The sequence below is a fragment of the Littorina saxatilis genome, linkage group LG13 (assembly GCF_037325665.1).
Source record: "Littorina saxatilis isolate snail1 linkage group LG13, US_GU_Lsax_2.0, whole genome shotgun sequence".
Classification (NCBI taxonomy): domain Eukaryota; kingdom Metazoa; phylum Mollusca; class Gastropoda; order Littorinimorpha; family Littorinidae; genus Littorina; species Littorina saxatilis.
In genome coordinates this window covers 31,972,747-32,116,925 of record NC_090257.1, presented here as the reverse complement: position 1 = coordinate 32,116,925, position 144,179 = coordinate 31,972,747, and the positions used below count along the sequence as shown (strand labels likewise).

General features: G+C 41.0%; 2 protein-coding genes and 2 long non-coding RNA genes across 4 annotated transcripts; 2 read left to right on the top strand and 2 right to left on the bottom strand.

Moving 5' to 3' along the window:
- Positions 1 to 6,474: 6,474 nt before the first annotated feature.
- Positions 6,475 to 15,406, top strand: LOC138945517 (uncharacterized). The gene is made up of 5 exons (XR_011449024.1): positions 6,475 to 7,500; positions 8,989 to 9,102; positions 9,948 to 10,053; positions 10,804 to 10,956; positions 11,910 to 15,406. It is a non-coding gene; the product is annotated as an uncharacterized lncRNA (long non-coding RNA).
- Positions 15,407 to 19,830: 4,424 nt separating this feature from the next.
- Positions 19,831 to 28,868, bottom strand: LOC138945516 (uncharacterized). Its single transcript, XR_011449023.1, has 5 exons — positions 28,206 to 28,868; positions 26,970 to 27,063; positions 25,825 to 25,995; positions 25,274 to 25,373; positions 19,831 to 21,765 (listed from the first exon to the last, which is right to left on the bottom strand). It is a non-coding gene; the product is annotated as an uncharacterized lncRNA (long non-coding RNA).
- A 14,229-nt stretch (positions 28,869 to 43,097) lies between these two features.
- LOC138945531 (protein crumbs-like) lies at positions 43,098 to 110,231 on the top strand. Its single transcript, XM_070316970.1, has 6 exons — positions 43,098 to 43,295; positions 52,262 to 52,657; positions 71,129 to 71,242; positions 82,123 to 82,227; positions 107,375 to 107,422; positions 107,986 to 110,231. The coding sequence occupies exons 1-6, from the start codon at positions 43,241 to 43,243 to the stop codon at positions 108,321 to 108,323; spliced, it is 1,056 nt and encodes a 351-aa protein (XP_070173071.1). The 5' UTR covers positions 43,098 to 43,240; the 3' UTR covers positions 108,324 to 110,231.
- LOC138945515 (uncharacterized) lies at positions 65,868 to 69,689 on the bottom strand. The gene is made up of 3 exons (XM_070316950.1): positions 69,072 to 69,689; positions 68,194 to 68,284; positions 65,868 to 67,214 (listed from the first exon to the last, which is right to left on the bottom strand). The coding sequence occupies exons 1-3, from the start codon at positions 69,195 to 69,197 to the stop codon at positions 66,871 to 66,873; spliced, it is 561 nt and encodes a 186-aa protein (XP_070173051.1). The 5' UTR covers positions 69,198 to 69,689; the 3' UTR covers positions 65,868 to 66,870.
- Positions 110,232 to 144,179: the final 33,948 nt, after the last annotated feature.

The following is a 144,179-nucleotide window of genomic DNA, read 5'->3' as shown; positions in this document are numbered from 1 at the left end:
GTTCGCACATTTTCAAAACAAATGTGGCATATTTCTCGTGTTCTATCTTCACTCATCGGGGAGTCTGATACTAAATATGAACGGTAAGAATGCTCTGAACCCTACACGTATTATATCCCCATCGTTTTTTCGTTCACATTTGCCCAACATGTTAATTTGCTGAGCGGGGTTAATGTCGTCTGCTAGGCTACCTGCCAACCTGGGCAATGGTTGAATGGAACGACTGCAGTCTGCACTGAGTCTGTACGCATAAGGCAGGCTGCTAATAAATCTTATATATGGTAAGAACGTTCTGAACCTTACACGTTTTCGATTACGATTGTTCTTGCTTTGAAATAATAATTCTGAAACCATTCATTTACTGAACTGATGTAGTCGTATTTCTGTGTTGTCTGCTACAGAGTCGATCGAGTCAGTCTTCCAAACTGGTCTTGCTGGTACGTTATCGGAATAACACTTGTGTTTTCTGTTAGCCGCTGGGAATTGTATACTAACTCATCATTTGGTAATGTGGATGATAAGCTACATGCCACTAACACGGCATATGAGAAGAATCTATGCAAGTCGGCGAAAATTAGATGAAACACAGCGGCTTCTATTTTTTTAGATCACTGGCACTGGCACAGGCACATGCAATCTGTCAGAAAAAAAACCCACTTCTGCTTTAATTGAGAAGCAGGGAATTTATGGTCATTTGGTATTGTGGAGAATATAAGCTACATGTCATTAATTAATTCTGAGGATGAGAGCACAGTCTTGCTTAGGCAAAGGGCGCAAGAATACGCTCTGTGGAAAAGTTAGCGCACTCCAAGAGTGCGCTAACAGTTTTAGCGCATCGCCATTAGCCAATCAACTGGTTCACATCAGTCATGTGACACCAGTACTTACTGACAATTATTATTATTATTATTATAAATAGCAGCTTTCCTTTTTGTTGACTTGTTGGCTTGTTTTTATTTTGGCACAGATTTCAGCCGGTGTTATTATTCGGTTTTGATTATTTCAAAAAAGAAATCGGAGACATATACCATGAATTTGACAAAGTGCAGTCAGGCAATCAGCCTAAAGGTCAAAGTCTGTACGTGTCACCTAAAACAAAAATCGTGTCTTGAAAAAGATGGGTCTTAAAATAGATGAACAATTTAGAGAGGCTATGATAAAAAAGACACACACAAATCTGAAAGCTCCAGTAAGGTCTCAAAAGAGTAGAGAATCGGAGGTGGGGTGGGGGGTGGGGTGGGTGGGGGTGGGGGTGGGGGGTGTCATCGAAAGGAGGTTTCACTGTAGTTGAAGTTTACTGAAGTTTGATCCTCCTTCCTGACAGTTTTGCATAATTTTTTTTTAATTTCCCCCCCCCTCCATTTATTTACTATATTAGCATATATCATGATTGTATTGATTGTATTTATTGTTCAAAATGCCCCCATGGGTTATGGACTATTAAAACTTGAACTTGAAACTTGAACATAAATGACATTTAACCCCATGATCACAATCATTCGCCAACATGTTAAGCTCTTCTTTAATTTATGCGCTTTAACTACAGCTTGATCAACATATAAACAAGAAATTAACCAAAGAGTGTTTGGTCACAATCACCCTCGCTTATTTTGGAACCTCTCTTCTTAAACGCAGACATTGTGTGTGTGTGTGTGTGTGTGTGTGTGTGTGTGTGTGTGTGTGTGTGTGTGTGTGTGTGTGTGAGTGTGTGTGTGTATGTGTGTGTGTGTATGTGTGTGTGTGTGTGTGTGTGTGCGCGTGTGTGTGTGTGTATGTGTGTGTGTGTGTATGTGTGTGTGTGTGTGTGTGTGTGTTTGTGTGTGTGTGTGTGTGTGCGTGTGTGTGTGTGTGTGTGTGTGTTTGTTTAACCCCTACCAGGAAGACATTAAAAATCTCTCAAGGAAGAACGTCAGTTTTGCTCTGCATGTGATTGAAATGCTTGCTTCAACACTGAACATCTTTCAGAAATTAGGTTTTCGTGTTGAAGCAAAAGGAATTTGATGTTTGCACGAGTTTATTGACGCATTTTTTCCTTTTCGACGTAAAATCAGAAAAGTTAAATATCTGGCTTTTTCGTCCTCAGAAATCGTAATAAATCTGTCAGTCTGAAAACGTGGAACTTTGTGTGTCTTCAAGATTCATGTTTAAAGATCATGAGGCCATTATTCAAGAGAACATTCCAAATGACTTGTCACAAACTCTTAAAGACATCCGAAATCGATACGAAAACCCCCCCACTCACAAACCCCAACAATAACCACCCAAGACGCCTTTTTTGTGAAGTAAAATCTCGGACGTCAAAAACCAAACAAAAAGTCCGAAAAGACTTTATAATTTGAATATATGGTGTCATGAAAACATTCTGTCACTTTATGTCTGTTGCATGTCTCCCGAGGAATACATCACATTTCAAGAACGAAGTTTGTTTCGGTGACCTCAGCATATCAGCAGCAGAATCGTGAGGTCACCACCAGGCTGTGCAAGTATTGGTGTCGTACACTCCTCAAAACAAGTTAACGATCGGTTGAAAAAACGGATCTTATTATAAAAAATTGCCAAAAAATGAAACATCGACATTATAATTCAAAGATGAATGTGTTTAAATTAACAAATGAACAATGAGTCTTGACCTAGAATTTTGTTTGGCAGGCAGAGTTATTTCCCTTTGTGGGACTTCTCTAAAACTTCTGCATTTTGGAAGAAAAAGGGTGTTTTTTATAGCCCCATGAAATTTGCGGAACGCATGCCAGGGCAAAAGGCTGTGATGCACGTGCTACAACAGGGTCCTGGCTATGAACATCGCTCACCAGCTTGTGTTTAAAGGTTGACACGCTGACACAATTATGCACAGTAGCAACATGCCCCCACGAAGAAAACTGAGCGATTTGGATAGAGGAAGGGCAATAGGATGGCTACAAGACGGTGTTGCTGCCAGGCAAGTGGCCCAGAGGCTTGCAGTGGCTCCCTCTGTCATCATTAGACTAAAACAGAGATTCCACGCAACTGGAAGAGTGCTGGAGCGACAACGTTCTGGTCGGCCTAGAGTCACCACACAAAGAGGGGATCGCTTCATTCAGAGGCAGGCCATGCAACAAAGAATGGCTACGGCAAACAACATTAGGCCTACAAGCTACCACCAACACTGTTGTTAGTGGTCAGACGATCCGAAACCGCTTACACAACTTTGGCTTGCGTGCAAGGCGTCCAGTCCGAGGAACAACCCTGACTGCTAATCACCGAGCAGCTCGCCGAGCCTGGTGCACTCTACATGTGAGGTGGCAACGTCAGCAGTGGGCTCAGGTGTTGTTTACAGATGAGTCCCGCTTTTGCTTGGAACCTGCTGATGTGGAGGCGTCGCGGAGAGCGCTTCGCAGAAAGCGCTGTTCTGGAACAACGGCGTTTTGGCGGAGGCTCTGTGATGGTCTGGGGAGGGATCAGCACACGTCTAAGGACACCTCTGTACCATGTATAGTGGGAAACTTGACCGGTGTCCGCTACCAGAATGAGATCCTGCAACCCCTGGTCGTTCCAGCCCTCCAAGCGATCGACCCTCGTGCGATTCTTCAGGATGACAACGCACCTCCCCATCGCTCTGCAGCTGTAAACACCTTCATCCAGCAGGCCAGGGTCAATAGGATGCTGTGGCCAGCCAACAGCCCAGACCTGAACCCCATAGAGCACATGTGGGACGAGCTTTGTCGTCGGGTACAGCAACATCACCCTCCTCCTGCCAATCTGGGTCAACTGCTGCAATGGCTCCAGCAGGAGTGGAATGGAGTTCCCAGAGCATTCATATGCAACCTGATCCACTCCATGCGCCAACGATGTGTTGAATACCTGGCACACAACGGAGGGCACACGCGTTATTGACACTGATTCACATTGTTGTGAATTCCATTGTCCTGCCTCGTTCGATTTTTGATTTGTTTGTCATCACTCCTTGGTTGTTCAATTATATAATTTTTAAAAAATAAAAGAATTAGGTCTTGTCTGTATCGTGTGGCGTGCTTGTAAAAAAAGTGATCTTTAACTTTTTTTTTGAAGAGTGTATATCATTAAGGGGAAAAACGGAAATATTTGAAATAGAAAATACACGTTGTTTTAATTCGCTTGCTGAAATACATTTGAATTCAAATCACATTTGGTAAATCACTCGGCAGATACATTCCAGAGAAAAAAATGTAAGTTTTACCCCCTCACGGCAAAGCCATTAGGGGCATGTTACACGGGAAAACCCGGCTTTGTATAAAAATACAAAATAAAAATGCAGGGGGGGGGGGGGGGAGGGATGTAGACAGCTGGCTGCCGGCTGCTAGAGGAGACCTGAAATGGGCTAGGGACCGGGTTGGGTCGTCTTGGGTCAGTGCTGAAATGGTTACTTTATGGGCTGTTGTCCGAACGAACACCGGGGCTTCATATTTTTGCATGCATGTATTCGTGTTTCCAAGGCCTGAGGCTTTCGCTGTGACCCTGGGATCTTTATCGTGCGCATGTGTGCACACGGGGCCGGGGGTGTTCGGACACCGAGGAGAGTCTGCACAAAGTTGACTCTGGGACACACATCCCGCGCCGAACTTGGGGGTTGAAGGTTTGAAGGTTGTGACACTCTCAAGGAAGAGATGTCTAGTCTCATCCTCTACAGAAGGGAGAATGCCCTCAGTCTGGGAAACTTTCTCCGCCTACACCCATCACTCGGAGAGAAACCGATGATGGTCTTGGTCACCAATCTGTTCACCTCAACTCTTGCGAGCTGGTTCTAGTGTGCTTGCAGCAGACCCAGCACAGCAAGCTTGCTGACACAGATCCACTTCTGGAATCTTAAGCATCAAGACACACATTTTGTAGTCCTGGCATCCTGAAAGGCAGAGGCCCCAACCTACAGGTTTGCTTCCATACCAAAAACGCCTCCAGACACGGGAACTTAGGAGCAGAGGCAACAGCTCCGCTTGAACCCCAGAAACCAAATGTGGCTCCAGACACACAGATCCCTTAAACGGCCGAGGCTGTGGCCTCTAAGGTTCTCTTGTACCAAACCGCCTCCTGACTCTGAATCAGATTGCTTGCGCTGGCATCTGCTTACATAGACCCACATTAAGTCACCACCGAGTGGTAGACACAGACTGCATTTGGTAGCACTGACTGCCAGCTTCACGGTAATGCGTACACCTAACGCGGCTCTGCTTGGGCGGGAATGTTCTGAGCAAAACACTATGTGTTACTCCATACCCCCCGCCCTCCATGGTACTTCTTGACCCCAACATATTGGGTGGGGAGTTTGCCCAGTCGGTAGAGGCCCTGGATTTTAAAACCGGTTGTTACTATCAGCGATATACATTCTGTTTTAGAATTCGCTTACCTATATATCCTCTTTGATACATTCACACCCTCAAACTATTTCTTAGAGGGAGAGAGAGAGAGAGAGAGAGAGAGAGAGAGAGAGAGAGAGAGAGAGAGAGAGAGAGAGAGAGAGAGAGAGAGAGAGAGAGAGAGAGAGAGAGAGAGAGAGAGAGAGAGAGAGAGAGAGAGAGAGAGAGAGAGAGAGGAGGTATTACACACCGGTACGACCGAACATAAGGTATCAATAAACTCCTCTTGTGCAGCGGGTTGAAAGTATACCCTGATCCCTCGGAGATATACCTCCACTCCGGTCTGAACGACCTCACGTGACATGTTATATGGTAGAAGAGCATGCTGTCGCTTATTCTCCTTCTGAAGATGAGGTATACCCTCAGTTCGGTTAGACTGAAACGATGCTCAAGCAGTGGAATTTGTGTGTGGTTTGTTTCAGAGCAAAATGTTATTTTATCCAAACAAGAAGATATTCTCGCGCACCGCCTTGTTCAGGATATCCACAAGTTGACAATGATGTGTGCGAAATAAATAAACAATGAAACGAACCAGAACGGACGGACGGACGGGCAGACTGACGGACGGACTGACGGACGGACCGACGGGCAGATTGAGGGACGGACCGATCGATGGACGGACGGAGGGACGGGGGGAGGGGGGGGGGGGGCGGCGGGAGGGGGGGGGTGGCGTTACGGGTAACCCCTCCTGATCCGGTCCTGCAGGGTATTCCTTCAACCCTCTGCACAAGAGGAATCTATTCGGATACAGACTGAAGGACGGACGGACTGACGGACGGACTGATGGACTGACAGACAGACTGTCGGACGGACCGTATGGACGGACATACGGACGGACTAAAAGGACGAAGGAACGAATAAACGAAGGAAATAACGAAGGTCGGAACGAAAGAGCGAACGAACCAACCCACGAATGAACGAACGAACGAACGAACGAACGAGCAAACAAACAAACAAACAAACAAACAAATAAACAAGCAAACAATAAACAATAATTGTGTGCAATCTGGCCCATTTTCAGGGCATTTGTCAAACGTTTGGAGGAGGTCCACAGTTAGGCCTGGGTGGGGGGGGGGGGGGGTTGTCCCACCAACAGGAATTCCCCCCCCCCCCTCTCCCCTGTATTGGGCCCTGCACAAGAGGAATTTATTGATACGGACTGAACTTGAAGAACGGATTGACTGACGGACCGACGGACGGACGGACTGACGGACGTACTGAAGGACTGTCGGACGAACTGTCGAACGAACGAACGAACGAACGAACGAACAAACGAACGAACAAACGAACGAACGAACTGACGAACGAACAAACTGACGAACGAACAAACAAACGAACAAATTAGCAAATGAATACATACATTCGCAGAAAGAAAAAGGCAAAAGGTACATTTGTGGAGTCAGTAAGGGGGGTGGGTGGGCTTCCGGAACCCAGGAACCTTGGGAATCCCCCCTGGCCTAGAACACACACACACTGATCGACACTGACACACACACTGACACACACAACTTGACGAACGCACACACACACACACAATACACACACACACATCCACACCGGCACACACACACACACACACACACGCACGCACACACACACTGTGACACACACACGTAAACACACACACCGGCAATGACACTGACACACACACACGTACCGTACACACTGACGGGCACACTGCCGGGCACACACACACACACACACACACACACACACACACACACACACACAAACACAAACACATACTGACATACTCGCAACTGACATAGCAGAGGGGGGTGGTAAGTCATTTGAACGTTTAATTTCTTTTGTCACAAAATTATTTTGAGATAGTTTTGTATTTTTAGTCACTGCAGCGAAGGGACATCACTCCCGCCACCTTATCTGTATCTTCTTCTGCTTGTTGCCGCAACACGTGTAGACCAGTCCAAATCGTCCAAATGTAGTGGTCATCTGCAGAGACGCCGCCGTGCCGTACAGCTTATCCTGGATGGGAGTCGGGATTCGCTTTTTTTGCACTGCCATTGATGCCAAGAACGGAGCAGCCAGGGTCATTTCAATTTTCATCCAGGAATGGCACAAGCGAGCCAAACCGGCCGATGGTCTTTCGACTCCATGGAGACAGCTGGTGAAGGTAATACTATTTTTATTCCTACATTCGTGTTGACGACAGAGTGCAACGTTTCTAAAATATGATCGGTGCTAACAGAGCAGCAGGAATATACGTGCCCTTGATGACTTGGTCACTTTCGGTTTCACGGTACCAGTAAAGTCGATCGACCCCCCCCCCCCCCCCCCTTCCTTTTAGGACCTAAACAAATCTGAAAAAATCAGGTCTTGAAAGGAAGAAGTCTTGAGATGAGAGTAAATATAGAGAGGTTGTGGACAGACAAATCTGAGAAAACAGGGTCTTAAAAGGGAGGGAGTCTTTAATCAGGGGATATTAAAAGTGTTGTTCCACTGTACTACCAAAAAGAGGGGATACTGTTTGATGTTACTGTAAAGACTTACAGTAACACTGTTCTCTCCGATTGCCAGTGTTTGTACTTTGAAACAGATTGTATGACCGGCACGGTTGGCCTTGTGGTAAGGCGCCCGCCCCGTGATCGGGAGGTCGTGGGTTCGAACCCCGGCCGGGTCATACCTAAGACTTTAAAATTGGCAATCTAGTGGCTGCTCCGCCTGGCGTCTGGCATTATGGGGTTAGTGCTAGGACTGGTTGGTCCGGTGTCAGAATAATGTGACTGGGTGAGACACGAAGCCTGTGCTGCGACTTCTGTCTTGTGTGTGGCGCACGTTAAATGTCAAAGCAGCACCGCCCTGATTGGCCCTTCGTGGTCGACTGGGCGTTAAGCAAACAAACAAACAGATTGTATCCTGAAATTTAGCACTCCATGTGTTAACATTTCCACTTCCAGGTCTGTAGTGTGCAAACGTGTTGTCACTGTTACAGCTGAAATGAACTAACAAGAATACTAGTCTGATGTACATAAAATATGGGAGAGGTTTGGGGTCGGGGGTGGATGGCAAGCATAACATTGATAAATGACTATAGTTTTGCAGTGGTTTGCTCTCTTGTACTATGAGTGTTAACAGCAATTGTTTATAATTTGTTACTCAACTTACTGTAAGGACTATTACTATTAGCTTTTCTCAGCAACTGCAAACAATTGTGACTTAATTGCAAGAGCGCTTCATTAAACATTGGGACACTTCTTTTGGTTTTTTTAATGGCTATAGTGTAGAAACTAGAAATGCTGAGATACATTAATGTAGTCATGAGCAACAACAAAAACAAGAACATGTTTTGAATTCTGATAGCTAATGAAACTGACAGCTTGATTAGAATTATGTAGTTTTTGCAATTGCTGACTGAGTTGCATCCTTTGGTTTTACCTTGCATTGATTATCACCTTTGCTGACAATTGACTCATTGAGTGCAGTATTGAGTAACGTATAGTTATTTTATTTCAAGTTAACTTCTGGCTCTGCATGGTGTTAATCCTACTCAAACTTAGTCAAAGTAAGGTATCATTATTTATGAATAATGTGAAGTTGAAGATACAAATTAATGAGAAAGTTTGTGTATTTTTCTGTACACTCTTGCTATTTACTGTTTCAGTGCTGAACCATTTGCTTGAATGCTTGATCAGATGATGACAGAGTGACACCTGGTGGTACCCAATAAAACTGCCTTTGCTGCTATAACTACAAGAAATTTCTACAATTCAGAACAGTAAGTGCATGAGGTTCCATTTTAAGCTGTCAAGAGTAAATCTCAGGAATAGATTAGAAGATTTAGTTATGTCACACATGTCTTGCTTTCTTGACTTTTCTCACACTCTCTTGTCAGACTCAGAGAGTGCATGATTGTACATTTTTTTTACAGTAATTTTTTATGTTCCTAATTGGAAAACAAATGTGTCATAATCTTAGTGTTTAGGATAACTATATGGCAGAGAGAATCATGGAAATGATTGGGCGATGGGGGTGTGTCGCTGGTGTGCAAGAGGGTGGGTGGGTGTGGAGAGAGTAGTGATGGTAGTCAACTACTAACTAAAAGATTACTGATTGCATACATTTAGTGTTTATTGATTTGGAGGGTGGGGGAGGAAGGCAAGCAGTATTATTACATGTGTATGGGTATACTAGTTGTGCATGTTCCAAATGGGGGTGGAGGTTGGCATGGCAAGCAATAGCTCAGTCGGTATAGTGGCCTTGAAACCGGTTGTGGGGATTTATTTCTCAGAATTGACGTTGTGCAGACTCTGCTTGGTTTCTGAATAGCTTATTAAGCCTGTGACTGTGTGCATACATAAAGATCTCAAGTTCACAGTTTCAGGGCTTGGAATTAATGGAAACATCAACACACATGTAGGAAAAACTCAAAAAAAGGAGGGGGTGGGGGGAGTTTGGTCCCACGGTAGTGTTTGAATGAAAGCAATCTTACTTTTTAAGAGGGTAATCTTGCAGGACTATGATTCTTACATTGGTAGTTGACTAGTGTAGTTGTGGTTTTGTACTAGTGAGGAATGTCATCTATGTCATGTGATTTCTTGCTTCTTCTTTTTGTGTGTGCAGCTAAAGATGTTGGACCTTGCCTACAGCCTAGTTTTGCATAGATCTCCAACACCGTGGCTTTACTCTGAGACACCACAGAAAACACAGCCTTTTCTGCTGCTGAAAGGTAAACATTAGGTTAAATTTGTGTTTGTTTTGATTTGTATGTTTTCCTTTTGTAGTCTATGGCAGGAGATTTGTGCAGGTGTACAAATGGTAGAGGTGTCAGAGGAAATGTCCACTTGTTACTTGTCTCTATATCAGTATATATGTATCACAAATACGCATCAAATGTACTGATAGAGACCACATGGACAATTTCAAGCACTTTTCTGCCAGGGGTAGGGTCAGCTATGTAAGAATCATGTCTTACTCTGTTCATGCAAAAATAAGGTTCTGCATTTGAATGAGTTTGAATCAGGCACCTGTGTTTTTGCTCTTGTTTGTGCCCTCTTGTGAACTGTTAACTTATGAACAACCACCCCAGCAAGCAACTCTTTACTGTTCTGAGCACAACAGAAGGGCGCATGGTCTGGGCATATGGATGGTAAACACATCTCATGCACAAGTACAGGCCTGAAAGTGGCGAGTATTTTCAATTACTCGCCATGGCGAGTAAAAATCATGTAAATGGTGAGTAGAAATGTTAATCTACTCGCCACATGCGAGTAAAGTTGATAAAACAAATGGTTGTTTTGACGAGTAAAGTTTCAGTAAATTATGAGAAGTACATGTACTAGCAGTGCTTCATTTTGTGGACTTTCAGTGCTGAAGTATGATTGTGTGGATTGATCATTTTGTATTCTGTTATTCAGATTGCCACTTGCTTTCTTTTACATATATTTACAAGATGGTGGCTGATTTGTGTGTGTTGCAGAACACAGGTCCATGAATAAAAGAACCCAGCTGGTATTCTTCATTCATGGAAAATGAAAGGAAATTTATCAGCCAGGATTCGCCACTCACTCTGCTAAGGGGGAACCCCGGTCAGCCCTACAGTGGATGAACAGCTTGGTCCTTGGAGGGAAAGGTAACTACTGCAGCACTTTAGAAGGGGTCTATGTCGACCAACAGTGGCTGTATTCCCTGTATGTTAATTTCCTGTACATATACAGGGAATATACTTCCGTTAGACGCCATGGAGTTACTTCAAGCTTACGAAAGTGAAAGTGATTCAATGGACGAGAGTACCAGCGAGGAAAACATAATACCAGGCTGTTGGGGGTGGGGGTGCAGATGTTTCTTTAACTAAATCCGTTTTGATAAACGGTCGAAGCATGTTTTGCTTGGCTGGATGCCGCACGCGAATTCAGGATTTTAAATAGATTCTCCTATCTAACCGCAGTCACGCGCTTGGCGCAAGATTGTACGATATTATACTTCTTTACAGAAAATCCAACTGTATTCCCGGTACACAGGGAAAACACCTATGGCTATGGGGAATACACCTTCTTTTGGTCGACATAGACCCCTTCAACCTTACAATATGTGAATGTGTAGAATATTATGCTTTTGCTTAAAGCTTGTTACATATGACTAAGACAGAAATGTTAATCATTCCCTTGGTGCAAATCATAAAAAGAACAATAGCGATCTGATGTACTGTGGATCAATCGAGGAAAAGGTGTGTATGACCTAGAAGAAACTGGTTTTGAAAGTGCTGAGGATGGATGGAACATTGATGCAATATCATTTACTACATTGAACCTGGGTTTCAAACTGAAGTGCTTTTTTATGCTTCTTGTTATATATATGGTCTCGATTGACTCCTGTGTTCAAGAGACTGTAAACAACCATAAACAATCTTGTGTTGTTATGTGGTGGTGGTTTTGCTGTTGTCTAGCATCTACCCGTAATTGGCTTTATCAAATGCACCAGAAACGAGCATGAGTTTGTCGGATTAGTGAACTGTTTGAAAAACTTTAATGTATTTGTGGTTGACAGGTTGTTATTATTTCTATATTGTGTTCTTCTTTTTCTCAGGTGGGCTGTCTTCTGAAACATATGAATCGGGAGCGTCACATCTTTCTTCCTGAGACATCCCCTCTTGAAAATGGTGTGGCGTTTAGCTGAATGGAAACGTGGCAGTGTCCTGTTTTTCATAGCTTCGATGCGCGAAGTTGGGGATTTCAGCAGAGAATTTATTGATTGATTAATTAATTAGTTATTTAAGCTCACCTCACTCCTTAGTGTTATTTAGGGGGATGGGGGGGGGTGGTGGTGTTGGCCTGGATCTTGTTAGTGAACTTTCTTTCTGGCAACTCGCATCAGAAATTCCAGGTTTGCTTTCAAGGCAATAGACGGTTTTTGAAAATAATTCTGTTAGGATTATCAGCAGTCCGGAGGTGTAAAAATCCCTGTACTGCAGTCAGGTTTTTCAAAACATCTCGAGCACGCTCTACGCCTCTGACGGGCTGTATCCCACAATCGGGACAAACGACCAACTTGGATGTGTATGCCATGCGCACAATATGATACCCCTTGCCTTTAAAAATCAGCGGTCACGAGTTCATCAGAGTTCAGAATTTGTTGTGTAAAAGATAGCCGCTGTCAGCTAGCCATTCGTGGCTCAGGTGATTATATTTAATACAAATTTAAAAAAAGGTTTCTTATGTAGCGCACGCCGCACAGCATACACATCACAGTCAGTCGCTTGTCCTGATCGCAGGATAGCGTGAAACATGCTCCGGGAGACTGCCAATAATCCTTACATAGTAGTAGTTATTTAAAGAAATTGTGTATTGGTACAGCATGTTATGCATGTACTAAGATAGCTATTTGTAAATATTTGGTAGATATTTGTGGTGGTGTCCCGAATTGCTCCCTCCCAATTTGCCCCATCCCATATGGTCCCCAATTATTCTTGCATTTTGCTGTGAGTAACATAACGTGTGCAAAGGCGACGGGCGCTGTGGCGTGGTGGTAAGACGTCGGCCTCCTAATCGGAAGGTCGAGGGTTCGAATCCCGGCCGCGGCCGCCTGGTGGGTTAAGTGTGGAGATTTTTCCGATCTCCCAGGTCAACTTATGTGCAGACCTGCTAGTGGCTTATCCCCCTTCGTGTGTACACGCAAGCACAAGACCAAGTGCGCACGTAAAAGATCCTGTAATCCATGTCAGAGTTCGGTGGGTTATAGAAACACGAAAATACCCAGCATGCTTCCTCCGAAAGCGGCGTATGGCTGCCTAAATGGCGGGGTAAAAACGGTCATACACGTAAAATTCCACTCGTGCAAAAACACGAGTGTACGTGGGAGTTTCAGCCCACGAACGCAGAAGAAGAAGAAGAAGAAGTGTGCAAAGGCATTTGTCTGAAGCGCATTTCCAAAAAGACCCCCCGCGGGTTAGGGGGAAGAATTTACCCGATGCTCCCCAGCATGTCGTAAGAGGCGACTAACGGATTCTGTTTCTCCTTTTACCCTTGTTAAGTGTTTCTTATATAGTCAATGTTTGTACAGATTTTAGTCAAGCAGTATGGAAGAAATGTTAAGTCCTTTGTACTGGAAACTTGCATTCTCCCAGTAAGGTAGTATATTGTACTACGTTGCAAGCCCCTGGAGCATTTTTTTTATTAGTGCTTTTGTGAGCAAGAAACAATTAACAAGTGGCTCTATCCCATCTCCCCCCCTTTCCCTGTCGCGATATAACCTTCGTTAAACACCAATTAAAGAAAGAATTTCCAAAAAGCATAGTTACCATTTGTTTTTTTAAATCTGAATCCGTGACTGTTGTTCTTGAATACTCTTTCGTTTAGGTTTCCAAAAATGCTGATATAAAGGGGAAGGATAGTTGAAACTGTAACCGTTTACATTTTGCTCCCAGATTTGCAGTTGTTGTTTTTACTAGGAGTTTGGACGGGCTCGGTGTTCTTGTGGATAAGACATCGGCCTCCTATTCAGAAGGTCATGAGTCAAAATCGCGGCCGCCTGGTAGGTTAAAGGTGGAGAATTTTCTGATCTCCAAGGTCATTGCTTATGTGCAGACCTGCTAGTGCCTTATCCTCCTTCGTGTGTACACGCAATCACAAGACCAAGTGCGCACGGAAAAGATCCTGTAACCCATGTCAGAGTTTGGTGGGTTATAGAAACACAAAAATACCCTGCATGCTTCCCCCGAAAGCGGCGTATGGCTGCCTGAATGGTGGGGTAAAAACGGTCATACACGTAAAAATCCACTCGTGCAAATTTGTGAGTGAACGTGGGAGTTTCAGCCCATGAGCGAAGAAGAAGAAGAACTATGAGTTTTACTCTTTTAAAAAAATTATTTTCAAATTCGAAGATTGCCACAACAGTAGTCTATCTCATCCGACTTGAACCCTTCAGACTCCCTGTACATGTACTTGCAGTTTAAACTCATATTTTGTCTGAGAATAGTTTTCAAATGCAAAGTCCTTCAGAAAAACTGCGAGATAAAAATCTGGAGTGCTAATATCGTGTTGGTGTATCGTGTCAGTGGCCGAGTGGTAACGCACTTGCGCTCGGAAGCGAGAGGTTGCGAGTTCGACCCTGGGTCAGGGCGTTAGCAATTTTCTGCCCCCTTTCCTAACCTAGGTGGTGGGTTCAAGTCTTTCGGATGAGACGAAAAACCGAGGTCCCTTCGTGTACACTACATTGGGGTGTGCACGTTAAAGATCTCACGATTGACAAAAGGGTCTTTCCTGGCAAAATTGTATAGGCATAGATAAATTTTCATAAAAATGTCCACCAAAATACCCGTGTGACTTGGAATAATAGGCCGTGAAAAGCAGGATATGCGCCGAAATGGCTGCGATCTGCTGGCCGATGTGAATGCGTGATGTATTGTGTAAAACAATATTACATCTCACACGGCATAAATAAATCCCTGTGCCTTGAATATGTGCGCGATATAAATTGCATAAAATAAAATTAAAATAAAATCCCCGAGCTTAGAACTGTACCCACAGAATACGCGCAATATAAGCCTCATATTGATTGGTATGTAAGAAATGTTAAAGTCCTTTGTACTGGAAACTTGCATTCTCCCAGTAAGGTAGTATATTGTACTACGTTGCAAGCCCCTGGAGCAATTTTTTGATTAGTGCTTTTGTGAACAAGAAACAATTAACAAGTGGCTCTATCCCATCCCCCATCCCCCCCCCCCCCCTCTTTCCCCGTCGCGATATAACCTTGAACGGTTGAAAACGACGTTAAACACCAAATATAGAAAGAAAGAATAATCTTTGAACAGCATTTGGTTGGAAAATGAAAGTCTTCACAAAGCTATCTTCTTCTATTTGTGTGGGTTAATAAATAGGATTTAACATAACAATGTGGTACTAGTATGGGTTTTGTAAAGTGATTACTCAACTTCTGTGAATTGTACCTTCGTGGTGATCATGCTACACACTGGGTAATTCAAGCACAGAAAATAATATTTCTTAATAATTTGGCCTTATAAATGTACTCCGTGACTGTATTTGTATATGGTGAAAAGGAGAAGATATAAAATTTGTGAAATAGGACTTCGTATTTGGTTTTGTCATAATGAATTTGTTGTTTCTGTGTGTGTGTGTGTGTGTGTGTGTGTGTGTGTGTGTGAGCATGCATGCGTGCTTATGTGTGAGTGCACAATTGTGTGTGTGTATTAATCCAGCAGAAACAGCTTCTCTTCCATACATTTGAATCATTTATATTGATACCACATGGAGACTATTCTGAACACACAAGCGTGGTTTTCTCTCTACAGTGCTTTTCCTAAAGTTAAATATTGAATTTTTGAATTTAAAAGTTTTTGGCACACCACTTTAAGATAATGCTCAAGGAAAATAAATAGTCTTCTTTTTTCATTAACGCTTTTTCTCACAGTGATGTGTCAATATCTCAGACGCAAATCCAGAGTCATGCACCGTTTTATGCTTGGGAAGCGCACTATACTCACTTTGGTAACGGTCACTGTTAGAAACATGCATACCAATCAATCAATTAAGCGAAAATGAATGATAAGATTCGATTATGTTCTTCTTTTTGTGCACAGGCGGTTATATACAAACGTGCATAGTGTCAAAAGAAATCACACACACACACACACACACACACACACACTGAAAGTATGAAGAAGCCCCTCCAACTTTTGGTTGAGTTTGACTGCATTACCTTGAGGAGACTGACGACACTTCACAATGGAAAAAATAATAACTTTTACATTTCAGTGATTTGTTTTAAGTACAAAAGTACAAGTGAAAGTAGAAATAAATTAATGTGACACTATCCCGTAATCACATATCAGGGTCAACTATAATCAGTCCATTGGTTTACAAAACTTTATTCAATTTGTTATCATGACAGAAACAATGCATTGTTTTTTTAAGATAACTCAAGCATAAATGCTTATTTTAAGTCATCCTGGTATGTACATAACAAAGTTTAGCATGATGGCGGACTAGATACATTTACTCATTTCAGACAACGAAAACAAACAGACAAACCTGATGCGCAAGCAATCAAAAAAGGGAGGGGGTGGTAGTACAGAACTTGGTGGGGGTAAAAACAAGAAACAAAAAGAAATGGGGTACGAGAGAACAGAATTCAGCATAAGGGGGAAAAAAAAGGACGACGAAGACTTGGAGCGCCAGAAATGTTGGAAGAGTGGGTCACGTCACAATAATATTAAATGCACAGAAGACACACACGCAAAGTTAATACATTTTGTGATCGGCGAAAATGGCACTAAATTACATAACGATTGGGCCATAATCGATAAGTCGAAGCAAGGACACAAAACACGAGAGAAATTACGAAGAACAATTGGTCAGGCAGCATTTGTCTCATGACAGTGTCAAATGAACATTATGAATAAAATGTAGAGGCTCATGTACGGAACATGCCTGGTTGTCTTAATAAATTCTTGTACAGTTATGAATATGGTCTGATTGACATTCCGGGAATATTGCGGGATGCCTTTCAATAATATTTCAATAAACTTATAATCAGTTATCAATTGACAATAATCGTACATCTCTACACAAGGGTCAATGCAACAAATAGTGCTCAGCAGTCTCCCTTGGGTAACCGCACTCACATTTGGGGCATTCCTTGAGGTGCCGCTGACATAAATCAAAATTCAAATCACTCATACCAATACGCAGTCTGCAATTATGGACTTTTTCAAATCTATCTCCAAAATAATAATGACATGGTACTTTAAAATCAACGTTGATTGCAGTAAAGTAATTGACTGACAATTAGGGTTGTATGTGGGGTGCCTAAAATTTGAACTTTTCTTATTCCCGAATATTTTTTGTGGGCGCAGAAGCACGGGGCAAATGGTATTGTTTTTTTCTGGAGGGGGATCAGACAATATAAAACCAATTAGAGGCCGAGTTGCCTGACAGAAAGGCCAATTCTAGCCCCAGTCCATGCCGGTTACATGTAATTAGCTATGCACACATTTGAGATCGATACCCAACCTTACTGAGCATCAGTTCTTTGCGTTATTTTAATTTTCTTGTTTTTCTTTAAAATAAAAAAGGGAATGGTTTTATTGATGTCATTTTATTATGTCATTATCTAGTCAGCATAAATGACTTTTGTGGATACAGGAGAAAGTGTTAAAATGTGAAGATTTCAAGTGTGGTTTGTGGTCATCTGCTCAGTTGACCACTTACAATGTTGTTTCATTTGATGATAAGTTTTGTTTGGTGGTCCCGCTTGAATGTGACAGTAAGTTGTACAATGTTACTCTGTGTGTGTGTGTGTGTGTGTGTGTGTGTGTGTGTCATGTGTGTGTGTGTGTGTGTGTGTGCGTGCGGGGGTGTGTTTGTGTGTGTTGGTGTGTGTGTGTGTTTGGTAACCGGCTTTGTACAGCGGGACCACCTTATTTTGTCATGTATTTTTATTCATTCTGGAGCTTTATTAAATAAACTGCCCATTTCAATCACAACTCTGGTCTGGTCTTATTGTCAGTGTTGCATAAATGATTGTATGTGAGCTTGTGAACATACAAAGAAACAAGTCGCGTAAGGCGAAAATACAATATTTAGTCAAGTAGCTGCCATTTTTCAGCAAGACCGTATACTCGTAGCATCGTCAGTCCACCGCTCATGGCAAAGGCAGTGAAATTGACAAGAAGAGCGGGGTAGTAGTTGCGCTAAGAAGGATAGCACGCTTTTCTGTACCTCTCTTTGTTTTAACTTTCTGAGCGTGTTTTTAATCCAAACATATCATATCTATATGTTTTTGGAATCAGGAACCGACAAGGAATAAGACGAAAGTGTTTTTAAATTGATTTGGACAATTTAATTTTGATAATAATTTTTATATATTTAATTTTCAGAGCTTGTTTTTAATCCGAATATAACATATTTATATGTTTTTGGAATCAGCAAATGATGGAGAATAAGATAAACGTAAATTTGGATCGTTTTATAAATTTTTATTTTTTTTTACAATTTTCAGATTTTTAATGACCAAAGTCATTAATTAATTTTTAAGCCACCAAGCTGAAATGCAATAATGAACCCCGGGCTTTAACCAAAAATGAGGGCGTGACAGTGCCGCCTCAACTTTCACGAAAAGCCGGATATGACGTCATCAAAGACATTTATCAAAAAAATGAAAAAAATGTTCGGGGATTTCATACCCAGGAACTCTCATGTCAAATTTCATAAAGATCGGTCCAGTAGTTTAGTCTGAATCGCTCTACACACACACACACACACACACACACACACACACACACACACACACACACACACACACACACACATACACCACGACCCTCGTCTCGATTCCCCCCTCTACGTTAAAATATTTAGTCAAAACTTGACTAAATATAAAAAGAAAGAAACATTCTGTGTCGAAATATCTTGACTAAAAATCAGGCGGAAGACTACACCTGTTGCATTTCCTATTATGCTCAGGCAATTATAACTGAGGGCGGAAGCGACAATGATTCGTTTTCCCCCCAGATAACATTAATTTGTAGAGACGGAAAAGGAACACGCACATTCTGGAACTGATTTGTGTAAATAACTGAGAGGGTGTTTTGTCTGTTTTGTGAAACGGTCCTCACACATTTGCAAAGTTCCACAGTTAGGCAGCTGAATTAAAGCATTACATAATGCATAGTGTAAACTCTAGGCCTACTTCAAGGTCTTATTACTTCAAGATGCATACACGTGCTGTTGTATCTGTTAGTGCTTGCCGGACACCAGTGCTGATTAAAATGGCTTAGATTGTTACTAATTTGAAACTACAGTATGTCCTTTTACGCGTTGTGGCAACTGAATTTTGTTGGTACCGATGATTTATACAAAGACTTTTATCACAGGTTTCTTCCATATCAAACATTTATACTTACCTTCAAGTTCGAGTTTACCTTTACTTTCACGAGGAGAGTCTGTGTGTGTGTGTGTGTGTGTGTGTGTGTGTGTGTGTGTGTGTGTGTGTGTGTGTGTGCGTGTGTGCACGCTTAAATATTCTTGATTTTTGAACATAAGCAGTTTATCTGTCATGGAGTTGTGTGTGTTTTCATGTCTGCGTGTTCTTTTCCCCCTCCTTCCTCCTCTCGGCAGTCCGGCTTCAGTCATTTTATTCCTCCCCTCAAAGCAGACAGCAGCATTGTGTTAATGTTCAGAACTTTGCCAGGTTTTTTGTTTGTTTGTTGTGCTTCTTTAATTTAGGTTTGTTGTTTGTTTAAAACACTCAAACATACGCACACATCCACACGCACACTTTTACTTTTTAAGTTATAATAAGTATTGCATTCAGCCACGGTTTTTTTTCTCAGTTGATATTCTGATTTTTGCCATTTTTTTGTGTAATTTGTTTTTGTTGTGCTTGTTTGATGTAGGTTTGGTGTTGTTTGTTTAACACACACTCAAACACACACTAACCAGACACACACACACACACCACCACCACCACCACCACAAGAATAGGTTTACACTCACTTTTTCCTCCACGTTTTAATTTTGGCAATATCATTAACCCAGGATTGCAAAGCAGGGATCATTTGTCAATTTCATAACAACGTACATACAATTTCAGCTGGTCACTTCAATAAAATGTGCATCACCACAGGTTTCTGCTGGAATGACAGTGTCTTATCTGTCAACACAAAATACACACACACAAAATGAGTGTGATGCTGTATGCCTCCTAACAGATCCTAACTTCACCCTCCAAACCTCCCTGCAGATGTATGTTCTGTGCACAAAAATAACCTTTTAAAATATACAAAATGCAGACGACATTTCTACATTTGTAGTTGTGCTGCAGACCTGTTTACCCCCATAAGTGTTTTGGAGTAATGCTCAGCCCCAAAAATAGTAATCCTGGTACAAAAATAGTAATCATCCAGCATTCGTCGCCAATTACAACGCACATGACAACTGTGTCTGCGAAACGCAATCATGCACATATATCCATCATTCACAAACAAAACACATCAGTCAGTTTTTGTAGTCATCATAATGTCAAAGAAGATTACATCAAAAGCACATGCATCACTTCTTCTTTTTCTTTTGCTCGTAGTAGGCCTTTTTCAGTGTGTCAAGCGCTTCTCTACTGTACTTGCGCTTGCTGAAGGTACTGAACTTGTCAAATTCAGGTGCACGGAGCCCCTGGGGCTTTTAGTCATACCTCAGGCAGCTATCTGTTAGAAGAACTACCAAGTTTCATTGACTTGCACCCAAAGAGTCAAGAACTGCGATTTTTTTACGAATCAATTTCGTACTCGGACCCGGCTGGTCTTGACCTATTTTTGGATCTAAATTTAGATCAGGTAGATCACCACATCATGCACAAAAAGACACGTCACTAGCAAACTATGTCAGACATCATCATGAGTTTGTATAAAACAAAATGGAGGCCGGAATCACTCAGTTGAATCGAACTCCGACCAAACACCACGTAATAACTAGGTTAATTTATGCACTCGCGTGAACAAGAAACTGTCGAGCTTCACAGATGTCGTCGTTGGGTAGTTTTACTACCATAGGAGGATTTTTGAACTGTAAATGCACTCAGCTGCAACAAAAACGCAAAACGAAGGCTGTAAGCTGCACTGTGCCTTTAAGTAGCTCAACACAATGATCGCAGCCCAGGGTGCTAACACAGTTTGGAAGGTCAAGGTTTTATAGTATGCTTCACTAACGGGATCTTATAAAAAAAGCTAAAACATTTACCACTGAAGAAAAACCATCTCTGAACAATTCAAAATTGTCACACTACTAGTTTTACATTTTAAGGATCTTGCCTAGTGCACATCTTTTTATTATGAAACATTTGTATTGTAAACAAAAGAAAACACAATGTCTTGTGATCTGTAAATGTTCTTAATACAGGGAACTTTATACATTGTTCAAGTGAAGTACTGTACAGCCTATTTAGCTTGTTCATTTTCTCCCTATAATCTGCTACAATTCAATAAACTGCTGTAAACTTGTGTGCCCTTAAAGTAGATTTATGTCCTTCTGTGTGGGCACCTTCTTCTTCTTCTTCCTCTTCAGTGTTCAGTGTTTGCATTTGGATGTGTGCTCTCTGGCCAAGTCTTGTTGCACAGGGGTACGGGTGGCAAGAAAAGGCCACCCTCTCAGAACGTGTTGCAGAGTCTGTTCTTCCTACCCTAGCCACAGTCGCACGCTGTAGGTGCAAAACCTATCCTTTTGATGTGTACCTTCAGACAGCAGTGTTCTGTGCAAAGGCGAAAGATGGCTGTCTGTTCTGCGTGAGTAAGATGGGGCTATGGTCTTGAATGAGCTGGTAGCTGTCTGTCTTTAAAAAAAAAAAAAAAAATAGACATCAAAGAAGCTGCAGCACCAGCCAAGTGTTGACTGTTTTCTTTATGTGTAACCTGGTCCTGGCAGTAGCTGTTGTCCATCTGTAAACAAGCAAGATCATTATTATAATATATTGATGGTGTATTTGTTTTACCCAAAAGACGATTAAAATAACATTTAATTTTTGTTTTAGTTATGTGGCATACATGCAGTGGAACGATCATATCTTGTGATATCTTCCCTCTGAGAAAAAAACTACTATTCAAAATGTACTTTTACATACTTTTTTGTTAACTTAGGCTTTTGAAGATCCACATCCAATCCTGCCACAATGTAGGCACAATCATAGGCTAAAATTGTCAGGGTTATTTACCATCGAACTGTCCTCAACATTCTATGCTGACACACACACATGCACACACACACTGGCACAGACACATAACTTGACTTCACTTAGGAAGGTTATGTGATGCTTAAATCATTTGTCTTGCCACTAGTTCATCACAAGTAACCACTGTGTTTATTGCTGGTATGTGCTTAAATGGAGGGATAGTCTTATCCCATGGTAAAACATTTTTTTTTTTTAAAAAGCCTGGCAGGTGATGTGAGATGTGAGCCAAACTGTGTTCACGAAAAGCAGCCGGCCTTTAATAACACAAAGCTGCCTCTGTACACAATTCTGCTTTTACACATGCTATCCCTTAACTTGGATTCATACCAAAAATCAAGCCTGGTTTCATAGGAAACAGTCAGAATGTTGATTCAGCATTTAGAATGATAATCTTATTTCATGTACACGCCTTGGCAAATCTGACAATTAAGTAAGCAGAAGTTTTCTTCACGGGACGGATTTGCTCATTTTATTATGTAGCAATGCACTTCACTTGGTCACATACACCCCCCCCCCCCCCCTCTGTGCACAGTGATAGTTTTAAACAAGGAATTCTGTAAACACAGGGGTGGTCAAATACACCCCCCCCCCTTCCCTCTGTGCACAGTGATAGTTTTAAACAAGGAATTCTGTAAACACAGGGGTGGTCAAATACACCCCCCCCCCTTCCCTCTGTGCACAGTGATAGTTTTAAACAAGGAATTCTGTAAACACAGGGGTGGTCAAATACACCCCCCCCCTTCCCTCTGTGCACAGTGATAGTTTTAAACAAGGAATTCTGTAAACACAGGGGTGGTCAAATACACCCCCCCCCCTTCCCTCTGTGCACAGTGATAGTTTTAAACAAGGAATTCTGTAAACACAGGGGTGGTCAAATGCACCCCCCCCCCTTCCCTCTGTGCACAGTGATAGTTTTAAACAAGGAATTCTGTAAACACAGGGGTGGTCAAATACACCCCCCCCCCCCCCTTCCCTCTGTGCACAGTGATAGTTTTAAACAAGGAATTCTGCTGTAAACACAGGGGTGGTCAAATCCACCCCCCCCCCCCTTCTCTCTGTGCACAGTGATAGTTTTAAACAAGGAATTCTGTAAACACAGGGGTGGTCAAATACACCCCCCCCCCTTCCCTCTGTGAACAGTGATAGTTTTAAACAAGGAATTCTGTAAACACAGGGGTGGTCAAATACACCCCCCCTTCTTCCCTCTGTGCACAATGATAGTTTTAAACAAGGAATTCTGTAAACACAGGGGTGGTCAAATACACCCCCTCTTCCCTCTGTGCACAGTGATAGTTTTAAACAAGGAATTCTGTAAACACAGGGGTGGTCAAATACACCCCCCCCCCTTCCCTCTGTGCATAGTGATAGTTTTAAACAAGGAATTCTGTAAACACAGGGGTGGTCAAATACACCCCCCCTTCTTCCCTCTGTGCACAATGATAGTTTTAAACAAGGAATTCTGTAAACACAGGGGTGGTCAAATACACCACCCCCTTCCCTCTGTGCACAGTGATAGTTTTAAACAAGGAATTCTGTAAACACAGGGGTGGTCAAATACACCCCCCCCTTCCCTCTGTGCATAGTGATAGTTTTAAACAAGGAATTCTGTAAACGCAGGGGTGGTCAAATACACCCCCCCCCTTCCCTCTGTGCACAGTGATAGTTTTAAACAAGGAATTCTGTAAACACAGGGGTGGGACTCTCTTGTGATGAAAAAGGAGGAAATCCCTTTTTTTCCAGGGGGTTCGGGGGCATGTTACCCTGAATTTTGGTTAAATGGTACATTAAAATCTGTGCAATCTGACAAAAAAGACATTCTCCACACTCCCCAACCTCCCCCCCCCCCCCCCCTCAAAATTACTATTAGTTATCAGGAGTTTTCAGTCAGCACAATTTAACTCTCAAGCCTCCAGTGTTCTGTTTCATCTCCACGTCTCTCCAAATCATTCAGTCAACAAGTCATAGATATTGTAATGAAATGTGACGCGGAAAAATAGATTACTCCAGCAGAATTCGTAAGTTGTGTCCGCGGAAATCCGCGGAAAAGTCCCACCCCTGAAACAGCACTGCATGGTGCCTTTTCCAGAAATAAATTCATCAAAAAATGTCAACTCACAACAGCAAGAGTCAGTGTGTCGATTGTTCATATGTGACAAAGTTGAGGGATGAGCTTATCCTATGTTAAAGCCTGGCCAGAACTGAGACGGTGACGAGAAGTAGTGTGCCTATAATGACACAATGCTTTCTTCGTAAGCAATTAGATTCAACATCTCAGATCTGGTCAGGCCTATACAAATGCCATCTCTCAACTTGGTCCATACAAAAATCATGAACCTGGCTTAATTCTGTACAGAGTGGGAATTTGTTTTTCTCTTTTTCGAAATCCAAAATAAGCAAAATCAGGTCTTAAAATCAATTAATCAATATGAGGTTTATATCGCGCGTATTCCGTGGGTACAGTTCTAAGAGCAGGGATTTATTTTATCTTTTTATTTTATGCAATTTATATCGTGCACATATTCAAGGCGCAGGGATTTATTTATGCCGTGTGAGATGGATTTTTTTTTACACAATACATCACGCATTCACATCGGCCAGCAGATCGCAGCCATTTCAGCGCATATCCTACTTTTCACGGCCTATTATTCCAAGTCACACGGGTATTTTGGTGGACATTTTTATCTATGCCTATACAATTTTGCCAGGAAAGACCCTTTTGTCAATCGTGAGATCTTTAACGTGCACACCCCAATGTAGTGTACATGAAGGGACCTCGGTTTTTCGTCTCATCCGAAAGACTAGCACTTGAACCCACCACCTAGGTTAGGGAAGGTGGGAGAAAATTGCTAACGCCCTGACCCAGGGTCGAACTCGCAACCTCTCGCTTCCGAGCGCAATTGCGTTACCACTCGGCCACCCAGTCCAAGTCCAAATGGAGCAAGTCTTAAAATAGGAGTGAATTTACAGATGTTATGAACAAGAAGTCTGCGAAAACAGGGTCATTAATAGGAAGGAGTCTTAGATTGGGGTGTCTTAAAAGGGGCAGGGGTGGAGGCCACTGTAATGACCATGAAATAATCAAAATAATACTATCAGTCATCTTATTCTCTACCAAATTTCTAGAGGTCAAGACAATGATACAGATTATTTACTTGTGTCACTGTTAGTGTCATTCTATGAATAACAGACCGATAGAAAGAGAGCTCTGTGTCTTGTACCTGGGTTCGTGCTCAGTTGCTTGAAAATTGACTTGTCAGAGGTTCTTCTTCAGCCTTACACCAGCCTACAGCGGTAGCTTCTACTTCACCAAACTTTGTTCTGAAACAAAACAAATAAAACATCTTCAGGGTCAAGCATATGTATCAAATCATGATCACACAATTAAACCTTCTTCTTTGGTCAGTACTATTGAAGATTTGTTAATTGTTTCTTGTTCACAAAAGCACTAATCAAAAAATTGCTCCAGGGGCTTGCAACGCAGTACAATATATTACCTTACTGGGAGAATGCAAGTTTCCAGTACAAAGGACTTAACATTTCTTACATACTGCTTGACTAAAATCTGTACAAACATTGACTATATTCTATACAAGAAACACTTAACAAGGGTAAAAGGAGAAACAGAATCCGTTAGTCGCCTCTTACGACATGCTGGGGGGCATCGGGTAAATTCTTCCCCCTAACCCGCGGGGGGTTGTACAAGATAATGAAATAGAGTGAATTTTGAAGTGCATTCATAATTAAAGCCCAATCATGTGGTTTAACCTACCTAGTCTTGAAAAGCCTGTCCGAGGAAACAGATCAAGCACCCTTCCGCAGACCTTCCTGACGGAAGAGTCTTGGTTGTAACCGCTCACTTTCTAAAGTAGTCCATAAGCAGTTCCATGTGCCTATGTTATCACTGTAACCAGCTCCTTTGTGTACCTGTGATCTGGATGAGCTGCAACACATAAAACTTTCATATGAACACTATGTCAAGTATACCAGTTAGCATCCATCAAACACTGACTGACTGAGGAGCATCACAAGATCTGTTCTAAGGAGGTAACAACTATTGTCACAAAGTGTTTATGATACAGCTGCAGGCACATGGCACTGAGTGGTCAATTGGTGAGGGGGGGGGGGGGGCAGAAGTTCTGCTCAGTCTTGTCTGCTGATACTACACTTTGTGGTGGTGTAAGGCAGGGAATCACACCCCAACCACTGGCCCCGCCCACCTGGTGTCGAGTGCCTGTGGATACATCAGTCCCAGTCATGGCTGGCCCCCGGTTGACAACTGCCATGTACGTCATGTACGGGTACATTTACTTTGCAGTACAGATTAGTTTTCAATAGCAATGACATCATGGACGCACACCTGCCCAACGCAGACAAGGACAGCAAAATCAGGGACCAAACGTGATAAAGAGTAACTAATCGTCACAAACATCAAAATGCTTTGCATTTCTTGACCAGATAACAATCATTTCTGGGCAATTGAAGATTATTATTCCACCTACAGGCTATCACCCCCATGGCTGTTACTTGTAACACATTTCATTTCTTAAAATATGTTTTGTAAAGTAATACTGTAGTTAATAGATTTCTCTGAAAGGCACATTCCTTCTCATGAAAACAATTTGGCTCACCGTCTAAGATCTGGTCAGGCTTTAAAATGGGATAAGACATGATCTCTTAACTTGTTCACATACCCACAATGAACGGTCTGGTTGCTCTCTGCGCCAAGTGCGATTGTGTTATGAATAAATGCTGTAAAAGCTACAACTGTACTAGCTCATTTAAAAAAAAAATCACAAAATGTCACTTCACCACAGCAAGCAAACAGTGTGTTTATTTCTGGTATAGAACAGACACACACATACACACACACACACACATACACCAAAGCAACACAAAAGCCCAAAACATGCCTACCATCTAAATGAGGAATCCAGTTCCAACTGTCTTCTGCCAATATAACACTGCCAGAGACACCATGGTGTAGAAAGTCAGTTTAAAGAGAGACTACCTGAAAGAAAAATGATACAATAATAATAAAACACCCAGTGCAATAGACATACTTGCTCGTTAAAGGCTTACTTTACCATGTAAAAACATTTTGCTTCACAGTCTCAGATCTTGTCAGGCTTTTACTTGGGATAAGATCATCCCTCTACTTGGACGAATAGCAACATAGATCAGCTTGAATGCTCTCTGTGCAGAGTGGTTTTTGTTTGTTTGTTAAAGAATTAGTTTTGTTAACAACACTTGGTACCTTTTTGTGAAAATATTTCATCACACATTTTAACTCACCACAGCAAGCAGTCACTGAATATATAATTTTTTGTATGTGGCCAAGATGAGGGATTCCATGTTAAAGCATAGCCACATTATACTGTAGTGACAAGGCAAGTGGGCCTTTAAATTGTAAACTGATATATTGTGCATTTTGACTTCTTCATAAATTATAACCCTGATGCAGGCAGTCATCAGTACATGTAGTGGTTTAGTCCCTTGAATGAGAAAAGAATGACTTTGCAAGAAAGAAACTTGGAGTCAAAGTCAAAATACCCTTTAAATTACAAACTATAGTCTAGATTCCACAGGGTTTGAAGTTAGAAAGCTCTGAAAATAACTCTGCTATTTGAAATTGACTAATAGTATTAACTTATACCGCCATACATGATACACATGTACAGACAAATGAACTAAGGCTTGTGAAGATCCATAATCCTGCTACACAAAGACACAATCATTCAGAGGTTGAAATTGCCAGGGTCATTTTCCATCCCCATGTAGCCTGGATTTAATTACTGGCATGTTTTTCAGTTAAAGAGATGTGTCACTCAGAATGACAGGAGATGGTTCACTCAATGCAGAGCATAATATAACATTGATTTCTTCATGCCATCTGATTTGCAGTTGAATTCACAGGGCGAGAAAAATTCTAGACTGTCCTCAACATTCTATGCTGACTGTAAATTGTAATTATATAATACATCCACCCTAGCTAACTGGTACACTAATCACTTGCTCTGGCTTACTTCTTTTTCCAACATAATAAATCTGTTATTTGTACTTTAGCCTTTTGTGGTAAAATATTCTCATTACCACCAGTTGCACTCACAAGCTATTGCACTAGTGTATTTTGGAAATGATCAAAGGACTTACTTGTGTTCTACAACAGCACCATGTCAGTGTTGCGGGAAGAATGAGGCAGGGCTTGGTAATAACTGAGACCTGCAAGTAAACAGAACATATTTAGAATCCCAGCATGTGTTATAATTTGTGTATATATTTATATTATAAGGTCTTACATTGCAATAACAAACACACACACACACATGCACACACTCATTCAATGTGCTCTATGTGCTAAGAATAAGAGTGATTGTTTAATGAATTAACGCTGAAGAAGCTACTAGTTGCTTAAACACATTCATAGCAAAATGTCACTTGATCACCACATCAAGCACACTGTATCTTCATTTCTGGTTGTATACATTGTATGCAAGTGGAGGGATGATCTTATTCCATGTAAAATCCTAGCTCAGCTGATCTCTCTCAACTTGGATTCATACCAAAAATCAGGAGCCTGGGTGTTTCTGTTCAGTGGGCATTTCCCTATTTGTTTTATTTGAATGCATTTCTTAAAAAGAACACTTCCTCTGCATAGCCGTCAGGATGTTGGTTCCACCTTTAGGAATGTGTCTTAGTGGACGGACAATCTTATTCCATGTACATGTTCCATTCCTTCGTGCATTATGTGATTCTACTGTATTTTAGTCATAAACAATGACCTTCATTCTAATAAGAAGAGTATTACCTTTCACCTCGGACCTCATATTTTGCCGCTGAGTCGGTGGACAGTTGCTGGAAACCGAGTCCGTCGTCACACTTCGGGCTTTGGCAACTAAGTTCACTTTGCGGGTCTTTCCCCTTGTAACACCATACTTGTTCGATCACAGTTTCTTTGTTCATCGGCCGAAGCAGGCCCCTCCTTCGCTCCCGTCTCGGCCACAGTTTCCTCAGTGCAGTCGGGCATGAGAGCCCGCCCTTGAACGCACTCTCCCCTGTACCGCATAGTTTTAAACCTCCCCACCTTTTTAATCTCCCTGTTTGCCGGAGCTAACCACTATCGGTAACAGTGACTCAACCGCAGGACTCTGAGACGTTCGCAAGAACCCAGTCCTCTTCGGAAGAAGATGATGATCACAGATCTATGCATTGCCGACGCCGGCCATGTTGAATTAGTGAAAACCGAAACGTGGAAGCGAAACTAACTTATCTTCGGGAATCAATTAGGAAAACTATATGTGTAGCAGGTAGAAAAATGGCATTTAATGAGACAGATAAAACTCGGATCAAATGAGAAAGAAAGAACTATCCAAACTTGCAAGCACAGCCGCGGTAGTCCTAAGTACGTACTGAAGTTCCCGATCCATGTTTTAGTCTAACCAGCGCTGTCTCTAGTCTATAGATGCGCAACAGGATAAGAGATACCCTGAGGTTATAAGTGATACTCCCACATACGTTGCACAAGCATAATTTAACGTTACCTTATGTACGGTCCAACCGGTGTGCAATGGGTGGAGGGAGGGAGGGAGAGAGAGAGAGAGAGAGAGAGAGAGAGAGAGAGAGAGAGAGAGAGAGAGAGAGAGAGAGAGAGAGAGAGAGAGAGAGAGAGAGAGAGGAGAGAGAGAGAGAGAGAGAGAGAGAGAGAGAGAGAGAGAGAGAGAGAGAGAGAGAATACGAAAGTTTATTCAGTTTTAGGCCAGAGCCCCTTCTGAAGGGTATGCGTCCATATACAACATAATCATAGCAAATATTGTGTTTCATAAATGACCCAAATTTGTATACATCAAACAGTAATACATGTGTACATAGATCATGTCACAGTGATTAATCTTTTCATTCCCTGATAAATATATTGTGCTAATTTGGATATTTGACTGACATTTCCAGTAGACATAAGCAAAGTATATCGGTACATACATGGATGGTTATAATATTTTGGCTTTATCAATATTACTCTTAGGTCACGTAGTGCAGGACAGCAGAACATAAAATGTATTTCATTTTCTTCAGCCAATTTACACAGACGACACAACAAATCTTCCTCACTCCGTACACTATACCTACACCTGTGTACAGCAAGATCCGATACACCGAACCTGAATTTAGTTAATGCACTTTTCACATAGCTGTTCATTTCCATATCTATATACGCTTCAGTACTGCTTGTGGTCTTAAACAATCTGTATGTAGAAAATCGATCACTGCTTTGCATATGGTCGTTCCAGTCTTGCCATCTGCAATCTATCAATCGCTGTCTGAAACATTTTAGAAAACCACCAATACTGTCCACCCCTTGGTTGTACCATACATCTGCAAACCCATGAGAGAACAAACACTTTCGAACATCCGTCGCCCATGTAATCTTGCCATTACAATCTAAATTATAGAGAACTTTGTATGCTTTACATGGGATCTTAGAATTTTCCATTCTTGTTAGTTTTAGCCAATATGTAATGCACTTTACATATGAGTTTAGATATATTGGGAATCTTCCCAATTCACCATACACAAGGTCGTTTGGTGTTCTCATGTCTACATGTAGGAATCGTTTCATGGCGAATAAGTGTAGTTTTTCTATTTCAGTACCTTTTTGGAAAGCCCAAATCTCAGCACCATATTGCACAATCGGTTGGACTTGAGAATCAAACAATTTTGTAAACAATGTGTAAGAACTACTCTCTAGCTTGTGCAACACACGGAGTATACCAAACACTGCCCGTTTACCCCTACTCACCAAATCTTGACAGGAAACATTAAAACTGAGTCTCGTGGAAAAAAATATTCCTAAATACTTATAAGCGTTAACAACAACAACTCTATCTGCACCATAATTCCATTTTTCACAACTAGCTAAATATCCTCCTTTACGGAAAACAATAATATTAGTTTTGTTCATGTTAACTTTCAACTCCAATCGAGAAGCTGCATTGTACATATTATTCAGCTGTCTTTGCAGGCCAACAACAGTTGTGGAGAGCAATACAATGTCATCAGCAAAAAGCAATATGAAAAATTCAACAAAATCAAATGTCACACCATGTTTTCCATTTTCCATTACTTCCAAAGCTAATTCATTAATGAATAACGAAAACAACACAGGGCTACATACATCACCTTGTTTTACCCCATATGTACAATTGATTACATCAGTAAATTTAGCGCCACATCTTATTTTAGCTTTTACATCCAAATACATGCTTTTCACACAACGATGCAATTTTCCTCTAATACCGTTTTTCATAAGTACAGGCCACAGAAGTTTCCTAGAAATCGAATCGAATGCCTTCTCAAAGTCAACAAATGCGACATACAATTTTCTGTTATTTGTAAACTGTTTCTGAATGGCCGCCAGGAGTGTAAAGATATGGTCAACTGTTGAATGATCTTTTTTAAATCCAGCTTGATGTTCACCAGTAATATCATTTATGCTAATCCATTCCTGCAATCTGGTATTAATTATAGAGCTATATAATTTACTGCTGACATCACACAGTGATATTCCCCTGTAGTTATTGGTGTCATTTATCTGACCTTTCTTAAACAGAGGCAAGATTATTGATTCCTTCCAGTTGTCCGGGTAAAAACCACTATCAAACAAGACATTAAACAACCTTACTAAAAACACCACCACAGCCTCACCCGAATGCTTGAAAAACTCACCAATCAGCCCATCTGGACCAGCAGACTTTCCGTTCTTCAGCTTTCTAATTGCAAGAGTGACTTCTTCTTTCGAAATCGGTCTATCTAATACATGTTCAACAACATCATCATCATTTCCTTCATCATTAACATCAGCATTTTCATCCACAGCCCCATCAACGACGTCCACTATAGCTACATGTGTGTCCTTCTCTAATACATTCTTAAAATGTTGGAACCAATCATCTAGAGTAATGTTATGACGCGGCTGCGTTTTCCTCCGTGAAAGTTTCTTCATAGTTTCCCAAAATAGTTTCTGCGATTTTACTGAGCTGCTCAAGTCAGCGAGTAGACCAGCGTTATAGCTTTTCTTTTTCATAACGATCAGGTATTTATATTCACGCCTAGCAATGCAATATATATTTTTATCCAGAACATCTTTTGATTTTCTACATTTATGTAACATCTTACGGACATGCCTTTTTGCTGTTTGACATTCATGGTCAAACCATTCTCTCTGTAACGACTTACCACCTATTGACATTCTTTTTTTCATGCATTCACCTTGCTGTTTTATGACATCATTAAACTTGTTCAGTGCGGCGTTAACATCATTCTCAATTAAGGCAGCAGCATTGACAAGTTCGTACTGTACATCACCTGAATTCATTAAAGAGGAGAAGGCAGCCGCACATTCAGTCTTCCAACAGTATTTGACAACAAATTCGTCAACCTCACAACCAGCTCCATTCATAATGGCATTCGGCATACATCTTTTATCATGCAGAACCAACTCCACCGGCATATGGTCTGATTCAATACGCTCTAAAACATTTAACTTGCAATTATTCGCAGCTGATTCAAATAGATTTACAGACATCAAAAAGTAGTCATTCACACTGCTTCCACTATCAGAAATAAATGTGTATCGTCCACGAAGGTCACCTTGACACATTCCATTCAGAATACACAATCCGAAACCAGTACACATACAAAGCAATTTTTTCCCGTAATTGTTCAAGATTTTATCTTCGGAGGACCTTTTTGTCTCAAGCAAATCCACTTTACTAACGTGTACATATAAATCCTGTTCGTCAACGTAATCAGGTGTAATATCCGAGGTCCTAGAATTCAGGTCACCACATATGATTACATCTACATCATCCAAAGACAAAAGACTATCCGCCAAGCATGATTCTAAAATATTTATTCCATTTTCAAAATCAAAAGCAGTATAATACGGTGAATGTTCAGGTGGGATGTATGCACAGAGAAGCAAAATGTCCTTAGTGAACCTTAAGTACTCTTTATGCAGAACAAACGAAAGGAAGTAGTGGCTATCACTTTCCAACTGTGTTACGTGAGGGATAATATTATTCCGTATTAGACATATCACCCCACCCGAACATCTTCCCTGCCGCGTCAATTTGACTGCTGGCTTGACGAAAACCGTATGGTCATTAAAAAGACATGACTCGAAAGTTAGAACAAACGTCTCTACTAGACAGACAATGTCATAAGAAGAGAGAAAATCGACAAACTCGGGATCGTCTAATTTTGACAAGATACCGCAAACATTCCAATGAAGAAAAGATAATGAGTTAAAAGAATTTTCAACGTCATCAGATCGATCAGTGCCATTTAAATTTGACGCATCCACCACCTCGTCATCACCGTCACTATTCTCACCACCCCCATCAATTTCACCCTGTTCTTGCTCATTTCCACTCTCGTTTTCACTTTCTCCCTTACTTCCCCCCTCCCCACTCTCGACCGCACGCTCGTCCATATGAAGCATACAACTATCATTGCTAGACATACGTGTATCGTATAAACTGCTGCTATCCATTTCATGTATAACTTTATCCTCGTACACATTCCAACCACAAGCAATATAAATGCCGCTATCATCCATGTCTTTTGCAGTGCGAGGGGTTGGACAGTCACGATAATGGGTAAATGCAGTATTGGTTACACGGCCGTTTCTATTATCAGTTATATTTGGTGTATCCTCTATCATAATAATTGTCTGGGCGTCCGAGACTAGATTACAGGTATCGTCTACAGCAGCGCTGTCTACAGAACTATTGTCGTCACTATCACCATTCGGCGGCGTTTCACCACTGTCAAGTGCCAAAACACATTCGCTGGTCTGCCACCGAGCCCCTGTGACACGAACACTTTCAATATCACTGTCCGTAGCACACGGCTGGCCTGCGCGTAAGTTTGTGACAGTGATGTCACCAGTCACGGAAAATTCACGTGCACTAGCTTCAGTCAAAACCGGTGTCGCTTCAGGTCTATCTCCCCTCTTATTTCGTACCACAGGAACAATTTTCTTATTCACAGTCTTTTTCGTTTTTTGTGTGGTATCACTATCAGGGCGGCCACCTTCCTATCTTAATTCTTTAAGAACCTCTCCATCGGCATCCAGTACATGCTTCTTACCTTCTATCAGAAGGTGATCAAACACCATCGTAGCCCTTTTACCTTCTGACCTGGCTAGCTTCAGATGCGGTAACAACTTGCGTCTTATATCCCTCACGCGCATGGAGAAATCCTCGCCAATGAAGATCTGGCTCCCTTGTAGCTTCCGTTTTGCTCTCAGCATCTTCACTTTGTCCTGGTAGAAAGTACAGCGCGCAATCACCGGTGAGTTTGGCTTGGCACTAAGACGATGCACTCTGTCAAACTGCACGTCCTCTGATAGTTCAAGCTTGTCCGTAATCATTTCTTTCAGCACAGCTTCACACTCGTCTGATGTCTCGTCCTTCCTTCTTTCCATCCCGTGAATAATGATGTTATTGCGCTTGGAACGACATTCTAGATCGTCTGTTTTCTTCTCCATGTCACCCAAACGTTTTTCTAAGCTTATGTTGTATTCTTGGAGCTGTCCATTCTGATTCTGAAGTTCAGACACCTCTTCCTTTAGATCTTTCACTTCCTCCTGCAAGGTCACATAACTTTCACGAAGGTTCTTCACGTCGCCCGACATGTCGTCAAATTTACTGTTCATACTTCGGAGCATAGTCATGACGTCTTTCAGCGTTGGGTCCTGGCTCTGGGAAGTACTCTGTGAGGAACCCAATCGTGTCTGTCTTAACTCTGGGCCTGGTCCTGGATTCTTCTCCACGTCGCCACATTGCATGAGCCATCCACCCCAGAACAGCAGAGACAGGAGCAATCCAAAGGTGACACCGTCTACCCTGTTTCGAAGTGTGTATACAGTCAGAAACATGGCGGCTTTCTTCTTCGCCCTCTTGAACATGAATCCAATAAAAACATGGTTGAATCCGCCGCACACTGAGCGAAACTCCAGTGCTGACGAAGGCATGATGGCATCACATACAACCTTGCAAAATCTTGGAAGCAATGTCTTTGGAAATACCTTGAAAATTAGAGAAACTTGCAGAGCTCACAACACTTGCTGCGCACGGGTATGACCTTGAGAGAGAGAGAGAGAGAGAGAGAGAGAGAGAGTTAACGTCCATCAATCATTTGGTTTAATGAACAAATTCAGTGATGTACAGCGTCACGGCAAGGCTAACAAGTATAGTGATCATCACACAATGTCATCGAATAACAAAATAGTCTGTCGTATTCTGCCTACATCAAATAAATCAAAGAACTGCTTTCAGTGAACATGTAGTCTGCTAATATTTAAAGTTTTAAACGTACTTTACTCTCCACATATTGCCATTTCTGCGAAAAGAAACACTGTGGTTAAACTTTTGATTATGTGCTTCCCAAAACTCTTTTCCATTACTTTTAATCTGTTTTGCAATGTGTTGTCACTTAATTTTCCCTTGTACTTTCAGAAATTCAGCTTGAATTGGGGGTGAGTACGCACAGTAAAGTTTGCTAACATTTTGGTCCAACAACGACCTCGCGTTTCTTTAATTAGATTCTTTATAGTCCACAATGCCAAAAGTGGCAGAAATGGCCACAAATGTGACCCTCCACCACGGAATGAGTCGCATGCCACCTTTGCATGATTTTCATATTTGTACATTTTCTTAAAGTTTTTTGATGCTCTATCCAGTGGTGAAAACCGTTTTAGAAAAGAGCAAAAACTGTTTGAGTTACAAGCCCGTGACTAAGATGACCCTCACACTGTTACCAGACGCTCCCCGGACTTGTATTAAGCCAAGCGCAGAACTGCGCGAGGTGACATACGACTCATTTCGTGGTGGAGGCTCACAAATTGTGTTCGTGAACACCACACCAGATCTTGTCAGGCTTGTACACAGGACAAGAGCATTATTCTACTTGGACATAGACAACGAATCAACAGCCTGGCTGTGTCCTGTGTTCCAGAATGCTGCTTGCTTCAATGTGAAGGTAAACGGATTTGTTACGTACGACATTTTTCATTTGTTTCAATTTTGATTCGTTTGTCTCAGTTTCTAGACCAGTACTCTTGATTTTAGTACCGTTGTGTTCCTAAGACCCTGCACTTTTCTTGGATATGAGGTTCACTGTGTATAACTGGATCAAACACAGTTGCCAATGAATGAAGTAATTAGTTTTTTTTCGATTAAGGTACAACGGGCGCAGTAAGACGTGGTGGTAAGACGTCGGCCTCTTAATCGGGAGGTCGTGAGTTCGAATCCCGGTCGCTGCCGCCTGGTGGGTTAAGAGTGGAGATTTGTCTGATCTCCCAGGTCAACGTATGTGCAGACCTGCTAGTGACTTAACCCCCTTTGTGTGTACACACAAGCACAAGACCAAGTGCGCACGGAAAAGATCCTGTAATCCATGTCAGAGTTCGGTGGGTTATAGAAACACGAAAATACACAGCATGCCTCCCCCGAAATCGGCGTATGCTGCCTGAATGGCGGGGTAAAAACGGTCATACACGTACAAATCCACTCGTGCTAAAAACATGAGTGAACGTGGGAGTCTAAGCCCATGAACGAAGAGGAAGAAGAGGAAGAAGATTAAGGTACATACTGTGGATAATTGGAAGCTTGCAGTGTGGAGGGTATCACCGCAACAGTTGGTCTACATCCGTATATACCTGTGTACGTATGTTTGGTTTTGATGATCTGCTAGAGGAGTTAGATATTTTAGAAAAAAAATGAAATGCAAATGGCAGCAATAATTTCTCTAGCAGATCATCAAAACCGAACATACGTACACGAGTACATAAGGACGTAGACCAACTGTTGCGAAGATTCCCTCCTCACTGCCAGGTTCCAATTAGTCACACTATGTACCTTAATCGGAAAAAAACACCTAATTACTAACAGTACCAAAATCAAGTGAACTGGTCAAGAAACAAAGACGCAAAAAGCAATCGAAAACTATGACTTTCGTACGTAGCAGTTTAGTTTATACCTTCACCTTTTTATGCAAAGTGTTGAAGTGCAAAATTGACCGAAACCCCATTGTCCCCAACACTGAAGAATGACTGATATGCGTAACAATGTCAAGTCAAATTTTATTTCTAGAAACCCCATGGGGGTACATGAAAAAAAAAAAAAAAAAAAAAATACAAAAAAATACAAGAACAATAATAGTCAGAATACAGAATAGACTGAGATCAGATTGATATCTAAACATCGACGATATTAATAGTGCGACATGTTACACACGCCAATCATTTGCACTATCAACAACAAACCATTAGGCTAAATCTGCCATACATATTCAGAGACAAAGAGTTAAGTAGTCACGGAGAAGACAAAATCATATTATGAAGACTTTTAGTAAATCATAATTATTTTGTTTTTGACAATAATATGAGTTATTTCTAATATGCTGACTGTTAGCAAATGATAACAAGACATGTCGAGAAAAAAGATATCAAGCATGAGCCTTTTAGGCGAATGCTGATATCGTTTGTGAGACATGTCTGTTATCATTTGCTAACAGTCAGCATATTAGAAATAACGGTTTTATTACCGTTTAATTCGACCAAAAGAAATTTCGAAGCAACCCCGCGAATTAGACAGAACAGCCGCAATGGGAACTTGAGCGCTTCTACCTGATTATGGCTGTCAGTCAAAGAATTCTCGTGACCCGAGTCAGCCAATCAGAGTAACACACCTGACGTGATGAATATTCACAGGTCAAATGCCTTTGACACACAACAATCTCACAAGATAAACCATGTTGAACATGCGTTTCGGTTGCTTCGCTTTTTCTCGTTGAACAGAGAGCGACAGATTTAGAACCGACTCCAGACGGATGGGAAATGACGTAAAGATACATTTGATGTAAAGCGAGTGGCGCAATTTCACTTGATTTTTCCGAACTTTGATCATTTAGATTTCAAGTGAGCGGTCGGCATTGCGCACTCAGACGATGGGCGGTGCCTTGCTGTTCCGTTACGCACCCACCGACAAAACTCGCTTTTCGGTATTTTTTAGATAAAGAGAGCATTACCTGACAGCATTTGAAGTGTCATTCTTTAGAATAAATCACGCTGATATTGTTGAATTACATTTTTACTTTGTCTTGTTAATTTTTAGCGTGATAAACAAAAAGGGTCCCTGCCTGAACGTTATAACATTTAGAGGGTCACCTAGAATCCGTCCTGATTGGTCAAAAAACCATATGGGGCACTGAATTGGTAATAACATCAGATGAAGGAAGAGATGGTTGACTGAAAATACGAAATAATTCTGCTTTGGCCCGGTGAAACATCTCATCGGTTTTCTTTGAAAAAAAAAGGCGTTTACTGGTAAAAGCAAATCGCTACGAAAATCCTCATTTAACATCCTCCAAACCTGGCATGACGGAAAGCTTATCGTCTAAAATTAATTGACAACTGTTTACTATACATGAACATTGCAGACACTACTTAAACGTAGCACATTATGTCCCCGCAAAGTTCAGAACATACACTCTCCCTCTGTCTCTTCCGTTCTGTCTCTGTCGATCCCTCTATCTATTTGTCTGTGTTTCCTCTCTCTGTCGCTCTCTCTCTCTCTCTCCCTCTGTGTCTGTGTCGCCTCTCTCTGTCGCTCGCTCTCGCTCTCTCTCTTTCTCTCTTTGTCTGTCTGGATATCCTCTCTCTCTCTCTTTTTTTGTCTGTGCCTCCTCTCTCTGTCGCTCGCTCTCTTGATCTCTTTGTCTGCGTTTCCTTTCTCTATCGATCTCTCTCTTTGTCTGTGTCTGTGTCTCCTCTCTCTGTCGCCTTCTCCCTCCCCCCACCTGTGTGTGTGTGTGTGTGTGTGTGTGTGTCTCTCTCTCTCTCTCTCTCTCTCTCTCTCTCTCTCTCTCTCTCTCTCTCTCTCTCTCTATCTGTGTGTGTGTGTCTCCTTTGCTCCCTAACTAGCGTCTTTGATGACAGCGGCACGTCTTTCTTGGATCAGAGATTAGCCTGAAATAGCTCAACAACAAAAGCTCGTGAACTTGTTAACCACAAAAAAGTGAAAGAACACTGCACGCAGGACTGTAAAAGAGAAGATAATAATGTCTGTTTCTTTTGACACAAAATCAAGAAGAGAAGAAAACGAAATAGTCAGAATAACTTTTTTTTTTTAAAGAATAAGAAAAGACAAAAAAAGACAGCCTCCATGAAACCGCGTGTGTGTGTGTGTGTGTGTGTGTGTGTGTATGTGTGTGTGTGTGTGTGTGTGTTTCTGTCTGTCTGTCTGTGTCTGTGTGTGTGAGTGTCTCTCTGTATGTGTGCGTGTATGTCTGTGTGTGTGTGGCTGGGTCTGTGGCTGTGAGTCTGTGTCAGCGTGTGTGTGTGTGTGTGTGTGTGTGTGTGTGTGTGTGCGTGCGTTTGTGTGTGTGTGTGTGTGTGTGTGTGTGTGTGTGTGTGAGTGTGTGTGTGAGTGTGTGTGTGTGTGTGTGTGTGCGTGCGTGTAGAGCGATTCAGACCAAACTACTGGACCGATCTTTATGAAACATGGAAGTTCCTGTGAATGATATCCCCGAACATTTTTTTCTTTTTTCGATAAATACCTTTGATGACGTCATATCCGGCTTTTTGTAAAAAGTTGAGGCGGCACTGTCACACCCTCATTTTTCAATCAAATTGATTGAAATTTTGGCCAAGCAATCTTCGACGAAGGATGGACTTCGGTATTGCATTTCAGCTTGGTGGCTTAAAAATTAATTAATGACTTTGGTCAATAAAAATCAAAAAATTGTAAAACAAATAATTTGTTTTTAAAACGATCCAAATTTACTTTCATCTTATTCTTCATCATTCTCTGATTCCAGGCGTGAAAGGCAGTAAGTAAGTAAGTAAGTAATCTTCGACAAAGGCCGGACTTCGGTATTGCATTTCAGCTTAGTGGCTTAAAAATTAATTAAACAAATCTGAAAATTGTAAAAATAATTTTTTTTATAAAACGATCCAAATTTACGTTTATCTGATTCTTCATCATTTTCTGATTCTAAAAACATATAAATATGTTATATTTGGATTAAAAACAAGTTCTGAAAATTAAAAATATAAAAATTATTATCACCCTTACGCTGCCAATCAAAACTTGCGTATGTGCATTCCTGACTGCCAGGGAATATTGGAGTTCGGGGTGTAATAATTCACAAAAAATTCTAGTTCCAAAGTGGCAGTAGGTAGGTAAGTAAAACCTATGTTATTTTTAAGGGAAATTGAACCAAGAATCTGTTTTTAGTGTCTAATCAAGGAAATAATAATTAGTTTGGCTTATAATGATGTTTAAATATGAACTTTTGAAAAATCAGTCCGGCGCATCTTTCGGTGCCTGTGGATCAAACACAGGTGGCTGTTTTGCTCGCTCCAAGAAAGGATTATAATCACTATCATCTACCTGTTTGCAACGAATCGTCCGAAAGAAGATCTCCCCCTTCCCCTGTCAGTATCCATAATCTATTTACACACACACACACACACACACACACACAACAGACCCATGACCATTAAGCAAGCAAGTAAATAGTCAACCAGGCACGTAGCCAAGCCGATTCCAGTACAGAGCGTGCCACTTACCCCTCTATCCAAATCTGAGCAACGTCAAACAATTGTTATCTGTTGGCCAAGATTTGAAAAAGCAGGGTCCTGCGAACCGAGACTTTTATGTTTTTTTCCATTATTCTAGGGCCATGAGCCCTAGTATTAAGGTGGCGTTGGCTCGCATGTATGTATAGCTGAAAGCTTATGGGTGTCGGCAGGCGTTTGCGCATGCGCTTATGTCGTCATCAGTTTGTGTACACAGAAAGTTGTGAATAACAAAAATTGTTCAACAAAAACATCAGAGATCAAATTGTGCAGGGTCAACCGCAACAAACTCAAACCGAGCCATGCATACTTCCCTGTATTTGAGTGACTTATATACCAACATTTTTATTTCTTATTTTCAGCACAGGTGTAGGAAAAATCATGAGACAAAATGTTATTTATTTTCTAATTTAACATTTTTTTTACAAATGTGACCATGTTCTTTTAAACAAACAGTGACATTAAACATTGTTATGTTAAAAAAAAGAAGAAAAAAAAAAGCTTTTGCGCACAAATCAGAAAATACATTGTACATTTTACTAAACCGTGAGTTTCTGTGGCAAAGCCCGACCGAGGAAATTGCACTGGTTTTATTTTTAGATCAGTGGGAACTGAATAGTGGATTATTTTTAGATCAATGCATGCTACAGGAGTACGGGAGACAACTCCAACTGACTAAATTTGTCGTCTGCTTTTGTTTTCGATACGAGACGAAGCACTGACTTATGCCGCTGAAAAAAACTGAAATCAGCATTAGATCAAACCGATCAACTTTTATCCAAATCATGCAGTTTGTAATCAAAGTAAGAGCTCTGAAGTTGTTCATGTTGATTTCTTTTTTGTGGTTTCTTTGAAAGTGAAACTAAACAAATACAACATTATACGCACACTGTGTTGAAGTATTTACTATATTATGTGTGTGTTCTACAGCGCCCGCGCGTGGGTGTGTGTGTGTGTGTGTGTGTGTGTGTGTTCGTGTGGGCGCATGACTTTGGGGTTCACATGGTTTGTTTGTTTGTTTGTTTCAGACCCACACCCATATACACACATTTCACATTTAAACCATTTGTCGGCCCCCTGTCGATATTTATCGACTAAGTTCCTTTGTGTTGCATTGTTGTGCAATGATGACTGAGTGTGTGCAAGAAACCACTTTGACCATTCACCTAAACATTACATGAAGGAACGTCTGGGAACCTGCTGATTTGAATCAGCAAATGTTCTTGTTATTATTATGTCTACTTACATCGGAGTACAACATTCGGATTAAGCAAAGCAAAGCCCACGACCAGCTGAGTGTCTCGCGACTGGGGTGGGCTGTGATTGACCGTTGACCTCACCCCGGCATTGAAACAACAGGAAGTGGAGGGGGTTATGACAAAGCAACTCTCCCGCTGAGAGGGACAGTTAGACACCGACACTTGGTACCTTTTTGTATCAGTGAACGAGCGCGGGCGCGGGCAGCCTCTACTGGAAGCGCTCTGGAGATAGGGTTTACTCTGTCGAGTCTTCATATCGAACCATTATTCTTGCGTGCTCCGCCGCTGGTGTTATGCAATATGTCTAGGTTTCACAAGAATTCCTTGTTTTGGTCACCGACACACTGAACATTTCTGTACACGAAGAACTGTCACCATTGCATTTATTTTGCTCTTTTTCTCATGTTGTTCATGTTGTTTGAACACCGTGTTAACTATTTACAGGAACTTCGTAACTTGTTACTAAAACTAAAAGTTCCGCATCAGAATCGTCACTGCATATGACATTTTGTTATTTCTTGCAATGTTTTTAATTGTTACTCGTTCTTCTGACTCTCTTCGTGTTGTTTTTACACTTTGCAAATAGTTGTGTTTGTGTGTGCTGTAAGTTCCTCACGAAACACATTTTCCGCCACTCTGCATTTGACATAATTTTAAAAATGTCGGGTCTTCTTTGTTTGAATTCTTCGCACTCTGTTCACATACATGTTACTCTGTATGTCTTCTTTGAAATAAAATGGGTATCTTTTACTCAAAGTTTCTCAACAGGGAGATCTTGCAGTGCATGTAACATTTCGTACTTTCGTACATTATTCTCTCCCTCCCCCTCTCCCTCCCCTGCAAGAGGTGGGTGAAGGGAGAAACTCGATGCAACCACTGAAGTAGCGCTGTGGGTTTCCCTGAACCCACCCCGTCGTTAGAGAAATAAACAGTAAAAACCCTCTTTCAAATGTATGGGTTCAGACAAACCCGCATCGTCGTTAGAGGAATAAACGGTAAAAACCCTCTTTCAAATGTATGGGTTCAGACAAACCCGCATCGTCGGGAGTGTGTAGTCAAAAGCGGCATCCGGCAAAGGTTAAAATGACGTCATCGCGTTTTGGATGTGCGACTGACGTCAAGCAATCCATATCTGTGATCGTTTGTCTGTGCAGCCTGCCGGTAGGCCTATATTTTGTTTGGTGTCCTGTTTATTACCACACTAAACAAGGAACATGTGCAACCCAGCTTGCCAGACGAAAGACCAAATATCATACTGAAGTGGACGCGTGAGCGAAACTGGATCGATGGAGAAAGAAGCAGTGATATGTGCTGTCCTTGTTTTCGTCACGGCCAGTGCAGGTGAGTTGACTGTAGTGAATATCACGACTTTTTTGCTTGACCTTTCGTGTTTCATGGGGGCTGCCATTTTGTTCTCATCTCCTCAGTGTGTTCCGGTCTGAAACCGGTTTAAAACACCACTAGAAACCCAAAAACAATGACGGCCGCCTTTTTCGAAATAACATTTTCAGAGATTGTACACAAAAACAACGCCCGAACGGAAAGACAGAATGTGTCTTTCGCTAGATTGCAAGTCAGGCTTTTCACTTTTTCGATGAAGACAACCGCTGAGAGTGAAGAAACGACGCTGTTCGACTTCAAAATCTCCAGTCGCAGACGACCTTCGCTTTCGCAGTACAGTCTAAAGGCAGGTGCAATGTTACTCATTTTGATCAGCTCGTTTACGTATATGTTTTGCATTCAGATCAATTAGAATGATTGGAATCAAAGCAGGAATAACTTCGGCATGCAAATGCATTTATTTGGCGAAATCAGTACAGCAGTAAGCTAGATTTTTTCCCTTCAGTTTGTTTGCGTGACTGAATTTTGTCTTCAAGAATGTACCACTTGCTTGATTTTGATTGTTTATTCAGCTCATTGGCACGAAATGCATCTTGCAAAATATCAATTTGTTGAATGAAAACGGAATAAGTGACGTTCTAACATTTATCTGCTTGCAAAAACAATCGCAAGGATAGATCTATCTGCTTCATTGACAGACAGATTTTCATTGAATTTAAAAAGCATGACTCGGTTTGCAGGCTCTCCGATTAGATCTATCTAGTGTTTGTGTTCTTAGATTTATTGGCCATGTGGGCTGTTTACGATCATAACACAGTGTTGGTTTGTGCTGGTGCAATCTGCAGATCAAAGGGGATTGACCACATGGTGATGCAGTGATCAATGCAACTTGTGTTCACCACTCAATGCCTTCTACCAATCTCAATGGCAAAACGAAAGGTACAGTGACATGCTTGTGATTTCACATTATGTACTAATGTCTCTGGCGATCAACATAGTTTTTAACTCTAGTCTAACTGATCATGCTTATTACTATTAGTATTCAATTACATACGATATATTCTCCGCCCCGGCTCCACCCTCACCCCATAGCACTGCCAATCAGCCTCTACACTACAGTCCAACAACTACACCTCTAAAAGCCCCCCCCTACCCTCCGTGCAACATATGGTCATAGGGAGTGCTCTAATTGTTCCAGAACATACCCGACCACACTCATACACAGGGTACTGACAAAGGACCTTTTTTCAGTCTCCATCAGGGCTGTCACCTAATATATGCAGACAGGTGTAACGGACGTTTTAGCAGCCACTCTACCACACCTGTCATATTAAAGGTAAATATAGGTATGTTAGTATATTTACAAACTGTTCACTCTGTTGGTTTTTATTGCAGCATTTATTCAGAAACTCTGTAAATTGTGGCAATTACATATGCAGACGTTCAACTTATTATTGAAGAAATAGAATCAAAATTGGTTTATTAAGTATTTGAATTTTGATCATGTGATCAGAGAAACAGTTTCTTGAACAGCTAAGCTACAAATGAAGTACAAGGACAACAACATAAACAGGTGACTGGAGACTCAGGCATTGTTTTTTTTTTTAAATATGCACAGCAATGTTTACTCAGTACTGGGGGGGGGGGGGGGGGGTGGATTCAAAGTGTTCTTTTGGCTTCCAGAGAGGTGCTACGCCTGTTAAGATGGAAATGAAATAGAATAGTTGAAGGGTTATCACAAAACAGCAAGGATAATGTTGCATGCCTGTATTTTCAGTTTGAGTTTAAAAAAAAATTAAATACTAGTTTTCTGATTAGCTATAATTCACGTGAGAATATCATAAGATGCTACCTTTTTTTAATTTTTGTTATAAGATCAGCTCATTGAGTCTGACAGGAACATAATTGAGGAATGCTTATAATTTCTTGGCCAGCTAAAAAAAAATTAAAACCCTTGAAATGAAGTTTACGCAGGTTAGATGTGAGGATATCTTAATTGGGATAATGCATTTACCAGTAATTACAACGAGAGATTTACTTAGAAAAACTGAAGTCATTCATAAACAATAATTATGATTACAATCACAGAGTAAGGGGAAACATGGCCTTTGGTCTGGAACAGCAGCTGGAATGGTCTACTTGTCAAACCTGCCTGAATGTGCTTTTTTATTTTTGTATACCTAGTGTGAACGACGTTTAGGTATTTGCAGACTAATTATTGTATTGCTGTTGTTTGTTTGTGAGTTATGTTATGGTGTGTCCTAAATTGGTCGGAATTTGTTGTGTAACAGTATGTTCTCATTTGTAATTTGTTTCTCCATGACCCCAGAGGAACAGACTTCATATTAAAACCTTGAGACCCTGAAAATACTTGCATACTAAATGGTTTTTTTTTATTGGGGATAGGCAAGCTCTTGAATTCTTCAAGCCTTGAGAAACTTTCCAGTCTGATATACATGTACCAGAAAAAAGTGTGATCCTAACAATAACATGAATACTTAATTCAATATGTGCAGGAGCTACTTCGGCAGACCCATATGGCTAGTATCACAATGCAGGGAAGGTGAGTTCATTGATTTATGTTTTTTCCACCTTTTCTGTGTTTGATGTCAGCCGTGATTACCCAATGAGAACTTCAAAACATGTTGCTGACTTGCGAAAACCCAACCATGAAATCTGATGTAGTTGTGTAGCCCATCTAGAGGATATAACATCTAATTTCGTGATAGCATAGCAATGTTGTGTACCTGACTAAATCTCTACACATCACAGTGAAGTCTTACTTTATGATCATATGATTCAATACCCCCCCCCTCCCCCCGACTAAACAACGAAGAGCAGGCACTACACACTCACATAACTACCAACTCCACAATGTCATTTCAGAATCAAGCAATCAGGAGAATGAAAGGATTCACCAGTGCTCCGCCACTCGGTTGGATAGCCATCACTAGGCACAACAAAATCCATTATTGAGGGTTTCTTGGTCGTTTCTGAAGCTTGGGCTTGGAAGCTTCACATACAAATATTCATAAGAAAAATCCTTGTCCTTGAGTAAGATTCCCAGTGAATGGGGCCGAAAACAACAAAAATGAATACTATTTTTTTTTTAAATCAAAACATTGTTAAATTTGTTATCTTACTCATTGTGAAAGTCTGACCAAATCTGCGACATTGAGGCAAACAAGTTGGGGTGGGCCTTTAACTAAATACTCTGAAACCAGCAGCTGCTTTAAGTAATTGTATGTGTGTTGTCATTATGTACTGCTTGCACTAAATGCATTTTCTTTATCTCCTCAGAATCGAGCCACCCAGAGAAAGACCATTGACATGCAGGGCGCATAGTAAAACATATATGATTATGGCGTGCAAGTCGGTCGACAGGTGCCAGCCATTATCATCATAACAAGGGATGCAGATCATAGTTCCTTATGTTTTATGTTGTGCACAAGTCCCTAGATCTGCTTTAATTTTAATGTAGAATTTCATTATCAGATAATTTGAAACATTTTGTTTAATTAAATTGTAAATACGTCCAAGTCAATTTGCAGCATTTTTGACTCACATGCGAAGCAAAAGTGAGTCTATGTACTCACCCGAGTCGTCCGTCCGTCCGTCCGTCCGTCCGTCCGTCCGTCCGTCCGGACGTCCGTCCGTCCGTCCGGACGTCCGTCCGGAAAACTTTAACGTTGGATATTTCTTGGACACTATTCAGTCTATCAGTACCAAATTTGGCAAGATGGTGTATGATGACAAGGCCCCAAAAAACATACATAGCATCTTGACCTTGCTTCAAGGTCAAGGTCGCAGGGGCCATAAATGTTGTCTAAAAAACAGCTATTTTTCACATGTTTCCCATTTTCTCTGAAGTTTTTGAGATTGAATACCTCACCTATATATGATATATAGGGTAAAGTAAGCCCCATCTTTTGATACCAGTTTGGTTTACCTTGCTTCAACGTCAAGGTCACAGGAGCTCTTCAAAGTTGGATTGTATACATATTTTGAAGTGACCTTGACCCTGAACTATGGAAGATAACTGTTTCAAACTTTAAAATTATGTGGGGCACATGTTATGCTTTCATCATGAGACACATTTGGTCACATATGATCAAGGTCTAGGTCACTTTGACCCTTATGAAATGTGACCAAAATAAGGTAGTGAATCTCATGGTAGAAAGGGCCAATAAGCACCATTGTACTTCCTATTTCTTGAATTAACAGCTTTGTGTTGCATGACCTTGGATGACCTTGACCTTGGGTCACATGTATTTTTGGTAGGAAAAATGTGTAAAGCAGTTCTTAGTGTATGATGTCATTGCTAGGTTTAGTTATTTGACCTTGACTCCGAAGGTCAAGGTCATGTAAAGGTCAAGGTCAAGCATGTGAGTCGTATGGGCTTTGCCCTTCTTGTTTCTTTATTGTTCTTCTATATACCCTTAAAACTAACACATAGTAAAAACAAGAAATGTTTGTTCAAGGGAGATCATCTAAAGCTTTTTTTTTTTAAATCTGTAAAATTGCATAGTGACATCCTCCAAAAATAAAATGTCTTAAGAATAAAGGTATCTACACGGGTTGTCTACCTATTTCTTGATAGCTTTGCTTTTAAGTATAACTTTTTTTCTCAGAATATTTTTTTAATAAGTTTTATTCAAGGGAGGCAATAAAAAATATTTACAAAAATGTGTCCAATTGTGTGCTTACAAATATAAACATTTCTTGTAGCCCCAAGAAGTGTGTTTTGTCTTGTAACTATTGTGATTTGAGAGCTTTAGCACTGAATGCTTTGCATCCTAGTGTGAATAGCATTGTAAAGAATACAGAATACAGAATAAAGCTTGCCTCTTGCTAATTTAGAGCAGTAGAATAGAAAGCAGCCTACTCCACAATCTTCTTTCATATTCTGTGTATACTCCTTGACAAGAGAACCACGAGATTTGTTTTTATTCCGATGTTGCCTTTTCTATTCAATTAAATACTTAAATCCTACGTGCAACACAAACCTTTTTTGTGTTTGTTTGTTTGTTTATTTTTATATTTTGTAAGTATAGACCGTACTAGAGACCAGTCTTTCACCGCCGTATGATTGATCTGGAAATCTCCGCTAAGCAGTTCAATAACATAATTAGTACATGGCTAAAGCATTTTTGCTACTCCACTCAAAATATGTCTAACTACGCACTCGTACTCTCTCCCTAACATAACACTTGTTCATGCAAAATTGTTTGCGGATTAGTACAATTTGAATTGCGAATTTTTTTAAATTTTTGTTGTTGAAAATTACGTAATCTTCAAAATAGATGAGTGTTTACTGAAGCGATAAACTATTTATACAAGTTAATAAGAATGGTTTGTAAGATCAAATACAAACCAGCAATACAACGGTTTGTAAGATCAAATACAAACCAGCAATACAACTGCTGTCGATAGATTACCCCCCTTGACTTCTCTGTCTGTTGGGTCAAACTACGCCAGACATTTCTCTTCAAGTGGCTCCATAGCATGAGATACAGGCTCCGAGGCAGAAACTGCTTCGTTCTGAACTTGAATACATCGGTTCCTCTCAGTTACAACATAAGAGGCTAAAATGCTAAGAAACTTGATGCCTCATCTGTCTCGGTTGCTAGTCTTCATCGTTCATAGCATATAGCAATACCATTTGTTGTATAGAATCAATGTTATTTTTTTCTGAAATAAAATATTAACGAAGAGGGTTCGATTCTGATCGAGTGAATATATGTAATGTGTCAAAAGCTGAATAAAACAATGCGTTTGTCTTACTTTGACTGGTGAAGTAGAGCTGAAGCTTTTTGTGCTGGATGTAAGCTTAGTTGGTTTTATCACACACACACACACACACACAACCCTGATGTTTGTCAAAAATGTTGCATGTTCCTGCTTCACAAATGCCTGCACAAAAGCACACGGATGTACACGTACCTACCTACATACCCGTGCAAACAATCTACCACTGCAACACCACAGCCCCACACATTTATCCAAAAGTTGTCTGAATATCAATACTGGCAATCTTGGTATTGAACGGGGAACTTACTTTCATGGCGTATGTGGTCTAGGTCTCATTTTATACATGTATGCTAAACCACCCTTACAAAATAAAAAGCCACACATCGTGTAAGCTAATCGACTAAGCAAAAACCAGACACGCGAACAAACAAAAAACGAATACTTTGATTTTCAACAAACTTAATAACAGATTTAAGTAAATAATTATGCCATGCAAGGAACATTTCTATTGAATTCGGTCGATGCTTAGATCTAGAAAAACACCAGCTCACTTTATGGGGATTTGAATAGTGCTGTTTCATGAGTTCCAGATCTAGACTGACAAGGTAGTAGAACATTTATTTTTAGCTTGCAAAATTGAACTTGCCCTGCAGTCACCTTAAGTCGAACTGCTTTCCCTGCCACCGGGTGCAGCAGTTTGGCGGGGGGAGGGCCATAGAGTTGGCAAACTGGGAGTGGAACTTGACGAAATGTCACCTAGGGCCTAGTACGATAGCTTCTCTTCGGATTGACCATAGATGTGTAGGGATATCTATGGATTGACGTACAAACAGCGTCAGGGCCGTTTCAAACTTACAAACGGATTACGATTCCTATCCCCAGTTTCTCATGCCACATGACCCTAGCTACAATGTCAAGGTCGGAAAGTCGTGAATACTGGAGTGAGTGCACAGGCACTCGTCACGATCGGGTCGGGATTAAAGTGGGCGGGGCCTGTGCGCTCTCAGGACTACTACTATTGTATAAACCATAAGAAAAGACCCCCCGTCCATCACAAGTGACAGCCATAGGCCACGCCCACCTCGTGACGAGTGCCTGTGAGTGAGTGGGTGATTTTTGGATCTGTTGGGGTAGGGTTTTCAAGACTACAGCGATTATGCTCGCGCAAGTAGACGACGTCACGATTGTTTTACGTCAATTCATCGTGACGTCATCCCCTCTCTGGTGCCTTTCTCTCCCGCGTGTGTGTGTGTTTGCAAGTATTGTGTGCACATGTATTAGTGTGTGTGTGTGTGTGTGTGTGTGTGTTTGTGTGTGTGTCACGGTATGTGTTTAAGAGAGAGAGAGAGAGAGAGAGAGAGAGAGAGAGAGAGAGAGAGAGAGAGAGAGTGTGTGTGTTTGCATGAGGGGTGTGTGTGTACGAGAGAGAGAAGAGAGAGTGTTTGGGTGTATATATATATGTGTGTGTGTGCACACGCGCGCGCGCGCGTGTGTGTGTGTGTGTGTGTGTGCATGAATGTTGTGTGTGTTAGTAACAGAGAGAGAGAGAGAGAGAAAGTGTGTATGTGTGAGTGTGTGTGTGTATGTGTGCGTGTATGTGCGTGGGTGTGAGTGTGTGTGTGCGCGTGCTATCTCTCGTGTTGTCACAATTACTTTCTCTTTGTATATTTGTGTCTAAAGTATGTGTGTGTGTGTGTGTGTTTGTATGTGTGTGTGCGTGTGTGTGTGTGTGTGTGTCTCTCTCTCTCTCTCTCTCTCTCTCTCTCTCTCTCTCTCTCTCTCTCTCTCTCTCTCTCTCTCTCTCCGAGCCTGTCTGAAAAGGGGGTGTGTGTGTGTGTTTGTGTGTACGTAGTTATCATGAGTATGCGTGTTTGGGTGTGTTTGTCTGTTTTGAGAGAAAAAATGCAGAAAAGAGGATGTAAACGTGTGTGTGTTTGTAAGCGCACGCGGGTGTGTGTGTGTGTGTGTGTGTGTGTGTGTGTGTGTGTGTGTGTGTGTATGTCTGCGTGTGTGTGTGTGTGTGTGTGTGTGTGTGTGTGTGTGTGTGTGTGTGTGTGTGTGACAGTGTGTGTGCCGTGAGAGACTGCTCAGGATTTTTAGATGTGTTTCAGTTCAACCATAATTTCTTAGTAAATGTGATACGGCTTAGTGTTATTAAATTTAAGTGCAATCCTTAATTCTTAATTAATGTTATGTATTTTATGTCTGCGATCGCCCGACACTGCACCGCAATTGTCCTTGTTTTTATAAGGACAGTAAACTTTTGAGTCTTGAGTCTTGTGTGTGTGTGTGTGTGTGTGTGTGTGTTTGAAAGAGAGAAAGAAAGAGAGAGAGAGAGAGAGAGAGAGAGAGAGAGAGAGAGAGAGAGAGAGAGAGAGTGAGGGAGACAGAGAGACACAGAGAGAGACAGAGAGAGACAGAGAGAGAGAGAGAGAGAGAGAGAGAGAGAGAGAGAGAGAGAGAGAGAGAGTGAGGGAGAGAGAGACAGAGATGTGTCCTTCACTGGGGGTATGCAGTGCCTTGGCATTGCAGTTCTACTTAAATTTCTTCCTCCTGCTGTGGGTGTAGCAGTATTCAATTCCTTTCAAAGTGAAACAGTGTTCAAACTGCGTTGTCTGCGTCAGTCTCGCTTAGGACACGAGATTAAGTGCGATTGGAGTAACTGTACGTTTTGCAGATCAATTCATTTATTTTATATATGTGGTTTTGTGAACTCTGATCGGCATTGCCTCATTGTTTGGTTCACGGATGCGTCAGGAAATATGTTGAGAAACTGATTATAAGTTTAGCTTACCAACACATCATTGTATTGGTTTCCCTATCTGTATAGAGTAAGTCGGTGTCATTTAGTGGCTGTAACCTAACACGGGGAAAGAGTCGATAGAGATATTTCTTTAGTTTCAGTGAAGATTTACGTACGGGAGAGACAAAACACCTGCGCACAAGTGTAATCACGAGGAGATCTTTTTGTTTATAAAGCAAATTTCCTACAAATGTATATTAACAGAATCCGACGTTGTTGTTGCTGGTCAGTAGGCTTTAAAATTCAATAATTATTATATCATGACAGAAGAAAATATAGTGTTTTCTTATCTTTCTTTTTTATTAGTGTGCGAATTTGTGTGCAAATGTGTTTGTCCATGTCGTTTTGTCTTCGTCAAAATAGAATATCGGAACGAAGGCGTAAAAGACATGCTTGATCTTTTCTGTTTCAGTCTTAGCAGTTTGTGATGCAACTGATGTCTACTTAAACTGTCCAGCGGATCAATGGGTGATTGGAAATCCAGTTACCATTCACTGTTCTGCCTTGAAGACGGCGTATCCTTCGCAATGCACATCAATAAATCGTGAGGTGGAATTTCGTAGAAGCCCAAATGGTGCTTCATACTCTACAAGGTGCGCCATGGATGATGTAGAAAATACTTGTACGCCTTCGTCTTCTGACTGTAAGTGCAGTAATTCTAACTCTACTCACTTCAACTTCCAGTACACCTTCAGCGTGGCGGCCGACTCATCTGGCTACTGGGAATGCTACGTACCTTGTCTGAACGGCATTACTAATCAACTCACCTATAGTGCTAGTGCCGCCTGTAACGACAGGAATGTTACAAGTAATTGTGTATTTGGTTTTATCCTAGTCAAGTTTTGCCTAAATGGTTTTTTTCACAAGCCTGAAATAGAGACGAGGGTGGCGGTTTTTGTGTGCTTGTGTGTGTGTGTGTGTGTGTGTGTGTGTGTGTGTGTGTGTGTGTGTGTGTGTGTGTGTGTGTGTGTGTGTGTGTGTGTGCCAGAGCTTTCTCTGCTTTCTAGTCTTGGTGAAAGAAAGCTGCAATGCATTCAGTTTCATTCAGTGAGTTCTGCAGATAGATTATATATGTGTAACCGTGTGCCGAAACACTACGATCACCTCGGGAAGCGAAGTGCAATCAAACAGGATTGAAAAGGTTAGGGCTATTTTCTTAGCCCTATAAAAACTGTTATGCAAACCCGAAGGTTTCTATGAACAGACAGACAATCGGAAACCACCAGACCCCATCACAAACAGAACTCTACAATCCACAGGTGTTGACTTTAAAGGCCATCAACTCGGGTGCAGAGTCTGCTGCGAAAGGAGCGGTAGCCTCCCCTGTCACATATGAATTAACTTTCATAATATACTGAATCGTTTTTCTTACACTGAAGAGTTGCCGGACCGCAACTTCGCAAAAGGACATTTTCTTAATCAATTGATATATCTACAGTGCATGTTTCATGGAAACATTTATCTCGATATCGTGGATGAAGCTCGCTCCCGCTTGTAAGATGCAGGCGGGGTAAGCGAGCTTCATCCACGATTTTGAGATAAGTTCATTATTTTTATCATAAGTGTCTGTCTGTCGGTCTACTTAAAAGACCACGTACTAGTATATGTAAGATTATCGCATTTTTACTGATCACATGACAAAAACACCTGTTGTCATTGGTCAACTAGGAACTGTATATCAATTGATATCGCGCAGGAAGTTCCTAGTGAATTTGATATCGTGAAGGAAGTAGTTTTCTAATTGTAATTTTGAAGAAAAAAATCTCTCTTGAAGGAAACACAAGTCTCCCATTATTTTAAAGCGCAGATTTATAAAAAGAAAGTAATTGCATCAACAAGATTAAGCTGTGTAATGAATAAATATACACGTTTTCCACCCACCTTTAACAGAGAAGTAGAATGGTATGTTTTAATCTTACTAAGGGAGGCGACTGGAACAGCCGAAAACAAACTGAACTTTGGAGAGAGTAGCGAGTTCTCTTGCAGGGTATCAGCGCTCATCACTCACGTAAAGCTGGAAATGAGCAGCCGATTTAATCGTTTTGCTCCAGCATGAATCACTGTCCCATCCCTCTTTGTCATAGCCATGCAAAATCCACACAAAAACCTTAACAGCTTGAAAACAGTCACGAAGGCTATCGGAAGACGCCATCTTTGAAAGTTGTCTTGGAATATTGTGTCGTCTGCAGTTGGCGATTCGACAAAATTATCAACACTGCAGTCCGTCGATAACAACGAAGAACTGGAAGCTGTCTTCTACACAGAAAATGAGCCAGAGGACTTCACTGATACAGTCCGGGGCACTTCAGTTCCTGCCACCGTTTAGAATTGCCAAATTAAAGCTTTTGAAGTCTAAAAGTCTGCAAGTAACCGCGAAGGCTGTTCCGTGTTCCTCCACTGATTCTTTTGTGTGTGATCTGTTTGCGCAATATTTTTCTTTTCTTTGTTTTTTATATGCCTTATTTACGTCTTAGAAAACGAAAGAGTATTTGAAAAATGAAAGTTGTAGCAGCAAGGTTGCGAAAGCAGGCAATCCAACATTTCCAACATGGCAGTAGCCTCCCTTGCTCTTGACTGACCGATTTCTTAGACTGGGGTTAATGGGTTCTTCTTCCGAAATGGAATGCGATAAATTCGTTATCGTTAGATTTGACTGTGATATCCAGATTTATCAGTGCAAACGCCTCGATCTGATATGATTTCAGCTTTCTCGACATTGGCACCGATAAATCTGGATATCGCAGTCAAATCTAACGATAACTGTCACGATCTAGTGACACAGACCAAGAAAGTGTCACTCAGTGGGGTGCCTTCTCTTGGTCAATTGCGACTGAAAGCGCCTGTGCGTGAGTCGGGGCTATACGGCAGAGTTTTGCTGACAGCGCAGAGCACGGATTTCGTGACGCACGGATTTTTCGGGGTTAATTCTGCTTTGCGAGGCAGAATTGTGGATAGCTGAACTTGATATGTGACAAGGTCAGTCACGTGTTATTGGCTAGGTGGTCTATGAGAGACACAAGGACGGCGCACTTGACACTCAGCGGCAGAAGAAGAAGGATCGAATACGACGGTTTCTAGAGTATGATGGATTTCACCGAATAGAATATTCGGCACTCTAGGGGAACTTCAGCGAGTTATCACCTTCTCACTGCCACATGTTTTGCTGAGGACGAGTCGTCAAATCTTTCCTTCGTCGTGCGATGGTCTTCGCATAAGTATTCGACAAGGGGTTTCTGGATGTTGTTGTCACTGTTGACGAACAGAGGCCATTCCAGGGAGGAAGCGGGTTTTGCTTCCATGAGAGTGCTACATTCATAGGCTGTTTGAGGTAATAAATCATTATTTAACGCTGTTGACGAGTCTGTGTTTGTGGAATGAAATACTCTCTGTTGTTCTTTCCAGGTTAGCGCATAATTTGCTCTCTGTGACGCTAAAATACTAACCTGTATATGGTTTTTGCAGGTAGGGAGAGAAGGACGAAAAATGGCTGTTTTGTTGTTGTGGAAAGTCCGTTTGTGCAGGCCCACGTGCTCGATGAGATATGTAAAGATGACATGTTTAAAGGTGGAGGGTGAGGGGTAGCTGACATGTTTAGTGCACCGATGCTTTCTGTTTGCAGCCTTTTCCTAACTTCTATTCGGCTGCCTTCTGGGGGACCACGCTAACCAGCACACCGGCTAACCAGCGAACCGGCTAACCAGCGAACCGGCTAACCAGCTAACCAGCGACTGGGTGCGGCGCCTGATGCCTCCACAGTTCCCTGCTTCGTCACCACGCTAACCAGCACTTCATTCGACGGAGCAGTTGTGGAGGCTAAAAAGACTAATTACAGGCCGTCCACCCAGTGGCCAAAGAAAGCTAAGTGCACCATGTCTTTGCACCCCGTTGACCACCGTTGTTATTTTTGCTATCTGTGATTATACTCGAGTAGTGACGACGTGGGGTGTGTGACACCTGCATGAACTAGCACTTTTGGAGCAGAACAGTCGTATTTTCTTATCTTTACACGGGATCAGCGTGTTACTATAATTTTCTATTCTAACTGGCATTTTGTCAGTGACCATTGGTTTTTTACGTTTTGTGAACGTAAAAGAACATATTTTGAGTGAAGTCTCGAGGGAGGTGGCGAGTTTTTACATAAACAGGCGTCTGAAACTTATACTTTTGTTGTCTCTATTAAATTGTATGACTGCGAGAGTGGATCGTGGTGTGGTTAGTTAGTTAGTAGTAACTAACCGTTTCATAATCACCTTAAGTGATATATTTGTTACGGCTGGAATTTACGTGTGTATGTCTGTATGTATGTATATTTACTCCTATCAGAAATTGTGCGTGCTTCTCTCTGTTTACTATCTAGCCTTCACACACACACACACAACACTCCAACCAGGCACAAAGACAACACGGTTACAGCCCTTTGCCCATGTACCTCTATTGAAATAATCAACACAACATAAACATATTATTTCCCATTCATTCTACAAATCACTCTCACTCAACATGAAAGATCTATTTCTGCCAATATACAGAAATCTAGCTGCACAGAAATACACACATGTTACTTTCTCATGCAGTCTATAATTCACGTCACAGTGCACACACGTAGAACACTTCAAGCTTTGTTCCGTGAGAGCCTGTCTGTCTCACTACACACGAAGTCATTGTCTCAAGCAATACTTCTGTCAATATTCATTTCTGTTACACACAGATCAACAAACCACGAACGCTCTACGTCTCGTGTTTGTTTACTTGGGGAACGTATCTCCGCACAGCTATCTCGCTGGTTACTTCTTGCCAGTCGTACTCACACCATTCAGTGGCACGTACTGGTCCACCCCACCCACGCAAACTGTCTTCGCGTGGTGGAATGGGACGGGGTCCCCGTTCTACAGCGCTTCACGCTGACTCCCTCCTGCGCTCCCACAGCTCACGGTTCGGGACGTAAGGGCAGAACCTCCCGTCTCGTATCCCCACTTCCGCGACCCCCTCGGCCCGGGATGCTAAAATACACAAGTTTAAACTACCATGAGTCTCCATACTTGAATAAACTTTTCTGACATTCTTTATCACTACCGTCAACTAACTTATGCGGTTACAGTATATACACCCGCTTACTCATAAGCGACTTCATTTCCGAAAAACATGTAAACATTCCCTTTTCAACAATGGCTGACATCAGCGCACGCTTTTCAGCCAATTCGCACATGACTCTCCCGGTCATTTCTCAAGTCAATATTTCCGAGCAAAATAATATCTCCGAGCAAAATATCAATTCAATAAATACCTGTAAACACAGCAGTTGAATCCAACGATTCAATACCGCGGCACGAGTCCAACGACCTCTAGCGCCCGGTGAGAAACTTTACCCAACAGGAGACCCGTCTTGTCTTTTCAACGGTCTGGAAAGCTCTGCTGTCTATCGTCTCTACAAACGTGACCTCAGTTAATACTCTTCTCTGATTGGTCACATCTCACACGTGACAGCACTGCACTGCGCGGACAATATTTCACCGTGCGGTGCCTACTCAAAGTTCGTGGCCCATGAAATGTTGTACACCTGCGTCACATAACTCCAATATACATTATGTGCAAATCCGTTTGTCACATTACCCCCTCCTCCCGGAAAAAAAATGACCGACCGAGGTTATTTTTTCTTTAGGATAACAGGTAAAAGAGGGTAACTACTTCACTGGCATACAATTTCAATATCGCATTTCACTACGGAACGAACTGTCGTAGCTGACATAAGAAACAAACTTTCTGATCTACTGATCCCATATGTGTAACAACACTACTTTATGTCTGATAAAGTACTTCTTCCTTCTCTAGGAAGATTCCACTGAGTTTTTCTTTTAACTCACAATTTCCAGTCATGTTGCTTTCTAGCCCAAACATGAAAAGTCTTTCTTTAACAGCATCAGTATTCTTATCCTGAGTCCACGACTCTTCCAACATAGTACGATTACTCATGTTCCTGATGCAAAACCCGACAAGTAGTCAAACCATTTCCTTGACCTCTTTCTGCGAGTGCCACCATGGCCTACAGCAGCAGTAGTCTCTCTTGACTTAGACTTTAATCTGTTCACTTCTGCCTGTAACTGACTGAGTTGTTTTGCCAAGTTCTCATTCGAACACGCAACCTTCTGATCTGGAGTCAGAACCAAAGGTCTATCAGGAGGGTTTCTTCTCTTTGCCTGCGCACGATTAGCCATAGCCGTAACCCCCTCAACATCAGGAAAACAGTCTGCACTCCCTGAAATCCCCGGAATGTTGCCTATGATCAAATCAGCCACAGGATCATTCAGGACGCAACAAACCATTTCTCCCGAAATGTAAGGTGTCTCTACCATAACTTTCGCCTGAGGATAAGTAATGACCTCCCCACCAAATGTCTTACAAGTGACGTTACCACTGACAAACTGGTCCTTTGACACCAATCCTCTACGCACTCCAGACATCGTTGAACCCGTGTCTCGAAGGACTGTACATTCACTCTCGTTGACACTACCATGTTCCAACTTCAAACTTTGCACAACTTTCTTAACTGGAGGAACGACTGGAGGAACGACCTCCCGAACAACTGCATTTCCTGACTCCCTCTCTTCTAGAAATTTAGCCGTCGGACACGATTTCAACTTATGGCCGCCCAAACCACAAGCCCAGCAAGGATTTACAGGATTTATCCGTATTGGACACTCTTGACGCCAATGACCTTTTTCAAAACACAGAAAACAAGTGTCGTCCTCTCGGGGTGAACGAACTCTCTTACCATGTGCACGTCTGCGTCTACTTCTACGTGATTTATATGCACCCTCATGTGGATATGTTTGAGCGTCAGAAGTCCCATAACTCCGGTTATCACTATGCTTAGCAAAACCAGAACCAACTCGCGGTAACTCCTGATCACCTCCGTGATTATCACCATGTGCGAAAGCAGCGCCAACATACTCTTCCCGAACACAGGAACCAGCAGAGAAAATAGTAGACCCTGACTTCCGTGATAAACGGTAATTCTCGGCAGCTGTGACCATATCATCAAGTTTAACAAGACCTCTCTCTCGAATGAAAGTTGCTACGTCGGCTGATACACTTTCAAGGAATTGTTCTGTCAGAATCAAGTTTGTTAAGCTATCAACATCTGTGGTTATCTCAGATAGCGCAACCCAACGATCAAACAATCGTCGTAACTCAATCCCAAAAGTTTGGAACGGTTCATTTTCTCTTGGTTTACTATATCTGAGTTTTTGTCTAACATTTTCAGATGTGCACTGAAATGTCTTCAGCAAGTTCTTTTTCAAAGATTGGTATGTTAGTTCACCAGCAGCAGCAAGGCTATGGTATAGGTTTAATGCATTACCGTCTAAGAGAGCAGACAAGTACGTGATCCATCTTGTCTCTTCCCATCCCAGAGATTTTGCATGAGTTTCAAACCTGAACAAGTACGAGTCTATATCATCTTGCTGTTCCCTGAATGCAGGGAGCCTGGTGTGAGAATCCCGATCATTTTGCGGTGTACGCGAACCAGCACCAATTTCAGCCTGCCTAATCTCAAGTTCTCTTTGCTTTAACTGGTGTTCCATTTCTTTATCTCTTCGTCTTTCCTCAATTTCCAATGCTTTTTGTCTCTCTTCTTTTTCTCGTTTTCTCTCCAAACGATCAAAACTCTCTTTCACGTATTTCTCACGTTTCTCTGCAGCAAGACCCAAAGTCTCTGCCTGTTTTACAAACTTTTCAAACAACGCATCATAATCATCTTCGCTCTCCATTGTGTAAGTTTTGAACTTTCAAAATCACACCAAAATATGTCCAAGTTTAGAGAAAAGTTTTGAAAAAGTTTCAAATAATAATGCAAGTTCAAGCAATCTACTTGAAATCTGTACCACCAAAAATCTTTGACCAGATACAATAGTCAATACAAGACTATATCCAAACACGTTTTGGCGTAAATCTTCACGCAAAAAATCCAACACTTTTAATTAAAGTCAGATACTCAGTTAATGAAGTCAAAACGAATCTTATTTCAAAACATATATACAAGCACAAACAAAACAACCCCAAACCACAAATAGTAGGAAAAATTCAAAGTTCAAAGATACAAACACAAGTAAATACTTAAAACTAATCAACAATCTAAATACGAAATCAGAAAATCAAACCCAAAATAAGTAAAGTCCAACTAAAGGAAACGCAGTTGGAAGCAAAATAAAAACGAAGTTCCAACAACAAATTTATGAAGTGAAACAATCCATATTAAACTAGCAAAAAAAATTCAAAGTTTTAAATAATAGCTTAAAATAACAATATTATACAATTACTAATAAAATTAACTTAATTTAGATCAACAAGACAACAAAAATGTAGTTGGAGGCAAATAAAACAAATTCCAAAAAAAAATATTAAAGTGACACAATCACCAAACAGCAGACTAAATTAAACCACAAAAAAATTCAAAGTACCCAATCTACTACCATAGCAAATAACCAATCAAAAATAAACTAAAACTTAAACTAATCAAAGTCTATATCAAAATATCACAACTAATTACCTTAATTATTTACAACAAACTTACAAAACCAACAAACAGAATCAATAAACCTAATCACTCACACTAACAAAAAAAATTCAAAATCAAATCATAAAATTTCAAAGTCAAAAAGAACAAAATTAATCAAAGTTAATCAACCTAACAAAGGCAAAGGGCAATAAACAACAGATAGATCCCTATTCCAAAGTAGAAAGAAAAAATGTTCTAAATATTTTACAAAATGAAAACACAGAAAAGAGCAAGGAAAGAGAAATGAAAGACCCCACAGGAAGAAAAACAAGTCGCGTAAGGCGAAAATACAATATTTAGTCAAGTAGCTGTCGAACTGAAGCTAATCCCTCAGTGCTTAGAACTATACAGTAAGCACTACCGTAAAACTGGAGACGGTAACAGTACAAAACAGGACATGAACGACACAACTACTCAATCTGAAAAATCTCTGTCTGCGTGACCTACTGCCAAAAATTCTAAAAACCCAACACAGGGGACAAAATTAAATGTAGTAAAGCAGGGAAACTATTACAAATTTTAACTAACACAGAGTAATCGGGGTCACCAAATGTTACGGCTGGAATTTACGTGTGTATGTCTGTATGTATGTATATTTACTCCTATCAGAAATTGTGCGTGCTTCTCTCTGTTTACTACCTAGCCTTCACACACACACACACAACACTCCAACCAGGCACAAAGACAACACGGTTACAGCCCTTTGCCCATGTACCTCTATTGAAACAATCAACACAACGTAAACATATTATTTCCCATTCATTCTACAAATCTCTCTCACTCAACACGGAAGTTCTATTTCTGTTAACATACAGAAAACTAGCTGCACAGAAATACACACATGTTACTTTCTCATGCAGTCTATAATTCACGTGCACACACGTAGAACACTTCAAGCTTTGTTCCGTGAGAGCCTGTCTGTCTCACTACACACGAAGTCATTGTCTCAAGCAATACTTCTGTCAATATTCATTTCTGTTACACACAGATCAACAAACCACGAACGCTCTACGTCTCGTGTTTGTTTACTTGGGGAACGTATCTCCGCACAGCTATCTCGCTGGTTACTTCTTGCCAGTCGTACTCACACCATTCAGTGGCACGTACTGGTCCACCCCACCCACGCAAACTGTCTTCGCGTGGTGGAATGGGACGGGGTCCCCGTTCTACAGCGCTTCACGCTGACTCCCTCCTGCGCTCCCACAGCTCACGGCTCGGGACGTAAGGGCGGAACCTCCCGTCTCGTCTCCCCACTTCCGCGACCCCCTCGGCCCGGGATGCTAAAATACACAAGTTTAAACTACCATAAGTCTCCATACTTGAATAAACTTTTCTGACATTCTTTATCACTACCGTCAACTAACTTATGCGGTTACAGTATATACACCCGCTTACTCATAAGCGACTTCATTTCCGAAAAACATGTAAACATTCCCTTTTCAACAATGGCTGACATCAGCGCACGCTTTTCAGCCAATTCGCACATGACTCTCCCGGTCATTTCTCAAGTCAATATTTCCGAGCAAAATAATATCTCCGAGCAAAATATCAATTCAATAAATACCTGTAAACACAGCAGTTGAATCCAACGATTCAATACCGCGGCACGAGTCCAACGACCTCTAGCGCCCGGTGAGAAACTTTACCCAACAGGAGACCCGTCTTGTCTTTTCAACGGTCTGGAAAGCTCTGCTGTCTATCGTCTCTACAAACGTGACCTCAGTTAATACTCTTCTCTGATTGGTCATATCTCACACGTGACAATACTGCACTGCGCGGACAATATTTCAACGTGCGGTGCCTACTCAAAGTTCGTGGCCCATGAAATTGTGTACACCTGCGTCACATAACTCCAATATACATTATGTGCAAATCCGTTTGTCACAATATTGAAACGTGACAATAACTAATATTGTATTTTGTCAATAATTACACGTTCCAATAACATGCCATTTTTGTTTTTTGATTCTGTATTTTCGAACGTTAGCAGTCTATATGTTTGGATTTCTTGTTTAAAGAACATGGGGTTACAAATCTCACCATCTCTCTACCTCACTGACCAATGACGACACATAGCAGTGTCAAACCAGGTGTCAGGCCAACGTAATAACACAATGGTTCTTTGCAGGAGTGGAATGTTCTCTGCGTGCACTAAGTAACCTCACTTTAGACCTCTATGACCGCTTCCCACTGTGAAGGGTTTATTATCTCTTTTGATTTTCTCAATCATCTTTGAAAGAGAGAGAGAGAGAGAGAGAGAGAGAGAGAGAGAGAGAGAGAGAGAGAGAGAGAGAGAGAGAGAGAGAGAGAGAGAGAGAGAGAACATTGTGTGTGTGTGGGGAGGTCACTCAGCTTGTCTGTCGATGTGTTTGCACTTATATCTCTTGTGTTTATGGCCATATTGAGTGAGCTTAAATGTGGAGTGTAGCTTGGACGCAAGGGAAACATGTTGCTAGCAAAACTTTAAGTTCATATCTTTACTGGAAGAAAGATACATCAACGATACGTTCTCTATCTATCCAAGAAAAAACTCGGCAGATGCGTTTGAGGACAGATCGTTGTTACGAGGCCGTTTGTTGTATACCATTAATTCCCCTATCCTATTTTAAAAAAAACACACTACCAGACTGAGTTTACATTAGGTAGTGCCTACACAGTGGAACCAACAGCACAGACACCCCCCAAAATCAAATTTGCAAAATAAAGTTTCCCGCGTTAAAATCGACACAAAATCAGAACTGCTTAAGACGAAACATGTTCTGCTTGTCATTAGAAAGAACGATCAATTGTGCATCAAAATCATTGACTTTGGTTCACATATCGCGTTTGACATGGACGCTATGGCATTATGGTGTCACTCCTCTCGGAAGGCATAAACGAAAGTGTTTTGAGCCGTTTTACCGGGTAATAATAAGTATGATAATAATTGTCAGTAAGAACTGCTGTCAAATGACTAATGTAAAACAGTTGATAGGCTAATGGCAATGCGCTTACAACTGTTATTGTAATCTTGGAGTGCTCTAACAGTTCCAGAAAGCGTATTCCTCCGCCCATTGCCTTGCCTTGCTTTCTTGTTGCATAACTGTAACTCATACTGTTAGTACTCATACTTGTATTGTATGCTGGATTTGTAAACCGCCATGAGACTGTTATCTGGCGGTGAACAGCGCTATAGAAGAATGTTTTATTATTACTAATATTATCATTATTAGTTGCTACACTATAAAACGGTGCAGAGGGTAATCAAATCGTAAAATGCAAGGTCGGCGATTAAACCGTCAATACCATCGATAGGTGACGAAAGCCAGCACACACACAAAAGTAGATCTAACTCGACCTGTCCAAAATGTATGCAAACGCAGAAAAATGTGCCTTGTCAAACGCTCTGATCTATTGGCGTTTCTGACAATATCGTTATTGAAACAATCACAGTGCGCTTAGAGATTGATAAAGCAATCCTTGAAAATAATAATTGAACTCAGCGCTAAATAATAATAATAATGATAATGATACCAGCTTATATAGCACGAACCACACTAAACTATGCTCTCCACGCTCTTCGTAATTAGACAAACAACGCTACAGTTTATTACCTGCTCAACGCATTGCCTTCACACTTTCGGTAATATGTGCTGACACATGTCGTAAACAACACACATAATGTTAAGTCATTTGAGACCTCAGTATTGCTGTTATGCGACGTGCCAGAACGAGTTTAAAACATAAAGATGTACTCTGTGCGACTGAACTGAGAATTAACAGGCATTGAGAAAAATGAAAGCTTTAAATTACACTTCAATTTAATACAGATTTAACTTCGGCTTCTCACAGCGCACTTTTTTAAATGCGCACAAAAATGATTGAAAAATGGTCTTTCACACAAAGATCTGCCCTCAAACGCCTCTGCCTAGTTTGTTTTATAGTATCAACCGTGTACACACTTGGGACATAGTGTTTCCAAATAATACGACAAATCTTCTGGTTTTTTTAAAGTTCTGTTCCCTGAATGTAGGACTTTATTGACAATTATCCCATGACCTGCCTCTTTGTCTCTGTTAGCGTAGGAGGTGATTATTCTGGATAATCCATCACAACCATATGGATAATCCATCACAACCGAGTCTCGATCTCACCTATCATTGGTCATTGTCTTTGATCTCAGAGTACAATTGAATAATCTATAGAGGTCATCTGCATATTTATCGTTAACTTGAGACTCGGAGACTCGTCGCGATATAACTGAAAACGACGTTAAACACCAAATAAAGAAAGAATGAGACTCGGAGACTACTTTCTTTAGCAAAACGATTGAAATATTCTGCGGTATAAAAGTCGAACTCACGTTTAGCTAACGATCTACATACATTTTAACATTGAAGAAATAAAGAAAACAACAAAGAATACACATCATCTGCTGGGGTAAAAAGAGCTGAGTGAAGATTATGAGTTGGCCGAAGCGGTGAGAGAGAGAGAGAGAGAGAGAGAGAGAGAGAGAGAGACAGACAGACAGACAGACAGACAGACAGACAGACAGACAGACAGACAGACAGACAGACAGACAGACAGTGATTCAAGGCGCACAACTCTAGTACTCTTCATGGGCAACCGCTTAGATCAATCCCGACAACAAAATCCTGATTTAAAATCCTGAGCGACGAAATAAGAATTAAACAAAAACAGTATGCTTACAGTTTTTCCTGTTTTTGGCTCACGAAGTGTAGCCCATGCGATCGTAACTTTGTCTGTTTGTGCGTGTGTGTGTGTTTGTGCGTGTGTATGTCTGTGGTAGAAACTTTAACATTTCCGAGTCTATGTGTGAGTGGTTATCCAAGACTATGGATAAAGCTCGCATAAGATTACGTCACGGTCAAAAGTATTTGACGTCAATTAATGCATCATGACGGCATGCCTTCCTGTAGTCTTTCTCTCTCGCGTGGTGTGTGTGGTCTCGGTCATTGCCAGTTATTTTGAGCGGGCCGAAACTATTTGGCAGTCGTGTCCCTGTAAGTAGGATACATGCAGACAGACAGATCTAGATCTAGTGTCTCTCTTTCTTGCACAGTGTCACCTAAGCTTACTGTGTGTGTGGGTGTGTATGTGTGACGGAGTGATTGAGTTTGTGTTACTGTTTGTCTATTTCTTACGTGAGCCTTGAAGGCTTCGCCTCTTGTATTCATTTGCTATCGCTTTTAGAGCATTGATTGCTAAATCTGGTCAAAGAAACTACAATGGGAAGAAGGATAACTTCCTCATTGGGCATGCTTAGAAATGAGAATGGCTAAATACGAGTTATTCCCCTTTGCTGCATGCTGATCAGGCTGTCTCCTGCTTTGTTATGACTAGTACAGTCGATCTTTCTCATGTTGTGACTTGCTTTATTTTCACATTTTCGGTATTTAAAACAGCAAACACACACACACACACACACACACACACACACACACATACACTGAAGAAGTTTCCATTCTGATTCGGTTATTTTATTTGGTGCTATATGTTTGCTTCACATTGTTTCTTCTTTTACATTGCTTGAGGTATCCCAATTCGCTAAACACATCCATAATGCATGCATGGCTCATTCGAAAGAGGGCAACTGAACAACTGATGCCCAATAGCAATAAATACTGAACAACTGAACAATAAATAGCAATAAATGATGACAGCGCCAAGTTTTTAAGTACAAAGTGAAATCCTGTGACTGGACAAAGGCACAATTACAAAATACAAATAAAAAAATCGAGGCTCATTTTAAATTAAGTTCTCAGCTCATGGGGAAGCATAAGGTGACCCTAGAAACCGAAATTAGGAGACCTCCCGCCCCCAGGGCAGACTACACAAAAAAAAAAGGGGGGGGGCTAATTTGTGAAAAAGTATAAAAGGAATCGAAAACTGTATACATGTATTTAGTTAATACCCCAAAAATTGTATAGTATACACAATGTCAGACCCTAAAGAAAGTTTGTTAGTCATTGCTTAGGCAAAACAAAGCAAAATAGCCTGTTTACGGTATCCCGACCAACCCTATTTTTCTAGACCAACCCTAGACTTTTTTTGGGGGGCATTTGGAGAAAAAGAAAAAGAAAAAAAAATCAATTTTGTTCCTGTTTTTTTGCAAAATAATTTAAAAAGATGGTTATAAAAAAAAATTAAGAAAAGCCGATTTACCGACCCTCTTTTTGTGTGCCTATGTTACTGTAAACAGACTAAAAGGTACATCAGAAACAACACACCAGGGAGGGTCCAAAATTTTATCAAAATATAGATGGTAGGGAATTCAAAATAAAAAAGACAATAGACAAAACATGTACTTCGGCTCATAGAGCCTTCTTTAATTTTTGACTCATTAAGTCCATGCTCCGAGAGTCCTTTTTTTAATTTTGAATTGCCTACCATCAATTTTTTTTTATACAATTTTGGACCCTCTTTGTACGGAGAGAGTTGGCAATTGTTAATCACATTCTCTCATCTCATTGACTCTCCTTCAGCTCCTTGGTAACATGCGTTCCCGTCTCTGCCAGGATTGGACACAGCAGCAGATAACCGGTAAATATGTAACAGGCATAAATGGCAAAATAGCTCGCCTCGCCTGATAATATATGAGACAACTGTTCTACTACAAAGTCTTTCTTGGGAGGCTTGGCTAATTTACTCGCTTGTTTTACACGGGGTTCCATCGTTTTCTTTTCTAATCGGAAAACCTTGCTCCTCAGTTTGTTGACCTTCTGCCGAAGTTCCGCTTCACGAGGGGATGGGGAGGATGACGACTTTGATGCTTTACATCCTATGTCCTCCAGGATCGCCTGAATGTCATCTAAAAAAGAAAACACACATAAAATAACATAACCATAACAAGTTACAACCTGGAAGAAATTAAAACATGTGTAATTAAATCACAAAATGAAAATAAACAATAGCGTAGGAAGGCAGGCCAGAAATGAAGTGTGTTAGCAACTATGGATACGATGTGGAACAATGATGGAATTGACCTTGTTTGGTACTGAATGGGTGAGGCCATTAGAACTGTACCCACGGAATACGCCCTATATAAGCTTCATATTGATTGATTGATTGATTGATTGATTAGGACAACAGTACCAGGTAAACTCCTCACACACCATGCCTCTTTCTTTCTTTCTTTATTTGGTGTTTAACGTCGTTTTCAACCACGAAGCTTATATCGCTACGGGGAAAGGGGGGGGGGGGGGGGGAGATGGGAATAGAGCCACTTAATTGTTTCTTGTTACACCATGCCTCTAACAGGATATGTTTCCCATCTTTACGTGTTGGAACTACAGGTACAATTTCATCCATCCATGCATCCGCCCTATACAGCTTCTTCTTCTTCTTCTGCGCTCGTGGGCTGAAACTCCCACGTGCACTCATTTTTTTTGCACAAGTGGAATTTTACGTGTATGATCGTATTTAGGCAGCCATACGCCGCTTTCGGAGGAAGCGTGCGGGGTATTTTTGTGTTTCTAAAACCCACCGAACTCTGACATGGATTACAGGATCTTTTTCGTGCGTACTTGGTCTTGTGCTTGCGTGTACACATGAAGGGGGATAAGTCACTAGCAGGTCTGCACATAAGTTGACCTGGGAGATCGGAAACATCTCCACACTTAACCCACCAGGCGGCCGCGACCGGGATTCGAACCCTCGACCTTCCGAGTTAATAGACCGACGTCTTACCACCCCGCCCGTCACCCTATACAGCAATTATCAACTATGTAATGGATGGGTTTAAACATTTTTTGATGTCAGGGTGTTCTTCATGGTTAAAAATCTCTTACCTGGTTGAACAATTTGTGCATCAGGCGACAGGTCGGTGCTGGCTTCATTTGTAGCTACCCTTTGCGATGGTGGCTTCCTCCCACTAGCAACCTGCAAATGCACAGCTCTTTAACTGACAAACTCACAACCAACACCCAGTCACAATGAAACAATTCTCCCAATTTCATGGCATTGGTCTTAGGCCACACAAAAAAGTGTATGTTTCTCGTAAGGCAAAACAAAAAATAATCTGTTTACAGTATCCGGACCGACCCTATTTTTTTCCCACCGGCCCTAGACTTTTTTGGGGCATTAAAAAATGAAATTAAAATATTCAGATGGCTAAAATACAAAAATAAAAAGCCGACCTACCGACGCTATTTTTGGGGGGCCTATGTTACCTTAAACAGACTTTTTTTGTGGCCTAACATGACTAAAGGTGGAGATTTTTTTTCTAAACTTTTTTTTTTAAACCATCTTTTTAACTTATTTTGTTGAAAAGCAGGAAAACAATTGATTTTCGAATACCCCTTTTATTTTTGAAAATGCAAAATAAAAGTCTAGGGTCGTCAGGAAAACATAGGTAGGGTCAGGTGACCAGAAACATACAACTTTTTTGTTGTTGACGCCGACCCTATACTTTTTTTGCCATTTGGGGCTGTTTTTTGGCAAAATAAGTTCATCATATCATCATAATCAAGACGTCGATCCAAAATAAGTAACTTTTTTTTGTTGGCCTTATCATTTTTTTGCGCTAAATGCAAACAGGCATTATTTGATGGGAACAATGCTGTTTTTTTTCAATTCTTACATCAGCCTCAAACTTGTCATTACTCAGCCTGCATTTAATAGTGTGCTTCATTGGTTTGCAAAAACCTAAAACCAATAAATAAATAACCTTCGGTGGTGGATTGGGCACTGCAAACAATGTCGGGACAGCATTCCACACAAGTGATCCTCTCTGCAGGATTGTTTTACTGGTTGGCCTCAAAGTGATCAGTACAAAGCTTGAGACCTTGAACATCAGCTGGCTGCAGCTTTTCAAAGTCCTCTCGCCTTGTGAATTGCATCCATATTCTGCACCTAGTTTGACAATAAAAACAACAATGTTATTGTTAAACTAAGCAAAAAGGAAAGACAAAAAAAGCTAAATCAGATCTTCAGTCTAAATCTAACGCTCTGCCTGAACGCAAAACGGATGAGTGATGTACCTTTGTACTGTAGTTTTCCCGTAAGCAAGGTTTGATAAAGGTTTCGGCAAATATGCCCACGGGTAGTTTGTCATCAAGTGTAAACTGTTGTTTTGTACTGACTACTGACTCACACTCACAGTCGTAAGTACAGTGTACACATGCACACACAGGTACACACGCAGACACACGCGTACATAGTACAGCTAGTACAGAAATCTCAGGATGAACCGATCCATGCTATGTTTGTAATATTTCATTTGCATATTAGTTCTATAAATACTGTAGTATCATGATTCATAGCAGACAAAAATGCTCAGAGACAGTTGGCTTAAATCTGAGTGAGTTGACTCGAGCCATTGCATTCTCATTCTGAAGAAGGTAAACCTGATGAAATAATCACTGCACAACCCACCTTTTTTCTTCTTTAGGGAACTTGTGGAAAGTTTTCCCGAAGCAGCTCTGTTTGTAACGGGCGTTCTTGCAACAAAAAGCCGAGCACAATTTACCACCACCTCGCACGCGATCGGTACCTACGCGATCCGCCATTTTGTTTTCGCCGTCAGCATGTAACTAGGGACGATAACCCACAAACACTTTTTCGCATTTTCTTCGCAAGTTCCACGTCTTCCTTATGTACAGTGTTTGATCTGGTTCAACAGAACAAGGCTGTCCCATCTGTCGTCTGCTGCAGATCTGTCGTCTACTGCAGATCTGTCGTTTGCTATCACCGGCTAAGCTTACTGATCAAGTTGACGAGATACGGTTAAAATAAAAGGTGGCGAAGAAGGTCGGATCTTGCGTGTGTTATTTTTTCAATTTTAAAGTAAACAACGGTGTCTAGGTTCAGGTCATGCAGGCAGATAGATTTACATGTTTTGACCTTCATTGAATAGACCAGCAGAACAAAACTAAGCTTACCGCAGTACGGTACAGATAACTTACTGGCCTAAGACTGAACGACAGACATCAAAGTAAGGCTCACCTAAATGACGATTGAAGAAGTAAGTAATCCAAATTTGAACATTGAAGCACAACAGCTCGAATAAGCACAAATTCAGCAATCATTCTCATCGCTTGTAAAATCACACACTCACAGTCTTTTTGGCGAATGCCTCTGACAACCGACTTGGGTCACCGACTGAAACCGGCCGGTAACTGCACAGTTTCAAATGCATTGAACGGCACAATCTCTGTAATTCGTGTTCTTAAGCAGTATTGATGACTAAATACAAAAGCAGACGTTTTATGGCGCGTTTACCAAAAAGACAAAAGGGGACTCGTTTCGCGCATGAATTTGATGACACGATTTGCGGTCGCTGAAGATTTGGCCAGCAGAAAACAGGCACTCGCAGAGTTTGTGTCAAAAAGTGGTATTTTTTAATGAAAACGTCGGAGAAATGGGACAAAAAGCTTACACACCTCGTCCTAAATATCGTGCATATTTTCCCTCGGGTAGATTTCCAGGTATAACCTCGCCAGAGGCTCGGTAATACCTGACAATCGAAATATCGTGCATATTTTCTCTCGGGTAGATTTCCAGGTATTAGTAATACGTGAAAATCGACCCAAGGGAAAATATGCACGATATTTAGAACTCTGAGTGTGTAACCTATATTTATTTCACACCTCTTACTTGCTCGCTGAGAAAAATTGAAAGAGCAAGAAAAACATACGTTTCCAAGCTGCGTGAAATTAATTGCTTGTTTAGAAACAGAGATATATGTTCGTCATGTACTAACTTTATATTATTTTTTCATTTTAGGTGGCCCGTGTGATGGCGTCAATTGCAAGAACTTAGGAACTTGCTATGTTGATGACAACAACCAGGCAAAATGCAATTGCAGCGGAACAAACTACAAAGGAGACTTTTGTGAAAGTGAGTGTTGGCTGTTTTAATAATCATAATCATAATGATCATCATAATAATAATTGTCAGTACCCTAAAATTCCCCCCGGTTAAGAGCAGATGTGTTTTTGGTGACATATTTCGAGCTAGACCATGCAGCATTTGGAAGTCGACTAATTCCATTGTACATGCAGCAGACGGCAGCGTCAGTTTAGTACTGAAATGAACTGTTTTTTGCATATATTTCAGGACAACAACGATGTAAATAGAAAACGCGAAGGCTTCAAAACATTCTTACCATGTAATCATAGCACCAATCTCCCAGATGAATGCAGATACATCACAAGAAATAACATGCCAACTTGATTTTTTGCGAATCAGCGAACCATCGTGTCATTTTGACATCAAGGGACGTCGCTCAGTTGCTTCGGGTTTGTTAATTTTTTGGGAGCATGGAAACTTCTGGTCCAAGTTTTGCTACCAATAATTAAGTGAATTTAAAAGTGAAATAACTTAAAATAATAATAATTGTCAGTAAGTACTGGTGTCACATGACTGATGTGAACCAGTTGATTGGCTAATGGCGATGCGCTAAAACTGTTAGCGCACTCCAAGAGCATATTCTTCCGCCCTTTGCCTAAGCGAGACTGTACTCTCATCCTCAGAATTAATTAATGACATGTAGCTTATATTCTCCACAATACCAAATGACCATAAATTTCCTGCTTCTCAATTAAAGCAGAAGTGTTTTTTTTCTGACAGATTGCATGTGCCTGTGCCACAGTGCCACTGATCTAAAAATAGAAGCCGCTGCTAATTTTTGACTTGCATAGATTCTTCTCATATGCCGTGTTAGTGGCATGTACCTTATTATCCACGTTACCAAATGATGAGTTAGTATACAATTCCCACGAGTGTTATTCCGATAACGTACCAGCTAGATCAGCATTTGGAAGTCGACTATGTCATACATGGCAGACTACACTGAAATACGACTGCATCAGTTCAGTAAATGAATGGTTTCCGAATTATTATTTCAAGGCAAGAACAATCGGAATCGAAAACGTGTAGGGTTCAGAACGTTCTTTCCATATATGACTTATTACCAGCCTGCCTCATGCGTGCAGACTCAATGCAACGTGACGAGCAATTTTTTGTTGAAATGAGACTGCAGTCGATTGCCCTAGCCTAGCAGACGACATAAACCCCGCTCAGCAAATTAACATGTTGGGCAAATGTGAACGAAAAAACGATGGGGATATAATACGTGTAGAGTTCAGAGCATTCTTACCGTTCATATTTAGTACCAGACTCCCCGATGAGTGAAGATACAACACTAGAAACATACCACATTTATTTTGAAAATGTGCTAACCGTCGACCGTCATTGGAGTCAACTCAAGGGGCACCACTCTGCACAGTCAATCCGTCGAAGCTCGACTGGAGGTTTCGAATCGCAAATAACTAATAGCACAGTCCTTTCTCAAAGTTCAAATTAGGTCTCCATGAAAGATCATCACTTTTTAGCTTAACGCTACACTGGATTTTACCAACAGAAATCAAAACAAGAGTTTGCGTGTGACGAAAGCACGACACACTTGAGACAGCCCACACAAAAGTAGATCGTACACGACCTGACCACACAGTTCTGCCTATCCAAATGCGCGTAGCAAAATGTGCGTTTTGAATCATCTTTTTTCTCTGGCGCTACTGACAATATCGTTATTGAAACAATCCCAGTGCACTAAGGGATTTATAGAGCAAATCTCGAAAATAATTATTGAACTCACCGCTATGCACTTCGTTCAATAATGAATTTTCTCGATTTGCTCTATAAATCCCTTAGTGCACTGGGATGTCTCAATAACTTAAATAATAATAATTATCAGTAAGTACTGGTGTCACATGACTGATGTGAAACAGTTGATTAGCTAATGGCAATGCGCTTAATACTGTCAGCGCACTCTTGGAGTCCGTTAACTTTTCCAGAGAGTGTATTCTTACGCCCTTTGCCACAGCGAGGCTGTGCCCCTTCTCTCGATTTGAGAAGATTCTTCTCATTCTAGTGACATGTACCTTAACTTCTCCACATTACCAAATTGTGCTTGACACTAAATTTCCCGCGGCTAAAAACAGAAGTGTTTTTCTGACATATTTCATGCGCGGCCTGTGCCACAGTGAGGCTATGCCTCTTCTTTCGGTATGCGAAGATTCTTCTCATCCGCCTTGTTGGTGGCATATGTAGTTTATCGTCTCCACATTACCAAACAATGATGCTTGACCCTAACATTTCCCGCGGCTAAAAGCAGAAGTTTTTTTTTCTGACACATGTCGAGCTAGACCATGCTATTTTGGAAGTCGATTGACTGTCCTACGTAAATAAAGCAGACGACAACGCCAGTTCAGTTCTGAAATGAACGGTTTTCGCATATTTCAAGACAGCTACGATGTAAACTAAAGACGAGAAGGCTTCAAAACATGCTTACCATGTGATCATAGCACCAACCTCCCAGATGAATGCAGATACATTGCGAGACATAACATGCCAACTTTATTTTGTGCGAATGAGGGAACCAACGTGTCGCTGTAAAATCAGGGGGCGTCACTCTGTTGCTTGGGGGTTGTTCTTTGTTTGGGAGCATAGAACATTCTGATACATGTTTTTGTACCAATAATTACCTGAATATTAAAGCGAAACTGTATGCTTACGGGTACATTTAGCATAACTGTAACTCATACTGTAAGTTTCTTATCAATAAAACGGTGCAGAGGGTAATCAAATCGTAGAATACATGGTCGACGATTAAACTGTCAATACCCCCGACACTTACACACACAAAAGTAGATCTAACTCGACGTGTCCACCACTCATATACTGTCCAGCAGAAAAATGTGCCTTGTCAAACGTTTTGATCTATTGTCGTTACTGACAATATCGTTATTGAAACAATCACAATGCGCTAAGAGATTTACAGAGCAAATCTTGAAAAGAATTATTGAACTCAACGCAAGGCGCTTCGTTCAATAATTCATTTTCTCGATTTGCTCTATAAATCTCTTAGCGCACTGTTAAGTCTCAATAACTTAAAGCCATATGTACTCGATGACTATACACGCTAATTGCTTTACCAACAGCTGGAGACAGACTAAATTAAGTTCCCTGCAAAATATTGTGGTCTAGGACCCCTTAAATGTTGAGATATTTGAATTTTCATTTTGATCTGGATCGTCCTATTTATAAATTTGGCAACACATGTAACGTTGATGCAAGGGAGAGAACACCGCGGCTTTGTTGACATCCTCACTTTTTCAGAGGCTAGAACAAGCTGTAATGCATGTATTATGGTCCGCGCATGGTGACGTATCGTCATTATATGGTCTTATGGTGCGTTTGACATCGATTGTGGGCAAACTACACTTTGTAAACACGGGAGTGCGTTCGTATGCCTTTTAATAATCATCATCATCATCATCATCATCATCATCATCATCATCATCATAATTGTCAGTAAGTACTGGTGTCACATGATTGATGTGAAACAGTTGATTGGCTAATGGCAATGCGCATAAAACTGTTAACTGCTTACAGTTCAAGAGAGCGTATTCATCCACCATTTGCCTTGCTTTGCCTGTGCCCCTTCTTTCGATTTAAGAAGATTTTTTTCTGATCCACCGTGTTAGTGCCATGTAGCTTATCGTCTCCACATTACCAAATGATGCTTGACCTTAAATTTCCCGCGGATAAAAGCAGTTGTGATTTTCTGACAGATTTCATGTGCCTGTGCCACAGTGAGGATGTGCCTATTCTTTCGATTTGAGAAGATTCTTCTCATCCACCGTAATAGTGGCATGTTGCTTATCATCTCCACATTACCTAACAATGATGCTGTACCCTAAAAATTCCCGCGGTTTAAAGCAGAAGTGTTAATTTTCTGACGGATTTCGAGGTGGACCATGCAGCATTAATTTTGGAAGTCAATTGACTGTCCTACGTACATGTAGCACACAACAGCGTCAGTTTAGTACTAAAATGAACGGTCTTCGCATATTTCAAGACAACTTCAATGTAAACCGAACACGAGAAGGCTTCAAAACATTCTTACTAAGTATTCATAGCACCAACCTCCCAAATGAATGCAGGTACATTGCGAGAAATAACATACCAACTTATTTTTTGGCGAATGAGCAAACCAACGTGTCACTTTGACATCAGGGACGTCACTCAGTGGTTTGGGGGTCGTTCATTTTTGGATAAAACATAGAACATGCTGGTACATGGTATGTTTTTTTCCAATAATTAACTGAATACTAAAGTGAAACTGTATGCTCGCAGGTACATTTAGCACAACTGTAACTCATACTATTAGTTACAAATTGTAAAATGCATGATCGGCAATTAAACCGTCAATACCCCCAAAATGTGCACAGCCGCCACACACAAAAGTAGATCTAACTTGACCTGTCCACAATTTATCAAAATGCCCGCAGAAAAATGTGCCTTGTCAAACGTTCTAATCTATTGTCGTTAATGACAATATCGTTATTGAAACAATCACAGTGCGCTAAGAGATTTATAGAGCAAATCTTGAAACAAAATTAAACTTAGCGCTACGTGCTTCTTATGATCATGGACATTGGCTCAGAAAATGAACGGTTTTTGCACATTTCAAGGCAGAACGTATGGCAATAGAAAACGTGTGGGGTCTAAACATTCCTAAAACAAGAGGCGAAGCCTTCAAGGGTCCCGTAAGAAATCGACAAACAGTAACACAAACTCAATCACTACGTCACACACACACACACACACACACACACACACACACACACACAGACACACACACACACACACACACAAAGTTAAAACAAACGCATCATATCTATTCCATGTATAATTTTCAAAAGATAAAATTATTGTGTATTTGTTGTTGGTGTAGTTGTCCCTGAAGGAGATCTTGTGCAATCCTCTCACACACACACACACACACACACACACACACACACACACACACACACACACACACACACACACACACACACACACACACACACACACTTTTAAACTGCATCAGCATAAGTATCATGACAAAGCTTATCTACAATCATTAACCTACCCTAGAGCTTGCGTATCAAGATAATATATTCTTGAAATTGTCATACGACTAAGAGTTAAAGATATGGGCGTCACGATGGTCACACTCAGACAGGTTCACATGAGGTTATTTTCCCTGGTCCTCGCACTCCGAAGTCTCTGATTTTGTCCAGTGACACGTTGTCCTGTTGGCAACCAGCTCCGCGTGCTTGGGCATGAACGGTCACCAAGAAGACCATTATTTCTCATATACTGGCTGTGTTAAAGCTATTAAGGTCAATGGCAGAAAAACCATGTACTTCCTCACTGCAGCCCTGGGAAACTTTTTATATTTAGTCAAGTTTTGACTAAATATTTTAACATCGAGGGGGAATCGAAACGAGGGTCGTGGTGTATGTGCATGTGTGTGTGTGTGTGTCTGTGTGTGTGTGCGTGTGTGTGTGTGTGTAGAGCGATTCAGACTAAACTACTGGACCGATCTTTATGAAATTTGACATGAGAGTTCCTGGGTATGAAATCCCCGAACGTTTTTTTCATTTTTTTGATAAATGTCTTTGATGACGTCATATCCGGCTTTTCGTGAAAAGTTGAGGCGGCACTGTCACGCCCTCATTTTTCAACCAAATTGGTTGAAATTTTGGTCAAGTAATCTTCGACAAAGCCCGGGGTTCGGTAGTGCAATTACAGCTTGGTGGCTTAAAAATTAATTAATGACTTTGGTCATTAAAAATCGGAAAATTGTAAAAAAAAATAAAAATTTATAAAAACGATCCAAATTTACGTTTATCTTATTCTCCATCATTTGCTGATTCCAAAAACATATAAATATGTTATATTCGGATTAAAAACAAGCTCTGAAAATTAAATATATAAAAATTATTATCAAAATTAAATTGTCCAAATCAATTTAAAAACACTTTCATCTTATTCCTTGTCGGTTCCTGATTCCTAAAACATATAGATATGATATGTTTGGATTAAAAACACGCTCAGAAAGTTAAAACGAAGAGAGGTACAGAAAAGCGTGCTATCCTTCTCAGCGCAACGAATATATACCCCGCTCTTCTTGTCAATTCCACGGGCACTGCCTTTGCCACGGGCGGTGGAGTGACGATGCTACGAGTATACGGTCTTGCTGCGTTGCGTTGCGTTCAGTTTCATTCTGTGAGTTCGACAGCTACTTGACTAAATATTGTATTTTCGCCTTACGCGACTTGTTACATTTAGTCAAGTTTTGACAAAATATTTTAACATCGAGGGGGAATCGAAACGAGGGTCGTGGTGTATGTGCGTGCATGTGTGTGTCTGTGTGTGTGTCTGTGTGTGTGTGTAGACCGATTCAGACTAAACTACTGGACCGATCTTTATGAAATTTGACATGAGAGTTCCTGGGTATGAAATCCCCGAACGTTTTTTTCATTTTTTTGATAAATGTCTTTGATGACGTCATATCCGGCTTTTCGTGAAAGTTGAGGCGGCACTGTCACGCCCTCATTTTTCAACCAAATTGGTTGAAATTTTGGTCAAGTAATCTTCGACGAAGCTCGGACTTCGGTATTGCATTTCAGCTTGGTGGCTTAAAAATTAATTAATGACTTTGGTCATTAAAAATATGAAAATTGTTAAAAAAAACATAAAAATTTATAAAACGATCCAAATTTACGTTTATCTTATTCTCCATCATTTGCTGATTCCAAAAACATATAAATATGTTATATTCGGATTAAAAACAAGCTCTGAAAATTAAATATATAAAAATTGGTATCAAAATTAAATTGTCCAAATCAATTTAAAAACACTTTCATCTTATTCCTTGTCGGTTCCTGATTCCAAAAACATATACATATGATATGTTTGGATTAAAAACACGCTCAGAAAGTTAAAACAAAGAGAGGTACAGAAAAGCGTGCTATCCTTCTTAGCGCAACTACTACCCCGCTCTTCTTGTCAATTTCACTGCCTTTGCCATGAGCGGTGGACTGACGATGCTACGAGTATACGGTCTTGCTGAAAAATGGCATTGCGTTCAGTTTCATTCTGTGAGTTCGACAGCTACTTGACTAAATATTGTATTTTCGCCTTACGCGACTTGTTAATCCTGTCTCACTCAATTATCGGGATGTTCCTGTGGTAGCACAACCTCTTGTTTAGAGTACGCTATGCACTGTGTCTTTGTATCAGAGAGTTGCAATGTTAAATTGTAAGGACGTCCTTTCCTGAAACAAATGAAGAGTTGGATTACAGCGCTGCAGTGTTCTCTGCCCTGGATTGTAGCTTGCCCGTCGTGAATCAGCAGTAGATCTGAGGGTACTGTGTTCATTTGGAAATCTAACATCAGCTTATCTGTCTTTTGCACTGCAGACACTAAGCAATAGGTACCTGCCATGTGGCCACTTTTTCCACTGCTGTCCTCAGTCTTATACTTTTCATCAAGACTTGTCAACATGCCGAGTGGATCTAAATTCGGAAGTCGTCATGTGGCTGAAGCATGTCTGACAAAGCGTCGATCTTGTAGCTTATCCTCCTTTCTGAAACAAAAGGCAAAAGGCGATTAGTTGTGATGACTACAACCTACACAAATATAAACAGTGTTTTGATACTGAATAGTCGGGTTATGCAAGCCACTTTACCTATGCAGCATGGGAACCCTACACTATGCGAAACATGTCAACTGACTGCAGCAGCCTGGTTCTTAAAATAATTATGACCGTCAACAAAGTCAACACACTATTCACAGTCCATTTTGAGGAGCAACTGAGGTACTCTCTGATGGTCTTGTTTGAGTGATAACGATCAACTCAGGAGGAAGAAACCAACAGGGGAAACAAGAAACCATCAACATTAACCGCAGAAAAATACAGAATCACATGTACCATTATGTAGAACAAAATTCCACAGCAAGCTTTCTTCGGACGACTGTCGTTGTCTCAAAACTCGCATTCCACCTGCTGCCCAAAAGAAGCTAATCTTACGTTGTGCTGCCTTGAAAGAAAATGCCACCAAAGACAAAGAAGCTGTTGCAAGGTAAGTTTACCAAACGTTACGGACATTAGCGAATCATGAAAGTGCGTAAACAGCAAACAGTACAATCAAAGAGAGGAGTCTGGAATGAAACGTGATACAGATCTAGGTAGATCTAGCATTTCAAGTTCAAGGAAGTTGTTGGAATGTACCAAATTTTACAGACAGAACCATGACAGAGCATGTTTTGAAACTGAGGCAAAATCGTAATAATTTTGACTTTGAGAACAGATTCATTCCGTTTCCGTATATCTGCATGTTCAAGTAATCTGTCTGTACTTACCGGGGACACGACTGCCAGATCGACACTGCGCTTTCGACAGCTCTTCCTCGCGCAGACACTGGAAAAACGCTCTGCAGATCAAACCGTAGGCAATCTCCTTTGGTATCTTCTTTATCTATTTTCTGGAGCTAAAGAACCGAACAATGTGAAATCGTCTTCTCCAAATCGGCGAATGCAGAGGTGAGAACTGAAAAGTGAATCTATACCACAATCCTTCACGCGACCTGACCTGATCTTGACCCCTGACCCCTGACCTGGTCTACATACCACACACGACACAAACCAGTCACCTGCTTTTACCCCCTCAAAACCCCCCACCACCCTGCATACATACATACATACATACATACATACATACATACATACATACATACATACATACATACATACATACATACATACATACATACATACATACATACATACATACATACATACATACATACGCACGCACAGACAGACACAGTTGACGATCGCATAGGCTACACTTACGTGAGCCAATTAGCGCCTAGCACCAGTCTCCAAACATGAAGACGGGGGATCGTGCTTGAGTATTGCGGTGGGGTGTACCATCCAATTCGAGTCGAACAGGCTGCGTGAGATATTATCACATAAACTTTCACAGCTAAAATTTGTTGTACTCGTCTAAGTTAATCTTCGCTGAAACTTAAAAAAATTGAAGCAATATCCCCAAGTAGTTGGACTTTAACAAGCAAGAAGTTTGAAGTCCTTCTGTTGACCATGCTCCGTGTTACAACATAGTTTTTGACTCACATGCGAAGCAAAAGTGAGTCTATGTACTCACCCGAGTCATCCGTCCGTCCTCCGTCCGTCCGTCCGTCCGTCCGTCCGTCCGTCCGTCCGTCCGTCCGGAAAACTTTAACGTTGAATATTTCTTAGACACTATTCAGTCTATCAGTACCAAATTTGGCAAGATGGTGTATGATGACAAGGCCCGAAAAAACATACATAGGATCTTGACCTTGCTTCAAGGTCAAGGTCGCAGGGGCCATAAATGTTGTCTAAAAAACAGCTATTTTTCACATTTTTCACATTTTCTCTAAAGTTTTTGAGATTCAATACCTCACCTATATATGATATGTAGGGCAAAGTAAGCCCCATCTTTTGATACCAGTTTGGTTTACCTTGCTTCAAGGTCAAGGTCACAGGAGCTCTTCAAAGTTGGATTGTATACATATTTTGAAGTGACCTTGACCCTGAACTATGGAAGATAACTGTTTCAAACTTAAAAATTATGTGGGGCACATGTTATGCTTTCATCATGAGACACATTTGGTCACATATGATCAAGGTCAAGGTCACTCTGACCCTTATGAAATGTGACCAAAATAAGGTAGTGAACCACTAAAAGTGACCATATCTCATGGTAGAAAGAGCCAATAAGCACCATTGTACTTCCTATGTCTTGAATTAACAGCTTTGTGTTGCATGACCTTGGATGACCTTGACCTTGATGTATGTTGGTAGGAAAAATGTGTAAAGCAGTTCTTAGTGTATGATGTCATTGCTATGTAAAGGTCAAGGTCAAGCATGTGAGTCGTATGGGCTTTGCCCTTCTTGTTAAAGTTGAAGACAGTATAAACGACCTGTCCTGATGACATTTCTTCTGTCACAAAGTACACGAAAACATAAATGGGACGGGAACTGACTCACCCGATACACAGAACAGTGCCAGCCAGCATAATACAAAAGTAAATAAAAGACAGTTTGGTTATCTACAAATTACATGCACTGACGCAGGTGTACCTCGATCCAGGTCGTGAGCACTCTCCTTACATGCTGTGGGACAACTTGCCTGGTAATACTAACATTACATACTCAACAAGGGAATTTAAACATTAGTTAAGTATTTCCAACAATGATAACCGGCTTACTTTTATGATGGAAAACGACAGGAAGAGAGTATACCACTGCAGAATGTGCCTGAACATTAGTAACGTGAATTCCAGAGTGCGCGTGTGGTTATTTTGAAGAAACAGCTAAACACTATCTATTACATTGTCCTATGTATGTGAATTCTGGCCTGTCGTCATTACATGCTTAACATGCGGATTATAACAATGTTGACATATTGTCTGAACTTGTGACTGCTGCGACGGCTGCTTCGTGAGTTTTTGTTCTGCTTAGAAGTGCGAATTGAAAGCACTGGTAAAATACATAGACACATTTGTCTGTGGTACGGTAAAGGGGTGTAATGTGGACACACTAAGAACTAGATTCTGTGGCTGGCCCATAAAAGTCGGTAAACAAAGACGGTGGGGTTGTATCTCAAGATTGGGGTTAGACCTACACTTACATATGTAAGTGACATACAGGATCTTATGTGTTTTGTCAACTTGTTTCTTGAAATTTAAATATACTGAAAGTTTTCACCTGCCACCGGTTGTTAGTCGTTGCGGTATTTAGTGTTTGAAGATACCTTGACGACACGTGCACCAGCACGCATTTCTGTTATAATACGTTGTATTGTGAACATTTGTTTCCTTTTCTGACACAGCACATATCTGTGATGGTAAGGACTGCAATCAAGGAAAGTGCTACGTAGACGGAGTGACCGCAACATGTGATTGTACAGGAATGTCCGGTGGTGATGATTGCTCAGGTATGTTATGCTTTTGTGCATTGCATGTAGGGGAGAGTTACTGGTATAGTACCTCTTAAGGAAAAACAGCTGTGTATCATAAGTCTGTCGTCTCTAAACATGCAAACTGCTTCATGGTATTGCGTGGCAATGGTGCTACACATACATGCATGGCTTTCTGACATTTTGAAATAAACACAGGGAAGAGAATTAAAGAAAGTTTTTATTCAAAAGGTACGATTCACAAGACCAGTTCCTCTTATAGTACTGCCAGGTTACCTGATAAGTACCGGGGGTACCATATCAATAACCACCTGGTACTGTATGCGTAACATGTTGTGCAGCTGTAAAATGCTCAATTCCCTAAATGGAATAATGACTAGAATGAGACTATGATGATCCTTGATGTGTACAGTTTAGTCCTAAAAGCCATTTGATATTTGTTTTCCCAAATGAGCAAAAGACATGAAAACTTTGACATAGTTATCCCTCAAATGTCAGTGCCTAAGAGATGGGTCTTAGCCTATATGCCAGTGTTTCACGTCCTACAGCTTGAAGTCATTGCAATAACACAGTTAGTCGTCGTCAGAATCACAATGATGGCAAACATAAGGATAACCGTTATCTGGTGTACACTGTACATGCGCCCATTTTTGGCATGAAACACAGGCAATCCATTCCTCTCTGCTTCTGCTGCATGAAAATTTCTCGCAGCAAACAATGCAAAACGGGTCATCATGATAATAATAATAATAATAAGCAATAATAATAATAATAATATTGGTAGTATTTGTACTTGTTAGATGTTTGAGGCCAATTAGGCCTGTTCATCCTTCTGTGGTCGTTTTCGTAGTAAACTTTAGCAACTTTGGCATGCATGGTGGGATCAGCCTAGTTACTAGCTAGTTACTAGTAGCACTCAGGATCAAACACAGAGGGGAGATCTTTCCAGTGGGCGTCCAACCTGGCCTTAAAGGCATTCACAGATGGTGCCGTCACGACCTGGTCTGGCAGGCTATTCCACGTGTTCACAATCCTCTCGCTGAAGAAGTTGCCTCGGACATTGAGTCTGTAGCGGGGCTTGCTTAGCTTCAGGGTACTGCCTCGGGTGTCTCTGCCAGCGAAGAAAGAGAACTGTGGCCGCTCTGTCTTGTAGAAACCATGAAGGTACTTGTAGACTTCAATCATGTCCCCCCTCTTGCGGCGATGCTCTAGACAAGGTAGCTTCAAAGTGGCCAGCCGTTCACTGTAGGGTTTGTCTTTCAGCGAGCTTATAAGCTTGGTTGCCCTTCGTTGCACGCGCTCCACCTCCTGACAAAGTGTCTTGTGTTGCGGCTGCCAGACTGCGTGGCCATATTCGAGAATAGGACGGACAAGTGACTTGTAGAGCTGCAGGAAAACTTCTACTGTGAGGTAGTCGAAGGAACGCCTGATGACCCCCATGACTCTGTTAGCTTTTGCTGCTGAAAGGGCGACATGCTTGCTGAAGCTCAGGTTGTTGTCCACATAGACCCCCAGGTCCTTCTCGAAATCGCTCTCCTCTAGTGCAATACTGCAAGCTTCACCTGACGCGTCCGTCCCTGTCATGTAGTAGACAGCTTCTGACCTCTTATTTCCCAGCTTCAGGACATGACATTTCTCCGGGTGAAAATTCATCAGCCACTGTTGGGACCAGTCCTGGAGGCTATCCAAATCTTTCTGCAGGGTTTGTGGGGCTCCCTCAACGTCGCTTCTGGTGTAGACCTTAGTGTCATCAGCGAAGATCCGGACATAGTTGGCGACAACGCTCGGCAGATCGTTGATGTAAAGTACGAACAGCATGGGTCCTAAAACACTTCCCTGGGGGATACCACTCGTCACTTCGGCCTCTGATGACTGAACTCCATTCACGACCACACACTGTCGTCTTTCGCTCAGAAAGTCCGCAATCCAGGCCAGGAGTAGTAGTAGTAGTTGTAGTAGTAGTAGTAGGGGGAGTAGTAGCAGTAGTATAACTATTTACAATGTATATCTATGTAAGGTGTCCGGGTTCGAGTATGGGAGATTCGAGGTTCAATAACTGGCTGGGTCAAACTAAACAAATAATAAATACTTTGGCATGAATGAATTTATGATCAAACAAACAAATAAATAAACAACTTAAAACTGACAGTTGGTAGTCATGGAAATAGTACCAGGTGTTACGTGTATCGTACCACTGGTACTATATGTGTAACTAGGTGAAGTACCATACACGTAACTCATAGTTGAATGGGGAAAATGCTTGTAGATTCCATCATAGGAACATGTTGCATTTAGATCTAACTCAGAAATGCGGTTAACACTGCAGTGATTAGAATACAACTTATTCAGTTTTATTCCTTTGATCCTCTACAGATGTGCAGCTCACTAAAAGAGATCCAAATTTTACTTGGTGAAATCGTCTGAAAATGGTTTTTTTTTTCTCACCTTGATGATGCGCACGCCTTTTCCGCCATTTTTTCAAGGGGAAGTACTCAGAGTGAATAGAATAGAATAGAATAGAATAGAATAGAATAGAATATATTTTATTGTCGGAACCAAATTGGTTATTGACACAAAGAGCGATTAAAACAATCTGAAATAAACTTTCCTAGACGAATTTGTATTCTGTCTTCGCAAAATACTTCACTAGGTTTATTGTTGGAATACTTTATATCTATATTTGATAGATCCTTTATAAAATCATTTCGCAGTTCAGTGAACTTTTGACATCCGTCCAGGAAGTGAATTTCATCTTCAATAACGTTGCATTTATTACATAAACGATTTTCTCTTGGTATGTTATTATGTCTTCCAGTTTCAATTTTTAAAGAGTGTGTACTTGTCCTTAATTTACTCAGTAAATGTCTATGCTTGATATTCGTAATGCTTATAAGGTATGGCTGAACTTCGTATGTCTTGCTTACAGAGGAATAAAATTTCAGCCTTGGACGACCTTCACATTTAATTTTCTCCCAAAACTTTATGTAGTTAATCCTTAACTTTTCTTGTATGGCGTTTTGTAGTTTACCGATGTCAAATGTATATTGATTAAGCCATACATGTTTAAAACCTATTTTGTACAAAAGCTCTTTGATGAAAGTTAGCCACGGATTTTTTGGCGCTTGGTTTAACATTTCTTCATATATTTGATGAATAAGTGATTTATTCTCCGTTTTCAAAATATGTGCCCAATACGATATGCTTTGTGATAACATGTTTAGTCCCAAAGGAAATCTTCCTATTTCTGCTAAAACTGGAATCCACATGGCTTCTTTGTGCACACCAAGAATAAATCTACAAAATTTAACATGGACAGATTCGTGAAGACATTCATTCGAAATACATCTTTCAAAAAAGTTTTCAATGTCATTGGTATCGTTTTTGCTCGTGAACATGTAAGGGAACCAAATTTCTGCTCCATATGTTAAAATGGGGTTAACCAATGAATCAAATAAATGAAATATTGTATCAACTTGCACATTTTCATTTCTAAATGTTTTTCGAAGAGAATATGCTGCTTTATTTCCTTGTTTACTTAAATGTTCTTGCGCCAAAGTTAGTTTACCATTTTGATTAAATATCATGCCTAAATATTTGTATTGGTCGGTTGTTTTGATTATATTTTCACCGCATTTGAATATTGTCTTTATTTTGGGGGTTATTTTGCAAAAAACCACCATCTGAGTTTTATCTTTATTAATTTCTAATCCCCATTTATGACAATACATGTCTAAATAATCCAATTTTGTTGTATGCCCACCTTTGTCTTTGATAACATAACCATGTCATCGGCATATAATAAACATGATATTTTATCGTTTGAGTTAATTTTGATAGAAGGTGAATCAAAATCTGGCATATCTTTAACTATGTCATTTATAAATATATTAAACAAAGTTGGACTGAGGGTATTTCCTTGATGTACTCCCTTTTTAACTGTTATGTCATGGGAATATCCATTTATCATTTGTGTGCACACAGTTGTATTGTTGTACATGTTTTCTATTATTTTATAACATTTTCCTCTGATTCCAACCTTACGTAACTTAAATAACAGGGCTTCATGCCAAACATTATCAAACGCCTTTTGGAAATCAACAAAACAAGCATAAAGTCTTCCATTTTTTACCTTAATAATATCATCTACTATTTTCTTTAAAATGAATATTTGATCGCTAGTTCTGTATCCTTTACGAAATCCTGCTTGTTCTTTTATCAAAATGTTGTTTTTTTCAAGGTATTTTGCCATTCTTGAATTTATTATTTTGCAAAATAATTTACTTAAATTGCTACTTAAGGTTATACCTCTATAGTTTCCTGGATCTATTGGGTCTCCCTTTTTATATATTGCTACACTTATTCCAGTTTTCCATTCTTTAGGATAGTTTCCGGTTTTCAAAATCATATTAAAAATATCTTTTAATATTTTGATAGTGTGATTTAGACTAGCCTTTATGATTTCATTAGTAATTTTATCTTTACCTGGCGATTTCTTTGGTTTTAGTAATTTGCATTCTTGTCTTATTTCTTTTTCTGTTATTGGATCGTCTAACATAGGTATATTATCATTATTTTCTATTTTACTTAGTTCTTCTGCAATTGTTTTCTTTCTTTCTTCTGTGACTTTAGTTTCCATGCTTATTAATTTTTCTAAATGATTCATCCATTTCATTGGATTTACTGTATATGTTGTGTTATTGTTACTGTCTCCCATAGATCTTAACTCTTTCAATGTTTTCCATAGTTCATTGGGGTCGTTGTTGAAATCATTATTTAATTTTGTTACTAGTTTATTCTTTAAAATATTTTTCTTTTTCTTTATGTTTGAGTTATATCTTTTTCGTATAGCGTAATATTTTTGACATAAGTTTTTATCATAAGGGCGTCTATTTAATGCATTTAATAACGATTTTAATTCTCTTCTCTGTAAATAGCATTCTTTGTCAAACCACCTTTTGTTTTTCTTTTTTCGATTGTGTTTGCTTTTTTTGATGATCCTTTTTTTAAGGCATGTATTTGCAGCATTGTTTAACATTTTTGTAACTTCATCTGTTAAATAGTTTATGTCATCTTCTGCAGTAATATTTCCATTATTATGTTTTATTCTATCAATATCTAATTGTATGAGTTTTAATTTGTTTTTCATATCTTGCGTGTCAAGATATCTTTTGAAAATATCTTCAGATTTACAATCCCATTGATATTTTTCGGTTATGATTTCTTCATCATTTTTGGAAAAACTGTTATATTTGTTTCGTTCTGTTGATTTGTTGTTGTTAATAGTTGTATCAATAAATGGTATTTGAATTTTCATTTCCAATGGACAGTGATCTGAGTATATTTGTAAGTTATGTACTTTCATGTAAATTACCTCTTTCAGTATTTCTTGTGAACATATGAAGTAGTCAACTACACTACATCCGTGTGGCGTATAACACGTATAGCGACCATTTATATCACCAAGAGCTCTCCCATTCAGTATATTCATGTTATTATGTAAACATAAGTCGATTAACCTTCTACCATACTTTTGAACGACTTTGTCTGACGAGTGCCTATTTAAGTTAGTAAAGTGTTCATAAGGGTACTTGAATACATCATTGTCAGAAGGAATATAGTCTTGGAGATCACCAGTTCTTGAGTTAAAATCACCACATAGTGTGACGTAGCCTTTCGACGATAATTCTTCTAAGTCTTCTTCAAGTTTGTCCCACACTTTTGATGTGAATTCTCTTCCAAATGAAGACGTCTCAGGTGGTATATATGCACAGCCTATGAACAAATCTGCTCCTCTAGTATTCTTGTTTTTGATTTGTAACCACACAATGTCACAATTACTTCTTGGTAATATGGTAATTTTTTGTTGTAAATGTTCTTTAATAAATAGACTGATTCCTCCTGATGCACTTGTGGCTTTTTTTCTTTTTGGTCTTATGAAATGTTGTCCCCTACCAAACCCAGTGATGTAAATATTGTCCTTATTTTCTTTGTCAAGATGAGTTTCTTCTATAAAAACTATGTCGTATTTATTCATGTATTGTTGGATATCTTGTTCGTTCAGCTTGTGTACAATATCTCCGTGTATTTTTTCTTTTACCCCTTTAAGGTTCCACGACAAAATTTTAATGGATGAACAATGTTTTTCAAACATAACTAAAATAACTAGAATGAAATATAAACAATGAATTTGTTAATTTCAGTTTCGACAATGAAGCTGTTTGGTTCTGTTTCTTGTCGTTTTGGTCCGTACTTGATATCTCATGTTTGGTCGAAGTAAGGAGAGTATGATGTGAAAGAACTTGGGTTGTTAAACCATCCTCTCCTTGTCGGTGGATAGTTTCTCTTCCATCCTTGACTCCTCATTGGGGGGTGACTTCCTTGGTCCTGTCTCCGTGTGTTGATGTAGCGCTCATTCATTGAGGGGTGACTTCTTTGGTCATGTCTCCATGTGTTGTTTTTGCGCTCATTCATTTGGGGGTGACTTCCTTGGTCCAGTCTCCATGTGTTGTTGTAGCGCTCATTCATTGAGGGGTGACTTCTTTGGTCCTGTCTCCATGTGTTGTTGTAGCGCTCATTCATTGAGGGGTGACTTCTTTGGTCCTGTCTCCATGTGTTGTTGTAGCGCTCATTCATTGAGGGGTGACTTCTTTGGTCATGTCTCCATGCGTTGTTGAAGCTCTCATTTCGTTTGCCTTTTGTATCAAAGCATCACTCTAAGCATGGATTGTGCCCCCTGCATACACGCATTAGTCAGAAAAGGGGTGGTACGAATAGGATAACTGGTATGCAACCGGTAACTCTCCCCTATGTATGAGTGTGTGTGTGTGTGTGTGTGTGTGTGTGTGCGTGCGTCCGTGCGTGTGTGTGTGTGTATGTGTGTGTCCGTGCGTGTGCTTCTGTGTGTCATATTGTTCTTTCTTTCTTTTTTGAATGGCCGCACGAGTTGCAATTGTATATGGTCAGTGCCGCTACTGTGCTTCCAAAAGGGTTATTTTTATCATATTTTTTCGTCTTCGTAATTGCTAAATGTTTCACAAAATATATGTGTGTGTGCCTGTGTTTGTGTACATTTATGTATATATGTATGTTAGTAAATATTAACGAATGTATGGCCAATTGGTCCATTAGTCGTGTTTCCGGTCCATGCTTGGTGAGACATGAAGCCTGTGCTGCGACTTCTGTCTTGTGTGTGGCGCACGTTAAATGTCAAAGCAGTATCGCCCTGATATGGCCCTTCGTGGTCGGCTGGGCGTTAAGCAAACAAACAAACAAACAAACAAACAAAAATGTATGTATGTATGTACGTACGTACGTACGTACGCACGCACGCACGCACGCACACACACACACACACACACACACACACAGAGGCACACACACACAAACACACACACACACACACACGCACAAACACACGCACGCACGCACGCATACATACACACACACACACACACACACACAAGTCTACGGCACAAGAATGGTAAAAATAAGACTGATAACAACAGAGAACATAATTTATGATGGTGAAATTCATCTGACCCCAACACACTAGTTCTTAAAACAAACACAGTCAGGAACATAAAGCATTACCCCCGAAAAATGCAATCCTCAAAAATGCAAATAACTTCTACATCTGTGAACCGAATCATTATTGGTGGACATATAATTCAGAATGTGTATGACCGTTCAACAAAGTGGCCATTTTGTAGATTGAATGGCCCGTTCCAAATTCGGCGATTGACTTAACAAAACGAGGTTTGACATTTAGCGGTAGCAATACTTACCTGATTTAAACTCTCCAGACTTTGACCTTTTGGATTATTTGAACGTCTGAGAACACACAGACACCCCCTTCACCCCGTAGATCATCAGTGACCTGAAGACAGCAGTTACAGCTAGGTTCAAGGCAATCCAGTAAAGCTTTCGTGCCATTGACAATTTCGAATGTGTAATTTGGAATATCTTTTGAAGAAAGGGTAAATGTCGGACCATTTTACCGATAGACTCAAAACTTTGTAGAATGTTCGTGGACTAACTGACGTTCATACACAAGTGACAACAACTATGAGAATATTTGCAAAACTCAAATCACTGGAAAAAGTAACCCTTTCGTTGTAAAGTTAGACTTATGCAATGTCGCGCTAAATTAATCAATGACATGAACGCTTTCATCCATGGGAATGCCGTGGTCCAGCCTGTAATTGCTGTTTTCTACTAATTGATTGTTAAATGTTGATAAAGGTATGCTATGCCATTCGAATGACTCCAAAGGTAACAATTTGGAGGGCTTAAAGCGGGTTAATTTGGCTACTGCTCAATTTCCATACTCGTACTGTTGAGTCGATCCCCGAATTTGGAAACTCTTTTTTGAAATTGCACAAATTCACTTTGTTGAAGGGTAGTGCATAGGCTGATGTTTATTGTTCCTTAAATATTAAGTGATTCTGCCACCAGATGTAGGAGTGATTAATATGTTTGTGGGGTGCATTATTTGGAGGTCACCTTGTATTAACACTGGTTATGAAATTATGTGGACTTTTACATGCAGTAAAACTTCGTAATTGCATTGGACATGATAGTCTACACCTCAAAAATCTTGAAATGAGAAGAAGATCCATTAGCCATTGGCGATGCTACGAGTCAATGTATTAAGAAAAATCGTGTGCAGCTGACAGGAACGCACGAATAGCACCTCAAAAACGTCATGATAGCAAGAGGTCAATTCTGCCGTGTGCTGACAAAACCGAGTAAGTCCATTTTTTTCAAAAATGATATTTTTTGTTCATCAAAGCTTAGAAATTAAGGCGCACCTTATGTGTAAATTGTGACTTTGTGAAATAAATAGATAAGGAGATATAAAAAAGTAAGCCCACACCTTAAAAACTGTTTAAAGTACATCTGCCATGTGCTGACAAAACCGAGTAAGTCCATTTTTTCCCAAAAATGATATCTTTTTGTTCATCAAAACTAAGAAATCAAGAAGCAGCCTGTGTGTAAATTTTAACTTTGTAAAATAAATAGATAAGGAGATATAAAAAAGTAAGTCCACAACTTCAAACATTTCTCCAAAAAAATTACATGTCAATTTGCTGGTAAAACCAAGTAAGTCCATCCACCAATCACAAGAACCTTTATGACGCTATAACCAATCAGAATGCAATGTTTTTGCCAGTATGACGTCAAAGTCAATCCGAATATTCTTGCGGCATTTTACTTGTTAGTAGGGGTGCTAGTTTTGGTGCAAGCATGGCTGCTAAAGAAGAAGTGTTGTCAAGATAAATGACAAAACAGGTTGTCAAGATAAATGACAAAACAGTGAAAATAACGTTAACATTACGAATTTGCACAAGATGGAGAGAGAGAGAAATAGAGAGAGAGAGAGAGAGAGAGAGAGACTAAACAGGGAGAGAGTGAGAGAGGGGAAAGAAATCAGGGTCGAGGGGGGGGGGGGGGATGGAGGGAGAGAGAGAAATAAAGGGAAAGAGGAATTAGGGAAGGAGGAAGAGAGTAAGAGGGAGAGAGATAGCGAGAGAGGTTGGGAGGGATAGAAAGAGAGATGGAGGGAGGAAAAGAGAGAGATAGGGAGGGATAGAGGGAGGGAGAGAGAGAGAGACAAGGATCGTCAGGAGAATTGTATATAGATAGAGAAGAAAAATGTTTAAAATAAAACGTCATAAGGTGACGTCTTTATGTCTCCCCTTATCGAAAGAGGTCATTTGTGTGTTCTAAACTTTAAATGACGTCATTTGTGAGTTCTAAACTTAATGGGTCGTCTGACAAGAATTTTAAAACTATCATTATAGGAAAATTGGGAACCCCTTGGACTTACTTGGTTTTGTCAAAACATTCATGCACACTTAAAAAGTTGTTTTTGGTTGTGGACTTACTTGTTCATATCTGCTTATCTAAGCACTCTAAAAAGTAGAAATTAGCACACAAGATGCGCATTGATTTTTTCTTTTTGATGGACAAAAAATATCATTTTGAAAAAAAAAAAGACTTACCAAAGCGGAAGGTCGTGGGTTCGAATCCCGGCCGCACCTGACGGGTAATTAAGGTGAAGTTTTTACCGATATCCCAGGTCAACTTACGTGCAGGCCTGCTGGTGCCTTATCACCCTTCGTGTGTACACGCAAGCACAAGACCAAGTGCGCACGGAAAAGATCGTGCAGTCCAAAGCAGAGTTCGGTGGGTTATAGAAACACGAAAATACCCAGCATGCTTTCACCGAAAACGGCGTATGGCTGCCTAAATGGTTTTGTAAAAACGGTCATCCACGTACAAATCCACTCGTGCAAAAGCACACGTGTACGTGGGAGTTTCAGCCCACGAACGCAAAAGAAGAAGAAGAAGCAGAACTAAAACGCCTTCACAAAAATTGCGTCCTCGCTGTTAAAACCCGTCAATCGGGACAGTGAATGTTTCCGTACCATGTCCACACGGCACCTGAATTGCTTAATATCAATTCAAACGTAACACATCTATAAATAGATTCAGGAAACATTGACACCTGCAATAAAATCACTTTCGTGCCTGTGCTAGCATTTTAATGTCCAGAAATATTTCGTAATAACAATTTCAAGAAACGATTTTTAAGACATCAAACCCGGGTAAATAGTGTTTGATTTGAATTTCAAATGATGTGATTTAAGGCTGTAACTATAGTACTTTAGTAACCGTACCACCCAAACTTACAACAACAAAACATTACCGGAACAAAAAAACATGCTGTGTAGGTTAAAAATTGTACGTGAATAATATGTATTTTAGCAAATCACCGCAATCTGATATGCTCATCATTCTCCAAGGCACTCAAACTAACACTCACGTACACAGTCATACACAAGAACCAGCTTTTATTCTTGACTGGACATAGTCCTTAGATCAAGACTGGTTTTAATCAGAACAAACACACAAACGCACACATTGTTACAGGTTCGCTTCGAAAGTATCTGTGAGAATCGTACCGAAATGAGCCAGAGCGTTGTTTAGAGATCAAATAAGCAAAGGGAAGTAAGCGCTCTAATGTGCACACGACATGTGTAATAGAGTAAGCGAGAGTTATACGGAACGTTTCTCCTGGCACCTGAGAGAATAACGCATTGAAATGAACAAGCGACTTTCATCCTCAAAAAAAGCACTACTTTTTCTTCCAAATGTTTTGACAAAACCAAGTAAGTCCACTTGCTTAGATCTGTCAAATTTTTTAGATCTGATATAATGGAAAAAAGTGACAAAACCAAGTAAGTCCACAAAATGCCCAACAAAACAAAAAACATCCATCAGATCATTATCAAACTCGGGTTGTAAACGTACAATAATGCTGTTTATCTTATTATCTCTGTAGGTTGATCAAGATAATCGTCACTTTTGAGAAATGTAATAAAACAGAAAAAGTCGTTTATCTCAGAACTTGCTTCAGTGGACTTACTCGGTTTTGTCAGCACACTGCAAAACTGTCCCGTGGAAATCCCAAAAACTTGTCCCCCTATCCCAGATTGTATAATCGAATCCTGTCTTCTTGACATAGAGTACACGCTGACACACATCAATGACAACATTCGAACGTGTATATCGAGGCACGCCACAGCTGAGCGGAACAGCAATACGCCGTCTGACACAGCCAGTGACAACCAGGCTGACTCCATTATCAGCAGGGGTGAACTTTAACGCCTATGGAGTGAACAACAAAGTGAAGCCGTCGATATTATTGACAATGACTGCCGCATGTCCAAACAACAAGCATGCAAAATCAAAACGAAGACAATTGAAGAGCACTTCGAAGAAAGATGTAAGCGTTCACTGCGGCGCCCACCGACTTGCCGTGGTCAATTGAGGTCAACACCCTTCTGCCAGAATGGACATCGTCCACTGATCTCTTTACCGACGCGGAAGTCCTTGCTGCTATAAATAGCCTTCCAAGCAGAAAAGTCCCCGGTGCGGACGGCGTGACCTACGACTCGGTGAAGCAGCGTAAGAGTGCGCTTGTACCTCATATCGTACAAGATCTTCATGAACCTTGTCCTGAAATCCCGTCGCAGCCGGTGCAGCCGTTCTAGAGCCTTAACTTAAGTCATAATAATAATAATAATGCAAACTTTTATAGCGCTATTCTAGAAAAATGTCTACTCTTAGCGCTTTACAATACATACATCGACCAAGCATACTATACACGCACAGGCAAAGAAACCGACCACACATAACCAACAAACTATACATGCACAGGCAAAGAAAACGACCAAACATACAATACACGCTCCCTATCTATGGGTGGTCCCTTCCCGCTTATTCCTGTGACCCCCCTCCCTTGCATCCTTCTTCCTTCGCCTTTCAATCCTCCACCATCCCTCATCTTTCCTCCCCCAGACCCATCCCTCGAAACAACACTTTAATTTTAAATGTGTCAAGCGCAAAGAGCATGATTGTAAAGTTATGATGTTGCGCTATATAAATGCTCATTTATTATTATTATTATTATTATTATTATTATTATTATTATTATTATTATTATTTAAGTTATTGAGACATCCCAGTGCACTAAGGGATTTATAGAGCAAATCGAGAAAATTCATTATTGAACGAAGCGCATAGCGCTGAGTTCAATAATTATTTTCGAGATTTGCTCTATAAATCCCTTAGTGCACTGGGATTGTTTCAATAACGCTATTGTCAGTACCGCCATAGAAAAAAGAAGATTCCAAACGCACATTTTGCAACGCACATTTGAATAGGCATAACTGTGTGGTCAGGTTGTGTACAGTAGGGCCTAAATATCTACTTTTGTGTGGGGTGTCTCAAGTGTGTCGTGCTTTCGTCACACGCATTTTCATTTCTGTTGGTAAATTCCAGTGTAGCGTTAATCTGAACAGTGATGATCTTTCAGAGAGACCTCATTTGAACTCGGAGAAAGGGCTGTGCTCTTCATTATTTGCGATTCGAAACCTCCAGTCGAGCTTCGACGGATTGACTGTGCGGAGTGACTCCCCTTGAATTGACTCGAAGCCGCGGGACTCGACGGTTCGCACATTTTCAAAACAAATGTGGCATATTTCTCGTGTTGTATCTTCACTCATCGGGGAGTCTGATACTAAATATGAACGGTAAGAATGCTCTGAACCCTACACGTATTATATCCCCATCGTTTTTTCGTTCACATTTGCCCAACATGTTAATTTGCTGAGCGGGGTTTATGTCGTCTGCTAGGGCAATCAAACCACTGCATGCAGTCTGCACTGACTGAGTCTGCACGCAAGGCACGCTGGTAATAAGTCTTATAATGGTAAGAACGTTCTGAACCCTACACGTTTTCGATTACGATTGTTCTTGCCTTGAAATAATAATTCGGAAACCATTCATTTACTGAACTGATGCAGTCGTATTTCAGTGTAGTCAGTGCGGCTACGTATGACAGAGTCGATCGAGTCAGTCTTCCAAACTGGTCTAGCTGGTACGTTATCGGAATAACACTTGTGTTTTCTGCTAGCGGGTGGGAATTTTATATTAACTCATCATTTGGTAATGTGGATGATAAGCTACATGCCACTAACACGATGAGAAGAATCTATGCAAGTCGGCGAGAATTAGATGAAACACAGCGGCTTCTATTTTTAGATCAGTGGCAGCCGCACTGTGGCACAGGCACATGCAATCTGTCAGAAAAAAACCCACTTCTGCTTTAATTGAGAAGCAGGGAATTTATGGTCATTTGGTATTGTGGAGAATATAAGCTACATGTCAGTAATTAATTCTGAGGATGAGAGCACAGTCTTGCTTAGGTAAAGGGCGTAAGAATACGCTCTGTGGAAAAGTTAGCGCACTCCAAGAGTGCGCTAACAGTTTTAGCGCATCGCCATTAGCCAATCAACTGGTTCACATCAGTCATGTGACACCAGTACTTACTGACAATTATTATTATTATTATTATTATTATTATTTAAGTTATTGAGACATCCCAGTGCACTAAGGGATTTATAGAGCAAATCGAGAAAATTCATTATTGAACGAAGCGCATAGCGCTGAGTTCAATAATTATTTTCGAGATTTGCTCTATAAATCCCTTAGTGCACTGGGATTGTTTCAATAACGATATTGTCAGTACCGCCATAGAAAAAAAAGAAGATTCTAAACGCACATTTTGCAACGCGCATTTGAATAGGCATAACTGTGTGGTCAGGTCGTGTACAGTAATCGTCGCGATATAACCTTCGTGGTTGAAAACGACGTTAAACACCAAATAAAGAAAGAAAGAAAGAAAGTGTACAGTAAAGATCCAATTAAGTGTGTCGTGCTTTCGTCACACGCATTTTAATTTCTGTTGGTAAATTCCAGTGTAGCGTTAATCTGAACAGTGATGATCTTTCAGAGAGACCTCATTTGAACTCCGTGGTTGAAAACGACGTTAAACACCAAATAAAGAAAGAAAGAAAGAAAGTGTACAGTAAAGATCCAATTAAGTGTGTCGTGCTTTCGTCACACGCATTTTAATTTCTGTTGGTAAATTCCAGTGTAGCGTTAATCTGAACAGTGATGATCTTTCAGAGAGACCTCATTTGAACTCGGAGAAAGGACTGTGCTCTTCATTATTTGCGATTCGAAACCTCCAGTCGAGCTTCGACGGATTGACTGTGCGGAGTGACTCCCCTTGAATTGACTCGAAGCGGGACTCGACGGTTCGCACATTTTCAAAACAAATGTGGCATATTTCTCGTGTTGTATCTTCACTCATCGGGGAGTCTGATACTAAATATGAACGGTAAGAATGCTCTGAACCCTACACGTAATAAACTACTCACACAAAGTCAAGGAACACTTTTTATATTACGCACTACCACGGTGTGTCAACTGATTCCGTTCATCCACCGGATGTTTCCGTTCATCCGCAGGATGTGTCCGTTCATACAGCCCCATTTTCGTCACTTGCTTCGGGAAAAAACGTTGTGGTAAGTCGTGTGGGCAGCGCGCTTGTGTGATATTGAAAGAATAAGGTAGCGAAATGGTTGGGCTATGTGTACGATAAGTACCAAGGTGCTAGTGAATCCTAATAATAACACACGCGGGCCGAACGTGGCAAAATTACCTGATTTTTTAACATGTTCTTGTTTTTCTCGCTCTGTTATCGAATCTGACCCTTGATTTGCACATGATCACCAAAACCATTGCCTGTTACGACATTTCGCTTGAACAGAAGTTTATAGAAACCCATGGCTTTTGTACAATCACTTGTCTTTTGAAAACATACAGATTCCGTTCATACCCCATGTTTCCGTTCGTACAAAAGTGCATGTTTCCCTTCGTACGAAAAGCGTTTCCGTTCATACACATTCGTTAGATCAGAGTGAAACAGGCCCCCACTACAAGTTCTGTGTATTCCAATCGTTTTCAAATAGCACAAAGTACGAATGCGTGTGATATTGGACCTATGTGAACCATAAGACGAATTGAATTTGCAAAAAACAGTTTTGTGTCCGTTCGTACTGATTTTGACGGGAAAATGTGTCCGTTCGTACCACTTTCATCAAATTGTTTCCCTTCGTACCCTTTTCAGTAATGTGTTCAGTGACGGAGCTTTCTGTGTGTTTTGATAAGAACAAAAATTGATTTGTGCAGTTGTGCTTGCTTTGCAGCACTGCAACTAAGACTGAACTAAGTAACATGTACATTTGTATGTTACTCCTATCATGCCATTTGCTTCACCTGTGATAATCATGAGCAGAATTTAGACAAATCAAGAAAAAACATTATCCAGGCTCTATCAGTCCTTTTTACATTTAGTCAAGTTTTGACTTAATGTTTGAACATAAATGGGGAATCGAAACGAGGATCGTGGTTTATGTGTGTGTGTGTGTGTGTGAGTGTGTGTGTGTGGGTGTCATAGTGTGTGTGGGTGTCATAGTGTGTGTGTGTGTGTTTGTGTGTGTGTGTGCGTGCGTGCGTGTAAAGCGAAACTACTGGACCGATCTTTATGAAATTTTACATGAGAGTTCCTGGGATTGATATCCCCGGATATGTTTTTCTTTTTTTCGATAAATAATTTTGATGACGTCATATCCGGCTTTTTGTAAAAGTTGAGGCGGCACTGTCACACCCTCATTTTTCAATCAAATTGATTGAAATTTTGGCCAAGCAATCTTCGACGAAGGCCGGACTTCGTTTTTGCATTTCAGATTGGTGGCTTAAAATTAATTAATGACTCTGGTCATTAAAAATCTGAAAATTGTAAAAAAAAATTCTTTTTATAAAACGATCTAAATTTACGTTCATCTTATTCCTCATCATTTTCTCATTCTAAAAACATATAAATATGTTATATTTGGATTAAAAACAAGCTCTGAAAATTAAAAATATACAAATTATTATCAAAATTAAATTGTCGAAATCAAATTAAAAACACTTTCATCTTATTCCTTGTCGGTTCCTGATTCCAAAAACATATAGATATGATATGTTATGTTTGGATTAAAAACACGCTCAGAAAGTTAAAACGAAGATGGTACAGAAAAGCGTGCTATCCTTCTCAGCGCTACTACTACCCCGCTCTTCTTGTCAATTTCACTGCCTTTGTCATGAGCGGTGGACTGACGATGCTACGAGTATACGGTCTTGCTGAAAAATTGCATTGCCTTCAGTTTCATTCTGACAGCTTGACTAAATGTTGTATTTTCGCCTTACGCGACTTGTTTTATAAATGTCTTTGATGACGTCATATCCGACTTTTTGTAAAAGTTGAGGCCGCACTGTCACACCCTCATTTTTTTTATCAAATTGATTTTAAAACTTTAGCCAGGCAACCCCCGTACTATGGGATTGCATTTCAGCTTCAATGATAAAAAAAAAAGTTATTAAAAATCTGAAAATGCTAAAAGACTAGGTTTAGCTTGCAGAAAGCATATTTTGAACAGGTTTCACATCAGTTTAGATCTTTGAAATGACATTGTGTAGGGAAACTGGAAGAAGACACACTTATCAAAATGTTTGCTCTTCAGTAAGATTTTAAACAGGGATGGTATTGCACCAGAAAAGCCACAGTCGCGTGTTGTTGCACTCATGAACAACATGCATTATGGGTTATACATAAGTCGAATTAGGGGTATTAAAATGCTAATTGCACAAGCTTTCTACCAAAAATCACAAACGTCATGAAAAGCGTACGAAGGGAAACAATTTGATGAAAGTGGTACGAACAGACACATTTTCCCGTCAAAATCAGTACGAACGGACACAAAACTGTTTTTGAGTCACTTGAGAAAAAGTGACTCTATGTAATCGGTCAGTGTTAGTCTGTCCGGCCGGCCGGCCGTCCGGCCGGCCGGCCGGCCGTCCGTAGACACCACCTTAACGTTGGACTTTTCTCGGAAACTATCAAAGCGATCGGGCTCATATTTTGTTTAGTCGTGACCTCCAATGACCTCTACACTTTAACGATGGTTTCGTTGACCTTTGACCTTTTTCAAGGTCACAGGTCAGCGTCAAAGGAAAAATTAGACATTTTATATCTTTTCTCGGAAACTATCAAAGCGATTGGGCTCATATTTTGTTTAGTCGTGACCTCCAATGACCTCTACACTTTAACGATGGTTTCGTTGACCTTTGACCTTTTTCAAGGTCACAGGTCAGCGTCAAAGGAAAAATTAGACATTTTATATCTTTGACAAAGTTCATCGGATGTGATTGAAACTTTGTAGGATTATTCTTTACATCAAAGTATTTACATCTGTAGCCTTTTACGAACGTTATCAGAAAAACAAGGGAGATAACTAGCCTTTTCTGTTCGGCAACACACAACTTAACGTTGGGCTTTTCTCGGAAACTATAAAAGTGACCGGGCTCAAATTTTATGTGAACGTGACTCATTGTGTTGTGAATAGCAATTTCTTCCTGTCCATCTGATGCCTCATATAATATTCAGAACTGCGAAAGTGACTCGATCGAGCGTTTGCTCTTCTTGTTTGCAAATTCAATTCATCTTATGGTTCACATAGGTCTAATATCACACGCATTCGTACTTTGTGCTATTTGAAGACGATTGGAATACACAGAACTTGTAGTGGGGGCCTGTTTCACTCTGATCTAACGAATGTGTATGAACGGAAACGCTTTTCGTACGAAGGGAAACATGCACTTTTGTACGAACGGAAACATGGGGTATGAACGGAATCTGTATGTTTTCAAAAGACAAGTGATTGTACAAAAGCCATGGGTTTCTATAAACTTCTGTTCAAGCGAAATGTCGTAAGAGGCAATGGTTTTGGTGATCATGTGCAAATCAGGGGTCAGATTCGATAACAGAGCGAGAAAAACAAGAAAATGTTAAAAAATCAGGCAATTTTGCCACGTTCGGCCCGCGTGTGTTATTATTAGGATTCACTAGCACCTTGGTACTTATCGTACACATAGCCCAACCATTTCGCTACCTTATTCTTTCAATATCACACAAGCGCGCTGCCCACACGACTTACTACAACGTTTTTCCCGAAGCAAGTGACAAAAATGGGGCTGTATGAACGGACACATCCTGCGGATGAACGGAAACATCCGGTGGATGAACGGAATCAGTTGACACACCGTGAATACACCAAAACCAGTCAAGACACAATGATGATCGTTCGCACATATTTAATTTCATTATTCGACAGTTTGAATACAAAACAATCAAAGCGATGAATGGACAAATCCATTTTTGGCAAATTTTTAAACACAGCAGGGATAATTTTCAAAAGTCACCAAATTTTCAAAGTTCATTCGACTGTGTTTAAGTTATTGAGACATCCCAGTGCACTAAGGGATTTATAGAGCAAATCGAGAAAATTAATTATTGAACGAAGCGCATAGCGCTGAGTTCAATAATTATTTTCGAGATTTGCTCTATAAATCCCTTAGTGCACTGGGATTGTTTGAATAACGATATTGTCAGTACCGCCATAGAAAAAAGAAGATTCCAAACGCACACTTTGCTACGCGCATTTGAATAGGCATAACTGTGTGGTCAGGTCGTGTACAGTAAGATCTACTTTTGTGTGGGCCGGTGTCTCAAGTGTGTCGTGCTTTCGTCACACGCATTTTAATTTCTGTTGGTAGATTCCAGTGTAGCGTTAAAGCTAAACAGTGATGATCTTTCAGAGAGACCTCATTTGAACTCGGAGAAAAGACTGTGCTCTTCATTATTTGCGATTCGAAACCTTCAGTCGAGCGTCGATGGATTGACTGTGCGGAGTGACTCCCCTTGAATTGACTACCCCACGAAGGACTCGACGGTTCGCACATTTTCAAAATAAATGTGGCATATATCTCGTGTTGTATCTTCACTCATCGGGGAGTCTGATACTAAATATGAACGGTAAGAATGCTCTGAACCCTACACGTATTATATCCCCATCGTTTTTTCGTTCACATTTGCCCAACATGTTAATTTGCTGAGCGGGGTTTATGTCGTCTGCTACTGCTAGGCTAGAACAATCGGACCACTGCAGTCTGCACTGTCAATGAGTCTGCACGAATAAGGCAGGCTGGTAGATCTAATAAGTCTTATGATTATATGGTAAGAACGTTCTGAACCCTACACGTTTTCGATTACGATTGTTCTTGCCTTGAAATAATAATTCGGAAACCATTCATTTACTGAACTGATGCAGTCGTATTTCAGTGTAGTCTGCTAGAGTCGATCGAATCAGTCTTCCAAATGCAGTGTACGTTATCGGAATAACACTTGTTTTTAAGTTAGCCGCTGGGAATTGTATACTAACTCATCATTTGGTAATGTGGATGATAAGCTACATGCCACTAACACGGCATATTATGAGAAGAATCTATGCAAGTCGGCGAAAATGAGATGAAACACAGCGGCTTCTATTTTTAGATCAGTGCCACTGTGGCACAGGCACATGCAATCTGTCAGAAAAAAAACCACTTCTGCTTTAATTGAGAAGCAGGGAATTTATGGTCATTTGGTATTGTGGAGAATATAAGCTACATGCCATTAATTAATTCTGAGGATGAGAGTACAGTCTCGCTTTGGCAAAGGGCGTAAGAATACGCTCTGTGGAAAAGTTAGCGCACTCCAAGAGTGCGCTAACAGATTTAAGCGCATCGCCATTAGCCAATCAACTGGTTCACATCAGTCATGTGACACCAGTACTTACTGACAATTAATATTATTATTATTATTATTATTATTATTATCATAACGAGAAACGAGTCGCGTAAGGCGAAATCAAAACATTTAGTCAATCTGTCGAACCCACAGAATAAAACCAGAGACTGTAGAGTACACAGACTGTGTACTCTACATTCTCTGATAAAACTGAACGCACTGCATTTTTTTCACCAGACAAACTGAAGAGCTTTGTCAATGCACGCAGCAAGGAAGTCGCTCAATTTGTCCGTTCAACACGAAGTGAAACTAACATGCAAGAATAGCGAAATAGCGTACTGCGTTAAGCAGGAAAAAGCGCGCTTTTCTGTATTCTTTGTAACTTTCTGAGCCCCGCTTGATGCGTCTTGATTCCGTGTCAGCCACTGTGTTCTATTTCCCTGAAATGTGTGTAGCACTAACCCAAACATTGTGACTTACGCACCATTCCCACAATGACTGCGTTACACTGTTGCATGAAAGTGAGTGGCTTGTACCCATATGATTGATAAATGCAACGGCTATGATTGATACATGCAACGGCTGTTGTGTTGTCAATCATCTTCTTCTTCTTCTTCTTCAGCGTTCGACGATGGCTGTGTCTAGATTCGTTGGCCCGTGATGTTGACGAAGTTGTCAATCATCAATCTGACATGTTTGTGTTTTATCTTACATACTAAAAACATTGCAATGAAAACAATGCTGCCACTGACCTCCCGCAGACACTCCCCCACAATCACATCCCCCAGCTAAGAAGGCTGGCATCTGTGCTGATCACCACCTCAGGATCTCCAGTACACACATCATTACTTGCTAATTCAATGTTGTCCACCCACCGTTTTATTTGAGTTTGACTGTTCTTTGACAAAACCATGTTGTCATCAAAATCACCCCGACTTTCCCTCAGTGCTTCTGTTTTGTCTTCTTCTAGGCTACGATAATGGAGTGGACCATATTTCACTGCCGGAAAACTTGCAACAATTTTCCCAATAACCTAGCTGTGCTACTTCTCTGATCACAGGTGTTTTCTTACTGCTCAACTCATAGCATCCCTCTCTGAGGCCACGTGCTCTATCTGCAGTTGACTGTCATTGACTCTGAGTCTATAATGACTCCCAAGTACTCAATTTTCTTTGATGGTCTCAAAACTGACCTGGCTGGATCGACAACAAATCCCAACTGTTGTAACATTGCCAGTGTATCTCAAATGTTGTCAATACATTCTTCTTTCGTGCCCCCTAACAGCAGTGAATCGTCATTAAACGCTGTAAACACATGAACTTTTTTCCTAAGTGTGGCAAAGACTGGCTTTAGGAGTTTGGTAAACTTACGTGGTGCCAGTACCAATCCACTGGGAAGGGTGTTGTACTAAAATCTCTGCCCTTTCCACTTGAACCTCAGCAATTTTCTGTGTTCTGGGTGGATAGCTGCACTGTAGTATGCATCTTCAAGATCCACAGAGACCATAAAACAGTTTTTGCTGAGTGCTGTATTCAAAGTGTCCATTTTAAAATGGAGGTAAGTAATTTCTTCATTCAATCTTTTTAAATTGATTGATGCTGCTAGATTATCTCCAGATTATTGTCGGTAATTGGCACATCAGAGGTTTCATCGCACATGCGGCTAACTGTTTTGTTTACAAACGGTTTGAGAGCAAGCCGTCTGCGTATAGACAGATCACGTGAGGTGTGGCATAAGAGCGCGATCGCGTCGGTGCCAGGGCGCACACATTCTTTCTGGTTTTCGTTTGGCAACAATTCATTCACAATCTCAACCACTGCCACAGCGGCCGTCACGATAGCCCGCTGCGTGTGCGCGAGTCACAAATCCGCTTTTGTACTGTGTAGTCAATATGAAGCTTATATAGCGCGTATTCCGTGGGTACAGTTCTAAGCGCTTGTCGAAGAGTTGTCAACACAGGACTAACAACGAAACTAACATCTACAGACGGACACGAACCCTATCACACACTAGCAAACCCTGATAAACATACAACAAACAACTGTTTAACAACAATGTACACATCAATAGCTAGGTCCAAACAAAATAATATTAAGCACAAAGAAAACACCTCTCACAGAGCACAGCACAAGAATGTCTTTTGGGGCACAACACATCACGTCGAGCATGAAAGTCGCAGCCAGCTACGGGAAGAACTGAGTCTTCAACCTACTCTTGAACGCGTCAAGAGAGGGGCTCTGGCGAAGCTCAAGCGGCAGGGAGTTCCAGACGGAGGGGCCCGCGGAGGGAAATGCACGCTGACCAGCAGATGCGAGTTTCGAGCGAGGGATGTGGAGGCGGAGAGGGTCAGCAGCAGAACGAAGGGGACGGTAGTGGCGTTTGGGCCCATGTTAATCTCTCTGTTAACTTTTGGAACCACTATACCTGGACAATTGGCGGGTCTATTCCGCGCCTCAGGTCTTTTCTGCAAGATTTTTTCCCCAAGCCTGCTTGAGAAGCGCCCACTTACAAGTGTGGCTAGGTCGTCGCTGACCTTCTCTCCTAACTTTTCTTCCTCTTTGAAATCATTTTCGAAATTTTTCAGAAAATCATCTTCATCTTCTGGGGCAGGGGGGTTACATAGTTTTTCTTCTTCATCATCAAGCTCACCCTAATCGTGAATGCTTAGCGCGTCTTCATCACCTTGTGCATGTGATGTAAACTAGCCCCGGCATTTGCTTTCTCCCTGTGCTCATTTTGTTCTGAATTGGTTCGGGAGTTACCCCTAGATTTGTTTCTTTTTGTCTGGTTCTAAGGTTTCATCATCGCTCAACTCTGTTCTTGACCTCGTTATTGCCGTGGTAAGCGTGTCAAACTGTGTCTCTGACTTGCATCAAGCTGTTGTAACATTTCCCGCTTTTTTTTTCTCTCGACTATCAGTTTCATCGCTTCTTCCTCTACGTCTGACATACATGTCGTCCCAGTATTCCCAGGCTCTCTTCCCGCCATTAGCCGGCCTGCTGAGAACAAAGCTCGTGGGCCCGTGTCGAACACAAGCGACTAACTGAAAGAGAAAAATGCCAACACAACGGCGCCCGAATCTGGGACTTGCCACAGTGTTCTAATAACTTAAAGCCGAAACAAGAAAGGGTTCGATCTTATTATTTTGTTTTGGAGATATTGATGGAAAAGGAAGAATTTCAGTCTTAAAATAGTTCCTCCATTTTTACAGGACTAGCAACATTACACCAATGGTCTTATACAGTGGTCGCCGCTTAATAAAGCCACTTCTGGACCGACAAAAATGGCTTTAATAAGCGGCGGATTTATTAACCGGCGGTCCAGGATTACGTCATTTTCGAAAAAAAAAAATCTTCTCTTTCGTCATTTACACTTGTTTGAATCTAAACAAAACTTCACGAAGGATGTTGAACTTTTGTTTTAATTATGTACATGTACGTGTACTTTGATCACTTCGGTACATCAATAATTTCACTGTCACCGTCACGAATCATTACTCGGCAGAGAAGAACGATTTTATGAGTGTTTGTTTGTTGGTCGTCTTCCACATCAGAACAAGATAATGTGAGTTTTAGTCACAAACTACGTGATTAATTTTCTCTGAGAAAACTGGCTTTAATAAGCGGCGGGTTGGTTTTATTAACCGGCTTTTTCTAATACATAAGATATAGTGATAAATCCGGACCGTCTGAAATCGGCTTTTATAAGCGGCTGGCTCTATTAACCGCGGTTTTATTAAGCGGCGTCCACTGTACTCATATGAAACTTTAGAAGCATTTGTATTAGTCATTTGTCATGCATTTTTGGGATGTAAGTCAGCAATCTTATGAGGGCCTTTAAAACTCATTTCAGAACATCTCATAACAGCTAAACATCTAACTTTACAAGGCAGTCCACAGCATGTGTATTGGTGAAATACAGAGCTTTTTGTCACAATACCCTCGACATGATTTGTGACCTGCTGCAGTAAGAATGGCATAACACAATACACATGTATGTATAGCAACTAACAAGAAGAGCAAACGCTCGATCGAGTCACTTTCGCAGTTCTGAATATTATATGAGGCATCAGATGGACAGGAAGAAATTGCTATTCACAACACAATGAGTCACGTTCACATAAAATTTGAGCCCGGTCACTTTTATAGTTTCCGAGAAAAGCCCAACGTTAAGTTGTGTGTTGCCGAACAGAAAAGGCTAGTTATCTCCCTTGTTTTTCTGATAACGTTCGTAAAAGGCTACAGATGTAAATACTTTGATGTAAAGAATAATCCTACAAAGTTTCAATCACATCCGATGAACTTTGTCAAAGATATAAAATGTCTAATTTTTCCTTTGACGCTGACCTGTGACCTTGAAAAAGGTCAAAGGTCAACGAAACCATCGTTAAAGTGTAGAGGTCATTGGAGGTCACGACTAAACAAAATATGAGCCCGATCGCTTTGATAGTTTCCGAGAAAAGTCCAACGTTAAGGTGGTGTCTACGGACGGCCGGCCGGCCGGCCGGCCGGCCGGCCGGCCGGACAGACTAACACTGACCGATTACATAGAGTCACTTTTTCTCAAGTGACTCAAAAAAGGAAACCTGTTCTGGATAGATATTCGACGTTATCCTATTGAGTTAACATTGTCATGTTGTGCCTATTCTTAATTTTGTCTCGATATTTCAATTGATCTGTTGCATCTTTTTCAGGTAGATTCTGGGTGTACCCTTTTTTGAGCTGTGGTTACTTGATGCCTGTGAAATAAATCTGTCATTCGAAAAATACGCCAGATAGGCAGGTTGAGTGTCTTACTGGTTATTGATAGTTGACATGATATGAGACAATTAACGCATTAGTTTAGGTCCGAAATTTGCCGCAGTAATAAGTTTGCTAACTTTAGTTCATGAACAAAGGGTCAAGTCTATGAACATGTTTCTAAGAGGAGTATGCAAAAGTTTACTGTATATATACAACACACAAACACTGGCTAACTGGCTATTATTGTAAACTTTTGTCGACGATTTTCTCGTTGGATTTTATATAGTTGGTCACACAACCCTTGCAATACGCCTTATATAGTTGTGTTTTGTTTCAGAATTGGACCCTGTTCTCATCGCTCTCATATGTGTGTCAACCCTTTTGGGTGAGTAGATCTAGCACCAAGCCATGCTTACAAGGGAGCAGTGGATGCAATGAAGTGCTTGTTAGGTTTTGGTTTTTTTCAGAACAGTACGGTTGTGTTCAGTTTTTAATTCCTTATTAAAAAAACAATACGCACATAGCCAGTGACACTCACAAACACAACACACACACACACGCACGCACACACACACACACACACACACACACACACACACACACACACACACACACATATATATATATATATATATATATATATATATATATATATATATATATGTGTGTATCGATAAGGTGTTAGCTTAAAGAATGTTCAGCACCATTAGAACACCTTTTAGGCACCCTTTCTGTACTTTCTGTTGCTAGGACTCCTCATATATATATATAGGTTACAACACGAGTGGTTTTTTATATGGCTTGTATTTCAGTCAAGACCCAGCGGATGAATATCATCGGGAGACACGAGCCTCTGGCTCGATAGGTATCGATAAGGTGTTAGCTTAAAGAATGTTCAGCACCATTAGAACACCTTTTAGGCACCCTTTCTGTACTTTCTGTTGCTAGGACTCCTCATGGCAGCAAATGGCGCGGGAGTGTACCGCGGCAAGAAACAAAGGTCAGGAGGTCAACCGAACGCCCTTCCAGACAACGCCCCTCAAGTCAACGCCCCTCAAGTCAACGACCCTCGCTACAACACCCCTCCAGCCAACGCCCCTCCAGACGACGCCCCTCAAGTCAACGACCCTCGCTACAACACCCCTCCAGACAACGCCCCTCAGGTTGCTGGCAGCGCTGAGCCATCCACAGGGCACACTGTTCCAACCACACCTTATGATGAGCCTTGCGATTCAGAGGCCAGTGAAGGCACAGAGTACAGCGCATCAGAAGTGTCTGGAGTTTGAATTAGAGCCTGATTAATGGGAGGCACTGGTGTTAAAATTGATTGTTTTTGTTTCCTAACTCTTGAGTCAACAATTGTTTTAGAATTAAAGTATTGAGTCCATCTCCTGAGAAAATATACCTTTTTTTATGAAAAGTCGGTTGCCATTGTAGCAATACAAGATGGTCGCTTAGCAGCACCTATTTAGAATAGTAAGGCTTTTACAAACTTATCAGAATTTTGTTTTGATGCTTGTTATGGGTATTCTAACACAATGCCCATAATGTGTTCTGAGGCGCTTTTTTATTACATTTGTTACCCTCCACCACGAAATGAGTCGCATGTCACCTCACGCGGTTCTGCGCTAGGCATAATATAAGTCCGGGGGGTGTCTATAGTAACAGTGTGAGGGTCACCATAGTCACAGGCTTATAACTCGAAAAGTGTTCACTCTTTTCTAAAACGGTTTTCACCACTGGATAGAGAATAAACAAAATGTAAAAATATGAAAATCATAAAAAGGTGACATGCGACTCATCCCGTGGTGGAGGGTTACATTTAGTCAAGTGTTTACTAAATGTTTTAACATAGAGGGGGAATCGAGACGAGGGTCGTGGTGTATGTGTGTGTGTGTCTGTCTGTCTGTCTGTGCGTGTGTGTGTGTAGAGCGATTCAGACTAAACTACTGGACCGATCTTTATGAAATTTTACATGAGAGTTCCTGGGAATGATATCCCCGGACTTTTTTTCATTTTTTTGATAAATGTCTTTGATGACGTCATATCCGACTTTTTGTAAAAGTTGAGGCGGCACTGTCACACCCTCAGTTTTCAATTAAATTAATTGCAATTTTGGCCAAGCAATCTTCGACAAAGGTCAGACTTCGGTATTGCATTTCAGCTTGGTGGCTTAAAAATTAATTAATGACTTTGGTCATTAAAAATCTGAAAATTGTAAAAAAAATAAAAAATTTAATAAAACGATCCAAACTTACGTTCATCTTATTCTTCATCATTTTATGATTCCAAAAACATATAAATATGTTATATTTGGATTAAAAACAAGCTCTAAAAATTAAAAATATAAAAATTATGATCAAAATTAAATTTTCGAAATCAACTTAAAAACACTTTCATCTTATTCCTTGTCGGTTCCTGATTCCAAAAAACATATAGATATGATATGTTTAGATTAAAAACACGCTCAGAAAGTTAAAACGAAGAGAGGTACAGAAAAGCGTGCTATCCTTCTCAGCGCAACTACTACCCCGCTCTTCTTGTCAATTTCACTGCCTTTGCCACGAGCGGTGGACTGACGATGCTACGAGTATACGGTTTTGCTGAAAAATTGCATTGCGTTCAGTTTCATTCTGTGAGTTTGACAGCTTGACTAAATGTTGTCTTTTCGCCTTACAAGACTTGTTACATTTAGTCAAGTTTGGACTAAATTTTTTAACATAGAGGGGGAATCGAGACGAGGGTCGTGGTGTATGTGCGTATGCCGCTGTGTGTGTGTGTGTGTGTGTGTGTGTCTGTCTGTCAAAAATATAAAAATTATGATCAAAATTAAATTTCCAAAATCGATTTAAACACAATTTCATCTTATTCCTTGTCGGGTCCTGATTCCAAAAACTTATAGATATGATATGTTTGGATTAAAAACACGCTCAGAAAGTTAAAACGAAGAGAGGTACAGAAAAGCGTGCTATGCAGCACAGCGAAACCACTACCGCGCTTAACGGGCTCGTCAGTTTCACTGCCGTTTGCACGAGCGGCGGACTACGGTCATTGTGTAAAAATGCAGTGCGTTCAGTTTCATTTTGTGAGTTCAACAGCTTGACTAAATGTAGTAATTTTGCCTTACGCGACTTGTTTGTCCATTCTTCGAAAAGGTATCGGTGAAAAAACAAAGTCATTTTTGTGTTGATCGTTGTTTTGCTCCGCAGTTTATTTGCTTTGGTTTTTTTTGCTGGAAGACTTATATGGGGCTTTTCTTCTTGTTGCTACAGCTGGCGATCTCCGTGTTCAGTATGTTGTCCTTATTTGTTGACCTACACATTCTGCTGCGCAACTTTAACGTCAAGTCCTGGTTCAAAACACTCATGGGAACGTTCTTCACACAAACACCACGGGTGGGGATTGATTGCTCCATCCCATCTGTTGCAAGGGAAGCGGCATAGTCTTCTTCCAATTGTCCTAAGAACTTGAAGAAGAAGAATGCGTTATAACTTGATCTCCAGTTCGTTCGTAGCACTAACAGACGACGCGTTCGAGTCGTACTTTTATTCAAACTTCTGTCACGCGAGCCTCTCCAACTGATCCGAACGTACCTGATAATCTTCTCCTTAGCACTGTAATCAGGACACAACTTGTGACAAACGGAAGTATCCAGAAAGATATCCAAGGAAAATCTTAGCCGTAGGTATTTCACATCGCCTTTGGTAAGTTTTGGCGGAAATTAATAACACTGCATTCTGGTTAGGCAGAATTGAACCGAAAAATGACCGAGCATAAATGAAGTTTAATATCCGCGATTCGATTGGTCATTCTAAATCTTCCTAAATCTTAATTGGTTCTCTTTGGCTTATTGACATGTTTTCCATTTGCTGTTTCTAACGGCGGGAAATCAGCCAACGGAAATTCCCGTTGTCCGCGTCGTAAACTAATCTTTGCAAAGAAAAGACAACTCCTTCCAGTCATACAAACGTGACTACTGTCGAGGATGATTTTAACTCACAATCAACTCCCAAACATACGCATGATTGTTTTGATGTGGTTTTTGAGTCACTTGAGAAAAAGTGACTCTATGTAATCGGTCAGTGTTAGTCTGTCCGGCCGGCCGTCCGGCCGGCCGTCCGTAGACACCACCTTAACGTTGGACTTTTCTCGGAAACTATCAAAGCGATCGGGCTCATATTTTGTTTAGTCGTGACCTCCAATGACCTCTACACTTTAACGATGGTTTCGTTGACCTTTGACCTTTTTCAAGGTCACAGGTCAGCGTCAAAGGAAAAATTAGACATTTTATATCTTTGACAAAGTTCATCGGATGTGATTGAAACTTTGTAGGATTATTCTTTACATCAAAGTATTTACATCTGTAGCCTTTTACGAACGTTATCAGAAAAACAAGGGAGATAACTAGCCTTTTCTGTTCGGCAACACACAACTTAACGTTGGGCTTTTCTCGGAAACTATAAAAGTGACCGGGCTCAAATTTTATGTGAACGTGACTCATTGTGTTGTGAATAGCAATTTCTTCCTGTCCATCTGATGCCTCATATAATATTCAGAACTGCGAAAGTGACTCGATCGAGCGTTTGCTCTTCTTGTTTTTTGTAAATACAGAATTGCGTACACATACATTGTTTATTTAGCCTGTATGATCAATTTGTTCACTGTAGTGTTTAGCCGTTTGTACCGTTTATGATGAATTCTCCTCTAAAGTAAATACGTCAGAGTAACCAGAAGAGGTTCAACATTCAGAATCAGAAAGAAGCGAAAATGACCAGGGAAGAAAAACATCACTTTTTTTCACTGTAGTGTCTCCCCTTAAATCAATGTTCATCAGTTAGCCCTGAACCCAACTGAACAGTTCTTGGGGCGATTAGATGTATTTGTTTAGTTCATACTATCCCTAAATAGACTGATTAAATCCATTACAACTTATGCGTCAACGAGTACATGAGTCATTCTGCAAAACTGGAAAGCAAAAGCGGGAATTTGGCAAAAAAATAAAACTTGATTAATTTGAGTTAAATTAATGAACTCAACTTACACGGTCCTAAAACTGCTATTATATGCTGATGACGTCACTCTTTTTTGCATGATAAAATATATCTAGAAAGGGCGTTATACATTTTGAATATATTTAAAAGTTTGTCCAACTTGGAAGTGAATGTTAACAAAACGGAAGCCATGTGGATAGGGTCCAAAACGTTGTGTACAGATCAGTATTTTGGTCTCAAATGGAAACGTAAAGTAAACATTGTTGGAATTATTTTTTTCCAAACACTATACCCGCATCGCCTTTAGAGGAAAACTGGTCAAAGAAAATTCAACGAATACAACAAATAATCGCCAATTGGTCAAAAATAAATGTAAGTATACAAGGTAAAATGTGTATTGTTAAAACCTTTCTTATATCTCAATTCGTTTATATTTTCCCGTCTCCGGCAGTACCTCATCATGTTTTACATCATATTAATTCCATTTTGTTTAGGTTTATTTGGAAGAAAAAGTATTCAAATACGCGCGCATTTGAAACAAGTAAGACGAACAGTTATGTGTAAAGAAAAAGATTATGGTGGTTTGAATATGATAAACGTAGTAGATATGCCCAACTCATTTATGATTTCCTGGCTTGTTAACTTGCAAAACTCCACACAAAAGTATTGGTCTGTTATTCCAATATATTGTCTGGCAAGTCTGGGCATTGCTTTATTGTGCTTTGACTCAAATGCATCTTCGAAAACGATGATTGGCCTCAATAGTTGCAGATCAGTGTTTTGGAAACAAGTGTTATTGACTTGGCTTGACAATAAAAGTGTTTTCTGTGAAAAGTATGATTTTGCACAAGTATTATTGAAGGACCAATGCATTTGGAACAATATGAATATTCAATTTAAACATAAATGCCTATTTTTTAAAGATTTTATTAAACATAATATTTCATTCGTAAAAGATGTTATGAATGAAAATGGTAAATTATTTCTTTGGAAGATTTATGGTCAAAAAGTGGGTTATAAACCATCTAGAGAGTTCGAATACAATGCATTATGCACAGCACTTAAATCCAGACTACAGACACATTACCATATCAATATTTTACATTGCAGGATTTCATTGTTAATGGTGGTAATATAACAGCAACGTGTATTAGAACATGTTTAGCTGATCTTGATGTCCAGATTCCGAGTGCCTGTGATTTTGGAAACGAAAACATAATGTTGATTTGGATAAGAGAAACTGGTTACTGGTTGTTAACAGCACAAAAGAAGAAAGATAACGTCTGCTGCACTGGAAATTATTACATAAAATATATCCAACCAATATTATATTAAACAAAATGGGATTACGAACATCGCATAAGTGTGAAGTTTATAATGAATTAGACACCCTTGAACATTTCTTTTTTAGTTGCCAAGAGGTGATGAAGGGTTGGAAAATATGTACAGATTTTGTTTATAAGAAAATACATGTTGCCATCATTTTGAATGAAGAAAATGTATTTTTGGGTTATTTTAGGGAAAGCTTGAAAATGATTATATTTATTTTGTGAATTATTGTATTTTAATTACCAAAATGACCATTGGACAATTTAAATATGAGAAAAAGCTAGATTTGGATGTATTATTGGAAACTGAGCTGAACATTGGGAATAAATTTATGTTATGATTATTTTTATTTATCTATTTATTTAAACATATTAGTTTACTGATAAAGTTTGTTGATTTAAAAATGTACACATTTGACTGAGAAAAGAAAAGACCTATGAAGAAGGTTTGCTCCAAGCCACACACACACATACACACACACACACACACACACACAAAAAGGCAACACAATAATTGTAGTAGTAAACCTGCATGCAAGTAAGGTTAACAAAACAGAAAAAAGATAAAAGAAAAAAAAACTTACAAGGTTCTTTGTTATCAAAATGACAAATTGCAAAAAAAGAAAAAGCAAGAATTACTTTCCTGAGAAATGACAGGGTTCTGATAGAGGGGGGATCGCGGCACCAAAGATTGTTACCTACGTGCACTTCCAAAATGTCAATTACACCTTCTTTTTTCGTGACTTTTGTAGGATATGCGCCGAAATGGCTGCAATCTGCTGGCCGATGTGAATGCGTGATGTATTGTGTAAAAAAAATTCCATCTCACACGGCATTAATAAATCCCTGCGCCTTGAATATGTGCGCGATACAAATTGCATAAACAAAAATTAAAAAATTAAAAATAAATCCCTGCGCTTAGAACTGTACCCACGGAATACGCGCGATATAAGCCTCATATTGATTGATTGATTGATAAGTTACGATACATTGTGAAAAAACAAACACGTTACGCATCTGTATGTATGAGTAATTAGCAAAGCGGCAAACGTGGAAATGAATGCTTTTATTCGGTTTAATTAATTCTGGCTTCTAATGAAAACGGTCCGTTACGTACCCTTTAAGTGTGACACAAAAAGCTCTCTGAGACATCAAATTCTTCCAAAGTGTTTCCTCGGATGAACGAATGCATTTTCTGCATCTTCAAGCTGTACTTACTGACATGATCGCAAAAACGTCTGTGATTGAAAAGAAAATCATTAGGTTAGGGAGGTCGGAAAAATATAAGTGAGCGTGACAACATTTGATGCGTACAAACACTGTTTTTAGCATAATTTTGTTAGTATCGTACACAAAGGCAATGGCAGCATTTGCACATCAATGTACCTTTATCGTTTCATATAGGAAGTTTTTAACAAATCATCTAAATTCAGCTTATCGTGTAAATGGACAGTAAGCTTCCAATATATGTACCTATCCTTTTCCCATTGTTTTGACGCAACTTTAGTTGATTTACTGTCATTTTATACTAGTTTTAGATATCAGAATACAAATATGTACTTTTTTAAACCTATCTTTGTCAAAAAATTGCCAGGGGAAAGGTTTCGCCACATCTGCTTCAGTGACAAAATAGTCTTAGGGTGACTGACCTAAGAATTTGCCAGCTTTGGAGAATGACTCACATATTCTGCGTTTTCGTATTCGATTCAACCCCCAAAGAGGTCACACAGACACGCACACACACACACACACACACACACACACACACACACACACACACACAATTATGTACATATATATACACACACACACACACACACACACACACATGTACATATAATATTCTCAAACACACGCACACACACACACATACACACCCACACACACACACACACACACACACACACACAACCACATGACGTTATATATCATACTACTACGGCAGAGCTAAATTATGCAGCTGATACACAGTTGGACTATGTTTTGTAAAAAATAAAAAATAAATGAATGTTTGGAGGTTGACAGTATCTTGACTGGATATAAAGGATGTCCGGTATATATCAAATATTGTTTATTTTAACATCAACATTAATTTACCTACGATTTGATATTCGTTATATTAAAGACAATTATATCCGTCTTAAGCTATGGAAAAAGAAGTCAAGACTTTTAGTACATCTGCATGGTTTGCTTCTTCAGTTATGCGCATACAATGTACGTTCGCCAATGTTTTACAATAGCTGATATTATACAAGTAAAAACATTATGCGAAAACTTTGCCCGCAGTGTTTTGTTGTTGTTTTTATTGTGTCTGTTAACTTGGATTTTTAACTTTAGCATTAACAAATACGCATGCAGTTAGCAATCTTCCGATCCACACAATCATTTAGCAAGGTTAAGAAGTGTTTATACTTCTATTATTCAGAGTGATTGTTTCCTTTCAGATTCAATTTTAGAATCCTGCAATTCCATACCTTCACACATATAAACACCACACACACACACACACACACACACACACACATAGTTTATTACACACACACACACACACAATCACACACACACATACATACATACATACACACACACACACACACACACACACACGCACACCGCAAAACTCCCAGTTTATATGAAACCATTAGTCAAAACGCAAATAGTTGTAGTAGAGTCCTTATGAGAAAGGTCGGGGGATGGTGTGATGTAATGTGTGATAGAGTAGTAGTAGAGTCCCCATGATAAAAGTCGGGGGATGGTGTGATGTAATGCGTGATAGAGTAGTAGTAGAGTCCCCATGATAAAGGTCGGGGGATGGTGTGATGTAGTGCGTGATAGAGTAGTAGTAGAGTCCCCATGATAAAGGTCGGGGGATGGTGTGATGTAGTGCGTGATAGAGTAGTCGTAGAGTCCCCATAATAAAGGTCGGGGATGGTGGGATATTATACGTAAGACAGTGGTAGTAGAGTCCCCATGAGAAAGGTAGGGGACTGTGTGGTTATATAGTCCCCGCACAGGGAATGGTGTGATTCTGTGCGTGAGGGAGTGGTAATAGTAGTGCAGGTAGTAGAGTCCCGATGAGCAAGGTGGGGGGATGGTGTGATGCTGTGCGTGAGGGAGTGGTAATAGTAGTGCAGGTAGTAGAGTCCCGATGAACAAGGTGGGGGGATGGTGTGATGCTGTGCGTGAGGGAGTGGAAATTAAGTCCCAATGAGAAAGATCGGGGGATGTTGTGAGTTTATGCGTGGGAGAGTTGTAGTAGAGTCCCCATGAGAAAGGTCGGGGATTGTGTGGTTATAATAGTCCCCGCACGATCCGACAGTAGCAGCGGTGCAGCGTCGAGAATAACTCTAGCCCCCCACTCCCCTCTCTTTTGTTCTTCCATCTATGAGTCTAGTTATCAGTTCGTTGCAGATTAAAGATGTATATCTAACACTGGGCGAAAAGTGGCGTTTTGTATCTTACAAAACTACTCAAAATCCCAACAAAACTTCAATTTCAATGGGTTTATTACATTTTGGTGTTCACGACAACGCCAGATTTTGATTGGATTTTGTTGAAGTTATCGCAGCGAAATTGCCTGGAATTTCAGCGCGTTTTGCGACGGTCAAAACATCATGTTAAACCATGTTACAGCATGTCTGTAACATGCAAACATTCCAAGTTTTGATGGCATTAAAGCTTTGGTTTAACGCCAAGTAACATCATGTTATCGTAGACTTAACTTGCAAAACTGCTTGTTTTGGTGGTGTTACAGCTTGCTTGTAATGTGATTAACATCATGTTATCGTAGACTTAACTTGCAAAACTGCTTGTTTTGATGGTGTTACAGCGTGCTTGTAATGTGATTAACATCATGTTATTGCTGGTATAACATGCAAAACCCCATGTTATGTTGGTGTTAAAGCTTGCTCAAATGCCTATTAACTCCATGTTATGTTGGTGTTAAAGCTTGCTCAAATGCCTATTAACACCATGTTAGTTGGTGTAAGGCTTGATTATTAATGTAAAAAAACACCATGTTATGACGTTCACATAATTGTTTTCACCTGGATGGAATTTTGTGGAAAAGAAAGCATGTTGTTTGGGAATTGTGTGCGGGTTTCATACTTGGATATTGCACTATGCTGACTTGTCACAGGTCAATTTACATTTAACAATATTAGTTTTCAAATGCTTCATCCTTCACACATTATGTAAACATCTTTAACATTAACACGTTGGTTGTAAAATGATTACACTTTATTCAAACAGGACAAAAACAAAAACGCTGATTCACAATGTACAATAGCAAAGGACTATTTTGAGTGGAGACAGTGTTCATCCACACTATAATTGGATAAGCTAAAATAAAAATTATTTAAATCGGCGAAGGCCACACGAAATGAAAACACACCATCAGTAAATTACTTCCCTTGTGAGTAAGAGCGTCATACCCATAAGAGCCATGTAAGTTTTAGCCCATGTGAGTGTGTGTTGGGAGGGGGGGGTCAGATGCCCTGTGAAAACATTGGCCATAGATATATGTGAATTACTTCCCTTGGGTATGAACATTTGATTAAATGGGTGAAAGAAGGCCACACAAAATGAAAATCAGTAAATAACAAAATCACTTCCCTTGTGAGTAAGAACAGTCATACCATGTTCCCACCTTTGCTAAAAATTCACCCACAATGTGACCTTCAAAGTTAAAAAGGGGTAACTGAACTTCATGTTTGGATGTCAGTAAATTTTGAAAGCCCTAGATTCATAAACATCTGAAAACTGCTCAACGTCTTTGCATCACGGCACATTAATAAAAGTAAGAGTTAGTAAGACTGGCCTAACTGCTATGGTGAGGCAGTAATAACTCGTTGATGAAGAATTATTTGAATTCTGAATTTCGAACAAACAAATACAGTGTCCTTCCAAACCCCCTTTTCAGGCCTCCAAGAATAAAAAAAATAAGCTGGTCTTAAAAAGGAGGAAATCTGCTTAATATGTAGGTAAATGTACAACAGGTTGTGAACAGAAAATCCAAAAATGTAAGGTCTGAAAAGCGGGGAAGTTTGTCTCAGGAGGCGTTTTTGGTATGGAAGCAAACCTGTAGGTTGGGGCCTCTGCCTTTCAGGATGCCAGGACTACAAAATGCGTGTCTTGGGACACATTTAGCTTAAGATTCCAGAAGTGGATCTGTGCTGTGCTGGATCTGCTGCAAGCACACTAGAACCAGCTCGTAACAGTTGAGGAACAGATTGGTGACCAAGACCATCATCGGTATCTCTCCGAGTGATGGGTGTGGGCGGAGAAAGTCTCCCAGACTGAGGGCATTCTCCCTTCTGTAGCGGATGAGACTAGCCATCTCTTCCTTGAGAGTGTCACAACCTTCAAACACGTGTGTGAGGTGTCCAGTCTTGCCACACTGACAGACTGCCTTGTCCCAGTAGATGCGGCTGCTGACCGTGCGCAAGCGACGCAACAGGCTCATGGGTCTCGCGGGGAGTGGGAGGTGGTGCCCTTTCCTATCCATCCTCTCTCTTCACATGTTTGTGACAGAGTCTGCTCTCTTTCCTCTCTTTTTAGCTTGGCTAGGAGCAGTTTGGCTTCCTGGCAGGAGAGCCGAATGTCTGTCATTGGCATGGTTGACATAGCCGCTGGCCATATATATACTGGCCTTCTTTTATACCTCAAAACAAGGCAGAAGGAAGTCATGTGCTCCTGTGGCGGCTCATGCTACAGAAGTGACATCCAGGCCTCATAAACATCGAGATAGACGGAAGTTCTGTATTGTTGTTTGCGGGAAAGTGAGGTAAGTGATATCAAGCTCATGATCACTCAAAATGCGTGTCAAGCAATTTAGTGACCTTGTTACCTTTCCAATGGATACATTGTTTACTCTGATAAGCAGATATGGATCCATCAAACATTGCTGTTTTGCGAAAGTTTGAGAAGATGTCGCGTAGGCATCGTTTCCCTTTTCGCGAGTAAAACGAACAACACGCGCCCCAAAACCGAGTTTACAATTTGGTGAAAGGTGTATTTCTTTCACTGTGAACTTGAGACTGCGTGCTTTTGTGTGTTTAATTGTCACAGGGGATACTAAAAGGATGTGTTCTTGCTCTGTTTTGCACTTTTACTAACTTGCTAATTTTGTGTGCGATTTTAGGAAATGATGCTTTATTTTTTATGACGAGTATAATCGTGATGATTTAATCAAATTGTCATCCTCTCATGCCATTAGGAATACTAAAGGGCTTTCTTTTTCTTATTTTGCAAACCTGATTCTGACAGAAACTGGCAGTATAGAGACTTTTAGAATTGATGCGTTTCTTTTTATGAAGAGTATAGGTTTGAAGGTCATGACCTTTTCCGATCAGTTGTGTCATCCTCTTATTCGATAGAGAATGTAAAAAGGTATATGTATGCCAATGTTGGTGCTTTGTTCAATGATATGCAGTATCCTGCCACGAGTCCCCAGACTACAATAAAAATACTCACTCGTCCAACATATTAAAGGCAGAGTAAGCCTCCCGTAAACCATCACAGATACGGTCAGGCTTTTACACACAGTACAAACACCCTTTCATTTAAACACTCACCAATTGAGAACATCCTAGGTGCCCTCCGTAAAGAGCGAACAATTTTCAAAGAATTTATTTTTGCGTGGTTTATCTTACCCCTGAGCCATCGTGAACCCGTGTGATCCAGTTTTCCTTTTTCACAATGAGCGAGTTTTAGCGTCAACTAAGGTGACTCGAGTCGAACCGGAGGTCGCAAAAACTCGGTCCGGTACGACTGGAGTGACGTCACCGGTTAACCAACTTTCAACCTTGCTTCCTGCGTAGGGTCTCTCCAGTTCCAAGATGGCTGCCAAGGCGAGGTGAGAAACTTCTGCAAATATTTTTTGACAAAGTTACGGATTGTGAGAAGACATTTGTTGTAAATCACTTAGCCTTTCAAAAATTAAGGATACTGGGTTGGATACTGTCTTGGTTTTAATGCATTTTATTTTAGCAGTGATGTTTATTTTGGGAAGAAATGAGGTCAACAGGAGTTTGGGTGCGATTTCGGCTCAAATGTACTTTAGCGCCCTGAACTTTTACCCGGCTGTTTTGCGCTCGATTTTCACGCTCACTTCTTCATTGACGTTCGAATCGATAGTTCGATGTTTTGGTATTACATTCACATCAACAATAAAACAGTACTGCTTGTTCATCATCGTCGTCCATCAACTCTCCACAACAGTAAATCCGTAACGCGCTTGTCGCCATCTTGTTGCAAGGGACGCGACTGGACACAACCCAACAGCGTTTCCGCGAAGAAAAAAACCAGACATGCGCAGTGACCCTACCATAGCTCAACCCTGTTCCTCGCGAAAACTCGCTCAATGCCGTCGTCAGTTAGTCATGAATGCGACTCGACGTGAGCTTATCTACACTAGCACGTTTTTTATGCACGAAACAACGGCTGTGGTTCACAAGAACTCTAGCGATGGCTTTTGACTGTTGAGAGGAACGGCGATTTGCACTGATAAACCGTCTGCTACGTATTACGACCCTTGCGTGACCCTGCTTCCGGGCTTTTCTTTTTTTTTAAACTTTCACAACTTCGAATTGTTCTGATCTTGTCTTGATGAAAAACGAATTCTTTTATGATTAAAGAATGTTTGTGTAACAAGCTGTCAATTTATTATTTAGATTTTAAAAGTTAGGTCTAGCGCAAAAACGAGGCGCCGTTGTTGTTAACGAACAAGTCTACGAAAATGATTTCTTTGAAAATGTCTCACGCTCGACAGAAAGCAGCCAGGATGTTCCCGTTCGGTGAGCGTTCAAATGGAAGTATGCTTGTACTGTATTTGGACGCTCGGGGAGCTCTGTGATGGTTTACGGGAGGCTTACTGTGCCTTTAAGCTGCATGAGCCAATATAATTATTTACACGTTAATTCCTGTTTTCTAAAGCCAAGAAAACGTTACGTAAAACCCTCACATGTTTAAGCAGTGTAGCACAGTAGCTTAGGCCTACACAATAACGTTAAACACAGAACCAGTCACTCCTCACATACGACAACATGACATGAAAATATAACCGGTTTCAAACATACCTCAAAAGAGTGTAAAGCCAACATTTAGTACAGTCGCCGGCCTGGCATGAATATGAAAATGGAAGATATCACGTAAGCTGATAGGGAAAGTTCGTCAGTCTTCATCCTTCTTCAGTCAGATACCTAAAACAGGAGCCCGTCTGCTAAAGTGTTACGAAAAACATGAGTCGAGCTTGGCTCCTTGACGGCGAATGATTTTACAAAGTCGTTCTTGCTATGACATTAGGGAGATTTAAAAAACGAAACGTCGGGACGTTTCGTTTTGAAGTTGTGGTAAACGTCATCATTTCGGGGGTCTCTCGCTGGAAAGGTGAAGGTCAACTGAAACGGAACGTGGAACGTCAAAACGCAGTCACGTTTTCCACCCCCAAAAAACGAACAATATTTCGTCAACTTTTGTGAGTATTTTTGCACACTAACAGTTTTATTTGTTGGCCATTTTATGCATTGCTAGATTCATCAACCCTTTCACAGTCTTTCAGCGCTGAGAATGTGTTCATTGGAGGTTGTTAACCCGTGATTTGTAAAAATGTAAAAATATTTTACAAATCGCGTCGAACCTAAAACCGCGATTTGTAAAAATGTAAAAATGGAAAAATATCGCATTCCACAAAGTAATGCATGCCTTTTATTATTATTTTTTTTCTTGGTTAGAGCCTCTACGCTGAGTGGTGGGGGTGGTTTTAGTTCCACATCCCATTTTGGTGCAATCCCATTTTGCCGCCGTCCCATTTTTTGCCCCATCCCATTTTCGCGACATTTCACAAGCCAAACGTCATTTTACTAACATGTCATAACAATAGCGCGACATCCCATTGTGACACCATATTCCATTTGGCCGCCATGCCTTTTCACCGCATTCCATTTCGCCCCCATCCCATTGTCGCGACATTTCACAAGCCAAGCGTCATTTTACTACCGTGTCATAACAATTGCGCGACATCCCATTTTGTCACCATCCCATTTGGCCGCCATCCCATTTTTATATTTAGTCAAGTTTTGACTAAATATTTTAACATCGAGGGGGAATCGAAACGAGGGTCGTGGTGTATGTGTGTGTGTATGTGTGTGTGTGTGTGTGTGTGCGTGCGTGCGTGCGTGCGTGTAGAGCGATTCAGACCAAACTACTGGACCGATCTTTATGAAATTTGACATGAGAGTTCCTGGGATTGATATCCCCATACGTTTTTTTTATTTTTTTGATAAATGTCTTTGATGACGTCATATCCGGCTTTTCGTGAAAGTTGAGGCGGCACTGTCACGCTCTCATTTTTCAACCAAATTGGTTGAAATTTTGGTCAAGTAATCTTCGACGAAGCCCGGGGTTTGGTATTGCATTTCAGCTTGGTGGCTTAAAAATTAATTAATGACTTTGGTATTTAAAAATCTGAAAATTGTAAAAAAAAATAAAAATTTATAAAACGATCCAAATTTACGTTTATCTTATTCTCCATCATTTGCTGATTCCAAAAAAATATAAATATGTTATATTCGGATTAAAAACAAGCTCTGAAAATTAAATATATAAAAATTATTATCAAAATTAAATTTTTGAAATCAATTTAAAAACACTTTCATCTTATTCCTTGTCGGTTCCTGATTCCAAAAACATATAGATATGATATGTTTGGATTAAAAACACGCTCAGAAAGTTAAAACAAAGAGAGGTACAGAAAAGTGTGCTATCCTTCTTAGCGCAACTACTACCCCGCTCTTCTTGTCAATTTCACTGCCTTTGCCATGAGCGGTGGCCTGACGATGCTACGAGTAAAATGGCATTGCGTTTCATTCTGTGAGTTCGACAGCTACTTGACTAAATATTGTATTTTCGCCTTACGCGACTTGTTTATTTATTCTTCTTGCCAAGCCTCACTATACTACTATACTGCGTTATTCAACTAGGAAGACATTCCGTTTTCGCCAAATCCCAATTTTGCCACAATCCAAAATGTCGCGAAATAGGGATGGCGGCGAAATGGGATGACGGCAAAACGGCATGGCGACAAAATGGAATGTGGCGCTAGTGGTATGACACGGTGGTAAAATGACACTTGGCCTGTGAAATGTCGCGAAAATGGGATGGGGGCAAAATGGGATAACGGCGAAACGGGATTGCGCCAAAAATGGGATGTGGAGCTAATGGTACATGACATGGTGGTAACATGACACTTGGCCCGTAAAATGTCGCGAAAACGGGATGGGGGCGAAATGGGCTAACGGCGAAACGGGATTGCACCAAAATGGGATGTGGAGCTAATGGTACATGATATGGTGGTAAAATGACACTTGGCCTGAGAAATGTCGCCAAAATGGGATGGGGGCGAATTGGGATAACGGCGAAACGGGACTAATAGATCCCTTGCCTTTGGGGTAGTGCGACTCTGTCACTGCTAGCTTTCCACTGGGAGGAAGCGACCGGAATTTCCCAACGATGGGACATCCTAGTAATGAAAAAAAAAAAAAAATCTTAAAATTAACAGAGTCGCGCTACCCCAAAAGTCAAGGGATTTCGTTTTTGTCCCTTGACTTTGGAGATGACAAGAAAATATCGGGCGCAAAAACGTGATTTGTAAAAATTGTTACAAATCACGGGGCGCGCCCCGCGATTTGTAAAAAAATTGTTACAAATCGCGAGGCGCGCCCCGCGATTTGTAAAAATGTTTTTACAAATCGCGGGGCGCGCCCCGTGATTTGTAACAATTTTTACATTTTTACAAATCACGGGTTAACAGAGGTAGACAACTGTTGTGAACTGAAATATTTTGAAGGGTGCTGATCCTGGTACATTTATCCAACTTCATGGTGAGAAAGCAAATGGCGAAGCAGAAGTAAGTAGGTCATCGCATCGAAATTTTATTCTGGCTTCGTATGTGATTTTGTATAAACAAAGTCTGTGTGATTTATTTGGACTGAAAATAATCAAAGTATGCCCGATTCTGGACCACCTCCTAGGGGTTTTTTTTCCATTCTGATCGAGGACAGACGTGATAATTTCACTTGAAGATTTATCGCCCTTCCTTCATTCCGAAACGAAACATGAATACATCTAAATCTTGTCTGCGGCCTATGCCGTCTCGTTTCACGTTCCGTTTCGCGGGGTGACTCATTCACCAAACGAAACGAGCTGCAAAACGAAACGTGCTGTCTTTTAAATCTCCCTACTGCCAGTGAGCTGTCGTCTGCATCACTTGCACGTGAAAAACCTTGTCAGTTACACAAAGGTTCAACTGCGGTCAACGTGACGGTATGCAGCCTATAGCCCTTTCCAATGTCTGACCATCGCTATAGTCTATTCTATTTACAACAATACACATAACCAAAAATACGAGTAAACCGCTTCGTAACACCCAGATAACGGCAAACACGGTTCTGACAAGATAAGACCGCTAAAATAACACGTGCAGAACATGCTAGTATCATTATTTTCTTTTTATTTCAAGTCCATAAAGGTTTAATTAACGCATCCTTTATTTGCGTTTCTTTTGCCTCCGAGTATATTTGGTTCATTATATCCCGCAGTGGACACACTAAATCCATTATAACTTAAGCGTCAACGATTACAGATTATGTCTGTACAAATTTGATTCAACCCCTGAAAACGCTACACACAAGAACCATTGACATGTATACAACTTCTGGCTGAGCCAAATTATGCAGCTGATGTGATACCAAGTTGGAATGTTTTATACTGTTTTAGATAGAATGGAGGTTGATAGTATTTGACTCAATATTCAGCACTCTAGGACGTCCTATATATATATATATATATATATATATATATATATATATATATATATATATTAATAGTATTGTTTATGTGTACATCAACAGATATATACCTACAATTTGATATATGCATATGTTATACAACAGACAACTCGTTTAGTGTTGTGCTATGGCAAAAGAAGTCAAGACTTAACGTACATACGATGTACATACATGGATGTGTTTGTTATTTAGTTATGCCCATACAATTTACAATCACAACTGTTGTACAAAATATGATATTATACTCGTAAAACTTATGAAAACGTGTCCAGGACTGTTTGTTTTTATTGTGTCAGTTTAATTACATTAACAAGTGCACATGCAATTAGCAATGTATAGATTGACAATATGGTAAGGCAAAGTCAAGAAAAGTTAACTTCTATTTTTATCCGTTTTTACATTTAGTCAAGTTTTGACTAAATGTTTTAACATAGAGGGGGGAATCAAGACGAGGGTCGTGGTGTATGTGTGTGTGTGTGTGTGTGTGTGTGTGTGTGTGTGTGTGTGTGTGTGTGTGTGTGTGTGTGTGTGTGCGCGTGTGTGTGTGTGTAGGTGTGTATATATATATATATATGTGTGTGTGTGCGTGTGTGTGCGTGTGTGTGAGTGTGTGTGTATGTGTGTGTGTGCGTGTGTGTGTGTGTGTAGGTGTGTGTATATATATATATATATATATATATGTGGTGTGTGTGTGTGTGTGTGTGTGTGTGTGTGTGTGTGTGTGTGTGTGTGTGTGTGTGTGTGTGTGTGACATTTTTAAGACTGTGTTACACTGAACGTCTTAACTTGAAATGAAATGAGTATACCGACGAGAGAAAAAGCACCTCCAAAGGTGATAAAAGAAAAAGCTTCCATGTGATGACAGAAGTGTTACACAAAGCAACACAGATCAAGCCTTTGAGAAAAACACCCCAAAGAACAGCACAATCATACACACAAAACAGATCAAGCCTTTGAGAAAAACACCCCAAAGAACAGCACAATCATACACACAAAACAGATTAAGCCTTTGAGAAAAACACCCCAAAGAACAGCACAATCATACACACAAAACAGATCAAGCCTTTGCGAAAAACACCCCAAAGAACAGCACAATCATACACACGAAACAGATCAAGCCTTTAAGAAAAACACCCCAAAGAACAGCACAATCATACACACCAAACAAAGATCAAGTAAAATACGTAACTGTCCACTTGTGAATATAAATAACCCCACAAAACTCACTCTTTTGAGCAACACATTGAATCTCAATTGTCACATCAAAGCCAATCATCGAAGTGTTGCCACAAATTGAATGGAAGTCGTCATCTGGGCTGAGGTGTATCAGGGGTGGGGGGGGGGGGGGGGTGGGGGGGGGGGTGGGGGGCAATTGTCTTTGACGGGCAGTTTTCCAAAAGCCTATAACCACAACGAAGTTTCCCCCTCGGTTCTTCGCTTCATCATGTCTTAAGCTTGTCCACCTTAATTTCTCATCAACTGACCGTCTGATAGTGCGGCTGGTACAAACACTGTTTTATGCACTTATGTACAATAACTTAATCTTGAATGTTTTCTCCCGTATCTTCACACGCTATTCCAAAACACTCTTTCCAAACACCAGTATGTTAACACTATCGGTGGCCGGACGCATTCTCGTTTAGATAAACAATGTTGGTGAAAATCCCGAAACTGGTTTCGTGACTGATGAGTTCAAAGGGGCCTGGTACGTAGTGATATGTACTTATTCACTTTAGTGGAATTAATAATCAGCTTAAGATATTCTCACCTCATTTTCTTTGGCAGGTTTTGTCCATCTCTCAGTACTCCCCTCATTCAGTCCCAAACCGCACCAATTTCCAACCGGCACGGTTGGCCTAGTGGTAAGGCGTCCGCCCCGTGATCGGGAGGTCGTGGGTTCGAACCCCGGCCGGGTCATACCTAAGACTTTAAAATTGGCAATCTAGTGGCTGCTCCGCCTGGCGTCTGGCATTATGGGGTTAGTGCTAGGACTGGTTGGTCCGGTGTCAGAATAATGTGACTGGGTGAGACATGAAGCCTGTGCTGCGACTTCTGTCTTGTGTGTGGCGCACGTTATATGTCAAAGCAGCACCGCCCTGATATGGCCCTTCGTGGTCGGCTGGGCGTTAAGCAAGCAAACAAACAAACAAACAAACCAATTTCCACCACTCCTACACTATGTCACTGAGATAAAAACTAATTTTATACCCTCGTCTTTTCACTTCACTAGTTGTCGGACAAAACCTCGCCAAGACGAATAATGTTTTTGGCAGTCCCGTTGGTGGCTTATAAAACAGACACAAATCATTCATACTGTTGTTTGTTTTCACCTCGTAAAAGCCTTTCCTATTACTTTCCGCCTCCATCTGTAAATCTTGCCGAAGGTTGGACACAATTTTGCTGAGATAAATAGTGATGACGACAGTTGCGTTACTGGTCTTTAAGAATCAGACACAACCATTCAATAAATCCTCTCATTAATTGGGAGAAGTCGTCTTCGCAAGTCGACTTCACGAAGCTAGCTGGTTGTATGAACAAAGCTTTGGCACTGGATTTTTGCGAAGTCGACTTCGGACTCAATAGACAATTTTCGGAAATAACTCCGTCAGGTTTGTATGGGTTGTGAAAGAGTAAATACCCTTGCTTTTCCTCTGGCAAATTACTTCAACGGACTCGAGTCCACGTGTATCCGACACAACCCTCGCTGGTGATCGGCCCCTCCAATGTTTGTCCGAGTTAAAAGCAAGGGTAGTCAGTCTATCTCAACCTATACAAACCCGACAGAGTTATTTCCGAAATTCGTCTATTAAGGACAGCCTTCAGCCCAGTTCCGCTAAGTAAATGCCTCTCCTTTCGTCTTCTTCTTCAGCGTTCGACAGTTGTGTCACTCATAGTCTGCTGATGCTATGAACTTGCAAGTTCGGCGCAGGCCTTCCATAGTTCCCCACAGTTTTGCACATGAGTTGTGCTCTCTGGCCAGATCTGTGCCTCTCCTTTAATTTCAGCCCTTGTGTGTTACTGTTAAACTCTACCGTACGTCGGTCACAATTTCGCTGAGACAAATGGTGGTGTTGGCAGTCCCGTTACTGGAGGCTGACCCTCCACCCCATTGCGGCTTGTCCGAGTTGAGGGACTGGAGCCTAGACATGAGCACCTTGAAGAGCGTGTCCTCTCGGGCCTTGCGTCGCTTCTCCAGCATGACGTTGAGCGTGTAGAGGAACGGGTTCAGCGCCGAGTTGAAGGGTAGCACGAAGATGGCCATGGCCACGTTGACCTTGCCGGGGATGGGGACGTCGGAGGAGGCCAGCAGACCCAGCAGGCCGATGGGGAACCAGCACAGGAAGTCCGATGCCACGATGACCAGCAGGCGGCGAGCCACCGTGCTCTCGGAAACCCGGTTGACCGTGGCGGCGTTGGAATCGTTGAAGCGGACCGACCAGTAGATCAGCCCCTGGCCCACAGCGATCAGCACGAAGAGGACGAAGTTGAGGACGATCATCAGCCCCATGGAGTAGCTGTGGCCCGGGAAGTCGTTCCTGGTGATGGGCAGCGGGATGCAGATGCCAGTCTGTCCGTAGAAGTCCCAGTGCGCCGTGGCAGGGAGCAGAGGGACCAAGGCAAAAGCCACGCCCACTGCCCAGGACACGGCGCACGCCACCTGGGCCGACCAGCCCCGAAATCTGACCGTGGACAGAGGGAAGCGAATGACCAGGAACCTCTCCGCCGTGATGAGGCAAATGATGAAAGCTGACACCTCGCTGGACAACAGCACCAGGAAGCCTGCCGTCTTGCAGGCTGGGCTCTGCTTCCAGACGCTATCATTCCATAGGTAAGTCCCACTGTAGTACCTGTCTGCAGCACCTATGATCACCAGGTAGACCCCCATGAGGAAGTCAGCGACGCACAGGTGCGTAACGAAAACGTCGAACCCCATGTGGCTCCCCACGCGCTTGATGAAGACCCGGTAGATGAAACTGGTCACGTTGCCCACCAGAGCCAAGGCGGCGAACAGCGCCAGAAAAGCTCTGAACACGTCAGACCTAAGCAGGGACTCACACGACGAGATCTCGTCTGAAGGGGCGTAGCAGTTGTTCAGGTTGAATCCGTCAGGCAGAGACGCTGGGCAACAGAGTTTGTAGTTCTCGGCATACACCGTACCAAGCTCATCCAGCCCGGAGAACACGTCCTGTGTGAAACTCTCCACTGGACATCCTCTGAGGTCCAGCACGCGCAGGTCTCGTAATGGTCGAAAGCCTTGCTGGTCGACGTGGTACAAGTCGCTATTGGACAAGTTCAGGTTTCTCACGTTGGGAAATAAGCCTAGCAACGCTGTCGGCATCTTCGTCATCTTGATGTCTGAAACATCCAGTGTTAACACCGAAGGGAAAAGCTGACTCCTTATCGGGTCATAGTCTGGGAAATAGCTCGCTACAGGGTTGCCAGAAAATTGCAGCACCCTAAGGTTGACGAGAGGTTCCAAGGTGCCCGATCTGATCACACGCAGTTGGTTACGGCTCAGATCCAGACTGTGCAGATTGGGGAAATGCAGGACGTCGAGATCCGTCAGCCCGTTGTCGGCGAGACAGAGGTGAATCAGCATGATGTTGTTGGAGAGATCTCCAGGGCTCATCCCAGTCCCCCTAGCGTCCAGGTATCTCAGCTGCGGGTAGCTAGCGGCGTGGAAAGGCTGGGAGCAGTAGAAAGCCATGCCGTAGCAGAAACAGCTGTCGGGGCAGGTGAGGTTGCACAGCAGCTCATCGTCTTGCTGCGGACACTGGAACACGCCGTCACACAGGTGGGTCGGGTGAGCACACACCGTGGACCCCCTGCAGCGATAGAATCCCGGGCAGGTGTACCTGCCACAGTCGTCCTCGTCCTCGCCTGTAGGACAGTCGTACACCCCGTTACACCGCGTGAACACGGGTAGGCAGTACCCGCCATCCAGACACTGGTAGTGGGTCTCCGGGCAGGTTCGGTTGTCGTGCAGTGTGGTAACGGAGAAGTTACCTGTTCCGTCAAAGGTGACGATACCCGGCGGAGGCAGGGTGGCGACGTGCATGCTCTGCAGCTTGTTCCGACACAGGTACTCATCCACCCCTGTCGTGCAGTGCACTATCCCGTCACACCGTGCTGAGCGAGGTATGCACTGAAGCAAAACAGAAAGTAAAGTTAGCACAGTCGATAATATTGACGTTATAGAAAGTTTTCATACAATTTTCAGTATTTCAACAGAAGACAGGCCTGCATAATCTTGAAACACAATTTGCAAAGGGTAGCTAAAAGAAAAAGAAAGAAAGAAAACAAAAGGCAAACTCGCAGATAAACTGGTAAGCTATCCTCTGAATACTGTTACTTTATGGCATGCTGGTTAAAACAGTCCAACTCGTAAGATAAACTGGTAAGCTATCCTCTGAATACTGTTACTTTATGGCATGCTGGTTAAAACAGTCCAACTCGTAAGATAAACTGGTAAGCTATCCTCTGAATACTGTTACTTTATGGCATGCTGGTTAAAACAGTCCAACTCGTAAGATAAACTGGTAAGCTATCCTCTGAATACTGTTACTTTATGGCATGCTGGTTAAAACAGTCCAACTCGTAAGATAAACTGGTAAGCTATCCTCTGAATACTGTTACTTTATGGCATGCTGGTTAAAACAGTCCAACTCGTAAGATAAACTGGTAAGCTATCCTCTGAATACTGTTACTTTATGGCATGCTGGTTAAAACAGTCCAACTCGTAAGATAAACTGGTAAGCTATCCTCTGAATACTGTTACTTTATGGCATGCTGGTTAAAACAGTCCAACTCGTAAGATAAACTGGTAAGCTATCCTCTGAATACTGTTACTTTATGGCATGCTGGTTAAAACAGTCCAACTCGTAAGATAAACTGGTAAGCTATCCTCTGAATACTGTTACTTTATGGCATGCTGGTTAAAACAGTCCAACTCGTAAGATAAACTGGTAAGCTATCCTCTGAATACTGTTACTTTATGGCATGCTGGTTAAAACAGTCCAACTCGTAAGATAAACTGGTAAGCTATCCTCTGAATACTGTTACTTTATGGCATGCTGGTTAAAACAGTCCAACTCGTAAGATAAACTGGTAAGCTATCCTCTGAATACTGTTACTTTATGGCATGCTGGTTAAAACAGTCCAACTCGTAAGATAAACTGGTAAGCTATCCTCTGAATACTGTTACTTTATGGCATGCTGGTTAAAACAGTCCAACTCGTAAGATAAACTGGTAAGCTATCCTCTGAATACTGTTACTTTATGGCATGCTGGTTAAAACAGTCCAACTCGTAAGATAAACTGGTAAGCTATCCTCTGAATACTGTTACTTTATGGCATGCTGGTTAAAACAGTCCAACTCGTAAGATAAACTGGTAAGCTATCCTCTGAATACTGTTACTTTATGGCATGCTGGTTAAAACAGTCCAACTCGTAAGATAAACTGGTAAGCTATCCTCTGAATACTGTTACTTTATGGCATGCTGGTTAAAACAGTCCAACTCGTAATCCATAGTAACTCTTTGTGCCACGTAAGTGGCCCTGTTTGTTTGTTTGTTTGTTTGTTTGTTTGCTTAACGCCCAGCCGACCACAAAGGGCCATATCAGGGCGGTGCTGCTTTGACATATAACGTGCGCCACACACAAGACAGAAGTCGCAGCACAGGCTTCATGTCTCACCTAGTCACATTATTCTGACACCGGACCAACCAGTCCTAGCACTAACCCCATAATGCCAGACGCCAGGCGGAGCAGCCACTAGATTGCCAATTTTAAAGTCTTAGGTATGACCCGGCCGGGGTTCGAACCCACGACCTCCCGATCACGGGGCGGACGCCTTACCACTAGGCCACCGTGCCGGTGTGGCCCTGTTAGTGTAAGCCAAATGTTAATTGGGCGAAGTCGACTTCGCAAAGTTAGCTGCACGAAGCTTTGGGACTGACTTTTCGGTAAAAAGGCTTCGCGAAGTCAACTTCGGACTCAATTAAGGTGGGCCTTTAAAGCCATATGTACTCGATGACTATACACGCTAATTGCTTTACCAACAGCTGGAGACATGCTAAATTAAGTTCCCTGCAAGATATTGTGGTCTAGGACCCCTTCAATGTTGAGATATGTTAATTTTCATTTTGATCTGGATCGTCCTATTTATAGATTTGCCAACAGAGGTAGCGTTGACGCAAGGGAAATAACTCCGCGTCTTTGTTTACATCCAAAGTTTTTGAGACTCTAAAACAAGCTGTAATGCATGTATATGGTCCGCGCATGGCGACATATCGTCATTACATGGTCTTATGGTGCGTTTGACATCGATTATGGGCAAACTACACTTTGTAAACACGGGAGCGCGTACATATGCCTTTAAGGCGGTCGTTATTTGAGCACCAAGTCAACTTCGCGAAGACTCCGCGAAATCGTTTTACCCAAAACTCAGTGAAACGCTTTTGCGGCCAGCTTCGCGAAATATACTTCGCATAGTCGACTTCGCCCAGTCAAGGACCAGCCTTAAACGTATAGGTCCGCTCCACAACAAGGAAGACTCTTCAACTCACCTCGTTGTTGCCACAGTTGAGCTGAGTGAGAAGGTCGCACGGAGGAAAGACGCAGAAGGTCTCGTCACTCTGGTCGCAGCAGTCAGGGCGGTGGTCACACACGAGCGTGTAGGGCACGTGCTCCCCTCCCACCCGACACCTGAAGGACGGGGCAAAGCGCACGTGCTCCTTACTTTCCCTGTCCTCCGTCTCACACACAAACGTGTTGTCGTCCATCTCGCCCCAACAGTCGCTGGCCACGTCACACGCAAGGTAGGTGTGGGTGCTGTGGTTTCGCGGGCATCGTACCAAGTCCAGGTCCTTCTCTTCCAGGTAGTTCTGCAGGTTTCCGACCGGAGGATTCAGCACTGTCTCGGTGCGAAGGTCTTCCTCGGGCAGGAGGGCGATCTCGCAGAGGTAGTCTGCGAAAAGCTGTACGTCGCACGACACCGAAGAGAGGTAGGTGATGCTGGACTTGAAAGCGGCGCAGAAGTAAGGTGACATTGAGAAGCCCCGGATGTTCAGGAAGTAGGCGATCTTCTCGTTGCTCCATTGCCAAGTGTCGTGATACCTGAGAAAAGAAGAGAGGGACCTGTATTACAAACGACTGGTAGCGAAGAGGTTTCTAAACTGTAACACTGAACACTGGACTCGCATGAACAACTGGCTTTTCACAGAAGCATAAACAGGAGGTTGGGAACTGAAGGTCTTTCAATGATATAGTCATTGTTTCTGTTAAAGAGGAGTGGGAAAACAGAAATTAAGTTTAGTGAGACATGAGTATATACTTTCCAGAAGAAACCAAATTCCATGCTGTCCTACACATGTATATTCCCTGAGCATCTTGATCTTGTAGGCTAGATAAACTAAAAGCTACACAACTACAAACGGTGTATTGGAAAGATGAATACCTTACCAAATGAAATCAAAGAAGGAAAACAATATTAAGTAAAACAGGTCTAAAGATTTTACAGCTATTAAAACTGAATAACTTTCGCGAAAGGAACTCAACACGTGGTTCAACTTAATATTTCTATTGCTGTTATGACCATTTTCTTTCATCAACAATCTGTTGATAGAAATATAGCTGTAGTCGGACCAAGAGCTTTGCTAAGATGCAGCACTCGCGCTTGGAGTTTCGTAAAGCTGCATTAGGCCTAAAAGAAAAATAGGTGTGGTTACGGTAACCCGACCTACCCTATTTTTAGGGGCCGACCCTATAACTTTTTATTACATTTGTCAAAAAACAAAAAAACAAAAAAAACAACCGAGTGCAGAAAACGCAATGAAAGCAAAATCGCCCGAGTCGCACACTTATTTCCCTGTCAAGTAGGTTTAATTTGTACACATTAGAAAAAAAAGTTTAAAAAAAAAAAGTGATTGCCTACCTTCCTACCCTATTTTTTTTGGCTATGTTACCGTAACCACACCTATTTTTTTTTGGCCTTACTTACCTGGAGGAACAATTTATCCTGCAAAAAACGGTCTCGTGGTCACCCTAAAGGGTTTAACCGTCTAATACAATGAAAACCGATGGGACTGACTACATGATGTTTTGTTTTTCGTTCGTTTGCTTGGAATCAAAAAAATACCAAACAAAAGTTTTGAAATCCCAGCATATTCGGGGTTGTATAGGTTTTAATCTGTCTATGCCTGTTAGTTTGTTTGTATGTCTGTTTGTTTGTCTGTTTGCTTTTCCGCACTTAGATCTCTGGTTTAATGAAAGCATTGCTTACATGTCCGGAAGGGTAGACGACGTCATCCTCAGACCCACAAAGACGTGAGCATCCTTGACAGGCTCCGCTCCCTTCAGCAAGTCCTGGACAGCCAACCACTGTTGTGGAGTCACCAGGCTGGCCAGCTGGCCACCACGCCTCAGGCACGCGGACTGAGCCTCGTTCCACGACATGGGGTACTCGGGCTTGACGTAGCGATAGCAACTGTTGCCCACAGCAACAAGATCAAGGCCGCACAGTTCCCCCTCAGAGCACATGGCGTTGTCTTCCCCGCCGGCGCAATCCGGCTGCAGCGAGCAGATGAAATGGAGCATGAAGTCGCACAGGAAGGGGACGGAGCAGTTCCACTTGCTGTCCACGCCCTGCTCGGGACGCGCCGAGTCGTTGTGGAAGGAGAAGAACATCCTGAAGCCCGTGTACTGTTGCGCTACCTCGCTGTGGAAACGAACCGACAGGAGACTCGTGTTGTAGAGGGCAGGTTCCGGATGAGGCCAGCTGCAGGTTCTCAACAGTTCCCTCCCCTGGCAGCGCTCTCCTTCGTGAATGGCGACGTATTCCGTGTCACAGCCTTCTTTACTTGCGGTGATGTCGACGCTGAGGAAGCTGAGCATGATGGCGTGGTCCTGAGGTGCCCGGAGGTCCAGGCATGTGTCCATTACGCTAGGGTGTGGCCGCTGACCGCCCCAGCCCGGGGTCTGGACATAGCCTGCAAGGAGGGTAAGAGATCAATTAAAAAAAAATAGGAACAAGAGATTGCAAGTCAGAAGAACAAGAACAAGAACAAGAACAAGATAACAATGAAAATGTACTCACCAGAAACATGAACAATAAAACATACCGTCGAAACCGCTCCTTTTTGGCTCACGAAGTGTAGCCTATGCGATCGTAACTTTGTCTGTCTGTGCGTTTGTGCGTGCGTGCGTGTGTGTGTGTGTGTGTGTCTGTGGTAGAAACTTTAACATTTCCGAGTCTATGTGTGAGTGGTTATCCAAGACTATGGATAAAGCTCGCATAAGATTACGTCACGGTCAAAAGTGTTTGACGTCAATTAATGCATCATGACGGCATGCCTCCCTGTAGTCTTTCTCTCTCGCGTGGTGTGTGTGGTCTCGGTCATTGTTATTTTGAGCGGGCCGAGACTATTTGGCAGTCGTGTCCCTGTAAGTAGGCTACATGCAGACACAGACAGATCTAGATCTAGTGTCTCTCTTTCTTGCACAGTGTCACCTAAGCTTACTGTGTGTGTGGGTGTGTATGTGTGACGGAGTGATTGAGTTTGTGTTACTGTTTGTCGATTTCTTACGTGAGCCTTGAAGGCTTCGCCTCTTGTTCGTCTTTTTACACTTTCATTGTTATCTTGATCAATTTCAAGTTCAAAGTAAATGCTGAGATGTATTAAAAGGATGTAATCTGCATCATTCATGTATTGGTGTCGCGAGGGACAATAAGCACCAGGCGATTCTGGGGTAACCTTCGAACCTGCTGTGTTCACTGTACGTTCTCATGTCAGGAGCAAACCACATGATTGTGGAAATACAAGTGTCTCTTATACTACGTACGCACACACTCGCTCTCTCAGTCACTCACCAACTCGCTATTCATATACATACAGATTAACTCACGTACCAGCTCTCAATAGGTTTGTAGTTGTCAAAAAGAACGCATTCTGCATTAAGGAAACAGTACACATAGCAAGAAATAAGCGAAAACAGCGTTGGCAAGTGTACAATGACAATGACACAATTTGTTTGTCGAGGGTAACGAGAACAAGTCGCGTAAGGCGAAATTACAACATTTAGTGAAGCTGTCGAATTAACAGAATGAAACTGAACTCACTGCATTTTTACAGCAAGAGCGTATACTCGTAGCATCGTCAGTCCACCGCTCGATGCAAAGGCAGTGAAATTGACAAGAAGAGCGGGGTAGTAGTTGCGCTGAGAAGGATAGCACGCTTTTCTTTATCTCTCTTCGTTTTAACTTTCTGAGCGTGTTTTTAATCCAAACATATCACATCTATATGTTTTTGGAATCAGGAACCCACAAGGAATAAGATGAAATTTGTTTTGAAATCGATTTCAGAAATTTTATTTTAATAATAATTTTTATATTTTTAATTTTCAGAGCTTGTTTTTAATCCAAATATAACATATTTATATGTTTTTGGAATCAGAAAATTATGAAGAATAAGATGAACGTAAATTTAGATTGTTTTAAAAACAAATTATTTTTTTTACAATTTTCAGATTTTTAATGACCAAAGTCATTAATTATTTTTTAAGCCACCAAGCTGAAATGCAATACCGAAGTCCGGCCTTCGTCGAAGATTGCTTGGCCAAAATTTCAATCAATTTGATTGAAAAATGAGGGTGTGACAGTGCCGCCTCAAGTGTTACAAAAAGCCGGATATGACGTCAAAGTCCGGGGATATCATTCTCAGGAACTCTCATGTCAAATTTCATAAAGATCGGTCCAGTAGTTTGGTCTGAATCGCTCTACACACACACACGCACAGCCAGACAGACAGACAGACACACACTCATACACCACGACACTCGTCTCGATTCCCCCTCTTTGTTAAAACATTTAGTCAAAACTTGACTAAATGTAAAAAGCAAAGATTTAGCTTTTTTTGCATCTGGCCCTCGCCCTAAAGAGGGACTAATCTACGTTTACTACAACCACTAAACAAAACAAAAACTAAACAAATCAGAGGAGAAAAGACGTACGTTTCACGTTCTTGTTCTTGCTTCATCATATTGACAAGACAAGTAAAATGCCGACATTTCGAATACGAGGGATTTATTATTTCCACGTAGAATTTAAAAACACTTGCCAACATGATTGTTAAAGCAATAAGTTTTTAGCATAGTGTCCAAAAATATGCATAGACTAATACTCAAAATTATACTCTCAACTGCGCCCAGGACACATGCAGTTGTCTAAGCGGCATTCGAACCACCAAACATGAAAACATTCTGAAGGTGTAAAGAATTGGAGAAAAAAAACATTTTTAAAAAAATGAAAAGAGTGAGAGACACACAATTAACTGCGAATCGCTGCCTTACCACTCATTGGCGTAGTGTAGTTGATTTCGAGCTTAGGACGTTCCGACAGAGGCATCGCAGTGAAGTTGAAGTTGATGGTGAAGCGTTTGTAAGACAGAAGCACATAGATGTTCACGTCCACGTCGTGGGTGAACGTGTAGAGCAGTGGCGCATGTCTGACGCAATCGCCCGTGTCAAGGATGTCACTGCTGACGTTATTGGTGACGCTTTCCTCTTCAGCGTTGACGTCATTCACGATCACACGCATGATGTCACAGGTGGGGATTTCCAGAAAGGTGAAGCGGTACAGGGTGTCTGGGATCCCGTTGAACGTGAGTTTGCAAGACACTTCTGTGCTTACGCTGCCTTCAAAGTAAACCGTCCCTGCTGCACTGTCTATCGGCAGTGTTCCGGTACTATAGAAACAGCTGGTCAACATTTTTGGTGTGATTTCAGTAACGGTAGACCCCATCTGGCTGTCAAATGCTTCCTCACTCTCGAACGACGGTGCTGCTGTTGTTAAATTCATACCAAAATGTGTATAACTTCCTGCTCTTTTGCTGGTTTGTGGAGCAATGTCCTCGCTGACGTACTGCGTCGCGTTAAACCCTGTGACGTCATTCAGGTTGGTGACGTCATACATGTTGGTGATGTTGGTGGGACCCTGCCGCGTCATGTCCATCTTAACGACAAGAAGAACGCACGTGAAGAGGATGGCTAACGCTGAAGTGCGATTGTTCTTCTTTGGCTGGTACATGATGCTTGACGCTTCTGTATTCTGGATTTTCAAAATGCACCGATATCCAAAAAGGATTAGAAACAAAAAAAGACTTCGTCGTTAAGAGAAACAACGGCAGTCTATCAGTGAGTCCATGTAAAACAGTGCAACTTCTGAACTTTTTGGTACAGTATTTTTTCTCTCGGGAAAATGATGTCTGCTAACTCGCTTTTGGACTTATGACAGTCGCAAAATAGCAATTAAGACTTTTCACGCAAATCACGTCAGTGTAGATCCTTCTCGGGTTTGAGCTTGCGTGTAAATTGCGTGTTTCCCTGACTCATAGCTATTACGACTGTTAATCACATTGACACCACAGCAAAACATAACTGAACATTTCGCACGTTGCTACAGCCAGAGACATGATGGTACATCTGATATCACGCACTATTTATATGTGTTTGCTTTTTGTAAATGCGCGAACAGGTGTTTCTCTATTCCCTCAGCGCGTTCTTCACTCACAAGAAAAGTCGAACAAAGACTTGTAAGCATATAGAGCAAACAGAGAAGGTTTTGTGTTGCTGCCAGCGGACTTCGAGTTCGAATGGATCCAGGATCACAATTGAGCCGGAGCAGCTTCCAAGAAGTGCGCAATAATCGTTGAAGGCATACATTATTGATGCCCTCCCGCCTGAGGTCGTCTGGCTGAAAACACGATTGGAAGTGATGGCAAGTCCTTCACTTTACAGGGGGCGTCGTTGACTTTGCCACCTGCATGACGAGAGAGATAGAAAAAGAGAGATATTTTGATACAAAGTTATCCAATATTTAGATTGGTGGAACACTTTTGACCGCACATTAGTCGATAAATGATGATGAGGAGGGTTACAGAGAGAGGGTGAGAGTGAGGGAGGGGGGGGGGGGGGGGGAGGGGGGGGGGGTGGGGAGGAGAGAGAGAAACAAGTCGCGTAAGGCGAAAATACAACATTTAGTCAAGCTGTCGAAGTCACAGAATGAAACTGAACGCAATGCAATTTTTCAGCAAGACCGTATACTCGTAGCATCGTCAGTCCACCGCTCGTGGCAAAGGCAGTGATATTAACAAGAAGAGCGGGGTAGTAGTTGTGCTGAGAAGGAAAGCACGCTTTTCTGTACCTCTCTTCGTTTTAACTTTCTGAGCGTGTTTTTAATCCAAACATATCATATCTATATGTTTTTGGAAACAGGAACCGACAAGGAATAAGATGAAAGTGTTTTTAAATTGATTTCAAAAATTTAATTTTGATCATAATATTTATATTTTTCATTTTTAGAGCTTGTTTTTAATCCAAATATAACATATTTATATGTTTTTGGAATCAGAAAATGATGAAGAATAAGATGAACGTAAATTTTTTTTACAATTTTCAGATTTTTAATGACCAAAGTCATTAATTAATTTTTAAGCCACCAAGCTGAAATGCAATACCAAAGTCCGGCCTTTGTCGAAGATTGCTTGGCCAAAATTTCAATCAATTTGATTGAAAAATGAGGGTGTGACAGTGCCGCCTCAACTTTTACAAAAAGCCAGATATGACGTCATCAAAGGTATTTATCGAAAAAAAGAAAAACACGTACGGGGATATTAATCCCAGGAACTCTCATGTAAAATTTCATAAAGATCAGTCCAGTAGTTTGGTCTGAATCACGCTGCACACACAGACAGACAGACACACACACACATACACCACGACCCTCGTCTCGATTCCCCCTCTATGTTAAAACATTTAGTCAAAACTTGACTAAATGTAAAAAGAGCAAGAGAGAGAAAGAGAGAGATAGAGAGAGAGAGAGAGAGAGAGAGAGAGAGAGAGAAAACGAACGAACTATATATATATGGGTCCTTCCACAAAGCTGTGTACCACAAGAGGGTCGTGACTTTAGAGTAAGATTTCGGAATGTTTTTCTTGCTTCTCGAATGATATTACCCGCTATTACGAGCTAGTCGTGTGACAGAGAGTTTTCTTGCACACGAGACTGTAGATGTTTCACGACGGCTTTAGCCGGAGTGAAACAGCAGCAGTCGAGTGTGCAAGAACACTCTCTGTCACACGACTAGCTCGTAATGGCGATTATGTCTCACAGCTTCAACAGAGGAGAGAACAAACACGTTTTGCGTACTCACGCTTGATAAACCTAAACACAGGAGCAGCCATTGTGGAGAGATCTACTTTTTGACGAAAGTGAACGAACAACTATGAATGACGTCTCGGTATATGTGAATGACGTCACAGTCATCGTCACAGTCTGTATCTTTTGAAGCATTCCATTCTTCATGACGTCTTTCTGTGTCTGCATCCGCGAAATGTTTGTTCTTTCCGGGGTCTTTGTCATCTATGTTCAGAACTCTGTCCTTCTAGTTTCAGACTAACAGGCCTCCTGAGCGAGCCACTTTCCAAGGGAAGCTAAACTCGCGTATGGAAACAGTACTGTAGTCTGGGATGCCGTTTTCAGTATTCTCAGCGTTGAAGAATTTGTAAAGAGAAGACACGACAACAGCAGGAGAAATAAAAGTCGTGTGTGCATTTTGGGGCTTTTGGAGGGACGATTTCGAGTTTGAATCCGTTCTTGCACATGCTCCAAAGCGTGTAACATACAATCTTGCACACGTTTGCTTTAGTAGTGGCAAAGAAGGAAAGCGTGTGACATAAGGATATCAACAAACTGCAAATTGACCAAAGAGATAACGATAATATAATCAAGACAATCGTTCGGTTGGTTAGTGTTTTGTATGAAAGCAAACACTGAAAATGACGTCAAAAATGGCGTGTTTTTGTGTGACATGCTTAAATCTTGATTTTAAGTATCCGTGTGGCTGCTAATGAAATGCGACCAAGAACTCCCCGATATACATCTTTTGTGAGTCGTTACCAACGAGGGACGAATGCTACGTTGGCAACCTTTTGCGACTCTTCGCTCTTAAAGTTAATATTTTTAAAAAATTCGACATTTCAATGTTTTATTTTGTGATAGACGTGCTCGGTGTCTCTTTGTCAAGTCTTAGGCTATTCTTTGTAGTCTAGTCCTGTTCAAGTTGTAAGAGTTAAGGGAAAAAACTGTTAAATTTTCATCAAAATTGGAACACACTCGACTATATTTTCTTTCCGAAAACGATAAATCGAAGAAAATCAGATTAAATGCTGTTGCGAAATAGATATGTGATTGTAGATAAAAGTCATGTGTATTTGTGTGCCAAATATTATGCATTTCTGATGTATGATGTTGCTGTAAAACCGTTTCCTAGAAATCCAATATGGCGGCTGTTTCCATAGCAACGCCGATCTGTGTCCATTAATATTTGCACATTTTTCATTGATTGTTATAAGTCACTTCAATGACTACCAAGAATTCTAGGTTATTTCATGTATTCTCCAAGTTTAATTTTAGTGCCACACATCGCCTAAACACTAAATTTATATGAATTTTGGGCAAATAATTTCTGAGGCTGAAGTTCTTCCCAACTAAGAAAATTGTAATGACAAATCCAAACATGATTTCTTTGCATTTTTGATCAGTTCCCGAATAAAATAGATATAGATATGTCATGTTTGCTTTAACAATTTGCACAAATATTAGGCAAAACGGTATTCGCGAAGACGCGCTCACCGTCTCAACCTTCGGGTTTCAGCTAACCTAGCCTTACTTGTCTCTATGATAACCTGATTCTGGGCATTCAGTGTACATCTTGTTGCTACATGTTGACTCAATGTTATTTACTGACTCACACGAGTGGATTTGTTTGTTACTTCACACAGACGATGTTTGTTTGTTGTTTGACACAACCAAAAAATACGTTTTTGTTACCTATAACTAGTTCAGTTTGTTTCCCCTGACTGCATTTTGTTCGGAATACGCTCTAAATGTGAAGCAAGAAAAGCGTGTTACTATATACTATGGCTTTTTGTTATCTGTCTTGTGTGTTTAGATCCCATGTTACGTTAAACATGTGTGATGTTACACAACTTTCCGACCACCCCTCGTATCCAAAAAGATTAATCTTTAATCTTTTGTTTAGCATGGCAACGTGACATATGAGAGAGAGAGAGAGAGAGAGAGAGAGAGAGAGAGAGAGAGAGAGAGAGAGAGAGAGAGAGAGAGAGAGAGAGAGAGAGAGAGAGGGGGGGGGCGAGAGAGAGAGAGAGAGAGAGAGAGAGAGAGAGAGAGAGAGAGAGAGAGAGAGAGAGAGAGAGAGAGAACGAAGGGGGATGAGAGAGAGATGGAGAGAGAGAAATCTTGATATAAGGTTATCCCATATTTTGATTAAAACATAATGTTAACCGTGCATTAGTCGATGAGATACATTACAAAACAGTCTAAAATAGTCCGGCAACATAAATGACGAGAATAAAGTTATATTCGGATTAAAAAATGTATTCAATATTTACATAAGGGGAACTTTGTTTAGCCCTACATTAGTGGATGAGACACATAACTTAAAGATAAAAAAATAACGATCAATGAAAAAAATCTGTTGTTAATTTGAAACAATTATTTTCAGATTTAAATAGCAACAATGAATTAGCAAGCTCGAACCATTATCAGGATTAGGAGACAATTGTGGCGGTAATCTGGTTGACGAAGCACATCACGATGGATCTGTTAATAGATCGTCCAACATATGAAGCGAAAGAGCATGAGGTCTAGATGATATCAGCCAAAAGGTGGTTATAGGTTATATATTGTTGTGTTCAACTCACGGATTATGTAAGATTGGTTTTGTAAACAAGGTCCTGCCGATAACCCCAAAGGTAACATTTTAGAGGGTTTAAATCGGGTAAGTGTGGCTACCACTCAGTGTCAAACCTCACCCTGTTGGATAAGATTTATAGTCCAGTGAGGTTACCCTCATGGAAATTCGGGCTGCTTTCTCCCTGGGGAAAGCGAGCTGCCATACAGTATACGCCGCTACCCATATTTTTTTTTTCCTGCATGCGTCTATTCATGTTTCCTGAGACTTAATGCCGTGTGAGATGGAATTTTTTTTTTTTACTTAATTCCAAGTCCCACGGGTATCTGATGGACATTTTTATCTATGCCTATACAATTTTGCCAGGAAAGACCCTTTTGTCAATCGTGGGATCTTTAACGTGCACACCCCAATGTAGTGTACACGAAGGGACCTCGGTTTTTCGTCTCATCCGAAAGACTAGCACTTTAACCCACCACCTAGGTTAGGAAAGGGGGGAGAAAATTGCGGCCTGACCCAGGCCTGAACACGCAACCTCTCGCTTCCGAGCGCAAGTGCGTTACCACTCGGCCACCCAGTCCCTGAGTTGAGTCGATCCCCGAATTGAGAATATTCATGTTCACTGCTACTACGATCAGATCAAAGAACACGCTTTTTCTTTGAATTAACTAATGGGGGAAAAAAGAAAGAACATGTAACAACCAATGGCTCCCCACCTCCATCCCTTCCTCCCTACCCCCTTGTCCCCCACCCCACCTTACACCTTTTTTTAAATTTTTTTTTAATTTTTACCTCAGTTGCATGCATGGCTGCTTCAATCCATCTTTTTTGCCTCTTTCGTCTTTTTTTTTTTTTTTTTTTTTTTGGGGGGGGGGGGGGGGGGAGGGAGGCGGTGAGCATATCCTTCTTCGTTGGTATTTTTTTCAATGAAATTTTTAATTTTGTTTTCTTTTACATTACAGGTTACAAGGTGGTTACAGGTGGTTACTGTAACCTGTAACCACCTTACACCTTACCTCCACCCCCTTTTCCACCCCAACTCTTTGTCTCAGCACAGTCTGTGCCTGGGGGCACGAACGTGAAGTGAAGTGAATGTATCCGATTGTTCCATTTTTGGAATAGCTATAATGATAGACGAAAGCAGACACTTGAACTATTGCGATCTTTTTCAATCAACATTGAAAGTAAGTAGGCCTAGCACTTTAA

What these genes read in the sequence shown, in the direction of transcription:
- LOC138945531 (XM_070316970.1), top strand. Translation starts at nt 43,241, where the DNA reads ATGGAGAAAGAAGCAGTGATATGTGCTGTCCTTGTTTTCGTCACGGCC. An exon ending in TTTCGTCACGGCCAGTGCAG is followed by an intron (nt 43,296 to 52,261) that starts GTGAGTTGACTG and finishes TTTCTGTTTCAG; the next exon opens with TCTTAGCAGTTTGTGATGCA. An exon ending in TAACGACAGGAATGTTACAA is followed by an intron (nt 52,658 to 71,128) that starts GTAATTGTGTAT and finishes TTTTCATTTTAG; the next exon opens with GTGGCCCGTGTGATGGCGTC.
- LOC138945515 (XM_070316950.1), bottom strand. Translation starts at nt 69,197, where the DNA reads ATGTTCAAGGTCTCAAGCTTTGTACTGATCACTTTGAGGCCAACCAGT. An exon ending in TGCCCAATCCACCACCGAAG is followed by an intron (nt 68,285 to 69,071) that starts GTTATTTATTTA and finishes GTGCATTTGCAG; the next exon opens with GTTGCTAGTGGGAGGAAGCC. An exon ending in TGCACAAATTGTTCAACCAG is followed by an intron (nt 67,215 to 68,193) that starts GTAAGAGATTTT and finishes TTTCTTTTTTAG; the next exon opens with ATGACATTCAGGCGATCCTG.